Source organism: Acanthochromis polyacanthus, chromosome 12 (assembly GCF_021347895.1).
Source record: "Acanthochromis polyacanthus isolate Apoly-LR-REF ecotype Palm Island chromosome 12, KAUST_Apoly_ChrSc, whole genome shotgun sequence".
Lineage (NCBI taxonomy): Eukaryota > Metazoa > Chordata > Actinopteri > Pomacentridae > Acanthochromis > Acanthochromis polyacanthus.
The window spans coordinates 3,188,176-3,310,071 of record NC_067124.1 but is presented as its reverse complement, the minus strand read 5'-3'; the positions used below and the strand labels follow the sequence as shown (position 1 = coordinate 3,310,071).

Below are 121,896 nucleotides of genomic sequence, written 5' to 3'. Positions count from 1 at the left end.
TATCGATATCGAGCCATCCCTACTTTCAGTTGCCTCTTGAAGTGTCAGTGCCGTGATAGTTTGTTCTCAGTTGTTTCATGTGACCAAATTATGGTTGTTGATGATGCTGGGCTTGCTGTTAATTACTGTAAAGTCATGTTGACAATAGAATAGTTATGTGCAAAAAAAAAAAGCAAATACAATAGCACTTTGATGGAGTTTTTTTTGGAATTGCAGTTACTTTCAGCATAGTAGTCATAAACTAAAGAGACACAACTAGTTGTGTTGTGTGCCAGTTAAGATGTGCCACTACAGACATTGATTACAGCATTAATTTGAGTAGTTGTTGCTTCAAATTATTTTAAAGTTAAAATATTAACTTTACTAGTGTATATGAAAAAGAAAATGCATTCACTGACTGAAAGTGTGTGAGTAAAAAATTGATTTCACATGTCTGCTTTACAACAATTCACTGTGACTGAATGAGTATTGAACTTGATTACTTGTATATCACCCTTTCCTCTCCTTTAGCTTTATTCACTTTTTCTCTTCTTCTCTCTCCAGGTTCTGTTGCATCAGTTTCACAGTAGGTGACCCCCATCCCTTCGCCAAAATCCGGCTATTAGATGTGACCACGAGGTTGATCAGGAGAAGCCACCATGTCTTAAACACAGACGGGCCCTCAGGAGCCCTGTCTCCCCACCCTGGCCCTCCCTCCCCCTCCCCCATCCACCACCTTACCCCTTCCCCCAGTCCAATCCAACTGCCAGACCTCTCTGCACATGCGAGGGACAGGCTGCCCAGCCCTGGCTCCCCACTGGCACACCCCTCCCCTCCCTCCGGAGAGATGAGCTTGCAGAAGCACCAGCAGCTGGGACCTGGAAGTGGTGGGATCATGGGTTCTGACCGAGACCTGCAGTCCACAGCTTCCTCCATCTCTCTGCCCTCTGTAAAGAAGGCCCCCAAGAAGAGACGCCTCTCCCTGGCCTCTCTTTTCAGACGGCGAGGACGGGAGTCCAAATCAGGACGCCAAAGGTCCCGAGAGCTCCAGCATCCTGGACTTGGAGGGCTAGGAGGAATTGATGGCATCGCCAGCATTGAAAGTATCCACTCTGAGATGTGTAATGACAAGAACTCTGCCTTCTTCTCTGTGGCTGGGACCGGAGCTGCCTCTGCTGCTGCTGCCTCCACCTCATCTGCCTCAGGGCCTTCTTCCTCTACCTCCTCCTCCAAGGTGGGGGGTGTGGGGGGGTCAGAGCTACTGGAGTGCCCGCTGTGCCTTCTGCGTCACTCCAGGGAGAGCTTCCCTGACATCATGACTTGTCATCACCGCTCCTGCATTGATTGCCTGCGCCAATACCTGCGCATTGAAATCTCAGAGTCACGTGTCAACATCAGCTGCCCTGAGTGCTCAGAACGCTTCAACCCACACGACATCCGCATGATCTTGGGGGATCGGGTTCTCATGGAGAAATACGAGGAGTTCATGCTGAGGAGGTGGCTGGTGGCTGACCCAGACTGCCGCTGGTGCCCTGCTCCAGACTGTGGGTAAGCAGTGAATTTACACAGCACATGATTCTTGTTCGAATGACATACTTACTGATGCAGCTCAACCTGATCTTGTTATACGTGAAAATGACATATAATACTTTCTGTAGAATGTTTTTGTCTCCCAGCAGAACTGTGTTCTTGCATGTGAGACTATCCTGTAGTTTGGATAAGGTCAAGTGTGTTCTATCGGAAGAGAAAAAGATGTTGAATAGTAAAAGTAAAGGACCTAGTCTAGTAGGGTCAGCTCATAGTAGTCTAGGTGTCAGCGATTAGGTCAGAAGATCATAGCTGAAAAGCTTTTAGGATAGAATAGTAGTCAGTAATCTGAATCATTTCTTTTCACAAAGTTAGTTAAACTGGATACAAGACATTTCAACCCATCAGTTCAAAGATAAAGCTCCAACGAATAAATCTCTGTGCTGTTTTCTTTCTGATTTTATTCTGTTCTTTCTGGACATGGTACTTTGCATGTGTGCTGTGTTGGAGGTTCTTTCCATGCACTAGTGTCTTTTCTTCATCTACGCTGCTGTCTTCTGAACAAAATAAGCTACGTCTTGTGTAATTCGTCAAGTGAGTGTCTTCCTGTGTTACAACCAGTCATGATTTGGGGATTTTTAGGACTGTTTAGACAGTGCTCTTATTTATTTAAGGGTGCTATATTTAGATGTTTCATTTTGAAAGTTCAGGTAGCCTAGGCATGTCCAGTCCTGTTTTCCTACCTTCAGGCTGGCCGGGTAACTGTGGTGGTAGCCCTCAATCTCAATCAGCTGCCTCTCCAGCGAGTGTTGTCGTGCTGCAGATGGACTCCAACTCCACCATCTTGGACTGCGACTTGCGATAAAAGTCCTTGTTCTGCTCTCTGGAAAGATTCTGGTTGGAGTTTTCCCACCAGCCTGCAGCAGGGCTTCCAGAGAGCAGAACAAGGACTTTTATCGCAAGTTGCAGTTCAAGATGGTGGAGTTGTAGATTCTGCAGATTCTGGTTGGAGTTTCCCACCAGCCTGCAGCAGGTGAACAGATGATTTATGTGCTATTAGACCAAGCTCACTCATCCTGTAGAGCAGAACAAAGGACGTCATAGGATGAAATAGCTGCAGCTGCAGTGCAGGCTGCTGAAGTTGGAGTTCATCCATGCTGTGAGAGACTCATTGGAGAGGAAGCTCAATGACATCAGCACACAGCAACAACCTGGCCAGGTTGCAGGTAGACGTTACAGGGCTGGGCTACCTGGTTAATATCAACTGCACTTTCAGAATAAAATACTTAAATACAGCATCTTCAGTGGCATAATCTGTGCAAGTATTCTGGAAAGCAGATTGTATTCCAAATGCAAAATTAAATTGTTGAGTTCTAATATTGAACAGCTACATCTGATTGGATACACTCATGCGCACACGCACACACATATACATATGCATGGCCTTTAGTGTGATTTGCTAAGGTTAATCAATATACCGTATTTTCACGACTATAAGGCGCACATAAAAGTCTTAGATTTTATTCAAATTGTGCGGCGCGCCCTATGGTGCAGTGCGTCCTGTGTGTTGTTGTTGTTGTTGTAAGGCGGACGTAGACCAGGTGGTTTTTTCCACGCATCACCATCGCTGTTGATCTGTGACTCTATGCGTGCCCATCTCACAGCCGATGTGAAAAAACAAGTGAAGCAAATGAACTCTGAGCTTGCTGTCATTTCGGGAGGCCTGACAAAGGAACTCCAACCGCTGGACATCGGTGTGAACCGGCCGTTCAAAGTAAGGCTGCGAGCGGCATGGGAGCGATGGATGACCGATGGAGACCACAGTTTCACTAAGAGTGGAAGGCAGCGCCGGGCGAGTTACGCCACAATTTGCCAATGGATTGTAAATGCTTGGGCTAACGTGTCTGCTGGCACTGTTGTTCGAGCTTTCGCAAAAGCCGGCATCATTTCCGAGGCGCCGCACGGCACGGAAAGTGACTCTGACAGTGAAGAAAGTGAACCTGGCATGTTTGATGGAGGTTTAGTGCAGCTGTTCAATTCAGAAACAGAGGATGAGGACTTCCATGGGTTTGATTGATGACGATTACCGGTAAAAAAAAAAAAAAGTGAATACCAAACTCAGTTTTGCTCCCACTCTATTTTTAAATACGCACACTTGTGTGCTTGTTTTATCTGTGTTTTACCATGCCCGCGCCTATTGATGATTAAAAAAATGTTAGTACTTTGTAATCAATACTTAAATAAAGCACAACCAAACTCAGTTTTGCTCCGGCTCTATTTTTAAATACGCACACTTGTATGCTTGTGTGTGTGTTGTTGTTGTAAGGCCGACGTAGTAGAGGACACCATGAGAACGTTAAAGGGGGAAGTGTGGGCGTGGATTGTATATAAAACCCTCGCCATATAATCAGGTGCGCCTTATGTGTGTTTTAAATACAGTAATGGCACACATAACTGAGACTGCGCCTTTTGGTACAGTGCGCCTTTTGGTCGTGAAAATACGGTATTAAACCTCTCCCTGCTGTTTTGTCCTTGTATATTTATATCTGCTGTTATAGTTTTCCAATTGTGCTGGACTGTTTTGCTGTCTAATCTTATTCCTGAGTGATGGCTTTTTGGCCTGCTTCCACCCAACCCTTCTACACTGTCGCTGCAGTGTGTCTTTGTAGAGGCCCTGTAGGGTCAAATGGTCATTCTAAATTACTGACAAATCAAATCAGTGGCTCGTTTATATGGAGCTCAGTGGACATCTGTCTAAAGTTCCTGAACTACATGCTTAACTCACAAAAGTAATGCTGTGCTCAGAAAGCAGGAGTTTCAAAATCATAACATTTTGATATTGGGTTGCAGTTTGCACATAAAGGGAAGCTTATCTTGTTATCTTAGACACGCTCACTAGATTTAATATAGTTATGCATCAAACACAACAGCATATTATGATCATCGTACCAAAAGCACCCCCTCATGTGGTCTGATGGGGAAACAAATGCAAACAGCATGGAGTCTGTTGCTCACAAATTTGTTGTCATACTTGGTATTGAGAAAAAAACAAAAGCGAGAGACTAAACGAGTCTGGATGAGAAACTGATTGAGTTGACATGGTTTGTCTGCTCTTCAATGAGAAATGGAGGAGAGATTTTAACTCTTAAGTTTTAATGTCTGAAACTTAACATTAGCCTGAAGGATTAGAATGTTTTGTGTTGTCGGGTAACTGTGTCTGCTGCTTAATAATTGAAATCATCCAGATCTGAACCTGTAAATATCAAGCATGCTTGAGAATAATGGAGTTGTTTCAATGAGTTCATGAGGTTTATGACTGGATCTGTACACCCTTTACATTGCCAAATAATCTAAGCCAAACATCAGTTCAGGCCAAGGTCCCAGGCCGTGTTTCATCCGATTGTCTGGACAGAGTAAAATGTGGGTAAATCGTCACAAATCTCCTAGGCCCAGTGTATGGAATAGTCCAGATTTTACTTTCAAATACAGTCGTGAAAAAAATGATTAGACCACCCTTGTTTTCTTTAATTTCTTGTTCATTTTAATGCCTAGTACAGCTAAAGGTACATTAGTTTATGCAAATATAATTACAACAACAAAAACAGCTCATAAAAGTTTAAGAGCTCATGTCTAGACATTTTCCATGGTTTTCTTTTGGTAATAACCAAAATCACTTCAGTTCTTACATCAATAGCTGTTACATTGTACTGCCAAAAACAGCTAGGATTCCATGTTTTCTTTTCTGTCTGTTTTAGTCCCATGATCCACACAGGGGTTAGTACTGATTCATAACCATTGTTTGTGATGACTGCAGCCATGTGTCTTGGCATGCTCTCCACCAGCTTCTGACATTGTTCTGCTGTCACAGCTGCCCATTCCTGTTGCACTAATTCAAACTCATGTGCTTTGTTTTTGGGCTTGTAGTTCTCCATTTTGCATTTGATTATTTTCCACAGGTTTAGATCTGGTGACTGAGCAGACCAAGGCATGGTTCCCGGGTCCAAATTTTGTCTTCGTTTTGTCGTCAGTTAAACTGAAGAATTCCCAAACAGCGGAGGTCTTCCGCATCTTGTCTTGTGTTGCAACGAAGTGAAGCGTGACGTCAGAGTCGGCAGCCACCCGGCAATTCGGGTGGTGTTTACAAACACGAATTGATGAGCTGAGACGAACCGAAGTGGGGCGAAGGGAAGAGACGAGCTCCGAATATTCCTATTTTCGTCTGGGGGGAGGAAGGGGTGATCACATAGACATATGTGTATATGTCATAGACATACAGTCACCTCCAAAGGTATTGGAACAGCAAGTTCAATTCCTTTGTTTTTGTTGTATACTGAAGACATTTGGGTTTCAGATAAAAAGATGAATATGGCACAAATTTCAGAATTCCAGCTTTTATTTCATGGTATTTACATCAAGATGTGCTAAACAACCCAGGACAGAGCACCTTTTCTTTGAACCCACCCACTTTTCAAGTGAGCAAAAGTATTGGAACAGACATTATTAAATTAACTTAAAGTGAATAACATTTAATATTTGGTGGCATAACCCTTACTTGCAATAATTGCATCGAGCCTGCGACCCATTGACTTCACCAGGCTGTTGCATTCTTCATTAGAAATGCTGTTCCAGGCCTTTACTGCAGCCTCTTTCAGTTCTTGTTTGTTTCTGGGGGTCCCTCCAGTCTCCTTTTCAGGAGGTAAAATGCATGTTCTATTGGGTTAAGGTCCAGTGATTGACTTGGCCAGTCTAAGACCTTCCACTTTTTCCCCCTGATGAACTCCTTTGTAGTGTTGGCAGTGTGCTTTGGGTCATTGTCTTGTTGCATGATGAAGCTTCTCCCGATTAATTTGGATGCATTTTTCTGTAAATTGCCAGACAAAATGGTTTTGTAGACATCAGAATTCATTCTGCTGCTACCATCATGAGTTACATCATCAATAAAGACAAGTGAGCCTGTTCCAGAAGCAGCCATGCAAGCCCAAACCATGACACTACTTCCACCATGTTTCACAGATGAGCTTGTATGTTTTGGATCATAAGCAGATCCTTTCTTTCTCCATACTTTGGCCTTTCCATCACTTTGGTAGAGGTTAATCTTGGTCTCATCAGTCCATAAAACTTTGTTCCAAAACCTTTGTGGCTGATCTCTGTACTTCTTTGTAAAATCCAATCTGGCCTTCCGATTCTTTTTGCTGATGAGTGGTATAGTGGCTAAATGTCTACCAACAACAATAAAATCAAAAAGCCACTGAAGGCACCGGATAGCGAATCTTACTCGGAGAGTTAAAGTGCGTGCAGGTACTGAGTCCATTGTCCAGCCAGAAAAAGTGCATTTTAAGGCAGGTTTTATTTTCAGTTCTAAAACGATGGTACAAACGATGTTCAAACTTGGCCTGCTGCTGCCCAACTCCCAGGTAAAAAACCGTGTGTCCTCCCGGTGCGTTCTGTCACTAAGCGAGTGCCCATTGATTAAATAGCTACACCTGTGTGCCCAAATCACCCATGACCTTCAAAATAAGAGTATATAACTATAACTCAATTTAACAAATATAACTCATACTAAATAAAGTATTCTCAACAAAATAACATAACAAATAAACATTATAAGAAATAAACTACTGAATAGCTTCCACATTCCGGCCCCTAATTGTGGACCTCACAATTACTAATATAAATTCATGTAAGGAAGCTATTCTCCATCCATGCAATGTCTTCTCTGTAGTCACTGAAAAACAAACCGAGAGTAGGAAGACAGGATAGAAAGAGAAATAGATAGAAATTGTCCATGGGCTTATTCTGTGGCCTCCACCAGCAGGCAGATCTTCGTCACAGGTCTCTCCAGAACGCTGGTTTTGGTTTGGATACACACACAGCGGACCAATCCATGGGCAGATGATCTGTGTCCAAATCCAACTCTTTCATAGCTGTTGCTCTGATTTCACCTGGGATTGACGTCAGGACAGCACGACTGGTTGTCACCCATTTCTGGAGGTTGAATCCCCCCTTACTACAGAGCAGAGTCAAATCCTTTACAAGTTTAATTGCATCTCCTTCTGACGCTGTAGACTTCAGGCAGTCGTCTACATAAAAGTTGCAATTGACTGTTTCAATCACCTCAGGAGGAAAGTGGGCTGCAAAGTCCTCCGCAGTTTGCCTCAAGGCATAATTGGCGCAGCTGGGGGATGAAACAGCTCCAAACAAGTGTACCCTCATTCGATATTCAGCTGGTTCTTGGTCAGTGTTGCCCTGCGGCCACCACAGGAAGCGCAGAAAGTTCACATGTTTATCAGGAACCCGTACTTGATGAAACATGGCCTGGATGTCAGCCATGACTGCGACAGGCTCTTTTCTGAAGCGGATAAGGACCCCCATAAGAGTGTTGGTGAGATCGGGGCCCTGCAAGAGCTGGCAGTTCAGAGATGTTCCTTTGTATGAGGCTCCACAGTCATATACAACCCTCAGCTTTCCTTTTGTGGGGTGATGTACTCCATGGTGGGGAATGTACCACACTTTTCCCTCCTCTTGTTCCAGCTGTTCAGTGGGTACAACCTCCGCATAACCTTGAACCAGCATATCGTTGATGAATGAGGTGTACTCCTCCTTAAACTTTGCATCCTTTTCAAATTTCCTCTTCAGGCCTTTAAGTCGCTGCTCTGCAACACAGCGATTATTTGGCAAAACCGGATCCTCTTCTCTGAAAGGTAAGTCAAGATAATAATGTCCGTTTTTCAATTCTGTAGAGCTTCTCATTATTTTCATGAACTTAATGTCCTCTCTTGACATTTCCAATTGCCTCTCTGGTGTTTTTTCATTAAAGTCATGATTATATTGCTTAATGAGCATCTCTTCCAGATGTTCAACAGATATGCGATTACTGATGACAACAGAGCAGCCAGTCTTAACTCTGCTGTCATTTCCACTCCTTAGTGGTCCATTGATGACCCAGCCGACTCTGGTTCTGACGGCATACGGTCCATCATCTTGGCTGTTGATCAGCTCCCAGGGCTCCATCACTTTTGCTGCATCTGTGCCGATGAGCAAGTCCACATCAGCATCCAAGTTGTGCAGCTTTATGTTACTCAAATAGGCCCATTTTTCCACATCCTCCTGTCGGGGAATGTTCACCCATGACACAGGCATAGCTTTTTGAGTCAAGACATTTGGCAGTTCAATAAAATCAGCAGTTTCCATGCCAGACACTTCCAGGTGAGATAACACATTGGTATTGACAACTTTCTTTTGCCCCATTGTTCGTAGTAGAATACTGGTTGGCTTGCCACTTAACCCCAGTTTCTTAGCCAAGCTTTGAGTGCAAAAGGTACCAGAGCTCCCCGGATCTAAAAAAGCATATGTCTGCACAATTCTGTCACTCAATTGACTTTTCACTTGTACTGCAACAATAGAAAACACAGCATTGTCTTCATCCCCGGCCCCTATATGGCCACATGTTTGAGACTGAGTGGATGTTACACTTGGAGGGCTCACAGATTGTGCTGCTTTGAAAGGTATGCCTATACCCTTCTCAATGTGAAGGACTGAAGGATGCCTCTGCTGACACACACTGCAATCAAGTCGACTCCTGCAGTCTTTGCTGGTGTGTCCCACCTTTAAGCATCCAAAGCATATTCCATTTTCCTTTATGAAACATATCTTGTCCTTTTGAGTCTTGAGCTTGAACTGTGAGCATTTATCAAGTGCATGGTTAGTTTGCTGGCAAAACAAACAACTCTTGCTGTAGCTTTGGGACTTTGGGTTGACATTCTTGTTTCCATTTTTAACTTCAGTGACATTGGTGGCAAAACTACCCTGTTTTCTGTGCCTTGGTTGGCTGACAGTAGGGGATTTGTTATTGGAGCTGGTGAGTTTTGAATCTTGAATATTGCCGAACAGAGGATCTGAGGCAATTCGGACTTCTTTTTCAACAAAGTTCACAAGGTCAATGAAACGTGCTCTGCAGCGACGTTGCTCCTGTAGGTCACATGCTTTAGTCCTCCATTTTTCTCTCAGCTTATAAGGAAACTTCATGATGACATTTCTGAGGTTGGATGGCATGTCAAGTTCATTCATGTGTGTGATTTGTTGTGTTAAATTGGAGCATTCTTTTAGGAACAGAGAAAACGACTGTAGTGCTTTCACATCTTCTGCTTTAATCGGAGGCCAGCTGTCAATTTTGGTCATGTAGGCAGAAGCAATTTTGAATTCATCTCCAAAATATTCAGCAAGTAGGGATTTCGCTCTTTGATAACCTTGCACAGGAGGAAGGTACTGGCAGCTCTTCACGAGGTCTCTTGGCTGCCCACTGGTGAACTGCTCCAAAAAATGCAAACAGTCACTTACATTGTCAGTTTTCATCTCAACACAGCTTTCAAATGATCTGATAAAGGAATGATACATTAGAGGGTCGCCATCAAAAATGGGTATCTTTCTGACAGGTAGAGCAGATGCCAGATTTTGCTGTACCAACAGGGCTGTAATGTCAGTTTGTCTTTGCATTATATTCAAAATGTCATTTTGGTTGTTATTGTACACCATATTCACAGAGGAGGCCTTGGTTGTCTGTTGAGCACCTTGTGTTGGTGGGTGGGTATATAGTGGTTTGGGGTCCTTTTGCAATACTGCTGATTGTTTAGGCCTGACAGTCTGTGACATCTCATTTACTCTGGTGGTCTGTGAAGTGGTTTTTGGCCTGACAACTTGGGCCACAGCATGGCATTCATTTTGCGTGTTATCTTTGACATTTCCCTGTGGAACAAAGAGGTTAGCACGAAGATTAAGCTGGCTCCTCCCCTGAGCCTTGCTCCTTTCCAGGTAAGAGTTCATGCCATTTGATCTTTTGGAGCCACATTTTGAATTGACTTCAAATGCATTAATTCTTGCATTGGCTGCATTCAGTTCAGTTTCCAGTGCAAACTGTTCCTTTTCCTTCCTCAGTTTCTCTTCCTGTGCCTCCAATTCATGTTTTCTTTTTAAGGCATTGAGTCGCTCCATCAATGCAGCCTTATCCGCCTCTGCCTTTATCCTGGCAGATGCTGTGGATGATGTTTTTGACATATTAGAAGGTGCTTTGCTTGGCTTTCCCTTAGTACACAATATGTTAGAAGCACTGTCCTCTGGATTTATGTAATCAATAACAGAACTGTGTCTGGTTTGAGTCTCACCATCATCATTTTCATCAACATCAACATTTTCATTGTCAACCTCATTGTTATTCATTTCATCATCATCATCATGAACCACATCTTCAACCTTATTTTCCACATAAGGGTAACCAGCCTCAGACAACCAGACCTTGACGTCCTCAGTGAAATGCAGGAATTTTGTCATTACTGCATTGACATAGGTATTTTGCCTTAATACCTCTTCCTCTGGCAAATCCACATCTAGGAGGGTATGGTGAATTTTCATTGCCTCCCCATAGCAATTAATGAACTGACACAATTGAGCTTTCACAGATTTCACATTGTCATTTGATTTCATCAAGCCACGCAGTGATTCCAGACATTTTTTGGCCTGTTTAATTTTTGCAGATCTCTTTTCCTGGCATGTTTGTATAAAGAAGGACAATCCCTTTGATGTCAACTTTATGCACCGTTTTGCAGGGGGCTTGAGCAGAGCATCATCCTTCACACTTATATCATTTGGAATTGAGTGACCCACTGCCAGCGTTTTGTTTGTCTCCAATTCATCCTCCATATTTTCTAAATTCACACAAGCAGTGTATAACACTTCACGTCGGAGATTTATGAATAATGTCTCTGCGTTGCGCAATAGCAAACGCGAACGTCAAATTCAACAACTCCCAATATTCATCAGCATGTATTTAGCGAAGCAATTCAGTCACTCCAAATAAGTTTGCTTTTTTCCTATAAAGCTGACAGATTATTCTTCACATACAATGCTGTTGTGGAGCTTTGTGTGGCGTCCTTCGAGCCGACAGTCATCCGTTCTCCGATCGTGTCCAAGGCGGAACAAACAATTCAGGGCTTTACAAGTTCGTGGTCGCTGATCTCCAGATCAAACACGGAAGCACTCGGCGATGCCGTCTTTTCCTTTGTTCTTCATGAACATCTTTTTGGCGTGGAGACTTCGTGCAAACGTGCGACAGTGCAAAAACTCCCAAAAAATCCATAAAAAAGTCCGCTTCAATAAGGAGGGTTTTTTACTTAATATAGTGGCTAAATGTCTACCAACAACAATAAAATCAAAAAGCCACTGAAGGCACCGGATAGCGAATCTTACTCGGAGAGTTAAAGTGCGTGCAGGTACTGAGTCCATTGTCCAGCCAGAAAAAGTGCATTTTAAGGCAGGTTTTATTTTCAGTTCTAAAACGATGGTACAAACGATGTTCAAACTTGGCCGCCTGCTGCCCAACTCCCAGGTAAAAAACCGTGTGTCCTCCCGGTGCGTTCTGTCACTAAGTGAGTGCCCATTGATTAAATAGCTACACCTGTGTGCCCAAATCACCCATGACCTTCAAAATAAGAGTATATAACTATAACTCAATTTAACAAATATAACTCATACTAAATAAAGTATTCTCAACAAAATAACATAACAAATAAACATTATAAGAAATAAACTACTGAATAGCTTCCACAAGTGGTTTGCATCTTGTGGTATGCCCTCTATATTCCTTCTCTCGAAGTCTGCTTCGAACAGTGGATTGTGACACCTTCACCCCTGCCCTGTGGAGGTTGGCAGTGATGTCAGTGACTGTTGTTTTTGGGTTTTTCCTCACAGCTCTCATAATGTTTCTGTCATCAACTGCTGTTGTTACCTTGGGCCGACCTGTTCGATGTTTGTTGCTCAGTACACCAGTAGTTTCTTTCTTTTTCGGAACATTCCAAATTGTTGTAGTGGCTATGCCCAATGTTTGTGCAATAGCTCTGATCAATTTTCCCTCTTGTCTCAGCTTCAAAATGGTTTGCTTTTCTCCCATAGACAGCTCTCTGGTCTTCATGTTTGCTTAACAGAAAATGCAGTTTTCACAGGTGAAACCCAAAGCCAAAAACAAGAACTATTTAATGTCTCTGCAATCGATCTAAAAGGCAACACCTGGGCAACTACAAACACCCATCAGTCACATGTTCCAATACTTTTGCTCACTTGAAAATGGGTGAGTTCAAAGAAAAGGTCATCTTTCCGGGGTTGTTTAACACATCTTGATTTAAAAACCACGAATTAAAAGCCGGAATTCTGAACTTTTGTGTCATTCACCTTTTTATCTGAAACCCAAATGTCTTCAGTATACAACAAAAGCAAAGGAATTGAACTTGTTGTTCTAATACTTTTGGAGGTGACTGTATGTGTGTAATGTTTATGTGATCACACGACGGGATGAGCCGATGTAGGTAAATATTCAGATACCAAAATTAACCAATATTAATATCCGGATACCGCCGTAGCAAACAAATATTCGGATATTTGGGATATTCGGGTCCAGCCCTACCAAACAAGTCCCATTTCTCCACAGTGCCCACTCGTTTTAGGCATTATGTGAGAGCTGACAACTTCTGAGTTGTGCTACTGCTTGAATGTCAGCAGGAAACCACTCTAGGCCTTTACATGTGCAGTGCTATTTGACATGAAATGGCCTCTTATGTACTCTGGGAATACAATGAAACTGAAACATGTCAAATAGAACATAAAGTATTCTGGACTCGGCTGCATTTTTTGTCGTGTTCATTGTATTCTTCAGGTATTATAGCTTTAGTGGTACCAGGCACTAAAATGAACAAGAAATTGAAGAAATTAAGGGTGATCTAATAATCTTTCCATGACTGTATATTTTTGTTGCGTTTTGCATGTTTTAACTTACATTTTGGACATTTAGCAACAGCCATCAACCAGATTTTTTGTTTTATTAACACGTAGTACACATTCTTGAGTGGAAATGCTTACTTATATGAAAAAATCATGTTTAAAGTCGCTGTCTCTTGCTTTCCCTTTCAGCCATTTCCTTTTCTTCCAGGAATTGTTTGAGGTTAGGTAGCTATAAAAAAATTCATCCCTTCAGAGTTCTTAAAGTGCTGTTGTGTTTTATTCTGCAGTTGGATGTTTTGTTTTCTTTTGTGGGATGTCCTGTTTTGTAAACTTGGCCAGAATAGTAGCAAATGTATTTTGAGGGTATGAATTGCAGGAGGCATGACATTTTTTATTGTGCTTTCAGAAAGCTGAAGTAGCTGTAGCATACAACAAGGGTAGACTTCTGGCTTAGATTCCTTGCCCTGCTTGAAGCTAGAAAGCCGCAGGGGTATGTCTGCTGTGCAAGACAATACTGGGATTTAGAGAAATACATAGTATACAGCCTCACATTCACATGTAGATATTGCTAATGCATTAATGATGTCTGAATCATCGTCTTTCCACAGTGTTTCATTGTCTTCAGTCCTTTCAGTCTGTAGGTCCCTGACACTACCTGGCTCATAGTGTCTTAAAGACATGGTGACAGCAGTCAGTGGGACAGAAAAAACACAGGGAAATAATAACAAAACATATTGGTCGATCCCAATTTAATCCTCCTTTCTTTGTGTCCCTCTTTCACTCCTGTCAGCATATTTATAGACAACTATAGTTTATACCTCTTATGCTTAAAGACTTTATATTTTTGACTAGAGAATGGTTTAAAACAAGCTACACCAATCCTCCATTTTTCTACAGCTTCTCTCTGCTCTGTCCTTTCTAGTTGCATATTCCTTTTTTTGCAGCTCAGAAGTTTTAGCGAACATCACCCAGTTTATCATCAGGGAATTGTTTTAGAGAAGGTTGCAAACAAACAAGCAAGGGACATTTTTAACTGAAAGATACATTTAGGGGTTTTAACGCATTCAATACTTTTTCAAAGGAAGTGTTTACCCAGAAACTAAATTGATCTAATGTTTTTAGTGACGTTTGGTAGCTGTTACCAATGATGTAGTTCATTTAAGTTATTCTGTGTGAACAAATCTGTTGTGGCGGTCTGTTTAACTGCAAGGTTAAGATGCCTGTGTGCAACACAGGGAATTTGTGTACATGTTGAGGGAATGTATTTCGGTAGTTGTGGTCCACTTAATAATTAGCACCACACCACAGCAATGTTCTTTCCTATCGCTACAGTCTATTTATTTAGCCTGGGTTGTGTTTAGTGCTGGTGGTCTCTGCTATTCCTCACTGTCTGTCTTCATTGTAGACACAGTCCTCAGTAGAGTAATTGATATACAGCAGAGGAAGTCTCCCAGGCTCTCTGTGGCTCAGTGATTGAAACTTAATCCATGGGTCAGTCACAGAGGGGCTGGGAGACTTGTGCTACACTCGGATAGAACAACGTCACACGCTCGAGGGTTCCCCCCAGGAGACTGGCAAGCTAGTATTTGGCAGCTGTCTACTTTCCTTATTGTTGAGTGTTGTGTCTTTGTCAGCACTCATTGTTTTCCTTCAAACTTGTTAAGTGAAAGCATTGTGTGTTGCATCATTTCTTCCTGCTGTCACTCTTTCTGAGATATTATGATGTGCTGCTCTGTGCTGTGTCTTGTAGAAACCTGTACAGTTGTAGCAGACCAATTCCTGAATTCACAGATGGGGGTTGCAGCACCATTTTCAATTTGGCTTTGGAAGATAGTGGTGGGAGATCATGATAAAAAAAAAAACTTTATGTGCAAAATTACAGGCATCTACTCCCAGTAGTTTTTGAGTTATGGCATTTTCAAATTTTAATAATTCAGGCCAAAATGCCCTCCCCCCAATCCTCGCCTGGAATGTTTAGGTTTTAAAATGCTTATATCTCTGCTTCTGGGTATCACAGAGACTGGAATTTTTTTCTCCAAGCTCTCTACATGTTGGTGATGTCCTAGAAACAACACACACACTCAGGAGAAGTCTCTACAGAGCAGGGGGACTTGCCCAAAATGTATAAATTATTTGTAAAAACCACTCATGAGTACGGTTAAGGGTGTTAAAAATACTAGAAATCTTACGGATTAATGTCTTAGCACCATTTAGTATTGCTCCAGACCAGACTGGCTTATAACTTATACAGGGGGAGCCCTCTAGGCACATTATTTAGAGAGATATGGACTGCTGAACATTGCCCCCCATGAAAAGTGCCTAATTTTCAAGGACCCTGAAGTCAATGTAGCGCAGGTGGTAGAGATCTGTAAATTTGCACAGAAATTCATCTATCCTCTTACTATAGCCATGTAAAGTCCCAACTTCTAGCCATCACTGCATCATGCTCAATTTTACCCTCAAACTAGGCCATTACTGGCTACTGGCGAATCTTAATCTACGCTGTAGGGTACTATGTACAATAAGATGAAAATACTTGTGTATCCACTGGTGTGGTAATTATGTTGGAAAATACTTGGGGCTTTGTACATAACAATCCACTAATGATACAAAAGGGTATTGAGAATACACTGTCATACATTTTTCCATATTTTGCTCCAGAGCAAAATATGGAAAAAATGTATGACAGCTAGTGGTTTTTACAAATAATTTATACATTTTGGGCAAGCCCCCCTGCTCTGTAGAGACTTCCCCTGAGTGTGTGTGTTGTTTCTAGGACATCACCAACATGTAGGGAGCTTGGAGAAAAAATTTCAAGTCTCTGTGATACCCAGAAGCAGAGATATAAGCATTTTAAAACCTACAAATTCCAGGCGAGGATTGGGGGAGGGCATTTTGGCCTGAATTATTAAAATTTGAAAATGCCATAACTCAAAAATTATTTTGAGTATAAGCCTCTAATTTTGCACACAAAGCTTTTTTTTATCACGATCTTCCACCACCAGCACCCACAGTAAAATAGAAGATGGTGCTGCAACCACCTTCCTGAATATTTGGTGTTTTGGGATGGAATAAGCCTTATGTTAATTTTTCCTTCAGTAAAATAAACCATCGTTTAAAACCTGCATTTTGTATTTTCTTGGGGTTATCTTTGTCTTATATTAAAATTTGTTTAGTTTATCCAAAATATTTAAGTGTGACAAATAGGCAAAAATAGGAGAAATTTGTTGGGGTGCAGTATTTTTTCATGGCACTGTATCCCATTTACTGTGCAAAAGAGCACTGATCCCTCTCTCTTCATTTGTAGTTTCTGAGGTTTAGTTTCTTGTGGCTGTAGATAGAATGGAAGCCAAAGCAGCAAGGGCAAGCGTCCTAAACCATAAATGGCAAAAGAAAGGGAGATGTTTATGGTCTTTTTTTAATGTATGTATAAAAAATTATTTTGTAATTTTTTTTTTAATATAATGTTCTTGTCAATCATTATCCAAAAAGGACAAAGTGTTCTTGTCGAGAACATGAGTGCATTTTCAACCAAGAGACTGTAGTGGTGCGTTTTCACAACATCATAGAGCTGCAGACATGTATTTCTTTGGCTGTTACCTGTCAGCATAGACACACTAGAGTCAAAGTAATGATTGAGGATGGCCAAAGTATGTTTGCTCATGTCAGGCAGACTCTGCAGCCCATAAATGGATCAGAAAACCCTCTTCACAGGAGGAGAAAAAGTAGCTGTCTAGTTTGAAATTTTAGAAGCTCACTAACTGTAATTGTTTAAGAAACTGATTAAGGAGTGTAGGCCATTTTTAATCATGTTAAAAATGTACGCTGCTCTGCATCTCCTTTTCTCAAATGCCATGTCTTACTTTGTTACCTGTACCTTCATTTTATGTGCATCACTTTTTTAAAACATACATTCATAACGTGCTTGTAGCTGACATTTGTGCTACTTGCTATTGTTGTCATTTGTATGCCATTTATTCTCGTACTGTGAGGGCACCATGTTGTAATATTTTACCTGACAAGTGTTTTGTTTGTCCTGTTCTAGGTATGCTGTGATAGCCTTTGGGTGTGCCAGCTGTCCAAAGATCACATGCGGTAGGGAGGGCTGCGGTACAGAGTTCTGTTACCACTGCAAGCAGTTGTGGCATCCTAACCAGACCTGTGATGCAGCACGGCAGCAGAGAGCTCAGAGCCTCCGTCTGAGAACTGTGCGCTCGTCGTCCCTCAGCTACAGCCAAGAGAGTGGAGCTGCAGGTTGGCTACATGAAAGCTCACAAAAGCACACACAGACATAGGCTCACATAGCTGCATAACGGCCCATTAGCTTGTTCTCTCTGCTCTTGTGTCATTTCTATAATTATTCGATGCCTTTCTCATTGCATGTCTATTATATCCCTCACACATCCTTAATCATTTGGAAAGGTGATGCAGGTACACCAGCATATTAATGCTGTTGTATACTTTTGTTTAAATGAGAAGAGTTTATAGGAATTATATAAAAATGTTGTGCAGTTCTTTATTCATCGAGGAACACCTGTAAAGCTATTTGAGATTCCATCTTCAGACTTCATTCTGTTTCTTTCAGCTGATGACATCAAGCCATGTCCACGCTGTGCTGCTTACATCATCAAGATGAATGATGGCAGCTGTAACCACATGACCTGTGCTGTCTGTGGTTGTGAGTTCTGCTGGCTCTGCATGAAAGAGATCTCAGACTTGCACTACCTGAGGTAGGGAGAATACCAACACATATCCTCACATTTATGCAGTACACTGACACAGTGTAGTCTTTTACTATTTCATTTGGACATGAGCATTTTATAATGCATAAATTAACAATGTCTTAGATATAAGCATTTCATGTTTGCTGATTTATTTTCTTTTCCAGTGTAGCAGTAGAGATTAGGAATCTTTTCTGCAAATTTGGTAGTTCTGTTTGTGAATGTTTCTGACCGTCTCCTCCTCTGCCCCCTCTTACCTCTGTCTCAGTCCGTCAGGCTGTACTTTCTGGGGAAAGAAGCCATGGAGCAGGAAAAAGAAGATTCTTTGGCAGCTGGGAACACTCGTGGGTGCCCCTGTCGGCATAGCGCTCATTGCTGGAATAGCTATCCCTGCTATGATTATCGGCATTCCTGTATATGTGGGAAGGAAGGTGAGGCTGGGAAGACACATTGATGTACAATAGCATGGAATGTATTTAAGTTTTCCCGCTTATTCTTTTCACTACATGAAGAACAAATTTCGATCTCTTGCTGTTCAGATTTACAGTTCAAACACTCGTCTGTATGGACCTGTATCAAGTGTTACAACAACATGATGTCATCCTTAATGTTGCATGTAGTAGTTTGAATAATGCTATTTCACTGGAGCGCTGCCCTTTCACACAGCCCTCCTCTAAAACATTATCTTTGCAGTTGTCCATATCCTTGTTACATAACTTTCTACATGTCACAGTTATCAGGGATCAAGTAAACACACTGCATCAATTAATAACTGTGTGGTTATACTATAAAACCTGTGTAATACTTCATCTGTTTTTTTTCCATGCTCTGGATTTACCTTAAGCTAGCTAAGGCCAATCATTCATGTATCTGTGTGTATATGCTTGTGTTGTATCACTCACAAGTCTAGGTCTGTTTAGAATCAGACCTTCACATTACAATATAGCGAAACTATTCAGACTTTCTGGAATTCCCCACATTATGCCTGCTCAGAAGACAGCAGAGCCCACAAACTTTTCTTCCCCTCTAAAAAACCCAGACCACATTGAGTAGTGATCACATTACACACATCGGAGTATGAAGCACCTGCATTATTCCACATGATGACTGCTGCTGTTCAGGCTTAATGTTAAGTCTGTGTCCTGGTGACAAAACCCATGCCTTCGCCATGTGAGGTTTATTATCAGCTTTTCTTTGTCACTGTTGACTGACTTACAAAGTAAACATGCACTCCATGTGGGGTTGTGTATTCCTAATTTTTGTTACATACATGTGCTTTTTGGGTTTGGAACAGCAGTGGATCATGTACGAGATGACCATGTATCATTTAAGATTTCATATCAGGTTTGCTTCATCACTGATGACTGACTTAAAAAGTATTTTTTGTTACATGTATGTGCAGGGTTCTCACCAGGATTTTTTTTACAGCGTAACGGCAGGTCCTCCCGCACGAGCATGCGCAATAGCCTTGATTAAATCTCATGAGTGGCCAGCCAATGAGCGTGACGCAGATGCTCCAAATGCTCGTGATTTGGGTCACTATTCACCATACATGGCATCACGGAAGCAACCAAGACATGCTAATTGTAACCCTGAGTTTGGAAGCGACTCTTAATTTTAGACGGGAACGGGTCAATCGACAGGAAAGTACGGCTGAGGTGGGGAGACATAAATTAACCTAGATAGGCACCCAGTCGATAAAAACAAACACACATGGTGTTATCTGTCAAAATAACAGCGTAGCGGCTCTAATCACAGCGCAATCTTTTAAACTGACAGCGTAACGGCCCGTTACGCTGAAATGCGCTGGCGAGAACCCTGATGTGATCTTTTGGGTTTGAAACAGCAAAGACTTGTCACAACCAGGAATTTCTTTCTCACTTTAATTTTTACTGGAAAGAGTGTTTCAACAGTAATTTTAAAAAAAAAAGCAGGTGGGAGGTACAGTCATACATTTCCATTGCTCATACGGTGCTGTTGCTGGTTTAGTCCCTTTATTCTGTTCCAATGTTGCCTTTTTGAGTGTTACATAATGTTGATTTTTCTTCCAGTTGTTCCGCAGGTTCTCACAAGACTTTCATTCATTCATTCATTCATTTCATTTCGAAAATTTCTTTAACAATTACTGCCACATGGGCTGGGATCGTCATTTTCCAAATTCCTTGTAATAGCTTTATTTTACTTATTGATAGCAATTGAACTTTTTTTTTGTAATTGAAATTTTTATTGTCATTTCACAAACACGGTACATGGCTTCCACAAGAACCAGCGTAGCCTACTGTAAAAGACTCTACAAAAAATGAAAGCATGGTCTAAGGCAGAAAACTGTTTTATTCAGTCCACGTTTACATGGTTCCAAAATCCTTCCCACGGCGATTTGTCCTCCAACCTTGAAATGTCAGACAATCTTCTAAGCATACATTCATATGACACAGTTTCACTCATAGCACCAGCCCACTCCCGAACACCTGGGACAGTGGGGGTTTTCCAGTGTCTCAAGATAATACGACATGTTGTTATACTCATAGAAATCACAGAGAATTTTTTTTAGATACGTTTGTAAAGCAGCTCCTATCTCCTAATAAACAAATCTCTGGACAAAATGGTATATTTTCATCCAGCCAACTACTTAAAATCTGCACAACTTGTTTCCAAAGAGGCCTAACCCAAATACAATGAATAAAAGTTCCTTTATCATATTTACATTTCCAACATATATCATTCCCCAGCAGCTTCATTTTATACAGTCTTGATGGGGTAAAGTGGTATCTATGTAATACTTTGTAATGTATAAATTTACTCCTGGCCTCTTGCACATATTTGCCAGACTCTGCTATAGTTTTTGCCCACTTATCTGGTTCAAATTCATGACCCAAGTCTTTTTGCCAACTTATTTTCAAACTATCACCGTCATTATTAATGCCAAGGGTAACTAATTTATAGAAGTGAGAGGCTTTGCGTAGCAATTGAACTTTTAAAATGTTTTGCACATCACTTCAGCAACCAATCATGTGCATGCTCATTATGTAGACAGTTACTACTGGCACTGTGTGGCCTCCTTACAAATTCAAAAGGTGTTTATTTTATTTGAGAATGACATGACTTTACTTTGCTTTTTGTTTCTAACTATTCTCTAACAGTGTGTGCAGAGGTGTGAAGAAAATGGTGTGTGAACTGTAGGCTGGCAGGCAGTGGGTTGTTTGGGGCTTTTGGAGCTTTCTTTGCATCCTGCTTGAGCAGTGACCACAAAACAACCAGCCCAGACAACATTCATCAAATGCTTCTTGTTTTATTATTTGTGGTTTCCCAGAAAGGAAACTGGAGGTTGTCTCAACTTTGAACAAAAGACAGCTAAGCAGACAAATGTCTAAGTAAAGTTGAAGCACAATGCTGCTGTGCAGGAGAACTTCATAAACCAGCACCTATGAATTCCCTTGTGAGCCCCAGACACTATTCAGTGAAAAGATAAGAGGAAAATCAGTAATTTTGTCCTAATAGTATGAACATGTTTGACTGTAACTCTCTACTCCTCTCACATTCTTTTTCTGTGGTGTCTTTAAGGCCATGAGTCAGTTCTCTACTTGTCTGAATATTAGGGAGATAATGTTTAACTTGTCAGGTTCTTGTCTCTGACTGTGTGGCTCACATTTGTCCCCCTTTCTTTGTCAGATCCATAACCGCTATGAAGGCAAAGATATTTCCAACCACAAGAGGAACCTGGTGATTGCTGGTGGGGTGACTCTCTCTGTTATCGTGTCCCCAGTGGTGGCTGCAGTCACTGTCGGTCAGTCTCTCCTCCAACCTTTCCTTCCTCCTTCTCTGGCTTTCTCTCTGATCTAGCTCTCTGGATGACTGGACATCTTCATTGACATACTGTATCTTTTGTTAGACTTTGCTGCTTCAGGAGTTTCTTTAATTTTCAAGTTCATATTATGCAGAAGCTGGGATTTCTCATGAGATGAAAATGGGAAAATTTAGGGAAATTTAGACTAATTTGACTTATTTGCATCAGCAGCAGTGGCTCCACTGTTTATTTAGTGCCTTGGCCTAACTTCTCTGTGGTCTATCTGTGCCGTTCTCTTTAACCCCTCAGGTATTGGAGTTCCCATCATGCTTGCATATGTCTATGGCGTGGTGCCCATCTCTCTGTGCCGTAGCGGAGGTTGTGGTGTTTCAGCTGGAAGTGGAAAAGGAGTTCGCATAGAGTTTGACGACGAGAATGACATGAATGTTGGCAGCGGGGCAGCTGCCACTGGTAATTTTCATTGCCTCATCCCACTCCCTCTGCTGACACCCAAAAGCAGCTTTGTGTTTATGCCAAACAACACAGTTTGCCTTTTGCTAACTGATAGACTCACTGAGTCCATCAGATTAATTTGCTGCTCCTGTCAAGTACACTTTCACACTTAATTCATGGAAAAATGTTCTTTTGTGCCTCTTCTGGGAAACAGAAGGCCTTTAGTTGCCTGGAAAAATACTCTTAAAAGTTCCAAATCTATTTTTCCTTTCCCCTTACTTTTATGTTTCTAATAACAATCTAATGTGTTTTTATTCTTCTGTATAGATACTACATCAGTGGCAGACACCAGGAACAATCCCAGTATAGGGGAAGGCAGTGTTGGAGGGCTGACAGGCAGTCTGAGCGCCAGTGGCAGCCACATGGACCGTCTGGGGGCCATTAGAGACAACCTGAGTGAGACAGCATCCACCATGGCCCTGGCTGGAGCCAGCATCACTGGAAGCCTGTCTGGCAGTGCTATGGTCAATTACCTTAACAGGTAGTCAACTGAAAGGCATACCATGAGGTTTGAAAGTTAAAGCCATTTTGGTTTTCCTGCATGATCTAAATGTTCTCCATCACATGTTGCCAGGCTGGAGGTGCAGGCTGATGTGCAGAAGGAGCGCTGCAGTCTGAGTGGTGAATCTGGCACCGTCAGCCTGGGTACAATCAGCGACAACGCTAGCACCAAAGCAATGGCTGGATCCATTCTTAATGCCTACATGCCTCTTGACAGGTGAGCATCATTTTCATCTGAATAAGCCACTATAGTGAGTTCATTGGCAGTGTCAGTGTGCTTTTATGCAGCTAGTGTCCCTCCAAAAAATTCTTAATATGTTACCGATGCAGTGAATGCTGAATAAATGTATACCTGTGGCATGACGTCATTTAACAGCACTGAGTAATGCTGCTACAACAGCACAGTTATGTTTGAAGTCATGTGGACCTATCATTGTTACTCAAGGAAACAATATTCATCAAACACATGTTTTTACTGAAGATGAGACTACGGGTGACAGTACTTTGCAGGTTGATTTTAAACTGAGGTTTAAGCATACACACTTGAACACGCACCACATATGCAGTATTTTTTTTGAAGTCTTACAACTGTTGTGTTTCTGTCCCCCCCTTGTTCCAGAGATGGGAACAGTATGGAGGTCCAGGTTGACATAGAGTCCAAACCTGGCAAACTACGGCACCACAGTGGCAGCAGTAGCGTAGATGACGGCAGCCATGTTGGCCGCTGTGGATGGACCTGTCCCTCCAACGGCTATGCCTCCTCAGAAGGAAAAGGCACTTCGACTAAGTGGGCCAAAGAGGCGTCCTGTTCCTCCTCTAACAGCTCAGGAGGTAAAAAGAGCAAAGGCAAGCTGCGGAAGAAAGGTGGTGGAGGCACCAAGATCAATGAAACACGTGAGGACATGGATGCTCAGCTGCTGGAGCAGCGCAGCACCAACTCCTCAGAGTTCGACTCTCCTTCACTGAGCGGCAGCCTGCCATCTGTGGCTGATTCCCACTCCAGCCACTTCTCTGAGTTCAGCTGCTCCGATCTGGAAAGCATGAAGACGTCCTGTAGCCACGGCTCAGGCGGAGGCGACTATCACACTCGCTTTGCCACCGTCAGCCCCCTGCCTGAGGTGGAGAATGACCGCCTGGAGACCTGCCCCACTTCTTCGTCCTCCTCCCAGGGACAAGGAACTGTCATCACTCCCCACTCCCCCACCTCCACCACCTCATCCCTGGGTCACGGTGCAGACCTCTCCCCTCTCTGCTTCATCACAGAGGAGAATGTCAACCTGGTGTGCCCCGCTGAGTTGGACTCTCACAGCAGCACCGGAGAGCTGCTAAAAGAAACCAATAACAACCACCCCCAACCACAGCACCAAGCCCAAACCCAGCAGCAGCCCAAGAACTCCTGTATACAGACTGATATATAAAATCTCAATACCTTAAGTGCTGCACTGTTTTTATTTAACATCCTTTCCTCTACTAAACTAACAGTCAGCTTACAGTTTATCCTGCATTTTCTGTTATTCCCTTGTAAAGGGGAGACGTGTTATTTTTGGATTTATATCCTTCATAAAAAGCAGCCTTTGAATACAACAGAGATCTGTGTCCACAGACGGTCAGAAGGCTGGTGGAAGTGTTAAAAGGCTTCTAGAGTGCAGCCATGTGAGAAACTTAAAGATTGTGAATGCTGGAGGTTCTCCCTGTGCGGCCCATAGACTGCTGACACATTTTTGACGCTCACTTTCTCGCCACTTGTAACAGAAGACAGCCCACCATTTTGGTTGCTGTCATATTGATCTGTGTTGGTTAAACATTAAGCCACTGTGCCAGTTTTGCTAGTATTTGATTTTGGCTCTACAATGTGGATGCAACACCATGCAGGAATCTTAAATGTTTCAGCTTTCCAGAAGTGAACTCAAACAGGGACCAGGCAATATGATTCACTATTTCCTTGTTTTCTTTCCCAAAGTGTATTAGTAACAGAGGAACCTTTGCGTTCTTGTCTGTATTTATTATTAGATGTTTTGTTTTTTCCCCTGGATGTTTGTTTCGAACAAACCCTCTAATGTATAATTTTGAGGCCTGGGCTCAGTATCCTGAATCATTTTAGCACTAAAATGGACTAGTAACACACTGAGATTCTCTTTAGAGGGATCCATACATAGCTGTAGCCCCATTGTGGGAGATGGTGCTTGACAGCTCTTTAGCAGCTGAGTTAGACCTGTAGCCTAAAACTGTTGTGGGTGAGTTTTTAGTGCTAAGATGACTCGAGTGTGTCTGGACCTTATTTAGATCTGTGGAAAGCTTGTGATGATACGTTTGGTGGGGAAGGGCTGGGTGAGGGTTGCTCTGATTTAAGAAAAGGTCTCTGGAAGGCCATGGTTGTCAAGATAATGCTGAAAGTCAGTATAATACATTAACCAATGGGTTGGTCAATTCTGTGAAATTGTACAAAGAAAATGTTTTTGTCCTGTTCAAAGGTGATTTATTCAGTCTGATGGTTTTGCCTCACTGAGTAAGAGAGAGCTTTGATATCTTTTGTTGTTAACTCATGGTGCCTTCAAGAAGCTGTTTGTGTTCAGTTTGTCTGTCTCTCCAATGTGTCTTCTAGTTTCCAAACAACGACTCATAGATTGCAGAATGTGTGTCTGTGTAGGAGGGATGCTCATTCACCTACAGAACATACTGTGGTAGACGTGGTAAATGAAGACTTCTCAATTGCCTACCAAAGACAGCACTCAGGCTCTTGTTAAATCTTATACCTTTGACTAGTCAGCTGTAGACACAGTATTGTGCATCCTTTTTACACCATGGGTTTGAATGAAACTACACCCAGGATTATACAGACGTACAGACTGCTGTTTCCTACATGCTTCACAAATGCTACGCAAATAACTGAGGCTGCACAACGGCCCAAGGCACCTGCACTGTTACCTGTATTTCTTATTACATTAATGTTCTGCAATGCAAGGTTAATAGGGATATGTATGGGGTTACCTTCCCTATTGATTTGTCCTGTGATTCCCGTTTGTGTTGCCAATCGGTGCTGCTGAGCAGACTTGAAGTCAAATTCTTCTTTAATTTTAGAGTGTTTGCTTAAGCCTGCGTTTCCTGCTCTGTGGTCTGCTTTAGTGAGGCCGCTGAGTGGCTCAGGTGAACCTCTACCAGGAACGACATTTTGACGCAGGTCTGTTACTGAATGACACTTAATTAGGTTCTGTGGATAAGGCTTCATGCTGCAGTCCTCCCTGCATTAAAGCAAAACATTGTTTTGTTCTTCTTCCTCGGTTCTATTTCTCATTCTTAACCAAAACTCCAGTTTCTTGATCCTGATTTGAACACTAGTGCCAGATATAATTTGTAATTTGTGCAGAACGGCATAAGGTATTTGTATATTTGTTTGGTAATTTGCTTTACTATATGCGTGTAAATGCATATCAAAAAATAAAAAAAATCTGAAATATTTCCAGTTTCCCCAGTTCTTGAAAGTTAATACAAATGCTTAAAATATTTACAGTATTATATCTTTAATAGTGTGTTTCTACAACTTCAGAAATTATTTACAATCATCATAGCACAGAGAAAAAAATATATGATGAACATTTTTAAAACTACTGAAACATACAGTTAAACCACAGTGAAGAGGAACTGTGGAACATATAGAATTATTGCCTCTTGTCCCCTAGTTTGTGTCCCTGACTGGGTACATTCATGTAGAACTGATAAAACATGTAAAAACAAAGAATGGTTTGGATTCAGGCAGTCTTCAATGGTGGATTACTGGAGTATTCAGTGTTAAATTAACATGTGTAGAATGACTTTAATTTAGCAAATAAATGACACATTTCAAACAATTCTGTGCATGTAGCTAAGTGAATATATGATTTACAATTCAGAAAGCCAAGCCATTAAACAGTTAAAGCTACAGAATGACATCGACACTCTTTCTCTTTAGGAGTATGTATGCACTCACAAAAACGTAAGTCAATCCCCAGACTGAAATCCAAGGCACACACCTAGTAAAGATGCTGCCTCTCTCCAGTGTGTTCACATCTGCATATGTGAACTGTGCAGATGTGCGTTGGCTGGCAGGTTAATGTCGTAAACAGATAAGATGAATGACTTGATGCCATTTCAGAAAAAAGACACAAGCGCCTGCCTTTAAGAATGGATTTATGTTAAAACATAGATCTGCTAATTGCATAGATGAATAATCAACAGAGAGCATGTAAAGTCTTGTGTTTTTTCCTTATAATATTTTCAGTAGATACCAGTTCAACAGACTGTTATCCCTGTTATCATACTGCACAGAACAGCAATAAGACATCATGCAGGCTTATTTCTTTGACAAAGATAATTCAGTAAATATGGTCACAATAAAACTGTCTTATGGGTTTGTCCTGCAGCACGGAATATTACATTTAACTCAGCAGCAAAAAGGGGATTTTGCTCCTTTGCTACCTGTTATTTAGCATGCACTGTGTAGCAGTTCTGATAGCTGCTGCTAACTGCTTTTTTATCAAATGACTGATTCAAAAACTGACCGAGTTCAAGGACAAGATCAACTGAGCACAGTTCTGGGAACACAGGCCTGTCCTGACCAAACGCACCTGCCTGTAGGGGGAAACCTGCCTGTGGTCTTATATAACATTGCACATTAGACCCTATTTATCAATACACCAAAGCGATAGGTCCACTGTGCCCCCACTGTCTGTTATATAAAGCAAATGGTTAGTGGTGGTACAAAAGTAAAACTGCATAGCAAAATGATCTGGAGAGAAAAATAGATTTCTTATACAGTCACACAAACATACAGGGGTCTGACCATTTCCAGCACAGATCAGCAGAGTGGCTCTCACTCTGTTCCATTGTATTGCTCTGGGGCACATTCTGCAGCTTCCTGTCTTTGTGTACTTAGTTCTTGTGCAGTGTTTTGCATAGATCCAAGAGTAGTGGTGCAGCAGCTCATGCAGCAGGGAGCAGGGGCAGGAGCGTCAGATGTATTTGTTGGCCAGATTCTGAACATCGTTTTTAGTGAATTCTGAGCTCTCCACTGCTGAGAGATGCTCAAACAGCTGAGTCATGTGGCGACGCTCGTCCTTCTCCAGCAGCATCAGCACAACCTGCAAAAAGTCTTCAGTTATTTATCAACAAAACCACAGCTGTGGGTCACTTACAAAATGAAAACACATTTTTAGATACAGAAGCTACCAAAATTTTTTTTAAAACTGAATCCTGTCTTACCGAGAACCTGTCGGCAGTGTGTAGATGGTTGAGGTGCTGGTAGACCAAGTTGGGGTCTTTCTCCAGTAGGTGTGAGTCCAGCGCCTGCATAATGAAGCTTATAGTGTGTCCATCCAGCTGGCTGCTTAGGTACTGGGGAAGCATCTCCGGCGCTGTGGAGGCCAGAAGTTCAGCACAGGCCGCTGTGTTCCTGCTGCAGCGAGCTGCGTTCAGCGACTGGCCGAAGTCATAGGCGTTGGTGGGCTGGAGGTTGATGCTGATGTTCTCTCCTCTGTAGCTGCTCTCTGAGTTGGGAACAGTTGTTATGGCTTCGTCATCCTCAACCTGAGGAGGGAAGTCGATATGGGTGATAAAAGTGAATTTACGGATTAAAGGTGTATTAGTTATTCACAGTTTTTGTGAAATATGCAGAATTCAACACCTTGTGAGAAATAATTTTACTGTTAGACAGTGATTCATGATTTTTTTTCAAATCAACAAGCATTTATCTTTCCCTGTTAAAGTCATCAAATCATCAGTAACAGCTGAACTGGAACAAAAGATGAGAAATATGATGATGACAAAAGAAATAAATCAAGGTATCTGGTAAACAATCAAAGGGTACAAGACTGTAGAGCACATAAAAATGGATGATGATTCAGATTACACATTCATCAGACACAGAGCTACAATATTAGGAATCCAACACAGACTTGCAGCAAACTAAAAAACAATCAGTGTTGGTTTTCTCCTTTACTACAAACTGGCTTATCTGTGCTGCCTACGGTTGCAACTACAGTCTATGTGCGGCTGAAAAACCAGAACACGTCTAACAGGGAAATAAGGAATGACATGTTTCAACCAGGGGCATTTCACTTTGTCATGCTGCCAGCTCAGTGCTAATATATCTGTAAAGGCTGGGGTTCTGACTTTTAACTTGTCAAAAGTACTTCTAATCTATGTACAGCGCTTTAGCTGTGGAGGCAGAAAGAGGGGTATGATGTGCAACAAAGGTCCCTGACCAGAGTCACATCAGGGAGGTTAGTCATCTAGTATCCTAATTTAACACCTGAACATAAACACACAGACAAGTACAGTACAGGAGGACACTGTGGCAGCTTACATCAGGCTCCTTCAGTCCTCCTCCATGTAAACTATGTTGCTGAGAATGCTGAGAGTGCACATACTGCATATGTTCAGTTAAAGGGTGTAAAAAGCAACCCCATTCCACATGCCGGCACTGCACAGGAAGCCAGGCTGAAACATTCATTAAAAAAATACACGTGTTTCTACCTCTGTGATGGGGACGGTCTTTCTGGGTTTGGCTTGTGAAGCGTTGGCTAGACTCTGTCTGAGCAGCACCGTCACCTCCTCCAGCTCCTTCTCAGCTTCCTGCACGTTGGGATCTTGCTGCAGCACCTCCTGTAGGTCCGAGCTACACGCTAGGTAGTCCTGGTGGAGTGAGACAGAAGTACTGCTTTATGTATGCACACTAGCATGTGAAAAATAAGTTTCACCTTGAGCTAATGTTATGCCGTTTAGACACACAAGTTTGTGTAATTGAAATACTTTCCTCAAGTCCTCCTGTTAAATGAGCATGCTCCCTCGTGACATTAATATCCACTCTGCTCACCTTGAGGCCTTTATTGGCCATGGCTCGTCTGTAGAAGGCCTTCTTATTGGTTGGCTCCAGCTTCAGTGCTGCATCACAGTCCTGCTTAGCCTCAGTGAACCTCTCCAGCTTCAAGTAGCACAGCGCTCTGCAAACACACACGCCAACTGATTTTTATTTTTGTCACCAGCAGCTAATCTCATTGGACGTATGACTAAAAAGGTATAAGTTTGTGAGTCATTGACTGGGAATCAGATTTGATAATAAAGGCTAAAGGTATGGAAAAACTACTTTCATTGAAAAGCAAATGAGGCACCTAAAACCTAAAAGTTAGACCTCAGACATTTGCTCTTCCAGCCTCTTTTCTGCATGAAGTTGCTGTCTGTTTTCCATCAGCTGTGTGGAGATAGCTAATGACTGTTTGTTCTGGTGTGGCTGCACATACACGCACATACACGCAAACACCAACGCATAATAGAAAATCTTTCATGTCAGTATCAGTTTCCTCTGTGCCATGATCAACAGCCTACCTGCTACTGTGGAAAAGACGGAGGGGAGAGCAGTGTTGGACAGAGAATGAAGTAGGACCTGTTTCTCTGGAGTTGTCTTTAGGTGTAAGATAAAATAATGGTACCTGGAAGCGGAATTGTGACAAACAGCAGAAGCAGGAAGCATTTTCCTGAACTTTTGCTGTTCTGTTCCAATTAACCAACAACAACTGCTAATTTTCCGCCAGTGACAGGCCGACGACTGATTGGGATGAGCTACAGAGCTGGAAAAAAACGGCTGACAAGCGGCTGCAGATAATTAATCAGTCTGTTTTAATTTATACGAACCAACGATGCGTTCTGACACTCCTGCTTTGTGGGAAACAAACCAGGACAAGTAGCAGAAAATATCTGAGAGGTTAAAGAACATAAAAATAGCACGGAACAGAAAGTGAAAGAGAGCACAGTGGTGTCTGTGTTTATTTGGTAAGATGAGAGTGAAGCCTCTAACCTGTTGGTGTAAATAGCACACTCCTCTGGCTTCAGCTTAAGGCATTCTGTGTACTTTCCCAGCGCGTCCTGGTATTGGCCTTTCTTCACAAAATCATTCCCGTCTTGCTTCAAAGCCGAAAAATGGATTTGTGCTTTCCTCTCTAGAAGACAAAGTAAAGTGGTGATTACCAAACAGTGCTTCTTCATGAAGAGACCAGTTCCTCTTTTCTTTTGTGCAGCCACAAATCCATGTTGACATTTGCAATACAGTTTAATTGACCTCCTTTTTATAAGCCTGTACTACACAGTCTGAGCTTGAAATTAATGCTGTGCTAGCTGGACGTGAGACATGAGAGTTAAGTCAGCAATCAGTCACAGTGTGGACTAAGGGCTAATCAATCTGCTGCAGAGTATCTTCTGGGAGAAGAAAAAACTGTGCCAGCAGGTCTATTCTTTCATTAGAGTTTAAAAATAACAACTGTAGCAAGGCCTTGGGAACAGAGAAACTGCATGGTCAGTGAACAGAGGTGGCACGTCCACTTATATATGAATTAGACCTTTCACATCTTCCTCCTATCACAGAAGGAGCGGCAGAAGATGAGGACTTCAATTCTGTTCTGTTCCTCAGTGTCACGTGTCAAGAGATAATCCTGACCTTCAGACAGGATGCCTTGTCTTTTACCTTTGTGTCATACTGGCATTTATTATCCAAAAGATTAACGAGGAACAATTTTACATGGGAGGTTAAAAACTGTAGGCATATGACCTGCTCAACAATAAGAATATTCTAGAGTATCTTTCCAACCCTGACTGAGTCTGGTAAGTGTAGTGCAGTTTTTCTAGGGACAGTCATGACTTTTTATAAACAGACCTGCATCTCTGGCGGCTTTCTCTGCTCGAGCCTGGAGGACCTCTGCGCTGGGGGGCTCCTCTCTGCGGTGCTGCTGAGCTGACAGAGGCACCAGGGGAATATCTGGAAGTTTCTCTCTCCATTCTGTACCGTCCTGCTCAATCAGCAGCCGGGTGATCCTGGAGAAATGAAACAGAAAAGTCCATATGTAGATGTTACACATGAACACACACAGACATATAAATGTACATTACCGTTCTACAGTCTGGGGTCGCCCAGGAAATTTCATGTTCTCCATGAAAACTCCCTCTTTTATCCATGTGCTAACATAACTGCACAAGGGTTTTCTAATCATCAATGAGCCTTTCAACACCATTAGCTAACACAATGTAGCATTAGAACACAGGAGTGATGGTTGCTGGAAATGTTCCTCTGTACCCCTATGGAGATATTCCATTAAAAATCAGCTGTTTACAGTTAGAATAGTCATTTACCACATTAATAATGTCTACTCTGGATTTAACATTCATTTAATGTTGACTTCATTTAGAAAAACTGCTTTTCTTTCAAAACAAGGACATTTCTAAGTGACTCCAAACTTTAGAACTGTAGTGTATGTCTAACAGAAAGTAAGTGTTAAAGGAAATATCACTCTTACTGTGTTCTACGGTTTAGTGTGTTTTTTACGCAAAAAAGTCATCATTCACCTTAAAGATATGCATGGCCGTGTATAAAAGCTTTTCTCTTCTGGTACTCTGGGACACAAAGCAGCCAGGTGAGTTTAAGTATTGCGTAACAGAAGAAGGATGTGCAGTCTCAGAGCCATAATTAGCTTCTAGCTGGAACTGCTTTCGACCACCAGCTAAATCTGTCGGCCACTAATTAGACTGTGTGTTTGTTCATTTGATCAGTTTTCATGTAGCCCTGTTTTACAATGCGATTTCTGGAGTTAAAAAAATTCAGAATATGGAAATAACGTTGCACATGGCAGATTGAGTCATAAAATCTCCTTATCTTGCTCATCTTGTTATTTCCTTATCTATGACACTTTTCATAGTGTGTGTCATGTGTCAGCTGCAACTAAAGAACACAGCAAAGACACTTTGACCAGGGACCTTTATCAGTACATAGGCACTGTAATACAGTAAAGCTGTCTTTGTGATACTAATTGAATTGTTCAGAAATGGTAATAAGATTCAGTCAGTACAGTGCTTTAATGCAGACATCCCCCTGCCTTCTGCAGCCTTTCAGCTGAAGTGAGAGGTGAAGGCTAATACCTGTTGACACTGTCGTGAGCTGCCTGCACACTGATGTCTATCTGCAGGACGGTCTTGTAATCCACGTAGGCCTTTCGGTAGCGCTCCAGGGACTCATAAGCCATGGCCCGGCGCAGGAGGGGCTTGAGGGAGAATGGCTGCAGTTCCAGGGCTCTGGTTGGTATAAATAGATGTGATGAGACAGGAGCAAAGGATCAAATCTGCTGCCTTGCCATAAGTAGTGGTGGAAACAGTGTGTCTGTACACCTACAGTGAGCCACTGTGGGTGCAAATGGTTTGTAGGTGTTTCTGTGTTAAGTTAAACTGTTGTACAATCTAATCTTTCTGCAAACTTAGTATTTAAAGGGGGAGGTTCCCTCAAGTTATCCTGAGTTTGCTGCTTATAAAACCACTTCTAAAGAGATTAATTACAATCCCTTACAACACACCCCAGCACAAATCCCCTCATAAAATGACTGTGATCTGCTACTGAGGCTGCTATTTGATAAGGTTGTCTACAAAATTGGGAAGCCGTGTTGGATTTTCAAGGAAAAAGCAAATGAAAATTCTGGTATTTGGTTTCACACCCACAGTAAACAGAACCTCTCACCATATATATACATGTATATATATATATATATATATATTCATATATACATATATATACATGTATCCTTTCACCTTGTGCAGTCCTGTATGCAGTCTTGACTGTTGCCATCTTTCAGGTAGCAAGCTGCTCTGTTAGAATACAGAATGCATAGATCCTCTGGACTGTCAAGCCCTGTATAAAAGCAAAGACATATCATGAACATAAACACCACTTTTTAAAAAAAGCACATTTCGCTTCCCAATAAAGCTGGAATACAGAAAATCTGTAAAGGTGGCACAAATCCAAACTGACACTAAAAAACCCCTCAGCTGGCACAGGTGTGGCTTCAGAAAGTAACTCTGTGTTATGAATAATTTATAAGGCTCAAATATTACTGGATAACTCAGACAGTTTAATGCTGTTTAACTTGACAAAGAGGAACTGTGGGAACGTGCACATGTTGCTATATAATTCTAAATGAGAGTTCAGGATCTGTTTCACTGCCAGCTCTCGACACGCTCTGTTCATAGTGCTTGCATGTTGCAACGTTGGGTTTCTGTAATGATGAAATAAAAACTTTATTTTGTCTGCTTCAGCACAGGAAGAGTGACTTTGAAAACCACTAACCTAAACATTTTTCTATTTCAGGCTGATAATGCAAACTGTGCTGTAGAGCTGCATTCACTAACGCATTTATAACGCTGAAAATCTATGTATTTCTGAGCTGACTACTGTCCTTGTTGGAGCTCCGGGTTTTTTCAGCTGTCAAATGGACAATAAATCTGTCTGTTTTACAAGAGTGACACTAGAAATAACATTGCAGGACAAGAGACAAAATGTGTGACTTATTCCTGGGCTGACGTGCTGAAACACACAACAAAAAAGCTCGTTAAACAACCTTTCAGACATTTTGACATTGTAAAAATTCAGCAGCTTACAAACTGCACATGCCTTATTTATTTTTCTCTACACTTGTCTGACAGGAATTTTACTTAGATTTGATCACTATCAGAGTTAGGCAAATCAGACAGGCCTGTGCTGTACGTTTCATACAGAGCAACATTCTTCTGCTACACTAAATGCAGTCAGCTTAGCCTGCCGCCTCATCAGATGAAATCAGATTATGGATGATGACACAGTGTCTACGGATGATGTCTCAGCAACTGCTCCCACTTACTGAGGTTACTGTGACAGTAGATCATGTACAGTGTGGTACATTTCTAAACCACGGCACACACATATACAGACCCAAACACAACCCGAGAACAGATAATCAGTCTCTTGTTAAGTTCCATTTCTGTACAAATGTGCTTTTTTTTCTTTACAGACCAATGAAATACTGCATGTTTAAGTAGTTTAAATTAGTTCACATCTGTTGATATAAGTGCTGTGAGACTAACTCTGTTTGCACGGCATGTATTTTTTCCCAGTCAGCTAGATGGATGATGCCAGTGCTCAGTCTCTTTTGCGTCCACGAGCACAGTTGGTAGTGAACACGTCAGAGCAGTCCACAGACAGACAGAGGCCATATGTTTGATAGCGGATGATCCTGACAAGCAGCAAGTCCTCTCCCGCCATCAACTGCTCACCCTCTCACTTTCTGGGAGAATTATAGCTGCGGTCCTACAGATTCAATTTCACAGTGAGTGGTTAGTGATCATGTGACTTGGACAGACCTGAGCTGAGAGGCTTAGCGCAGGGCTAAAACCGAAACTCTGTCCCTATACACCACAACAGCCACACTGTGACGCACCGCTGTCAGGACAAAGTCACTAAATGCACCAACTAATATCTTAATGGCTGTTACTGAGACTGTATAAAATGTGGACTACATGGATTTATAGATGGATATATTTCTATTGTGTAGATAATATTCCATTGATAGGAAACATTATTTTTGATGTTAGGTTTTCATTTGTAACATCCTACAGTGTGATAAAACAACAACAAAAAATACATAGAAGCACTAGAATTAGAAGTACAAGGTCATGACTTTTGATTTAAAACTACATTGGCCTTTGACAGTCTCAACAGCACTGATGATTAAATGCCATACAGAAATTTTACTTAAATATTATGACAAATGAAGTGATGAAGAGACATCAGTCAGTGAAAATGTGTGAAGTTTGTTTCTTGTCAGAGCATGTCACAGTGATGTCAGTGGAAATGTTTACTGACATGGAGGCACACAGTAAACTTTGCTCCACCGTCTTTTCTGTTGTGTAAATCATCCAAGCCTCGTACACATATGGGAATGAACTACCGGCCACCTCAGAATATCATGACAAAAACAACAACAACAACAACAACAATGAGGACTCTTTAACCCTACCTGTATCTGTATAGCCCTGAATGGCTTGTGAGTATTTCTCCAAAGCATCGGCAAACTGTCCATTTTTAAACAGCAGGTTTCCTTCATTCTTTAGCCGGGACAGAGGTGGGGGCAGGGCTCCACATGGGGCATCAAGGTTGACAGTTTCTGCTGCATTTCCTCCAGTTCCCTTCCCACTGCCGCTCTGATCTCCCTGGACTGAAGCTGTCGAGCCCCTCTTGCTCGATCCGTTGGCTACTTTCTCCTTGGACTCCTGTGTGACTTTGTACTTGTCTGAGCTGCCTCCTTTGCCCCTCCAGTGTCCGTGGTGGGAGTTGTTGGACTCGCTGTGTGGACCCCCATCCCCTCTGCCGTGGGGCTTTTTTTGAGCGTTACCCATGTCTCCCCTTTCGGCAGGAGTAGCTGAGCTCTCCTCCCCTCCCACAGGCTGGCTGGGTTGAACCGGACAAGCTGGAAGGGAGAGGGAGGGAGGGAGGGAGGGGAGAGACGGAGAGAGAGACAGGGAGACACACCCACAGGAAGGAGTCAGCAGTTACATCACAGTGGGGGAGGGTTGTGACACACACACACACACACACACGTACGTTTTTACTTCTATCTTAGTGAGGACATCCACGAGCGTAATGCATTTCCTAGAGCCTTACCTTAACCTTAACTGTCACATCTGATAACCTAAACTTAATCCTTACCCTAACCCTAACCAAACCTCAATTCATAGCTGTTCTCTAAAAACAAGTCTTCACCCTCAAAAATGGCTGTTTCAAAGTGAGGACCGGCCAAAATGTCCTCACTTTGATAGTTAAATGCAGAAAATGGCCCTCACAATGTAGCAAGTACAAGAAAATACACACACACACACACACACACACACACACACACACACACACACACACACACACACACACACACACACACACACACACACTTCAAAGAGGGAGTTCCAGGAAGCAGTCACTCTGAACAGTGAATTAGGAAAGCGTGGGCGGGGGAGGGTGGTTAACACATGTATGCATTGTATGTCACGTTACTCTCAGGACAGGGGGATTTCCTCTAACTACAGCAGAGCAGAAAGATGAGTATGTGATTAAAACAACTGCCCTTCTGTTACCAGAAACGTGGCTAGGGTGGAGGCTAAATCAAGCACAACTACAAAGACAGTTTGATGTAAACATACAGGTGACTTCAAAAGCACTTACAGAGTATTTTGAGAGGGCACACTTAAATGTCAATACTATATGTTAAGTATAATACATTAGAGAATTATCAGCACTAGATGCCCTTCCATCCATCCATCCATCATCTATACACCGCTTAATCCTCATTAGGGTCATGGGGGCTGCTGGAGTCTATCCCAGCTGACTAGGGTGAAGGCAGGAGACACCTGGACAGGTAACAGTCTATCACAGGGCTACCCATAGAGACAAACAATCACACTCACACTCACACCTACAGACAATTTAGAATCACCAATTAACCTCAGCATGTTTTTGGACTGTGGGAGGAAGCCGGAGCACCCAGACAAAATACACACAAGCACAGAGAGAACATGCAAACCCCATGGAGAAAGATCCTGGGAAGATGGGGACAGTTTAAACCACACTAGATGTCTGAGGTCAAATGATAAAAGTACAGCTTTTAGTATTTCTTTACTGGAAGATCTTGTTTGTTATTCTCTGATGAATCCCAGGATACCTACGTTAAGGTAAAAATCTGAAATGTAAAACACTGGTCAGATTGTAATAAAAAAAAGTTAAAGGGTTTTTTCCTAACAAAAGAACTATTGATTTGCTTTATTTAAATCTTTTGGTTGTTAGTTTTGAGTTTGAAATCAGGAGTAATAAACAGTGAATAAGGGCTTGCTACCTAATGCACAACTGTTTTTTGTCTTCGCAAATGCAAAAATTCATTCACAACACATAACTATGGTTGACTCCACCTGAATTTTGTGTTAAATAAAGAATAGGGAAGATTTGAATCCATTAGCATTGATGTTCGGATGCACTCAGGGAATCTTAAATGCTGATAGGCGTGTTTATAGTCTCTGTGTCTGTGTGTGTAAATCAAGAATAGCACTATTGATTTTTCGAGGGATAAAAACATCTCACCGGTCTGTTGTGCTGTGGTTTCATTGTTACTGTTGTCATCTTCCTCTTCTATCTCTTGGATGAGGATTTTTTTGCCCTTGCGTCGCTGCTCTGGTTGACGTTCACTCAGCTTCTTCTCAACTTCAGACAGAAGTTGCTAAACCACAAATATTTCATATGTGAGAATTTGTCAACAGCAGAACACAACCCAGTTCTGTTAAGCAGCTCGGAAAAGGGGACACATTTAGTGATACCACAGTCATCCACATACTACTGGGCTATAGCTAATGGCCTGCTTACAGATGAAAAGAAAAAGAACATGTTCTTCCTATTTAACTGTACAAAAATTACACACAAGTTAGAGATTATCAAAAGGAACATAAACAATGTTCTCATTGGGGACTACTAGGCAAATCCATCCTTAGCGCAAACTTAACACAGGCCTGTGGAATGCTACATCATTCTCTATTCACAGTATATTCAAATGTAAAACGCATGCTAAGTCCCTGATTTGATGCAAATACAGTGACATCTAGTGGGCAAAAGGTCTACTGTCTCATTATGAACATGCAGTGTTCTTCTGTCACCTACTGTGGCTGTAACGTTGTGCGGCTCGTCCCTCAGCACCATCCTCAGGTCGTCAGCGGCCAGTTGGAAGTTTCCCATATGATTATAAACTGTAGCACGACGTAGCAGAGCTGATAATGACACATATATACTGCATGATATTTATGTTACTGCTTATGCATTTAATATAAATACATCCAAACATTTCACGATTTAAGTAATATTCCTTTTTTTCAAACATGGTAGAATGAAAAATCCAGAGAAAATGGAGCACCTTTCATGTTGCCTGGCTCTAGCTCGAGCACCCTCTGGCAGTCTCTCATGGCATTGTGCCAGTTCTTCAGATTGATCTGTGCCTGGGCTCTGTTGTTGTATGCAGCCACGGTTGGTATAATGGAAAGGCTCCTGTAATGGAATGCAAAATAAAACAGACCTTTCCTTACAGTGAGCCTAATGTACAAACACTTACAGTACAGCAAACAGGAATGAAATCAGCTACAATTAAGGATGATGGTCTACTTTAATGGCAAGCAAAATGATCCCCTTAAGAGATGTAAAAGGCTTTCTATAATAAATGACTTGTTTAAAAGACCTGACCTGGAATAGTATGCAACCGCCTCCCCGTAGTCTTTTGCTCTGAAAGCCTCATTGCCTTTGTCCTTTTCACGATTTGCCAGAAGGAGCTTCTCTTGTTGCGGCAACACTGGATGTATTGCAGGGGAGACCACCCATGTTACACACACAGACACACAACTAAAGTATCCTCCATGCTTTGCAATTACCACAAAAGAAATCTGAGTTACTATTAATAATACATTACATGAGACATCCACTTTAGTCTTGATTTTGGGATATCCTGTGTTTAAAATGGCTGGTGGATCAGTGTTAACCACACTCTCATCTATTTTTTCACATTCTTTCTCCACATCGAACCTGGAAATAGAGTGAAATATCTATTATATTGAGCAAATTGAGAATCTAGACTACAATGAACTCTTTATTAGCTAATCGTTGTAAAGAAGCAAGCTTAGCTCAGGCCTTTTTACAGAAGTGGAGCACTTGGAAACCTTTTATTACTATGCCTGCAGCTGCTGTAACAGCACGTTCTTTCTTCTAAATATAATAGACAAATGTGGAGACAAAATGACTCACTTGTCCCATTCCCGATAATCACGTGGAAGAGCGCATTTTGACGGATTCCTTCTTCCATTTGGAACTGAATTCTGTGGTTAAAAACAGCCTCATGTAAGAATCTGTCTTGTATATATACACTGACATGATTATTTTCAGTACATATCTTAAGATATTTTTTACCTGACTAACAGGAACAAAGCAGTTGGAACCTCTTACAGGAGGAATATTTTCTTTTACTAGAGCATCATATATTGTCTCCTGTTTTAGTGAATTCTCAGTCCTTTTGACTTCTTCTTGCCATGTCTGAAAAGAACAGAGTCTTTACTGTTAAAAATGTGTGCCTTGAAAGAAACAGTCAAGCAGTGAGCCAGATTTATGAAAAACAGACTACAATTTGTACCGTCAACTCATCAACAATTTGGGTCCACTCTTCTTTTGGGAGGCTGGCCGCTGTGGCTACAGGATTTTCCTTCCTGAGAGCTCTGCTCTTCGGGTCCAGTTTCTCCAAGTGACTCTCGCAGAACTTCATCAGATGAGGATAAACGCCCTCATCACCAGACCTTTACACAAAATAAAACATACTCTTATAAAAGTCCAAATTCATTGAAACGGGCTCAGTCATATTTATCATTCTGTATTGTGTTATCCATCCATCCATCCATCCATCATCTTTTTAGAAATGGTGTTAGGTGACATATAAACTGTTTTTTACTACTGCATGCACATTTTCCCATCTCAGTGACGAATCAGGGATAAAATCTTTAAGTGAGGCTTCGTGAATTATCTGAATTGAGAAACCTTCACCAACAATATAAAAGAAAAAAGCATTTGCTGACCTTACAATATGTTGCCTCCCCATACAGCACCCTCGGCTATGTGACTTTTACCTCAGCACTTTCAAGATCTTCTCCAGGTATTTTACATCTTTGCATTTTTCTATGTAATCATAGTCCAGGTGCTCCACGGGGACCTTCCCACTGTATTCCACGATGGTGGGCTGGCTGTGACGAGAGAAAAGCTCGTCTGCACTCATGCCTGGGAAGAATATCAGTTTACTTAGTCATCACATTAAAGTAATTGATACATAAATAGGAAACGAGGTAGTTTTGAACGATACGTTTTACTAACTTTCTGTAGTCATCGAACCGAACTTTACTGGTAATTCAAATGAATCATGTCCGACAGACTGATAAAATATTACGTTTTACATTTGAGGAGGTAACGTTCAGGAAAGACACAGATTTCGCATTAAAATAGTTCATCCTAGTAAATAAATGTAATGTTAACCTGACTTAAAGCTACAAAAGTTAACGTGAAAGACATGACTTCACCTGTTCTTGTTTGGTTCCTCTGCACATTTGGGGCTGTTGTTATGGTAACCACAAATGGAAGTTTAGTTACGCTGAGCGGAAACACGTGACACAGTCAACAGAAGGCTCCAAATTTAAAAACGTGGCAGGTCGTTCGGTTTTGGTGTCTATAATATGGACATGTAGCAAACAGAAACAACTAGAAGGGATATTAGCTGTGGTCCAGAACTCAACCAGATGAAACAACATCGCCGGACGAGCCTTTGCAGCTGTTTAGTTTTATCTTGAGGTAAGGGGTTTATTTGTATCATTTCAACGCTATATATATTATAATTTTATGCAATTTACAACGCTGCTAGCAACCTACCTGGCAAGCTACAAGCATTACCTAGCAGTAGTTGTGGTTTCAGACTAACGTAACTTAGCTAGGTGATATATTGTCAGTGTTTGATGTCATGTTGAATGCACAAATTACTGGGTGTAGCGGTAGTGATGCATTAATTATTATTTGTCAAGCACCAATTATGAACTGGATCCGTTAACTCTGTAATTGACTCAGGAGTTTTTGGGCTATGCTAACTGATCCAACAAGGATGTTTATGGAAGCTGAAGGAGTTCTATAATGCGTTTTTTTAAATGAAAAATGAATACTTTTAGCTTAGCCTCGAATGCAATTTGCACTTTGTTTAAGCTAGCTAACGAGTCTCCGCCGTTGTCCCGCTATTTTAAATACGTGAATTGACGTTAATAGGGTTGAAATAGTCTTTGGGAGTGGTATGAATCCCCTGGGAACACTTTCAGCCGAGCACAGCCGGTTGGGTCGGTGTTTGGTTATGGCGGCGGCAGGTCTTTTTGTAGCGGCATCACCGAGAGCTCGCGACAGGAGGATTTAAATGGGCAAACACGCGCTCTCATAGCAACGATGATGAAACAGCTGATTCCCTCTGACAGTTAGTGCTGAACACAAAGACTGGCAAGAAGTCTCTTTCATCACTTTGCTCATGTCTTACCACTAAGTGAGTCCAGCTTAACCTGAAACAAGACTTGAACCACACGCAGAGTGGATTTAAGTTAGTTTAGCCAAGTCATAACCTACCAGATCATTTAATACTGTTAATGGGTCTTTAATTTTTTTTTTTTTATCCAAAAGTAGGCTTTTATTACAAGTTTTTGTTGTTTGCAGGTCACTTGACGTCCTCCTTACTTGCTGAATTCTTCATTTCGGGCCAAGACCTAGGAGAAAGAAAATGCAGTGCACTCCTGAGTCAGCTTTCTACCCTCAGAGCTGCAAAGACCAGCGCTGTTATGATGACTGTTCTGACAGTGGATACTCAGGTTTGTTCCAAAGCCCTCGGAGCGTTGTTGGAGTTGACCCCCCTTTGTCGCCAGCAGAATTAAATGAAACACCTAAGGAGAACGTAAGGCTTTATCTCACGCCTAAGGAGAGGATAAAAGAACCAGTCAGACATTTGGGCAAAGACTCCAGGGGGTTACTGCGACCATCAGTAGTTAGCTGGTGTGAAACTCCAAAAGTATACAAAAGGGATTCATCATTGCGACACAGACTTCCAATGTGCAAGCCATCCACAGATGTCAAAGATGACAATCAAAGATCACCGTGCACCAACAGAACTGAATCTTCGGTCAGTGTCAGTTTTCAGAGCAGGCTCAGTGAATCACCGGACTCTCTGGACATGACGATGGAGATTTTGGCATCAAACACTTTAAAAGCAGATCAGGATCTGGCACTGTCTGGCAGGAAACGTCGTCTGTTCTTCACACAACTGAGAACCTCCACTTTGGAAGATGGTAAAACCAACTCTGGTCCCTTTTTTAGCTTTGTGAGAGAAGTTTCACTCATAGACACAGATTCCAGCCACAACAGTTCTGCCTCTGATCAACCTGATATGAAGACTCCAGACGTTTGCAAATTCCGGCCTGTCTTATCGAAGGAAAGCTCTCAATCACCAGTTAGCAGTGAGAATACTGACCTGTATGACAGCTCAAGCGTTTTGTGCACACTGTCATCAATGCATACACCTGAATACATCAGGTATGTGCTCTGTTGACACTGAACTTTAAACATTGGTTGTAAATTTTGTAAGTTGAATTCATGTAGAATCAAAAACATGTCTGCATTAACCCCCTTCTGTCCTTGGAACAGGTCTGTGGATGAGGATAGTGGTTTCAGTTCCTTGACGCTTGATAAATCCCAAGCGTCAATGGACCATGATGGCTCTTTCCAGGAGCTGCTGCTCTCTGCCTCTAGAGGAAACTGTGAAACCCCAAATCTAGCTGAATCAAAGCGACGCTCCCGTTTGCAGCGGCAGCACAGGCTTTCTACGCTTAAAGAAGGTGGCTCTCAGTCTGAAGAAGACCCCACAAACAGAGAGCATCTGCATCCGTGTCCCAACCATTCTAAAGATGACGTGTTTGCTGACAAGGCCACCCCTTGCAGCCTTTCTGTTAAACGTAATAATAGTATTCATTTGAGTTTGGTCGCAGCAAAACAAGACTATACTACCCCACTGAGAGCTACTACAACCAAGCCAGAAAACATGACGCCTCATAGTGCAGATCCAGCTAATCCGGATATCACTCCAAACAGAACAACCCCAGCTGATCTCTCTCTGACTCCGGCTTTGCAGCTGGTTCATGCTATGTGCCAGCATAAAACCCAAATGTTTGCTGGCCAGAGTCCAAGCCTGAAGGAGCAGCTGAAGTCCACAGCAGCACTGATTGAGACTCCTGTGATGTTTAGGACCACGATGCCGCTGGCAGGGCTGATTGGCAGGAAGATGGGCCTGGTGAAGGTGGACATTCTCACTGAGCTGAAGAAGAGGAACCTCAGACACATCCTGGCTGTCATACTTGGCAGCCTGAGCTCTGAGAGTGTCTACAGGTGATGAATTCATGTTTCCAAAAAAATGGTTGGTCACTGCAAAGTAAAATGTTTTTCACATTTTTTTTAGTTGCATTTACCGTATCTACTATCACACATTTCTTATCACAGGATAAGTTACTTGATTCCTGTTTTGTCTTTCATTAAAGTGATAATTACTTTTGAAACTGGAAATAGATGAATCCAATCAAATATGAAGGACAGCAGTCTGTAGGATTAATACAGTGTATGTTTCATGCTTAGCTTAGACCGATGTTCATTACACACATTGTGCAGTTAATTTATTTTAATCAAATAAGTTTTATCTGTAAGGTTTAGACAGGCTGAAAAAATTGGTCTCATGCATGAGTTTGTTTGTTTTGACAGGTGTGGCCAGGTGTGCAAAAGCTGGAATCAAATTATTCAGCAGGACAAGAGAGCTAGCCAAAGGAGGAGAAACCACCTGAGTCAAGTGGAGGCTGCTCTTGAGGTACAAAATATTCCATGCTGGGCACTATTTTATTGGTTCTTGTTTGATCTCATTACCTCCTCACTGTATTGTATATATCTTTACTCTTTTGCATATGTTGGAATTCTTCATATAGTTTTGTTTTATATGTACATTTGATTTGGTTATTTATTGTTAATTTGTCTCTCCAATGGCAGCTACTTATATATTTATCATACCTCCATGTATGATAACAATAAAGCTATTCTATTCTGTGGTTAAAAAGGCTTCATGTCAGTATGTGGTTCTTTGGTATTCTAGCTTTTATTTTTGTGTCTCTGGAAGATACTTGATGACAGCAGTAAAGCAACAATTTTCTATGTGATGTGGACCAGCGTGAACTAGTATTTGATTGAATTTTATTCAGCTTTTCATTGTGAACATCGTCTAATGGTGAATAATAATTGAAATGACCTTAAAATTTTTGCTGTTTTGTCATAGCATGCTGGTGCTGTCCACGTCTCTGATGCAGAGACCAGAGTCGCTCTTCTTCAGAGGTCAGGTTTGAAGACGGTCCAGGCCCAGTCCAGGAACTCCAGCTACTGCACTCCCCAGTCTGGAAGTCGCACTTTAACCCCATTACTGCACGATGCCTCACATTCAGGCAGCAGCAAGCGGGATAAATTTCTAGAAGTGAGTTGCAAGACTTAATCTTCATTAATGTATATAAACGTTGTAGATTTTTTTTGTGAAGTGATAAGGGCAGTTGACAGTTACTGGAAGTTATTTCAAGTAGCTTTTTTCCTTTCAGGTTGCCAAAACCCTCTTCAACGATAAGTACCTCAAGCCTTGCCCCAGATGTCAACATCCTGCAAGGTGTCATTCAGTGAAAAAGGAGGGTGTGTGCAGCAGAGCCGACTGTGGTTTTCAGTTTTGCACATCATGTTTGTGTGCTTTTCACAGCTCCCAAGAGTGTGGCAGTCAGTCTGCAGGTCGTCGCAAGAAGGACATACTTCTTCCAGGAAGTACTCAAAGCAAGCGAAACATTAGAAGACTGTGAGGAGAAAGTGTTTCTTGTTCCTATTTGCTATGCCATACTCACTTTAACATTTCCTCAAAATGGTGAAGATGAAGTTCATTTGCAACTGAACTGAATAGTAGCTGTTTGTGAGCCACATCTGTACTCTTTAGTGTGTTTGTGCATGTCGTTGTACTTTTTTTTAAATTTGCTCCTTTTTGTTCAACAGAGTTCTTGCTTTTATATTTTTAATTCTGCATGTGAAGGAGGTCTCGCCAGCACATGCAATTGATTCTTTTTGCTGTTGATGTATTTTTCTATACACTGACTGTACAGAATATTTTTTGGAATTATTGAGATTTTAAACTTTTACCAATGTTTTTTCAGATGAGCTTTAAAATAAATGTAGTGATTTCTTTTTTTTAAAACGTGTGTTTGGTTTCATTTGTGAGGATCTGCAGTAATTGTCTATATAAATGAATTGTTCAGTCTTTGGCACCATCTAGTGGAATGATATGTTAACTGCAGCAACAAAGTTTGACTTTTATTACGTGTAAGTCATCTTGCATACTAACTTGCTTGTAAATTATTAGAATAATTTACTATAAAGTAATTTGGGTATTGAGGTAGAGCTACCAAACAGCACTGGTTTTTCCTCTGGTCCTGTCCAGTTAAACTTTTACTGCCCCCTGTGTTGTGAAATGAGTCCACTTCCATAGCAACCTGGACTGTGTCTAGTTTCAGTCGGAGGGTTGAGGTGGCCGAACACGCTTCCAAAGGGAGTGCTCTGCTTGACTTTTTGGGCAGACAGTTTGACAATACTGCATAGGCACCTGTAGCTTTTAGGTGAACGATGTGTGGAGTCATTTCAACGGGTAAGAAGTACTTTCAATAAATTTCAGTTCACTTCATGTGACTTTTTAAGGTTGATGTTGGTTTGGTAACTTGGGGTTTTCTTTCTATCCTAAGACTTTCCCCATCTTACTGCTGGCAGTTTTGTAAGTTTAAGATTTGATTGCTGGAATTTTCAACTTTTTAAATCTGTGACTGCACTTAAGGTTTAGCAGAATTTCCTCATTGTTTTAGTGCTAAATAGTTTTCTTGGTTCTCTACACAGGAAAGCTCTCTGTCCTCTGATGATGTGCTAACTCACTTCTTCAATGATTTCTTAAGTCTGCCGGTAATGTACGACTAATACATAGATTCAGCATATTGATGAAACTCAGAACCTTCTTATAGCATAAATCTTTCTTCAGTCCTTCCCAGAGGCTCTACTGTACAATCAGGAGACTGGGCTGTTTGAGGTGGAGAATGGAGCAGCTGAGTTTGTCTCCAGTAGGATCAGATCAGTCCTACAACGCTGCAAATCACAGCTTCTTACTGGTGACCCCACAGCGCCATCCAGGGCCTCTCCAGTGGACAATCATTACACAGTCTGTGTAAGTAGTGAGTAATTTATTTTTGAAAAACAGTCCTTGAAGTTATTTTCTTCCAGAAATGAGCAGAAATCTCTGTAGTGTAGCTTCTGAAGGTTGTTTTGAGGAATGTTCTCTTGACCTTTGCAGTGCCTCGACAGAGAGCAAGGAATCCAGTGGATCATAAGAGAAAGACTGCCTTTTTTCCTTCAAAGTGATTGCTACTATGAATACAGGTACACAAGCATATGGAACTGATTTTTTTTTAACTATTGTTAATACAAAACATGTTTGACCATCTGTAATTTTTTACAGATTTCTGTTTTATTGTGTTCTTATTACCACCATTTAGAACTATTTAATTTGCTCTTTACTTGTCAAATTCTTTTCAGTTCCAGACTCGCCATATGTCCGACAAACTGGCCTCCCTGTTCAGCACATTCTGGCTTAACTGTCATTTTTTCCACTCTCCTACAACCTGATTGGCTGATGACCTTATTTTAAGCATTAACCCCTACCTTAAGTGCTACTATTTATTATATGGTGTCAGCTTCTTTCAAGAACAGATTTACGGATCATGGAGTTGTCTTGAGTGGAGTATATTATGTATATTGTATTGTTCAGCTTCTAAGAATTGTGTTTGTGTTCAAGCCTGCTGCCCTACTTTCTCCACTGTTTGGTCTAATTCTTTATGCATCTTGTGAGAAACCTTTGGGCCACATCCTGTACATATCAGATTACTGACCCGCACTAACTTGCAACCTGCACCTTGCAGCAGTGATGCAGAAAAAACAGTTGCCAAGTTTGATATCTGCACTGCTGTGTGTTCTCTGACTGATGGTGTATCTGTTCTCTCTGCTGTTTTCCAGACTGGCCAAACTCCTGCTTCAGTGGGACCCAAACTTCTGTATCCACAGGAGAAGCAGTTCAAGTCGAACCAACCGTTCAGCTCCACAACTGCGATGTTCCTCCGAATTAAACAAGGAAAATAATGATGCACTGAAAGTCCTGAGGTGGTCACACAGTGAAGAGAACATTTCAGCAAAACAAGGTGTGTTTCACTTTTACATTGCAAATCTATGTGAACTGTAAACTTCAGGTTTAATCCTTGTTATGAAGGATGTTTTAAAATCTTTCTTTACTGTTCAGGTTCTGTGAGCACGAGTAAAGTTACATGTCTGTCCTCTGGCCAGAAGGAGACTAACAACACAAGAAGCCGCAAATCATCTAGTTGCTACTCCAGTTGTTCTCAGCCAGAAAACCCTTCTACCTTTTCCTCTTGGTCCTCGTCAGGTTCCACCTTCTCTCACCTTAAATGTGAGAAAACTCAGGAACTCCAAAATTTACAAGCAGAGTTGAGCCTCTCCTGCACAGGTGGTGTTATAGAAGAGGTAAACCTCAAAGAGTCCAGTAGCCAGATAGTTAACTCTCCTGAACAACAACTGGAGTGCCTGGCTGCCACAGTGGTTAAACTGGTACTTGAAAATGCAATGAATGTGATGAATAGTCAGAGCCAGGAAAACACCTCTGAGTGTCTCAGCAAGTCAGCACACCAGACACATTGTTCCAGCACAGACAAACCCTGTGAATGTAAAGTTTATCAGCATTCAGCGGATCAGGACAGAGAAAGATTGGAAGAGAAGGTGGAGAAAGTTCAACATGACGCGAGGGGGAGTGAATGGGAAGAAAAGACAGATTGGGAAAAGAAGAATAGGGAGGTGGAGAGTAGAGGCGCATACCAACAAAATGTCCTTGATATGTGCTGCCATGGTACCTGTTGCTATGGCAATAGGCCAGGCTTGGATGAGTTCAAAGAGTTTTTACGAGGAACACCAGGAGAGAAGATACTTAGTCTATGGCTGGATATAGAGAGACTTAAAGCTACACAGCACAGAGAGAGAAAGAACAGGTAAACAGTGCAACATGACAGGACACCTATTATATACAGTGATTTAAAAAAAAGTCAGATCTATCATATGTAATGTGTTATTTGTTAAAGGTATTTGGTCCTAATGAGGAGCTGGTACCTGTTGAGCAGCAGTCAGAGATGTCTAAATGTGGGGCTGCTCTCCAGACTGGGCCTGACTACCTCCCCCTGCTGGACAGAGGAGAAACTGTGCTCAGTTCAGCCCTGCCTCACCGAGTCTCTGCTCAGCTACTGGTGAGATTCAGAATTCATTTCGGACTATTTTAGTGTACAGTGCCTACGTGGATACAGAACCTCTGTGCATCCATAAGTATTTCTAACCGTATTTACTCCTGTAATGCATCATATATTCACAGTACTTATCATGTAGTGTTGGTTGCACACTGCATAAGCTGGATATGGCATGATTTGTAGAATAGTAAATGTAAAGCCAGTGCTTCCTTGCTTTTCCCCACAGGGCTCCTCGGTTCTGGACTTCCCACTTTGTTCGGGCAGACTGTAATGACTCTCCTCACACCGGGCCGTGGGCAGAGAGGTATCATAGGCCTCTATCAAGCATACAGCCCTGCGATGCCTCTTTGATTTTGCCTCTCCCACGCCCTGACACCTCCTCGCCTCGACTCTCCCATACTGTGCATACAGAGGTGGGAGCATTAGCATCAGACACAATTCGCTGCATCGAAATTTTAAGCTGCAAAGCAAAGTCCTGCCAAGCAACAGATAAATACAGAAATCTGCAGAGATGGAGAACTTTCTCTCTGCACTTCTTCCAACTTTTAGTGGCTGTAGGTGGGATTACAGCTCGTGAAGCAGTTATTTGTCCTTTTCTCTGAAGCTTGTTGTTTGGTTAAGTTTTGAAGAGAGCTGAAACAATAAGTGAGATAATTAATCAGTCAACTGGAAAGGTAATTTATCAAACCAAATGCCAAGCACTCGTTTCCAGGTTTCTTTCTTTGAGGATTTGCTGCATATTTCTATTTTACATGAAAAAATGGAGTGTCTTTGGATTTTATAAAGACATTTAAGATGTCTGCTCAGGAACTGAAGATTCCAGATGACATTTTCCACTGTTTTTGCACCTTTCAGCGACTAAACAATGCACTGTGGAAAAATAATATGACCCCTTTCTCTTTGTTTTCTTTTTTTTATAAACTGTGATTTGGTGTTTTAAAAGTTTTCTTCTGTATATGTGTTTCAGCAGTCATTTAGCAGAGGTCACTTGTTATACAACAGAAGAATGGAAAAGATGTTACAGGCTCTTTATGTTGACTCCCGTGCTGGTTTACACTTCACACACTTCTGTGAACGATCTGGGAACCAGGTACAAACATCTAGGCGATGCTAATTTACTGAACTATACTTAAAATTGCACATTTACTCTTTATAGTCCATTACATTATACTATGGCTGATGTACATCTAAAATAGTAGATGACACTACTTCAAATATTATTGTTACTGCAAAATGGAGCAGTAAAACAGACTTTTTATTTGAATGTATTTTTTATGTCCCAGTTTTGGGTGAATGCAATGTACTTCTGGACTGACCTGCAGCACTACCATGAGCTGTTCTACCAGGACGGACTGGATCCATACAGAGTGCAGAGAGAGGCACAGGTCAGCACAGACACACAGCTGCTGTGGGCTCGAAGTTCTACATTATAATGACTTCTAAGTTAAGGAAAATACCAAGCTGTTGTCACTGTACAATGACCAGTAACTATGAGGTTAGCAATGCAACACAGGAATAACATCTAGGACATGTATTGTTGCAGTCTTTCTCTCCATGGCCCTACACCTGTATTTTAAGCGTAGCTGTTTTGCCATAAACAAGACAAAACTTACAGTAATCAAAGTTAAAGATGAATCTGACGTGTGTGTTTTCCTCGTTTCAAACTGAGTGCATGTGCAGAAACGTCTCTATATTCAAATCTGAGTTTGGACTAGTTCAGCAGATCAGTTTCTAGGAACTTATTGCTTTTGTTCTGTTTTCCTGTCGCAGAACGCTTTTCTTGAGAAAAATTTCCTTTAGTCAGAACATAGCAACACGATATTCCAAACAATAAGCTGTTTATAGCATCACGTTTTTTTTCCTTGGGTTTCTTCAAAAGCTTTACTGTCATGGCCAACTGTGCACCATCAAACTAATTTCAAGTGATAAAAAATAGGTACATTTGTGTAAGTCATGCTTTCTGTGAGTTATAGCCAATCTAAAAGTTAAGATGTTTCATGCAGAGGAAAGCAATAAACCGAGAGATAAAGAGGCCTCCATTAGAAAGGATGCCAGGTAAAACTCCCAATCACAGTCCATTACAGTTTCATGGAGTAAATGTCTTCAATTGTACAAACAAGCAGTAATCAAATATAAAGTCATCAAAAAGCAATGAAACAGAAACATTTTGTGGTGTCCTCCCTTTTGCACACACACCTGCCCTTGTTTTCCTGCACTGCTGGCCTGCCACTCCCGTTCTCCCCCTGCTTCTCTCTACCCTCTTCACCCCTTCACACCAAGTGGAGAGATTTAAGCTCCCATAAAAACAAGTGAGTCAGACCCCCCCAGCTTTGCGCCAGTTCAGTCACCCAGAACCACCCTGCCTGACTACAGCTGGACCAAGGAGGGAAAGCAGAGTGGTTTGGTCCAGAATACCTCTCAGTGAAACCTATTTTCCTTCAGTTAACCTTTAGTTCACCAGCAGATTGACGTTTAGATGATCTTTCCATTGTGTTTTGGCCAGGACGGCTGAATGAGTGACATTTATGTGGTGTGATGGCAGCAGTGATGAGAGATACTGAGTATTGTGTATGAGAGCATCAAGCAATGGTGATGATGAAAGTGATGGCGGTTGTGAGGAGAAATGCCTCTGAAGTGAAGACATTTTTATGACTCGACTCCTCTCCTCTCCTCTCCTCTCCTCTCCTCTCCTCTCCTCTCCTCTCCTCTCCTCTCCTCTCCTCTCCTCTCCTCTCCTCCTCTCCTCTCCTCTCCTCTCCTCTCCTCTCCTCTCCTCTCCTCTCCTCTCCTCTCCTCTCCAGCTCCTTTACTCCACTTATCTTTTCAGTTCTGCCAGGAGGAGCTTTGGTGTCGAGGAGGAGATCAGAAGGGAGGTATATGATGGACTGAGGCCTGCCTTTGAGGAGCTGTTTGATGGGGTTGAAGAATACACACTGAACATCCTGTTGGAGCCTTGGACACTTCTGGTTAACAGGGACAAAGAGTCCTTCCAGCAGGTAACCACAGTTCAACCACTGGTTGATTTACTTCCCTTTTGTTGGGAGGACATGCATTTCCTTTAGTAAACCTGACAGTTCAATAGCAAAGAAGCCTTATTAAGGTCAATTTGTGGTTAGACAGTGTTTTTCAATCTATGTTTGGATGTGGAATGTGGATTTCCTACAAAGAAATATCTGCTAATGTTTATGCTGCTCAATTTGTGAATCTCTGATTAGAGTTATTAGTTTGAGTATATGTTTTCCTAACTGTGGTTGTTTACTGGCTTCAAGGTGGCAACTTGTGCTAATTTTTATTGATACTATTCTAATTTATCGAGTAAAAATATTCATTTTAATGTAATGTATGACCAAGAAATGCAGCTAATTCTCACACTGAATATCTGGAACCATCAGGCCGCCAGTATTTCTGACTGAATACTGACTTAAATAATTATTAAATAATGAAAACAGTTGTTGATTAGTTTGTGTGTGTGTGTCCAGGTGTGTGTGCATGAGGAGGTTCGCTGCATTGAGAGCCAGGAGTACATGGAGCTCCAGAGTCTGTGTGAGGAATCAGAGCGGCAACTGAAACGGGTCCGTCTGCCAGCATCCTGCAGTTCCAAGATTTATAAAATGCTGGTGCTCAGTTAATAGCCAGTAAACACACCTGCGTGCATGAAACAGCTATGTAAATATTAATGTGAAAATGACCTCTTACCACTATTTATGTATTGCTTAGTAACAATGTTGATTATCTGCTGTTCCAGGGCTGTTTTACTTGGCACTAATCACACTGCTGTCATATAGAAGTAATGATCCATGTGGCTCTGCTCTTTACAGTGACTTTAGAATGTCTTAGAGGCAGTATTAGGCATGATGTGATGTGGAAAAATCATTGCGTTTTATGGTGCACCTTATTTTTGTCATACTTGGACACTTCTTTTCTGCTCTTTTCCCCATCTGTCCCTGACTCTCTCTGTCCTCCTGCTGTATCTCTTCTGCAGGAGAAACAATGTGGGTCCATGCTATTCTCCTCACCTTGTAGTCCTTTCTCAAGGGTCCTCATGCGTCTGACTCCTGGTCCAGTGTGCCTTCAAATTACCAGGGTTACCGTTTAGGTTCCTTATTTCGTCACCGTCGTGAAATTGGGCACTTTATGTCTTTCCTACAGAATCAGGATGCCAGGTGAGCTGTGGAACCACACAGTTTCTACATCACACTTTCATCCTTCATTTAGATGTGTGCCACTTAAGCTAAATACATAAATACAGCTCTGTGTATGACTTGCATATATATATATAGTTTTTGCATTAAACTCAAGGTTTTTCAGGATGTATACAAAATCTGTGATGTAAATGTGAAAACAACATCTGTTCTGAACATGTGTGTTTATGTTCAGTATCCATCTGACGTGTTGGCTGGATCTGGAGCAATACAGAAGGACCTCTCAGAAGGACAAGGCCATTAGACAGGAGAGGTCGTCTCATATTGCCAAAAAATACCTCAACAGGGAGTACTTCTTTGGCTCTGACAGTCCTGCCACAACAGAACAACAGAATGATGTACGTCAATCATCATCATTACAGAATCATCATCAAATAATTTAAAAAAAATAACATGTTCAGTTTTATGTGCAAATGTACCCATGTTGGTGCAGTCACAACTCCACTGAAGATGAATTACTGCCAAAGTTCCTGGAAAAGCATTACAGAAACAGGGGGTAGAAACAGGCTGCTCATGACATGACAATTCCAAGATGGGATCTGAGCTCCAGCTGAGGCTCAGCATCCAGATTTGATAAACAGAGGCTGCTGTGGCTCTCACACAATTCCCCACATCCCTGCTTTGGCATCCTGCAGACTTCATGCTGACAGCTCTGACAGCAGGGTGTTGCTGGGGAATGGGGGATGAGAGAACATGGCTAGAATTAAAACAAGAAGACGGAGAAGAGTATGGTTTGGATCCAGAAAGACAAAGAAGATCAGCTCAAGTAACAATGACAGTAGGATGAAAACTGTCCTGACATTTATAGCTCAAGATTGGGTTTCTGGATTCTAGGATTACTGCAGGAGGGCATGGTGTGTCGAGTTAGGATGAGTAGATGTAGCGATGTGCTGGATTTTCTCTTTGGGACGACAAAGATGGTCCCTCTATCTAGTATTTATGACATTGTCACAGACAACAGTGTATTTGTGTTACTGGAATGTGGTTGCCAGCTGGTTTTATCCGATTTTATCTTTATAGCCGTGTCAGCATTATTCAGCCAGATGCTAGTAAACATTAATATATTTAAACTAATGGGTTGTCTCCATCTTTAAAGGTCCCATTTTCTGCTCCTTTTAGGCAAGTAAATTAAGTTAATTCCACAGTGTGTCTTTCAGTTGCTGAGCTCAAAAGATGGCAGATTTCACCACGGCTGTATACCCCTGATTTTAGAGCTGTTTAAATGGACTGTTTTCTTCTGAAAAATAAGGAGCAGTTGCTGTTCCTGCCCCCTTCAGAAAGAACACGCTGGCTTCGTCTGTTGAACTGCTGTGCATGTTGAACCTTGAAACAGATGGACTGCGGCAGCAGAAACAACACATGGGTGCCAGTCCTGTCAGCTAACGACAGGAGACGGAGGCTGCCGTGGCCTTAATCAAAGTTGAACAATGGAAGATTGGAAAAATGCTGTCTAGAGTTGGAACTTGGAATTTGGGACTCCTGATCTTCAGCCCTTGAGTTGCAACTAGTTGATCTTGTCTAGAGTAAACTGACTCTGAATTGAGACTTTTATTTGAACATATAGATCTTTATTTGAGACTTGACTTGTTGATCTAAAGTGGGAAATTGACCTGGAACTTATTGGTCATGAATTGATTTAGAACCTGGCCTTGGACCATACTGGTCTTTATTTGGGACTTAAAGGTTTCATAGTTTGGTTTTAGGACTGTTCTCTAATGACTGCTTTGCTCTGAAAACCAAAAATCTGCAGCAGTGCCCACCTCCTTGAGGAAGACAACGCTGAGCAGAATGACTGGTTAGCTGGGTGTTATATAGAAGTAAATCTAGGTTTCTGAACGGCTGTATTTTACACTTACAAGTTCATGACAGCCACAAAACACAATAAAAATGGATTTACAGCAAATAGGACCTTGAAGCTATTATCTGATACATTTAACAGTAGCAGTTTTAATTATTTACCTCTCGGCTAATTTAAACTTTCCACTACATCCCCTCATTCACATGGCAGAGTATTTCAACCACTGAGTTACCATTGCGTTTCGCTATCTGTCCTGCCATTTATCTTACCTTTAGTCAGCTAATTTAACCACTTATCCATTATTTGAACTTGCATTTAAGAGGTTGTGTAGCTGTTATAACTATCTCAGCTGTTTACTGAGTGTTTTATTCATTACCTTTGTTTTTACTTTTAGCTGTTTCAACTGTTTATGAATTTCTAAAAACCTTCCTGCTAGCTTGCTAACTAGCTTTCACATGCTTTAAAATGTGTCAAATAATGTTCAGGTTTTTTGCTGTTTGCTCAAATTAACTAAACAATTTTACATTATTTTGAGGACTTAACTTTTATATTAAAACCATGACGCTTCTTTAAATTGTCGTTTCTACTCCAGCAGCGCACCAGCTCAGTTACAGTATAATCATACTAATATTTCAAAACATTTATATGAAATATGAATAAGTTGACTGCATTGTTGGTGAGACAGGAAAAAAAAAACATAAAAATGAAAAATACAATGTGTACAAAGTGTAAGAAGAAAACCATAGGAAACAAACAGACGTTATGAATAAATAGGTAAACTGTGTATAAGATGGGTTAATTCAATTCAATTCAATTCAATTCAATTCAATTCAATTCAATTTTATTTATATAGCGTCAATTACAGTCAACTCGTCTCAAGACGCTTTACAGAACCCAAATGCCTGACCCCCAGAGCAAGCCCAAAGGCGACAGTGGCAAGGAAAAACACCCTTTTAACAGGGAAGAAACCTCGAGCAGAACCCGGCTCTATATAGGGGGGACCCATCTGCCTGCTGGCCGGGCGGGTTGAGAAGGACAGAAGAGGGCAAGGGGGAGGGATGGGAGAAGAGGGAGGGGTGGGAAAGCAAGGAAAACACAACACACATTTGGATACATGCATGACAGGATATGTGACACTGACAAAGTATAAGCTAACATTGAAAACTGACTCATAAAAGAAGTTAGAAGTTTAAAAATGATCGTGCTAACTAATAGTAGCATCCATATTTTCTTTATATTTTCAGAATGTTTGCCATACAGCTTAAGATTTCTGGGCACTGACTTCTGGAGAAAAGCACATTTTATCCATTGATACATGAACTCTTTAGTCCATAAAGCTGGGAAAGAACTCCTACCACTTAAACAGTAAAAGTTGTCTTGCTAAAAGAGATAAAAACCCTATCATTTATTTATTTTTTTGCCTGACAACTTAGATATATGTCTTGTGGAGCTACTCCAAATACAGATTTGAAATTGTTCTTGTAGTTCTCTCAGTTGAGAGAAACAGAGTGTACTTATTGACATGAATTCAACTCTGGTGCATGATCTTTGTCATTTGTCAACTTCATCTCATAAATACCATCAAAATAATTATTTTCACTGTGCATTTGAATTAGAATGCCAATTCTTGTGCTTCTAACTCTGTAAGGACCGAGCCTGGCTGCCGTTCTTGCATCTCAGCGTTGGTTCTTGTCTGCGTGAGCGATGTAGAGAGACTGACAGCTTTACTGCTTTGGCCCTTCACTGTTTCAGTCACTCAGTCATCCAGTCACAGATTGGCCTCCTTTCATCTCCTGACTCCCACACCACTGCCATGACTGGTTCTCATTTCTGAAGCTCGTGTGAGTGTTTGTGTGCATGCGCGAGCCTGTGTGCGTGCAAAATGAGATGAGAGAAAATATAAAGGAGATATAAAACGGGAGACATGGCCAGATCGATGTATGAAGACAGAAAACAGAGAGGGGAGATGAAGAGAACAGAGGGTTTGTGGGAATGATGAAGAGCACAGCAGGAGTCAGGAAGGAGAGGCCTTTTCAGTTGGGTTTCCCACTGTGGCCAGTTTTTCTCTGAGTCTCTTGTCCACCTCGTCATATGTTCTTAATGTGGTTTTAAAGAAATCTAGAGACATGTACACATCTTTAGCATGCCTATTAAACACATGCCTCCACTGGGTCTAAAGATCTTTTCTGTGCGTAGATACTACGTCTGGCAGGTGGACTGGAGCGTCTGAAACTGGACTCTCTTTCAAACCCAGTGGTCGTGGAGATCCAGGACATCGTCAGGAATCACATTGAGAAAACATGGCTGCCTTTGTTTCTGTCCACGGCGGAGTTCACTGAGCGACAGAGATACAAACCAAAGGTGGACATCCAGGTTCCTCACTTTCTTTATGGGCTACCAGCTGAATACATCACTTTAGCTGTTGCTAGTTCTAATGAAGGTAACCGCTGTGTTTGCAAAGTGTTGTGCCAGAAAACAAATCCTTAGGTTAACTTTTATCTAATTACACTTATTATACACTATGAATACGTGTTTATAGCCATGCTACCAGTCTGTTTGTTGGTGCACCGCTTTCTTCCTGACTGGTATTTTTCATCAGCTTTAACACTTCTTACAGACATTCATGGTCCCCACAGGATAAAGCTCAGTGACCTTTGTAAGACTCTTGACCTGCAGGCCAAATTTTTATCGAAGAAATGTATCAAAAACCTGCTATATGGGTTGGCCTTTAGACAGTCATGGGCCTCTGATGAAGTATCGCAGTGACTTTTGAGCTCTCCTGACCTTGTCTCTAAGGCCACCAACAATTAGTTAGCTACTGAGGTTTTGAGTCAAACACCTGAACAACTGTGGCAGAGATTGTTATTCAACCCTTGGGATGAATTGCAATAACTTTGTTGGCCCCTTACTGTCTGACAACAGCACAAATATGTAGAAAGTTTAATGCAGTTCTGTGAATAATCGAGGTTAGTGATTCCACTTATCTGCATCCTAGAGTTTGAAAAATATTTGCTTCTACTTTATTGAATGCATTTCACTGTCAACATTTCTCTTCAAGTTGTTTCTGTTTTTTCATTATTTATGCACAAGCAATAAACAAATATAATTTCATGATGGTACCGGCAGTGAACACTGAGATTAGTGCTGCTGCAACCAAGAACAGTGGTTCACATTTAAGACAATAAGCAACTCATTTTGCTTCTTTTCTGCTGTTTTTAACCTTTTAATACCTTAAGGCCCACATTAGACATTAAAGAGGATTTGTTTCAGCTGTAGTTGTAATATGTGTTTGCCTTTTGGAGCTGTATTGCAGCCTTGACAGTGAACAGAGAGAAACGTCAGACACACATTAGTGTTATGTGAGCAACCACTAAACTGTCACTGTCCAGTCGCTCTCTCAGGTTGCCTCATCAGCTGGAAACGCACAAACTGTAGATTCTGGAGCTCCGCCTCATTATGTTATCAAGTTTACTATGTTTGGTCATGAGGATCCTCTCATTAAGTAATGAGAGGTAGACGCAGTTTAGCGTTACACTGTGGAGCATGAGATGAGCAGGAGGCTGGAAAAGACGGTCAAGAGGTGACGAGAAGGCGGGGTGGGAGACGGATGACATCAGAGAGGTAAAGAGCTCTCTGAGAGGAGATTGGAGGAAATTTAAACAGAGGGAAGGTTAAAGGTAAAAAAGGAGAGAGGGCTTTAGTTACTGCCAGGACAAAGAGTAGCAGAGCGAGCTCTGAGAGGTTCAGTGTCTGTTAATCCTGCTTGATTCAGTTTCTGACTTTTGACCTTCCTATGTGTGTGTGGTAGCTGCAGGCAGCAGACAGGCTCTCGGAGCACGTCTACCGTCGGCGCAGAACGAGAGAAGCCTGGAAGGTAAGGAGAAGTCCTCTGGGGATGTTTTCAATGGAGAGAAATAAGGCATTTCCTGGCCTGAAAGCATGTGTGATTTAGTTCATGACTTGGCTTCAAGCACTGGCTTTGTCAAACACCATTTTGGCCTTGAGGTTAGTTTTCCCAAATTGGATCCAGGATAAATAAGATTAAAGCATCAGCATTACTAACCTTCCCTTTAATAGTCTTTGGAGTGTTTTCCATGCAGCTCTGTTCCCGTCCTCTCATCTCAGCTCCACAGCAGAACAGAAATAAAACATGAACAGAAACAAGATGATTACAGGAAGGATTTTGCATACATGATTGTGACTATCATTTTTATGGTCATTATGTCATCTTTGGCGTATAATTTTTCCTCAATAAAGGAGAATCATTATCTCTATTGTATCATTATGTGAGCTAAAGTTGCAGCTCAGAGGTCACAGACGATATTTACTCCTGTTCTTCACTGAACACTTGACAGTATCCTTTACTGCACTGCAGATGATTATGTTTGCTGTGATATGTACAAGTAGTGGACTAAGTTTTTCCTCAGGGACATTTTTTCTGTCCTGAAGAAGTTGAACCAACAAAGTGGTATTAGTGTGACACAGTATGGCGAAGTGTCATCAGTGTTCTCGGTTATGTTTCCCCGCAGGCTGAGGGCTTGTGGATGTCTTCCTCTAAAGAGATTATTCTGTTTCGACGAATCCTTCTCAACCCTGTCACCTGCCAGCAGTTCCAGCACTTTGTTTCCCTGAAGGGTGACTTCCTGGAGAATGATGTGCTATTTTGGCTGGAGGTGCAGAGGTACAAGGTAAAGGAAAGCCTGTATGTATGGTTCATGTACCTGCAGATGCCTGATTTAAGCATTTAAAACACACTTCACTATCCTTCACCTGTCCTGTCTCCCTCCACTCCTTGCACTGCTGGGTTTCTTAGGTGGTGGAAGAGTTATGTTGCTCTAAATTTCTCCTTAAAATACAAACCAAAGGTATTCTACTGGATTCAGGTGACACACTTGGCCAGGACTCAGATTTCACTTCTCTCTTCTTGAGAAATGCTGATGTGATTTTGTCAGTGTGGTTAGGATCATTATTTTTTTCAGACTTCATAGACTGGAAGTCATCTTGCCAGCCAGTGTTCTGATCTATCCACAGGCATCCATGGTGCCATCTATAAATGTAATCTCACCAAGATCTTTTGCACTCATAAAGCCTCAGATCATCACACTCCACTGTCAGGACTGTGCACACACTGTGGTCATCTCAACCAGGTTCATGTCAAAAACATCCTGGACACACTGGACCTAAACAAGTTAACCTTGGTCTTGTTTGATTAGATGTGCTCCATGTGTGTTTTTCATGGATTTCAGTGAAGTTTAATCTGACAGTTTGTTCCCAAAGAGCTAGTCTGACTCATCAGATGCTGCTACACATTTCACAAAACTTTCTTCTTCCCCTTCACTACCTACTAATACTGTTGCATAAATCCCTTTACTACGAGAAAGAACAACAGCCTCCAGTGTAAGGGTTTGGCTAGTACAGGGGAAGCATGACAAAGTCTCCTGTGACCCTCAATGATCTGTGGCCGGTGCAGATGTGTGCAATCAAGCAGAGATCAAGTAGGACAGTGTTCCTGTATTCCAGTGGTGGGTGACAGCCTCCTTTGCGTCTCACATAGTGTGTCTGTGGCTTAAACAATATCAACAACATAACAATATAAATTCAGGTTTGTGCTGACACCGATAAGTTTAAAAAAAAATGCCTTGATCAGCCTGATTCCCATCTTCGAATGGGATTATCCTGATCTTAGATTGGGATCTGAGCATCCCTAGTTATAAGAAATATAAACAAGCCAGAGCAGTTTCCCCCTGTAGAATACTAATGAGGTGCAGACAGACCTGCTGTGCTACACAGAGGTCTGGTGATGTGAGATTAGTGAAACAGCAAGCAGCGCTTTTTTTTCTAGATGCTGTCTAGAGAGTCACTTTATGTAATATCACACCTTCACTCTGCCTGAGCTGTTTCTTAGGCTGTTACTAACCAATTCACACTGGTTGTATTAAATTTCTACTTTGGGTTTTGTATTTCTAATATTAAAGCATCAGTTTTTGATTGTTTTTCAGAGGGAATATTCTACTTGTCAACCTGGAAACAATCCACTTATTGAGAAATGATGCAGTTTGATATCATCTGACATTTTGCACAAAGGTGTTCTCATTTCTGTTGTATACTGTTTATAAAGAGAAGAGCATTTTACAGTGTGAAAATGAGGTGAATAGACAAACAAAGACATGGTGACACTATTTCTAACAGATCTCAAACATACAGTATGTCTGTACTGAACTGCTCATATCCAGAAAAGGCTCTAAAGCTAATATCTGCAATATTTCAGTCCATCTCTGCTGTCAACTATAGAAGGAAGTCAAATACAATGCAATAAATACTTAACAAACGGTCTGACGGTTTTACAATAAGCTACTAATTGATGGTCTCTTTAGCTTACTGTAACCTCTAGTTGTCTTATGTCAATGCAAACTCATCACTTGTTCATTTCAAACATTACAGGAGCTAATAAAATATTAAACAACTGCTATTTTCCCTTTTATTCCTCCTCTAATCTTTCTCTCTCTGAATTCAGGACCTTTGCCATTCACACAGTGATGAGGCCACCATCCAGCAGAAGATCTCAACTATCATCAGCTGCTTTATCAACTCCTCCATGCCCCCCGCCCTGCAGATAGACATCCCTCCTGAACAGGCGCAGCACATTCTGGACAAACGCCACCAGCTGGGTCCTTATATCTTCAGAGAGGCACAGGTGTTGTGTTCCTCTACGTCTTGGCTACAGTGAGCGTTTGTGCTTTTTTCATGTGTTTAATGTTATTTTCTGCTCGTGTAGATGTCGGTGTTTAGTGAATTACTAAAGTGCTGGCCCGAGTTTCAAGAGCTCAGCAGCAGCATCCAAAAGGAGCAGCTTCTTCCTCTCCTGCAGGAGAAACGAGACAAATACAGAGCCAGAGTCCGGCGACAGAGGAGGAAGGAGGAGGAAGAGGAGGAGGAGGAAAATGAGAGAAGGAGAGTGCAGGTAAGGAAACAAAGAGTTACAAGAATGTGGCTGTGCAGCTGGTAAAACGACTGCAACACTAAAGTCTGTAGTACGACCATTTTCAACCTTATCTAATATTTTCTGTTCAGGAAGAGCTGGAGAAACAAGAGTCCAGTTTGACAGAGGAGGAGGAGGAGACAGACGAATATGAAACAGAAGAAGAACAAGAGGAAAGAAGTGAAAGAAAAGAGTTGAGGAAACAGAGCAGAGTTCTGTTGACTCCCACACAGCCGGTAAGGAGTTGTCATTTGTTCCTAATAGGGAAACATTCATGGTAAATGTAGAGCTGTGTTTGTGTAAAATGTAGCATTTAAAGGAAGCCAAACCAGATTAAAGGATTTCCATTGATAACTATCTGAAAGCACAACATACTGAAATAAAAACTGCAGTGAAGATAAACTCAATTAGAATAACAAGTCCACACAAGGCCTCATCAGTCCCGACCACGAACTGTAAAGCAAGAAACTCGATCGTCTAATTGAACCGTTTTTCTAATCACATTTGATTTGACTTGATTTCTGGACGTTTTCCTTCAGCTGTCATGGTCGTACTCCAAGTACATGGCAGGTCTGAAGAAGGAGGAGGCGCTGCTGAGGAGACAGAGTCAGCTGGAAGCCTCCTTCTCCACAGTCTCAGGTACACAAACACACCTCCCTCTGTCTCCCAGGGCTCAGGGAAACTCACATATCCAGCTGACTGCTCTCTGCTACCAGTCAGATTAAATGCAGGAAACCATAACAATGAAATGACATTTTGCTGTTCCCACGGTGCAATCCAAGCTACATGTTCCAAGGCTCTGATGTTACCTGGCAGCCAAAGCCAGAGTACTGTCAGACCGACCCCCTCCGCACGTCTGAACTGTCTCATTGGGCTACAGCTTCAGCCAAAACAGCCACTTCAGCCCATCCATTAATTGTCAATGTTCTGTGCAGGAGTTAGTTCCAGCCCATAATGAATGAGGATACACGGAAATGAAGCATAGTGCAAATTGTGTTTTAATGGCATGATATAGAGGAGAAACACTGAGAGGAACACAGATGGAGATCATCACTGATTTCTCCATGGTGGACACGGGCCACGGTCTGGAGATATCGTTCACACAGATATGATATAAACATGTGAGCCGTCTTTAAGATAAGCCAGCTTCTCTGTAAAAGCTGCAGTCTTAAGTTTGTTTAAGGATTGTTAAAGCTAATGCTTAACATGCCCTGACTGTCTTCTTCTCTCCCTTCCAGATTCGTCCTTTAACTGCAGCATCAAGTCACCAAGCAGCAGGTACAACTGCCGGCAGCCCTCACATCGCTCCTCCACCACCGACAGCAAACAGGGCAGCAGACACAACAGTAAGTGAACACAGCAATGAAAGGATGCAGAACAAAGTCATTCTAGTTCACTGAAACTAGGTGTGAGAATGAAAATGAAAACTGACATGATGTTGTGCACCTAGAAATGTGGTCAAATCTGTAAATACAACAATCACAAGGAGGCAAAGGTGCACACAGACAGGTGACCTCACTGTTGACCCGACAGTGAGGGGATGCAGTGACTCCATCATGCTGTGACGGTTGATTAAAGTATCCAGACAGAAGTTTTCTCTTCCACCATCCACAGGACACAAATGGTCGCTCAACACAATGAAAATGATGTAAACTCTGTTATTGGCTTCACAGACACCAGATTTTATTCTGGCTGAACACCTATGAGAGAGTGTTAGACTGCGTTCTCCACATGAGGGAATGTGTTTATCGCTCCAGTAGAGTTCAGGAGACTTGGAGAATCAATGGTTGAAGCTGCTCTGGTAGAACACTGTTGGTTTCCCCTTTAATTTGTCATCATCTGTATGTTTTTTGGAGCAAGACTAGCATAAGAAATGATCAAAAATACAACACTAAGAAGTATTAGCAGCCTTTTAGCCTCCCAAACGTAACCTATTTTGTTTTATTCCAGGGGTGTAAGAGCTTATGACATGAAATGAAACCAGAGTGTTGGAACTGACTTCATGCAGAACAAACACCAACAGATGAGGCTGACTGACAATGAGCGAAAACTGACAGCGGAGCGGCTACTAATATGACGATGATGAGGTATAAGTTTACATGATGTAAGAATCATCTGACTATCCATTTGGGTGAATTTCACTCGACTAGCAAGACTATTGCATGAATAGTGTTTGTTCCACAGAACTAGTTTTACTGCAGCAGAGAGAATATATTTAACAGAATACAAAATGATAAAAGTGACACTGCAGATAATATTTTACAAGTTTATTTTAATAAAGGGGTTTCTCTATTAATATATTATCCATTTATACATCAAAGGCATTATACTTTAATCGTACATAGAGCTCAGTGCCACAATAATATAAAAGGCAACAATTAAATGTGTGCATCTTGAGTTGGCATCGACATTAGGTTACAAAGAACAGTGTTATTGTCAAACAGGTATGTTACATCATGTAGAAAAACATTTGGTTGACAGCTGGCATCTCTAGCATCCATCAACATGTATATAAAATTGCACTTAACATTGGCATGAGACATCGAGTCATCATATGCAGAAGGAGCCGCTGCAGACTGTTCAGACAGAAGTGACTCCTGCTGGCTGTACATGTCTGACTGTAGCACTAACTAAACTCCTATTTCTTTTAGTGTTCACTACAGCATATGCTCACTGAAATGTTCAAACCTCAGAATCCTCAGAATCCTATGTGTTTCTATGAATAAAATTCACTTTTATCCCACTGATGTTCTTTGTGTGCTGAGAATTGCTATTGTTTACAAAAAATATTTCCAAAACAATCTCTAAGAATTCTCTATATCCCCTCAGCGTACGAAACAACTTAAATATAAATTCATATTTATTTTAAAAGGTGTGTTTTGCATAAATGGGAAGGATAATATGTATTTAAGGCTTATTTTAAACAGGAACAAAGCTCTGATCTTCTAGCGCTCGTCCCCAGAAAGCCACAGATGTGTTATTGTGTGTCAGTGGAATCCAATGCGTAAGGCTTTATTCTTTACTGTGGTGAACTTGCTGACAAACACCTTGGCAAAGGCGGGATCCACCAGGTAGCGGTAACACTTGGAGACAGACGGTGGTGGATCTGCGAGCGTCACTGAGGGCTGCAGCTGGAGAGAAGCGGCGGAGGGGGAAAGGAACTGGGAGGCTCTCGTCACGTAATCGACCAGCCGCCGATACTGCTGCTCTGACAGACGCTCACGAACGCCGTCACCCTGCAGGGAAACAGACGGTAATTAACCTGCTCTGGACCTGATGAGGTAAACCACTCCAGGTGGTATCCAATAGCAACCTCTCAAGGACACACGGTGCAGCACTGTGTCGTCATGCCAACTAAATATGACTGCAGATGATTTAACCTTCAATGAGACAGAAATTTGTGAAAATGAACCCACCAGACATGTAGGAACAATTTTATGTGGCAACCAATCAGCTGAAATCAGAGGTCAGCGCCCCTTAAAGAGCCACTCAGATGCTTCAGCACACAACAGGCCGATATTAAAAACAACCACTGTACATTTTAAATAAGCCAAATGTCTAAATGTTAAATTTGTGCTGAACCTTTCTGGGTGACATGCTGAAAACATGAATGTGCACAAACATTAAATAAACACTGAGGCATTTCTGAGCACTGATAAGTGAACATTAATGAAACAACATAAAATTCTACTTTAAATGGAGCTCAATGAAGATACACACATCTGAAAATAATTAAAATATCACTTTAAATAACACTGAAATTATTCTAACATCTGTGGCACAAAACGTACTGACAAACAGCCGTACACTGCAAGCAGCGCATCAATTCCATTTTCTGATTCTCACATCAGTATGGCTGTTTCCCTCCATGTGAACCGGGTGCAGCTGTGTTATTTTCAGAGTCTCACCTCAGTGTCGCTGGCTACTGTCTGCTGCTGTAACGTGAGAGTGAGCTGGCCCTGCTGTCCTGGCTCCTGCCGACACTCCACCTGCAGAGAGGTTTAACATTCACTTCAGCGTCTACACGGCAACACAGCTACAGAAAGGTTCACCGGACTGTCACAGGAAGCGTCCTGAGAATTGATTTTCTTGTGTGTGTCTACGTTCTCTTACCTCAGTGATGGGAAAGGCCTGCTGCTGGGTGTCCTCACTGAGGCTGACCACAAACAGCACCTCAGAGGTGAGCAGCAGACAGCCAGCATGCTCCTGACCGGATCCACTCACGATGGTCACCTCCAGGGCCATGTGCAGCTCCGGGCGGCCCAGAGACTGCAGCATTTTCCTGTGGTCAGACATTCATTTTACAGTATTTATTTAATGACACAATTGGAAAATTACAACTTTCCATGCAATCAAATGTGAAAAATAAGGCCCTTTCTAATTCTGTGCCTAATCAACACGTGCACTACACGCAACAAAAACAAGCACACAACTTCCCCTGCGTGGATTCTGTGTTTACATGCACACACACATAATGACAAACCTCCTGACTTCAGATATACACTTTCTGTATAAACACAAGACCACACAAAGGACCCAGCTAACCTCAACACATACATACAAGTGACCATACGTGTCTGCATACATCCTGTAATTTACATTTCTGCCTGTTCTCTGTGTGGTTCCTATTACGCACACGTTCAATAGGGAAATGTGTGCGCTGGAACTGAAGTGTTCAGTCATGTTTCTCTGACAGTGTGTTTACTTTGGAAGGCAGGTGTTCACATTGCAGAGCAGATGTTGAAGCAACCACAGTAGGGACATTCTGCGTCTGTTCAGTGTTACTCTGCTCCAACAGTCTGACCCTTCAAGTGTCTGGGCTACCTGTAGTAGTCAAAATAATTGATGGACACCTGATGGAAACCAGTTTGACTGCTACGCAGCATGAATAAAACCACTGGGGAGCATTATCTCAGCATTCATGTATTTTTAAGTCTTTTTTTCGTCTTCTTCTAACATTAGCACAGCAGACTGCTAAGTCCCTCAGACGATGACAACTAAAGTGGAATGTTTTAAAGAAATATTGTATGTAAAATTTGGCCTTTTTCCTGATGGCCGTTGACAGTCGACACTGACTGCTATTAGAAGATAATGTTTCTTAGCTACGGAAACCAAAATAATTTGTGGAAAATGCTTTACAAAATGCCATAAATACTTGTCCTGCAGCTCCTGATAACCTTCTGGATCTGGAGGCCCCTCATAAATCTTAATGATGATATTAAGTGTTCCAGTGAGAACATACTGGAATCTCTGAACCACTAAGATCTGATGCTGTAGATGCAGCTGCTCGCTCCATACTTTCACAATGCAGGACTCAAAGGTAAGCTGCTGGCATAACATGCGATCTTTGTAAACCGACTCCCCTCCAACCTCCAAACCATTCCAGCACACTAAGAAAAGGTGTTTCCCCTCCATCTGATGGCACTGGGAAACATCTCTGGATAGACTCAGAGTTAAACAACACGAACAATTTCTAGCTGGCGGCTTTGGCAGAGTGCTTATAAAAACCTTTTAACATGGCTCGATGAGAAGAAGGGAGGGCAAGCTGGCTACCATGTGTGGGATCAAGGTCAAACATCTTTCCACATCTTTCCAAACCTTTCTTTTTTGTGTGTCGGGGGGAAAGTAGGTAATGAACCCTCCAAGGCTTTTTTTTTTAAAACAAAACAGCAAAAATGATGGGAGGTAAAGGGGGAGAAAAAGAACAGCAGATCCTGGAGAGGGTCCAAGAAAAGCAAAGAAGCAGAGGCGAGAACACATGTCCCACTTTTAAAGAAGAGCAAAAGTAGAGAAGGAGACGGCAGGAATAAAGAATAGCTGCAAGGTCATACCAGACATATTTAAGGTGGCTGTTTGGGGCCAGAGCTGACTTTTCTTCTGTAGGCAGATAGAGCTGTTTAGGAAGCTGCCACAGTCCTGCTCCATGGAGGATCCCTGTAAAAACAAACAGTCAGCATCACTGCATCTCTGAACACATATCTGAATACATACACTACCAGTCTAAAGTCTGGACACACCTTCTCATTCAGTGGTTTTTATTTTAATATTTTCTACATCGTAGATTATTACTGGAGACATCAAAACCACAAAAGAATACATATGGAGTTATGTTGTAAACAAGAAAGTGTTAATCTTCAGTATCAGACAGACAGACAGACAGACAGACAGACACACACACACTTTATTAATCTCGAGGGAAATTTAAGTGTACAGCAGCTTACATACACCATGAAATAACAAAAAAGGCAGGTTAGTAACAATTGACAGTAAATGTTTGTGTATAAACTATTCTAATTTAAGATCAATATGGTGCTAAGTGGAATTTAAAAATTCAATTTAAAGTATATACACATTTCAAGGCACGGAAGTATAAAAATTAAAGTGAATTCAGTGATAAAAGTGGCTTTGACAGGTGGACGAAAAAAGTTGTATCTAACTACCTAAGGTGCATGGACATTCTGTAATAAATAATAATAATCACATAGCTCCTGAAGTGACAGTGACTGTGACTGTTAATCTACAATGTGGAAAATAAAACTAATAAAACAAATAAATAAAAAGCACTGAACGAGAAGGTGTGCTCAAATTTTTGACTGCTAGTGTAAACAAGATGTTTAAACATTATGTGCACGGGATCAACATTCTGCTTACGTGTTTTTGCTTCTACTGTACATTTCATATTCATAAAAAAACACAGGATGAGATTAGGATGTCAAAGTGAGTTCACAACCCATGTGTGTGTGGTCAGTTTGCCTTGAAGCCTCTGTCACTGTCAGCAGAGCGACGGCAGCAGCGAGCCAGTGAAGTCATCAAGCAGTTAAAACAGAGTCAGAAAGACGACAGTGAGCTCCATTAATGATGTCACTGCAGTGGTACTGGGCAGCTCTGAGGGGGCGTTTGTGTAGATCCAAGTGTTTCATAAGAGAGCATGGAGTGTGACAGAATCAAACCTCTGATCTGCATGTATTACCAGCAGATAGAACTTTTAGTTACTGTGAGAGCGACTGGCAGCCAGCGTTTGCTTAGGGTTCTGTGCAGTAATGTGTTGAACTCAGAGGGTCGGGGCCTGGGGAGGCATCGCTCTAATATGGGACTGCTCACCTCATTGGTACTTTATGTGCTGCAGCCATGACCTGTTAGCGCCAACACACACCACCCTCTGAGCCAGCCCCACCCCCATCTCTGCCCCCAGTAAAACACAGCATAACACCAGAGAACTAAGCTGCTCCCATGTACAGGTGTTTGTACATGTATGATTAGAGAATATGAGTGTCTCTGCTCTCTGCTGAGTCCTTCTTTAAAAGAGATGAGAGCAGGTGATCATCCATCCACCCCACACACTGACTCTAATTCATACATGTGTTTAATGCCCCTAAAGTCTGGACACATAGATAATCTCATTTACTATCATTTCCTTTATTTGCCTCCACAGATTAATACGGCTTTGTTGAAGGAATAAAGAGTTGAACTGGTACTTCTCAGTGGACGTGAAGGATGGACACATGGAAACAAACAAAGCCATATTTAATCTGTGGAGGCAAAAAATTATAGTTGATGAGATTTCCTATGTGTCCAGACTTTAGGGACATCCTGTAAACCTGAAAGTTAAATGGATTTGAGATCTTGCTGCGTGGCCAAACATCAGTTTGCTGCTGTGCTGAGGAGCTACGGTGCTTTAATGTTTGATGTAAAGTCTCTGTTTGCATTTCTGTCTCACAGATTTTGGCATTTATTTGCACATGTAATGTACATTATTTGATGATAAATAAACCAAAACATTTCAAACATATATCCTGTCTTTGTTTTTTCCTCCACCGGAAACAAAACTGAAGGAGAACTGAAGAAGTTTCGGTCAAATGTCGGGAATCAAAAAGAGAAGTACAGCTGCTTTTTACGGAGGTTTTGGTGATAATTTGAAGGTCCCATGTTGTAAAAATACATTTTATTGTGTTTTGTGGATGTTAGAAACTTTGAGTTGTTAAAAAAAGCTTGATAAGATAATAAGGTGTTCATTTCTGACCTTTTTCAGGCCCCAGCAACTAGTTAGCCTCTCACCTTTGAAAGTCAGTAAGAATTTGACCAAGGTGTCACATAATGCCTAACTAACCAAACAATCACCAACATCCGTCCAGCTTTAAATCAGACAACAGCTCATTCATTTTCTAGTAAAACAGCCTGTTTAGAGCAACCTAAAAGCAGGGATTACACAGTGATGATGAAACTAGCTGTGTTTGTACTTTAAGCTGAAAAACTGAACTGAACCTGTATGGACAGAACTCTCTACAGTCCTAGACATTCTCAAACTATCAGCATGTATCCAAAATGGTTAGCTGTATGTTTTATTTCACTTTGTAACACGGCTTCTAAAACTGCCAAAAACAGTTCATTAAAAATGTTGTTGAACTCACCATATCCAGTCTGGGACACCAGTTCAGCTGCTCCTCCAATGGGCTTGGTGAAAACTCCCACAATGCCTTTCCCCACTCCAGAGATCACCCCTTTGGCCTTGCTGCCCGCTGAGCTCTGCAGCTCCCAGTTCCTTTGGAAGTTCTGCATGGGCTGGTCCACGATGCCAGCTATAGCTCCTGAAAGAACGAGAAAAAAGTCTTTGTTCTTAAATGAAGCACTTTGATAAACAAATACAAGATAAAAAATGTCTGTTACCAAATGCAAAATACACAGAGAATTCAACACATTTTATAGATAATAAAGGCCCCGGCTCTTATTTAATTTCAGTAAGAAATGGAAATCAGAGTTAGACATGAAGGATCCAAGTCCTACAGGAAGTCAGACTTGCCTTTGCCCTACAGAAAATACGTGACCAGTCATTGTATGTCTGACACAGATGTGATGGACGGTGCATCTCAGGAATTATAATCCACTGTAAGCAGCTGTTTGGTTTCAATGACAATATGCTCTGTGTAGCTGTGAGTCTGATTTGAGACAGACTCGAGTTTTTACTGCCCTCCGGGTGTTTATTGAGTCCCTACTGTGCTGTCTCCATGGCTCAGTCTCATAGCTCGCTGTAATTGTGCACACCACAGTGCGTGCACCTCTTTGAGTGTGTGCCAGGGGACAGCAGATGAATGTGTGTGGGCAGAACATGTTTCCATACGTATCGAGTGACCTGATGTTTAGGCAGGAGGGATCCTGTACTGGGCTGGCTGATGAAAGGTAATAAAACTAAATATGTAGAATATATGTATTTCTCATTTCAAACATAACAGTATTTCTTGGCATTCATTTATTACTTTAATGATTATTTTGCTGTAATCCCACACTGTTACTGTATCCCTTCATGATTTCCAAAAATGTGGGAAAGTGTCCACCTTGTGTGACTGACAGCATTGGTATTTGTAACTGGAATTGTTGAGAAGTTTTCGGCTTCTTTTTTGTGTCACTTCCCATCTAAACCTAGTTATACTGTGTTACTGAGAACATGACTAATACTGTGAGTTCAGAAAAACAGTTGTACGACAAAGTGAAGTTTTGGAACCAAATTCTGAAATTTAAACCATGATGACAAAGTTGTGAAAAATGTGTGCTGCTGTTCCTGATTAGAAACGCTGCAAAAGCCTCAAATATAAAAACGACGACTACAGGGGGAGTATTTGAGTGTCTTGAGTGATTCCGTGCACTTCCTCTCATACCCAACAGGCTGATGCCGAGTCGGGACAGTCCCTGTCTCAGTCCGTCCCCGAGGCTCTCTGGGAGCTGCCGCCTCCACTCCTCCTGCCTGGTGTAGTGTTCTTCATCCAGGGACAGACGGTCCATGTTCCTTGCCAGGCTGGTGGCTAAGTTGGTGATGGACGTCAGAGTCCCTGATCAAAGATATGACATGTTCAGACTCCGTGTTTGCAATCACATTATGAGAGACTGTTTATTAGAGGAGAGTGACTGTAAAGGTCATTTAAACCCACATTACCATCCACCATAGACTGAAATGGAAACTGTGTGTAAATAAGTGCACAGTTTTATTAATCCTAATTCATCTGGTCATTGGTCCGTTTCTTGCTCACTGATTTACAGTCAGGAGATGGACATATCTTCTGGTATTCAGTAAATCTTTCTGCTTTTGGCCACCTGTGCCAAAAACCAACACTGAAGCAGTATGAGACCTGCTGCTGTGTGGACATTGATTTTCTTTTAATTTAAATAATTTTTGTTCATCAAACAGCACAGAGCTTATTTTAACAGATGTGCTATACCTCCTTGATTATATCCTAACTGAAAACTGTGCATCAGATTATATGCACCGATCAGCCACAACATTAAAACCACTTAACTACGTTGTTGGCAGGAGATCTTTTACGCCCTGAAGGTTGTGAGGTGGGGTGTATTCAACACCTTGAACTCCTGACCATGTTCCTCAAACTAGTCCTGAAAACGTTTGCAGAGTGGCAAGAGGCAGAGAGGCCACTGCCAGCAGGAAATATTTCTATCATCTTTCTATCACATCCAGCATTAAAGTTTTCAGTAGTTTTGTGCTTCAGTAGCTCTTCTGTGTGCACCCACCACACAGGCCTTCACTCCACATGAGCATCACTGAGCCTTGGGCTGCTGCTTCAATGAATGTCCTTCATTAGAACATTTTTAACAGTTATTAACCAATGCATACATAGAGTCATCGAGTCATCACTGTTGGTCTCTTGTCAAAGTCTCTCAGGACCTAATGCTGCCCATTTTTCCTGCTTCCAACACATAAACTTCAAGACCTGACAGTTTATTGTAGTCTAATATATGCAGACCCCTTGACAGGTGCGGCTGTACTGAGACAGTCAGTGTTACTACTTCACCTGTCAGTGGTTTTAATGTTGTAACTCATTGGTATAAGAGCTGTCTGGGAGATGTTTAAATAAAAATTGTTACCTATTTCAGAATAAAAGAATCAAGACTGTGGACATTAGTGTTACCTTTTGAAATATGTTTGACGAAGGAGGTGGTTCCTCTGGACACTCCACTGACGAAGGCTCCGGGTCCACGGGTCAGACCCTCATACGGCAGGCGAAAGAAGTCAGACACGCCATTACCGATGCTCCGCACCAGGCTAGCAGGACTGCCGAGGATCTCCAGAGATCCCACCACCCAGCCTGAGACAGAGGAAAGGAGGCTGGATGGTTAACAGAACTGCCTCCTATGAGCTCATTCATGTGGCAAATTGTATTCAAACAGGGCACGTAAAAATGTCTATTTGTTTGTGTGTAATGAATAAAATGCTGAAACTCGTACCTTTCTGTTTTGACTATCCACAAATATAACCTGTTGTGTCTTTTATTTCCAGTCCCTTAATGCTAAGATAGCACAGGGTCATGAACCAAGCTAGTATCTATTTTTGAGTGATATTTTTCCTTCTCTGTTCAGCTTCACCAGAACAACCTGGACTCAAAGCAAATATTTAAATAAACTTACTGTAACTGTGTTATTATTGGAGGGAGTATTGGTGGTGTTATAACACAGAATTCACAGAACATATCTTATAATCCCACAGTAATTTTTAAGACGGCTGAAATAAGTTTATGATTGAACAGAAATTAAAAGAAATGTATCTGGAACATGTGCTCTGAGCAGTAACTTTCCACATGCATGCCCCCTGAGTAAACTCACTTTCAGTGTCCTTTTCTTGCCAAAAACAGTTCAGAGTGGGAGACTGTCAATATAAGCAATTCAGAGTAAGCTACATAAGTGTGTTTAAGTGTTTTACATCATGATTATATGTTTTACACAGATAATTCTATCAGGATTCTGATCTGAGCAAGATTCACAAAGCTGTGCACACAAAGACAAATGGACACAGACTTTTCATTACGATAACTTCAGCTTTCTTCCATCTTCTCTTGGTGTGAGAGGAGGCTTCTGGAGGAACTCAGAGCGAGGAAACACAGGTGTATCCTACCTCTCACATGCTCGCTGGGAGGAGTGAAGACGCGGTGAAGAATGAGGAAATTGAGGAGACACGCTAGTATAATGAAAAGCACCCACAGGCTCCAGCATGAAATCATACATGTGCCACAGCTAGATTTACAACCTCCTACTATCTCACCTCTCTCATTCAACCATAAAGTTCCCTTCAGATGGCATGGCTCATTGATATTTATGCACTGACAATTGCATCACAAAAATCAAATAGCCATTTCTCAAGACGCCAGGCCACGCTCTGCTCTTATTCTCTGTCAATTTGCACTTGAGTGATGGACTCTAATGGTAGGAAACCAACTCCAGTGGGGCCTCGTGGTGGTTTCTGCTTTATATGGTCTCCCAGTTGTGGTTTTGGTAAAGCCGAAAGTCTTGACAGGAGCTGATGTTTACAGGGCTGAGTCATGCTTTTAAATGTGCTCATATACATGCAGATGCTGAAATGTATGCACAGATAGCGCACGGCGTTTGATATTCTCTGTAAGCTGTATGTGCATGGATTTACACGTATGTGCCATGATAGTACCGTACATCCTCATGTTAATCAGACACAGAATGCGAGGCTTCCCAGAGCCCCCCTCTCTCTCCATGATGACTCAGGAAGAGGAGAACGCGGTGAGGTGACGTGTTGAAATACGAGCAGAAATGAGGGCTCTAACGAGAGACAGCGGGAAGGAAGCGTCTGGCCAGAATGGTGATTTCTGATGTGGAAATGACTGGGTTAAATCAGACCATGTGTGGAGGCTTTGACTAGACAGGAGGACAACGCAGGGGAGAGGTATGGAGTCGTAACAGGGTCTGATAAGTCAGGCTTAGACTCAGTGGTCGTTTACAGATTAACCATAACATACTGCCTCCAAACAGAGTGTGAACCATGAGTCATCAGTCAAACCCTATGATAAAACAGTAAATTATGACAATGACCGAATGTAAATCTTTCTCCGGCCTCTAGTGATTCAGGTTTTGCTTCCTGCACCTCTATAGTTTTACTGCACTTTCTTCCACAAAGCAACCAGAGCCCCTGGGTGTCATCATTTCAAAGCTCAACTTGAAGCTTGGTGAGAATAAATGGTAGAACTTTCCACCTGAGCACATATCCTGTTATTCTCTCTGCTCATTTTCACATAAGCTGGGTTTAATCTATGGATTTGAGTTATTTGGAGGCTGACACTGAAAACAGTGACAGACCGCCCATTATATGAAGGTCATGCCTGTGTGTCTGTGTGGTGTAATGAATTCACAGTGGGGTGCACATGGACCTGGCAACAGTACGATGCATCAGGGTGCAGAAGCAGTTGTATAACTCACTTCATCTACTACCTACCAGCTCTGAAGAGGGCTCCTGCTGCATAATGCATAGCCAGAGCATGGACCAGCTGTCTGGCTGTAGTGCAGAGAGGCCCTCTCTCAAACAGGGAGAAGGAGAGAGGAGTGTGGTCTGAGGCAATGTAGAGCTTCAGGGAGGCGTGGATGCTGACCAGCAGGTTGACTGGCTGGATGGTCAGCCTTTGCAGCCTCACAGGGTGAACTAAGGCTTGCACCGACTGAAGAACCTGGATGAAAAATCACAATGGTGACAAGGAATTATTTACTGGCATATTCCAGTATATCACTAACATACTGATCCATCCCTGTCCTGAATTATTTCATCATGGCGGTGGACAGCCTGCTGTTCTCCATACAGATGTTAAATGCTGCTTCCTGTGGGTCTGGTACAAGCAGGAGGTTCCATTGTGGTAACGAGCTTATGAGAATGCAGTGACTAAACTAGAAAACATTCAGCCTAATTGGTACCTAAATAAAAACCTGATGAACACCACACCTGTTCAGGGAGAGTGGAAGCTGATCCAGGCTCTTTGCTCCTCCGGGACTCTGCTGAGGTAAAAGCGCTGTCTGGGATGTAGGTGTGGAACAGGGTCTTAATGTAGTAAACAAACGTGTCTTCAAGGTAGACTCTGGCAGGCTGGAGCTGGAATGTGACCTGAAGAAACATACACACAAAAAAATGTTCTGAGAACTGCTCCTTCACAATTGTTTTGAAAGAAAATACAGTGACTCGGGCAGATAGACTACCAGTGTGTTACAGATTGTGACAGCTGCTGAACTGCTTTCAAGTGTCTAAAGATATTTTTGTGCCTCTTGGAAGAATGAAATCTTATAACAGCTAATTTATGACACTGTGTTGGACACTTTCAGTAGGAAAACTCATATGGCAGCAGGACAATAGAATGCTTTAAGTCATATATAGTAAGTACAAATGACAACATTTCAAAAATCATTTTTCTACTAATGCTTGAGAAGTTGCTGAATTGCTGGTAGGACATTATAAGGTCTCATGTATCTGCTTGCACTACAACACTTCTTTGGAATGTGCTTGCATGCCACCATGCTGCTGCAAGTTAAAGTGCTCATGAGAGAGAAACAGAAATGAATCTAACCTCTTCTACAGTGCATTTGTCCCCAGCGAGCGTCATCCTCAGCTGCAGAAAACAGGAGCGTTTGAACTCTTCTAGGGCTTCAAGGGACTCGGTGGGGTTGGCATCGCTGGTCCACAGACCCCCGGGTTCAGCTCCCCCTCTCTGATCTTGGCACAGCAGCACAGGGAAGTGGAAACTTGCCCGGTTATACAACTGATTGTCCACTTGCAGGCTGGAGCAGTAAGCCTCGATCAAAGAGGAGTCAGACATCAGAGCTGGCATGGACGCTGTGCCCATTTCAGGGTCAACTGCCAGCTCCGGGGGAAGGGAGGTGGGAGCAGGAACCAGGCTGAGGAGCAGCTTGGTTAACGTGAGTCTCAGCAGCTCCACAGAACCGGAGGGACTGGTGATGTCATCACTTAACGCCACACTGGCCTCACTCAGGAGGACTCTAACAGACAGCTTGGAAGTCCTGAAAACAAAACAGAAATGATCAAAGTAAAAGTACGGCATGAACAACAAAATCTGAGTGTGGTTTTCAAACACGAAAATATAGCAACAGTTGAGGCTGTCATAAATGTAATTGTCCTTTTTGCAGTACAAACAAGAAACATTTCCATCATAGACATTACTAAAGTTTCAGCTGAGCATGTGTATGATGACTCTGATTATTTGTAGAGGATAATAAGAGACCGAGCTCATTCATCTTGTGCTGATGTTTCATGAATTTCCTACCAGAGCCCATAACAAAGATCATTGTCTGAGGTAATTTGTTTACATTTACCCAATATGTGATTATATTAATATCCTGTTTTGCCAAAATGACAAAGCAGCTATGTGTTGATGTAATGGAATAAAGCTGTAATACCATGCTCTACTGTACGACTAATTTCACTCATGACAACACCAGAAGGTTTTATTGCCCTCCTGTGGTGAAAATGATGCCTGCTTCTTCATGTTGGGAGTATAGTAACAGCTGCTACATGAAAACATTGCTGTTAACAATAATCATCAAGCAAATTGAAGTGAACACAATAAAAGGCACTCGGGTAGATACCTTGAGGTTAGGAAGAACACAATGTACGGTTGATTTCTTATGCTTAAAATATGTAGGGAGCATAAAACAACAACAATAAAACCACTGCCTGTGCACACATACCCGCTGTGTTGGTTGATTACAGCGTCCACGCTGCCCTCTGGTGCAAGAGACAGAACCAGGGTGCCTCTCTCATACAATACGTCTATGTAAAGACAGCCAAAGCCTGGCACAAACACCACCTGAAAAACAACGGAATGCAGACAGTCAGTTTTCGTTTATTGTGCTTTTGGAATTTCTCTTTGTGTCTTTAGCCACTGTGAAATAAATTCTACCACAATAAAAAAGACATTACAATTGCAGACAGACATTCACCAACAAAGTTTGCCACAACAACATCACCAACAATGAAGAACAGTGTACGACAAAATGAAAGTGACACACACCTCATATCACCCGATTGTATTTAACAGAGCTGCACTGGAAGGTATGAACAGTCTTACACGTGCTCATTTTCAGTGATTTTAAATTAAATTTGAGGACGTAACTTTACTCTTCTACAGATTCCTAGCTCAGCTCAGTGTTTTCTTTGTGTAAATATTTCAGAAGTTACAAGTTCTTCACTTTCACCTCCACTGCTCCAGGTTCAGAGTGTTCAGACACTCATGTGACGAAAGGAAGCAGATCACTGCTGAGAGCTTCGCTGAGCAGTCATAACACGTCTAGCCTTTGACCTCTCACCCCAACCACAGAGGTCAGCCTCAGACCTCACAGTAACCAGAGATACGCAGCCCCAGCCTCGACCCCAACCTACAGCTGCGTAGACACAACACCAAACATTACACACTGTGCTCCTTAACGTTTTGCTAACCTCACACTACTACACTGACCAGACCAAAAATACTGAGGCTGGGTTGCTGTTTCACCCCAGTGGACCGGACCGGACCGGACCGGACGGACCGGACCGGACCGGACCGGACCGGACCAGACCAGACCAGACCAGACCAGACAGACAGACAGACAGACAGACAGACAGACAGACAGACACACACACACACACACACACACACAGGCAGGCATATAAGATAAAAGCTAGTTTCTGTGATCTTGTTTTCATTTTTAATGGTATAATGGAGCAGCCATATAAAACTCAGTTCACTGGCACACACATCGGAATACCTTTTCCAATGTTAAGCCTGGTTGTGTAAAATTCTTGTGAAAATCAGGGCTCAGCTGGATTCCAGGCATAATGTGCATGACTGTTATGGGCTCGACACACGGGGAGCGACAGTTGAGGGGGAAATGCGAAAGTCATCACAACAGGAGATAGATTCGACACACGGTGCGCGATACTTGGCAGCGACAGGGGCACACGTCGCGCTGTGCAAAAGCACAGATCGCTCGTCTCCCTCACTTCTGATTGGCTGTGAAATTGGAGGAATTTTTTACGTTTTCAAAGAGTTTCATGACAGAAAAGCATAAAGATGATGAGCCAGAAGATATTGCTTGATTTAGCCGAAATTTTACTATTGACATTGGCTTATAAAAGAAAGAAACGATCCTGGGTCCATGCCATATTGCAAACTAGGAAAGAGCATGGAGAATACCACCATCTGATGCCAGATCTAAAAAAAGATCCAGAAAAATTCCGGGCCTACTGTCGTCTCAGCCCAGAACTTTTTTCCAAAGTGGACCATTAACGTATAGGAGCAGACTGCACTGTGTAACATGCTGTAAGCTCTTTGGTCAGTGAGTGAAACCCTCGCCGATTGGTTGAAGCTCCAGGTGACAGCTACAAAAGTTGAACATTTTTCAACTTTCTTGAATCGTGTCGCAAGTCTACGTGAAGTCTACATGCACGAATGTCGCTGTCGTGGGAAAGCGATGTTCGTCTCGTCGCACAACAACCATAGAAAATGAATGGAGCGCGACTGTTGTCGCCTCCCGTGTGTTGAGCCCATTATTAATTAATTCAAACACCAACTACAATCCTGTGATTGGACTAATCTCTTTTGCCACCAAACCATAATTAACTCTGGCTCCATCTAGTTGCTACAGAAGTTGTCTTGTTAGAGCTGGCAGTGGTGATGTCAGATTTGTAGATATGCATTCATAGCAATTAAGAAGGTAAGATCTCAGAAAACACACTTGCTGAAAATCTGAGTTAAAATGCACCAGTGCACATGAGATTTGTCAAATTCAGAGGAGAGAAATGACAAAAAGAGTGCTACATTTCTTGATTTAATCCTTCAAATGTACAGTTAAACGCTCTTTCGTGTGAGACGAACTCATCCTGGATGCATGAATAGCTGTACCTGAGTGCCAGGGCAGTTGATGTCTATGGGATCCGTCCAGTCGGTGGTGCTGTGGTCTGAGGTGGTTTTCAGCTGCAGTGTGGGTAGCATCTCTTTCTGTTTGCACTCTGGGAAACTGGAGAAATGGTGATGGAGCTCATGGTGCAGGGAGCTGTTAGCAGGCAGAGGACGACAGTACACCTCAATCCTTGGAGTTTCTACGAACGGTAAGAGGAAAAAACAAAAAAGAAAAATTGTCAGCTGAGCCAAAAGGTTTGTGGTCAGAGCCAAGACGGGAAAAGCCCTGAAAAGATAAGTTATGACCTGGGTGAAAGGAGAGGAGTCCAGTGCAGCCAGAATGTCCGCCTCTTACCTTTTACATTTTCCCTCAACAGCAGTGGGATAGGACACTTGTTGTTGACCAGCATACGGGGACAGGGGTCCTCGTTCAGGGTGATATATGTCACCCCAAGGTGCTCTTGATATGTCAGTACTATGGCTCTGCAAAACATAAATAAAAACATAAATAAACAAACCCATAAATAAATTGTCCGCAAATAGCTCATAACCCAAGCCCTTCTAACCACACACAGATAAGAGCTCACACGCCCACCAACATGTCAGACGTCACATTACTGCTATGTCCATCTGCAAATCTCCATGGGGAGAGTCCTAACTGAAGCCAGGCAGCGACACATCATTACTCTGTATGTGTGTGTGTGTGTGTGTGTGTGTGTGTGTTTGTGTGAGTCCTCAATTCTGTTTCTGCTTATATCTCTGAGTCAGTAAACGAGTAAAGTCAAGTTGACCAGTTAATCACAAGCACACAAAAAAATGGATCTGTGAAAAATTAAATCTTCATTGTGCTATTTAGGGCACATATCACAGTTTTCAGTTCCTGAAAGTCATCCAAGCAGCGATCTAATCGGGCCAACCAAGGTGAAGAGGAGAATAAAATAAAAAAGACAGAAAAATAGTTCAAGACAAAAAAAGCATGAATCTGAGAGGGATCAATTGCACAAGACAACCAGAGAGGCTGACAGTGGAAATGTTGAGGGCATTTCTTCTCCTGCTTCATCTCCAGTGTTTAACAAAGTGTGACTCGCTACAGTGACTCCTCACTTTGTATCCAGTGCCAGTCAGGCTTCGGTACCCTGCTCTAAATGGACTGTCACGGCCAGCAAACCACAAATGTTCTGCTTCACCCACCTGCTGCTCAGGCCACCCCCTGAGTTCGGTTCTCCAGGAACAGACAAACTCTGCCTTGGGAAGTCTGCTCGGATAGGAGCAGGGAGGCTCCATGCTGCAGATCCAACTCCAGCATCAGGCCTTGGAAACAAGCTGAAGAGCATATGTCTGAGTGGTAAAGGGAACTCCACCTTTCCCTGGACACTGTTTTGAAGGATGTCCCAGCATGGCACTGAGCACGGCTTGGCCAGAGATGACTCCTCAGAAGGAGGCAGGGTGAACACTGTGGTCTCTGGTATCTCACAGGCCTGGGAACAAGAAATGATATAAACACAAGGGAAAGGAAAAGAAAAAACATGAAAGGAAACAAAGGCAAATGAGTAAATGTAAGGAAATGACAGAAGAGCAAGGAAAAAAACACAAAAACAAAGGAAAAAGATTGATGAAAAACAAAAGAAGAGACGGAAAAGAGTAGAGGTGAAGGGAGCAAATGAGAAGAAATGTACAAAAAATAATCCAAAAAGGGAAAAAAAGATATGAGACAGGACATGAAGGCAAAAAAGAAAAAGAAAAGACAGAAAGCAGAGAAGATGCAAGTGATTATAACAAAAGATACATCGCAAAACCACATTGTTATTGTACTCTATTCTTTCTCCCACTGAGCTTAGCGCTAAATTGGTAGCAGAGAAGCCCTGCTGTGCTGGTTTAGCAGCCAGTGAGCAGTGAGTAGTAGAGGACTACAGGGATTAGGCACTAAGCATGATGAATAGACCAAGTAGAAAGGCATTCCTTGCCTTGTTTGTGGTCTATGTTATTGTTAAGCCCATCGCCCGCTCTTTAGTTTTTTTAAGCTCTTTTTTTTTAAAGGTTTTTCAGTCAATTAGTGGCAACTGGCAAGCTTTGCCATCCTTCTATAAGGGGATCTGAAGGCTCGTTAAATGACATCACAACATTGTTGCTCCCTTTGGGGACAAGCAGCAGATGAAAGCAAGACAGGAAACCTGCATCCAATTCGGGGTGTTTGTCTAATGTCCCTATGAAGTGCCATTGCCACATGGTGAGAACGGTGGAGGGAGTGAGGGGGGAGGAACATGATCTGATGGAAAATGGCTTGCAACATCCCAGCGATGTGTGTGTGTGTGTGTGTGTGTGTGTGTGTGTGTGTGTGTATAATGTGCATAGGGAATATCGTGTATGTGTGAAGCTTCAGAAACTTCAGCAGGACAGGAGAGACACAATGCAGAGCCAGGCACATGCTTTCAAAAGCACACACAGGCTTATGGGTATAAAGAAGCAGTAAGGAAATAAATCTATAGAGGATTTATAGCATTCCACAGTGTTTAGAGCTGCAGCTAACCACTACGATAGTGCAGACTTAGAAACTGGACAGGTGTCAACAGAAGCAGTTTCACCTGTAGATTCTGTGTTTGACCATTTGAAATAGCTGATGGTTCATTAGTGAAAAACGATATCTTGTGTACTCTTGTAAGACTGTCTTTGAGTCAGTTTTTGTGCACAGCAGTTTGGAAACAGAGTACAATTCAAAGAAGCCCTCAGTTCATGGCACTGACAGGAATAAACATGCGTTCAGATCACCTGGTCATCAGTTCCCAGTGCGTGGTCCGTCAGCAGAGGCCTGTAGTGTACGGTGTAAGGAGTGTTGTTGACGAAAATGGTTCTGTCTTCTATTTGTAGGATCTGAATGCCGTGTCTCACCACAGATGACACACAGAACTGACACAGCTAGAGAATAAACAACAGACAATAAGCTGTCAGCAATAGATGATAAAAAAGAATGATGTTTGGTCTGATCTGTGTATCATTCTTATGTGATCAAAATGATTAGTAACAGAGTAGTTAGTAAATACACTGCAAAGTAAGTAAAGCACTACCAAACATTTCTTGATTCCCACCACAGCCTTGATGTAAAAGTCACAGATTTTAAATTCATCACTAGTTGAAGAGGTGAATTTTATTTATTTGTTTACTGGAAAATCATTGGGAAGCTCCATTACTTTGAGGCTCCTTTTACAATAATTCTATTTTTTCTTCAACTTGTCTGCCTTGTATTTATCGTTTAACTTTGTTTTAGTATCAGTGTATAAACAACCAAACAACGAGGTTTTAACATAACATTAGTTCACCTTGCTTTAGAAAAAGAGCTCAATATTAAGAACAGCAGAAAACCACCAAATATTTAGCTACAAAAGTCCCTCCACGAATAAACATGCGTGGATTTATGTCTGTACTTCCCTAGAATCCAATAAATCACTTCAGGTAAACAGTTTGAAATGCATCCTTTCAAATTTCATGACATTCAGTAAGCAATGGTGATTGTGTGTTATAAATGCCTTGAAGTTAGAACCAGGCTCCCCTCACCTTCTGTTTTCCAGGGAAGGCTCCCAGAGTGATGTCTGCTTCTACATAGCCCTCCTCATCCAGAGTGACCACCTCTGAGCTCGATCCCTCCTTCCATCGAGGAGAAGTCAGGTCATGGACTAGTTTCAGAGCTGTAGACTTGTGGACGGTGTTGGTGTGGGCCCAGTAGATACCAATCTGGAAGGCTTCCTGGATAGTGGGGAAGAAGAGGTCAAGGGTTGGAATGAAGCAATGAAAGGATGAGGGAGTGAGTTTGGAAAATGGGAAAGAATCAGAGGTCAAATCACTATTGGTTGAGCCAGACGACATTTACGATTAAAACTGACTGTATTTGATTGCATTTTGGAAACTGTCACATGCAGAGGTCAGCTGTGGTTTTACTCCCAACAACTCAACTTAGTTCTTGTATAGCATTTCAAATAGTCCTGGCAACTAAGGAGTACATAACTTCCAGTGCTGTTGGCTATGTCAGGATGACATAATTTAAGTGCCCCACAGATGCTTAAGTGACACAATGATTGTTCTTCTGGCTCAGCAGCATCATGAAATATGCCGATCAAAACACCAGCCTTCTCCTATTAAACCGATCTGTTCAGAGAGTCCCAGCTGAGACGGTCTCCTCTCCGTTTGTCATGCCATGATAAATAGCAGGGTACTATGGAAACAATGCTTTGTTTATTTCTATTTCACAGGCTATTAGACATTTACAACTTTTTATTTTGTTTCTTTGTGCTGAACCATATTAGCACTTGTTCTTTGATACAATGCCTTCCCGCTTTGCCCTGGGATAGTGACAGAGAAATGTGAGTGTGTGTTATGTTCCACAGGGGGAAAACCATCTGCAGACTACTTCTTCTGATCTCTGAAGCCAGTGAGAAGACATTCCCTGCAGTATACGGTGACAAAGCTTGGCTGCAGTTAAAGACTCGGGCAGGGAATATTGTTGTAATGCAGCTCTGGTGAATGATCTCAGGTTTTGTGCTTATTAGTCAAGACTGAAATGAGAAAAGAGCTGGTTTCATAATGATGGCTCGAATGCCATGAAAAGGCATCCAGCTCCTGATGTAAAGACTAAATACATCTTTAGTACAATATTAAGATCGTTTGAGATCATGCATGACAAAAATGTTGGCAAGTATACTGTCTAATAATGTCTTTCAGAATTAAAACTAGCTTTTCTGGCAAAGTGCTTTTGGCCTCGATTGTGTTCTAATGAATTGTGTGTAGTACCACAGTGTAAAGTTGGAAAAGTGTTACAAGTGGTGCCTAGTTTACTCCTCAGCCTGTGAAAACAACTGTAGGTGACTGATGTGGAGGTGGGGAGTTCAGAGGAATGGAAGGCAAGTCAAATAAGATGTACTGCTGAATTAAATTATGGGAAATGTAAAATAAGCATGTTTGGAGCTTTGAACTAAACATTAGGATGCTCTAGGCCTCTGCTGCTTAACTCCTCTTTTTAAAACAAGGACCCATATACTGTATATGTAGCTGGCACCTTACCTTGAAGTTGGGTGGAACTATGACCTTGCCGGCTGGTATCTGCAGTACTATGGTCTCTCCTTCAAAAAGCCAGAGGTCCCACTGGGAGTCGTTGGCCAGCAGGGCCCATGGGAGCAGCTCCACCAGCAGTGTGTTCAGACCAGACTTCCAGCAGGATAACTTCACTTGCATAGGACTGTCCCACTGGGCAAGGGGCTCTAGCACTGACCTGTGGGAAGAGAACCAGCAAGTACAGAAATAATTCCAATCGCACTTGAGTTTAAGACAATAAACCAAAGAGATGTGAGCAGTATAGAAGAGAGAAAATAGACACAAAGTGTGAGCTTTGGTCTTCGCTGTAAAATGAAGCAGAACTCTACCATCTAGGAATTAAATATGTGATCCTGACACTGTTAATGCCTTGCTCAACTCAACTCCATCCAGTGGGTTAATCAACCCAAGAGACCACACAACAGATTCCTACCATTCTAGCCTTGTTTCTCTGTGTATAGACTGTATCTATGCAGACTACCACACAGCTACCTGTAATGTAGTAAGGATAAACACTCATTACTGTAAGATCATTTAGGTAATAAAGCTCATTTATGCTCATTCACCAGAATTAACGCTTTAATTTCCCATGTCTGCTCATGTAGTTTGGCTGTGGACATGTTTTACACACCGCCAAATATAGAAGCAGCATGCGGCCTTAAATGTCAATTTAAATGTGTCATGTATAAGCAAACAATTCTTATACTGTTATATGATGCAGACCATAATGCACTGACAGCAGTCACACAGGCTAAACAAATAGAAAGAAATGGTCTGAAAACAAGTTATGCAACACAAACAGATACAGAGAACAGTTGACAAGGCATCTGGGATCACACATGGGCATGTTGAGACACAGACAAACAGGCAGACAGACAGAAACACACAACCATTTTTCCACCAATTCACTGACATAGCAGTCATTTCATGGTAATCATGGTCTTGTGAGCCCTAAACAGTGCTGAGTGCCAGAAGAGAGCCAAACAAACAGTTCTCTAAGAATTACTCTGAAGTTCAAAGGCATCAAAGGCGACCCAGTCCTCCCTCTCCCACAGCGCTGCTTGGTCTCTGCTCAACCTACCAACCTGCCATCTCAAACCTGACACAAACCCAAAGACTTGCTGCTGTGAAAGCACTAGAAATAGCTTTCCGTTACCATTTACTGGTGTTTATGTTAGTGTGTGTGTGTGGTTAAATAGGTCGCTGATCTTGACGCTCAGGACAGTAAAGTGCAGGGCTTATAAATCAAGATACAGAGCTCATAAAAAGGTATTTGAATGAAATGTGCTCATCAGCTTCTGTCAAACCCACTAACATTAAAGAAGAGGGTTCTAAAAGTGTGAACTCTGAGAAGCTGCTGCTCTGAAAACACACATATGCTGCCTACAGCTTGAGCTCACCCAAATCCCAACCACGACAAGATCTTTGTTTAATGATTGCGGAGGTGCCTCGCTGCCATTAAAGATCCAACAGAGAAAGAAAAATAACATTTACCACTTTTAACTTCCTATGCCTCTATAAGACACAATATTTACACACTCCCTGTCAAGCAGTGAAGCTGGTTTGGTTTCCCCATTGTGCCAGGGAGACTGAACACTCTTTCCAAACAGTAAAATCTATCACTGTTATCAACATTAAGTTAAATTATACAAATTATACTGTGGCTTTCACTTGCTCTCCAAGTTCTGAGTGTGTTTAGAGATAGCAATCAGTGCTATTAATCCCTTAATTACAATTTTTTTCCCCTTTTTCTCTCAGCATTTTCCCTGATGCTCCTTCAAAGTAGCAGATTCTTGGGTTTCAGACAAACTGCTACTTTCTACGATGGGAAATGTGCTTTGGCTTTGGGATTTATTGTACAGGGAAGAGAGAGGCCTGACAAAGAAACCTAACACCATTACACCAGATACCAGCCTTCCACTGAGACGCAGTGTGTGACATTTAAAGGTGAGCGATGTGTATGGTGGTGTGCGTACGTAGGAGTGTGTATACACATGTGCGGGGCAACAATCTGTGTGTGTGTTTGCATATGTATAGAGAGCAGAGAAACCCCGGCAACCACAGGCAGACATATGGCCCACATGTCCAGCAGATCTATGGGGATTCTTTGTAACTTGGAGCCCGTGGGTGAACATGTGGCCACGTCTTCCACCGCTGCTATCAAGATGTGATTGCTTTGTGACAAAAGATGATTCCCAGAGTGACATTTGTGGACAGACTCACATGTGTGTTCTGCCTGATGGTACACATAAACTCCATGGGCAACACAGACACACACATGTGTGTGCACATACATATACATACAGTACACGCACGGCACGTTCTGCAAATCTGTGCCAAGCTTTAAGTGAATGCAAGGCCCTGTGACTTGTGTGAGAAAATGGGACTGTGACAGAATGACAGCTTAAATCTCCGGTCTGTGGGGACGGCAGCGGGATTGCTGCTAACATCTGATGCATGGCTCTGCATTGTCTTTGCAGTTAACAGTTTTATTATGTGAACAAAGAGCTAGCAATAAAGAGAAGCTTCCCTCATTAAAAGCTCGCTTGCACAACTCTGTGCTTTGAGAAGGAATGCTGTAAGAAGCTTACTATTACAAAAAAACACATACAGGCCCCATGAAATTTGTGTTATGAAATCCAAGATTTAGTGCTTGCCGCATAAGAGCTACAATAAAGACAAAAAAGAATTATAAATTCTGACTTATTAGATGAATCATGAGGTGTCATAGTGTTTTGGGGGGGGGGTAAATGTTTGTGCATTCATGATGTCAGTCTTGCTTCCAACTTGCATTAGGTTTCAGTATTTCTTTGACTGTATTTATATTTTCAGTTCATTTAACATTAATTTTACTCGTAAAGGTTTGCTAAGGTGTACAAATGCAAAGTAGTACTGTGATTACCTGTCAGTATCTTTAGTGGCGTAAGGCCATGGTAGCTCAGTGGTGGTCTTTGGACCGTAGAAATCTGCCAGGATGTGTTCTGGGTTGTCTTCACTTCCAGTTTTATTCACTATCTGCTTGATTAGGCTGGTGGAAATGGGTACAGCACAGTGTGAAGCATCTTCATCCTCCCTGTGAGACAAAACAGAAACTCAAAATGATTAAACATTTCTAAAACAAGAGCCAAATGTGAAGTGTGTTTATTTGTCTTGTGCTATTTGTCTTTTGGATGGTAAAATAGATATCAAACAGAAGATACATGTTTCTGTGATTCCTAAAGTGTGCTAGCGTTACCCAAAAATCTGCACACCCTAACGCCAAGAGGCCCTGCTGCTTTCACTAAACTTCATTATCTCCTCCTCTTTGATGGAGGGTGAGATAACTGACTGCTTGAAATAAGAGCTATCAGGCCCTGGTTCAGGGGCGGCCCAACGCACAAGTGTTTGAGCAACATACCACATGGGTGACAAGTTGCCGGTTTGATTTCCAGCTGGCCATTTGCTGCCTGTCATTCCCTGGCTCCCTTTACCACATTTTCTGTCTCTCTACAATGGCTCTCTCAAATAAAGGCATAAAATACCCTGCAAAAATAATCTTTTAAATAGCAAATAAAGGCACTGGTTATGACCAATGCTGTGTGTTTTTTCAGCAAATCTGGCATGGAAGAAAGTTTACTTATTGTATGTCAGAAACAATTTTCAACTATACTCTTTACTTCGCTATAAAACAAGACATCGCTTGACAGCAGCTGACTATTCCCATTGTTCTTTTCAGTACAATTAAAGTGACCCCCACCTAAACTCCCCTTTTACCCCGAAACCTTTAAAAAGTGGTTGAATCTGCCTTTCGTTACGGATTTTTCTTCATGACATGCAGTCTAGCCTTACAAACACTGATTCAGGAAGATCACAGAAAAAGCTAAATGGCAGTAAATAATCCTATTGGATACCCCAGCCCCAGACACTGGTCAATTATGGCTTTGCAACAAGGAGAAAAAAATAACTAAATCCAAACACTGTAATAGCTTCTTCTCTTTCTCTGGGCAGCATCCAGTTCCACTTGGCTAAAGCAAAGCAGCCCCCTTACCCCAGAGCAGCAGTTTATTAATAGAGCCCATTGTGCTATAAAGGGAAAACAGGGGCTAGTGCTTATGGATCTGGGGCAAGACAGAGTAGAGGGACAAGGTGTTGACAGGAAACTTTTCATCCAAAGCAGTTCCTGAGGGGGGAACTGGAAGGGGCTTCTGATTGTAACCCTCCGCTTTCTAATGTGGTATCCAATATGAGGAGAGCAGGACACAACAGTTCTGGTTAAGACTTCTCTTTGTCTCTTGTGTCGCAGACCACAGGTCTGCTCTCTACCTCGTCCATTAGAGCCCACAACTATGTGTAATTACAGGAAGGAAAGATGAGCTGTTGACCAGCGAACATTCAAGATTGGATTTGTCTTAGAGGTTTGGGGTTGGGGCTTGTGTGCACCAAATATGTGTATGTGTGTATGTTTACAATTGTGGCTTGTAGTGTGTGTTTATGAGGAGGAAGGGGGACGAGGAATGGACTGAGTTGGGGGGACAAGAGAGGGGAGTATGCAAGTTTATGCGGTTTGAAGCGGTTTAGACAGGGGACAGATTGTAAACACAAGGAGCATTGTGGTTGCAACCTAGAAAGACAAGACACTTAGTTGTTTGTGAGCTCGCGTTTTTGCGCGCATGAAAAGGATTTATCTACAACAACAGGGGTCAAATACATTCCCAGTCACTGTATGGCCACTGTGGTTCCTTTATGGCAGCTGAAATCAAAACAAACTTTGTGACCAGATATCTAAACAACAGTTACAGCAAAAAAAAAAAAAAAAAAAAAATCTCTAAGGGGGAGTCAATTACACTCAGTGTTTACTCTGTTTATTCAGATCACCACCAGTTGCTACCAAAAGGGTGAATTTTTTCCCATGCATTCACAAAAACAACATAAATTACAGATGTACAGATAGCAGTACAGTAGGAACAACAACAACACAGTGTGTACATGTGGTAGTTATTTCCCTTGGGGCCACACATTCTGAGACATAAACAATTACGTCATTGAAAGACAGTTTGGACCAAAGTATGTCCCATTTATGTGAATATGACATGACACATAAGATATAGTGGTGATGCTATTAGACCATCTATCATAAATATCAATTACAGACGCATGGCATCTCTTTCATGGGCAAATGTTAATGCAACTGAACACTGTGGCAATTGATTCTACTTAGTGGATCCTGCTATGATAAACTGTATAAAGGGCTGTCTCTTAGAAGAGGATAGGGACAATATGAGAAAGTGTGAACACAAACTGACAAACTGGGACACAGCAACAGGCGAAGCAGTGATGTATGTGACAGACTCTACCCATGATGAAGTGCCGACTGTCACACTTCCACTGGCACATAACTAACCAAGACAATGACAGACAGAGACCACACACAGATACAAGGACACATGCATACACACCACTCATCTGCCCACGCAAACGTGTGCACAGACACATTAAATTTTCTCCACACACATGTGCACGCACACATATGGACAAATTTGGAGCCAATGTTGAACCCAGAACGTGCTCTCTGTTAGGGCCCGTATCTCAATGAGGTGTATTTATGGTCTAACCTGACAAGTTGGAATTGAAGCGGTGTCTCAGCTGCTGCCAAACTGGCTTCCTCTTCCCCTAAAATGTGCATGGATTTCCCTGCATCATGTCTTTATATTGGCTCGCAGAAACCAGAATGTGGTGTGAGAGAATCTTAAGTAAGTGTGTCTCTCTTTCTGCCGAACGGAGGCATATAAAAGCCATTACAGAAGACCAGAGTTAGATTCTTTCACTTGCAGCTGTATGAGCTAGTCACTGATGATATAATACGATACTGGATTGAAATTGTCAAACTGCCAAATTAGGCTAGATTTGCCACTGAATATACCCTGGTGTTGAGGAACCATTTTGGTAATGAAAATGGCAAGGATGGAAACAGAAAACGAAGAAGCCTAGCAGTGAGGGCCTGCCTTCATCATTAGAAGAGACTGTCAGATATGTTAATGGACTGTATAAAGAGACGCACAGAAAAGTTAGTGAGTCATCATGAAAATGTTTAGTCCTGAAGCTGAGATAGTTGGCTGGATCTTATACACTGACATTACCTGTTGAGTGTTGCAAGTTACTGTACATTATGGGAACAAATATGTGCTAGACAGACGAACGTATCACGGGCTACAGAGATTTTGCTCCTTGGGTTTTGTTCTTTTTTAAATCTATTTAATTATTATTATGATTTTTTTTACCTGGCCTGAAAAGTGAGGTGGTGGGTGAGGTCAGCTTCAGTGTTAAATAGGGGCTCTTGGTGGCCTTGTCCACGTATCAGCTGGCTTTCTCTCAGGCCGAGACTTCTCTTCTCTATGTGGACGATTAATGGATCTGGCAGGTGGCTCCTCATGACAAACAGTGGACTGAAAACCACCTGAAACATGGGATTCATGCAAAACAATCATCAGTCAGACAAACTGTGACGGTGCAGAATTAAACAGATATAGTTAACTGATGATGTAAATCTTACATGTTCATGAATGTAAAGTGAGGTCTCAGCTATTCTCAAAATTGAAACAAGTGTTGAAAATATAACAGCAAACAATATCACCACAAAGGCAGCTTTCCTGTAACATTTCCTCTATATGTGAAGGTAATGTGTTGGTATGGTGCAGTGGACAATGATTTATTGCTTTAATTACATCGCAAGAGCAGGAGAAAGTGATGCAAATAAACACTGCATCTGAGTGTTTGTATGCAGGCTACTCACCACTCTTTGTTGCATGTGAGAGTCGGGTTCGATAGTTATGAGAGTACACCACACATAAAGCAAGGAGCCACTGGAACAGGGCACCTGAGAAGACATAAAATGGCTGTTATCAGTGGCCTCATTACTTTATAGAGAAGCAACAGCATACCTTGGAGGATGTAGTATTTCCATACTGCTAGTATCTTGTCAGTATTACCAAAGGTTAACAAAACAAGGCTGATCAAACCCACTTGATGACATTTTGTTTGTGTTTGTTGTAAGAATGTAAAATATGGATATCAGATGGCTTAAATTCCTTTACAACCAATTATCCTCGACAGGTTATTTACAGCTTCCATCAGTAATGCATTATCATGTCTTGTCCTAAAAATCTCTGTTTCTTGGCTTCCTTCAGTAGTTAAAAGTTAAGTCTCCCTGAGGCCCTGCAACAGAACATTATGGCTGAAGCGACTGACAACTGTTAGTGCCAGATAATGGGCCATTACATGCAGTTAAATCTTAGCAAGATTTAAAGGCTGAGAATATGCCCACTGAAGGCCGAACAGTCTTAATGTGTCACTGGTGTTTGTCCCATTTACTCTTCACTCCTCATTAAAGCCTGGGGATGCCAAGACACATTACAAGTGGTCTAGTTTATGGCAGACAGGGGACTTCATTTACTGGAGGGGACAGCAGAGTGGAGCAAAGAGACAGAGCGAACATGCAGTTTTAATATACAAGCCCTTACAAAACAGCCTTACTGGGATGAGGGAGTGAAACTTTGGCAAACATAAACTCTATAGGCCTGATAATGTCATGATGACCTCCTGCGCTTGAGACGAGAGTAAAGACACTGGTTTGAAATGGGCTTAAGCAGGAGGTGAGATATGGAAGAGGAGTTACCACAGATGGATCATTAATATAGAAAATCTGCACACAGATGAGAAAGGAGACAGACAACACCAGAGGAGACGATCAGAGGGTAGGGCAGGTGGACAAGCTGGTTGCCAGAAGATGAAGTAAAGAAGGCAGAGGAGTTAATAAGTACATAATAGATTAGCAAGCCAGTGCGTGGGTGAGAGAGTAAAAGAAAGGGAGGAAACAAGAGTGAAATAGCAGGAGACAGACAGAGATAGAGAGATCTAAGAGCCCAGCTACTAGTCCAGGCAGCTCTCTCATTTGGAGCCAACCCTGTGTGTAATGAAAGCCTGATTTTAGGAGAACAGATAACAGCGGAGGATGGAGCAGAGTCAAAGCTGTTCAGACACACACAGAAGCTGGAGAGGCAGAATGGCTAACTGTTGAGGCTTGTAAAAGAAAAGAAAAAAGAGATGGACAAAGGGAAGAAAGAGAGCAACAACAAAAGCAAACAAGAACAAGAGCAACAACAGCAGGGACGGAGCTGGCGCTAAACCAGTGGTGTGAAAGTGCCTTCAAAGCTTTTCCCTGTGCCCACATATCAGTTTGTGTTTCCTGTCTATGGTTGGTGTTGTTATGAGAGAGCATAAACTGTATTTTCTACCTCTCAACATGGTCGGGTTATTGGTTGGAGAGTCTTTTGTAAGCCTATCTGAGGGGAAGATCGCAATCTGTCCTCTCACAGTGAGGAGCAGCGTGGAAGCTCTGCCACTGTGGCCACCCAGGAGAAGAGGATCCGGTCACAGTTGGTGGTCCAGTCACCAGCTCCAAACATGTGTGTGTGTGTGTGTGTGTGTGTGTGTGTGTGTGTGTGTGTGTGTGTGTGTGTGTGTGTGTGTGTGTGTGTGTGTGTGTGGATGGAGAGCCGGTTAGAAGTGGTGGTGTGTCCAATGCGTGTGTCTCTCTGTGTTTGTCTGGCAAGCACATTCAACAGCTTTTATTTTGACAATTCCATGTGCAATGGAGCTACTACAGTCAATAAATGTGCCTTTTCATCTGCTGGTGTACTGTACACAGATGATATCCATATCAAACATGTCTCTTCAACAATGACATCTGCTATAACTAAAGTAGCCTCCAACACTAAACACTCCAACACTGTGTTCTACTGCACAAAAGCTGACCTAATGTATTAAAGTCTATTTGGTTTGTTCTACCTGTACAACAGAGCTGCTGCTGCTCTTGTCCCTCCTCTCCAGCTGAACATCCTGGGACCAGTCTTCATCTCCTCGAGCTCTCACACACAGCTCTGTCATCTCTGCATCCTCCAGCACATAGGAAGGCAGCTTAGCTCCTGCCTCCAGGCAGTCACAGTGTTCTCTGACCACCGTCTGACTGTCAGGACCCACATAGTGTTGCACCACTCGCAGCTCAATGTCCTGGGTCAGGTAGCTGCACATCACCTGCCGTCCACAGATGATTACCTGGGGGAGAAGGGTTCATAGGAGAAATGCCACAGCTAGAAATAATAATAAACCAGTTCTTCCCATGTAGAAGGCTATACACACAGAGCCCTCACAGATAGAGGGCACACTGTGTTCAGCATTATGAACAAAAAAACAGAATAAAGTTTATTGCCTACAGTTACATGGTCCGTGTTCATCTGAAAATTAGAGCAAAAAGCTAAAGATCAATAAAGAAATCCTGCTACTCTGCTGTGAGAACTGCTAGAAAAGTACAGTTAAGGTTTTGGAGCTTTTCTTAAGAAAAGTGAGATGAAAAAAACTTCATAACAAAGAGGAATCATCACAGTGTGGAAATGGAGATGAACAGCCACAATGATACAGTCAGAAAGGTGTAAGAGGAAAGGGCTGCAGTTGCTGCTCTGCCAACTCACAAGCACAGTATTTCTATTGAGGCATGAAAAAAACAAATTAAAACTAGGGGAAATACATAGTTAAACAAGAGGGTTGCATCACACATTTTTATCATAATCGGGAAAGTTATCAAATGCTCCGCAAAAAATGAATATCAATTTGCAAAACTTCAGTTTCAACTTTATCATTACAGTCTGTGCTCTTATCAAAGGGTTCTGTCGGGTTTTCCCTGGCTGACAGTTTTCTACAGTCACTGTCATCAGTCCATTTACAGCATGCACACAGACACACGCCCCAAGTCTTGCGTCATGAAGAAAAATCTCTCCATTAAATGTTTCTTTTATCTTTTATAGACACACTGTCACGTCAGCAGCTAGCTGAAGCGAACACTCACACCATACCACAGTTTCTGTCAGAGAATACGAGAAAGCACATTTTAAAGAGTATCAAAAAGATTATGCTATTTGCTGTTTTTTCTTTTAACATATTATTGAACATTACATTTAGGATAATACAAGGTATCTGAAGATTGCTCACTATATTCACTTTACATGTGAAGTCATTGTTCAAAAAATAATTAACAGAATAATGGACTGTGACAGTAATTGCTAGTAGTAGCCTCAATGCACCTGCCCTTACAAGTGTTCTCCCACAGGCACTAAAGTGCTACTAGTGTGTGTGTGTAGGGGTGTGTGTGTGTGTGTGCAGATGTGTGTATGTGGGATTAAATGACAGAGCTTTACAAATATTTAACAGCAGTCAACATACGGAGTCAATATGTGTAATTAAGAGGCTCTTACAATAAAAAACCATAGAGAAACAAGACACAGAGGAAACGGACAGCAGTGTGCAACACTTGAAGTATGAAGCCCCCCTTACAGAAGAAAACATGAACTGAGGTATGTTCTCGCAGGCAGGAGCTAGCTTCCTCTGTAGTGGCAGCAGCTGTCCTACTCTGAGGCTTTTTGTTGGGAATTAGATGTGACCAATGCTCATACTCTATCACTGGATCCAATGGAAACAAGATGTAATCAAAGTTTGGGACAGATGGAAGCAGGAATGTGAGAAGCCTCATCTGTTTTGTCTGGAGGATGAGAGGCAAACGTGTGTGACACTTGACACTATTTACATAACAAAGTGTCAGCTACAATCTGATGGCATCTCTGCATTTTCAGCAATACTGCAAATGCATTGTATTTGTAGAAAAATGTAAACATGATTCATCCCTATTCTTGGTTTATGCTGTGATTTCCTGTGATCTTCTTTGTGGATTGATGGAACACATTGCATTTTTTGGACTACTAAACTACTACATCAGAACACAGAAACAGAAAAGTGGAGAGTAAAAAGTGTTCATCCTGAAATGAGATGCTGGGAAAGAGGCCAGGCTTTGTCTGTCAGAGACAGACAGGTCTAATATGTTCCAGCTTTCAGTGCAGATTTTTCTTTACAGGTTACCAGCAAGATGATCTACAGAATCCCTATATTTTCGATTCCGATGAAAACTTGGGTCTGTATTTACTGCTGTGGTGTACTTGTACCACAAATGTTCTATTGTCAATTACAAAGTGTAGCTAGTAATGTGAATCTTATGCCTGGGATTTTCTGCCAATTAAATCTGGGGTTGGTAATGCTCTTCATTATCTCTCCTTTTATTGCTTAAGCTAACTACAAAGCTTTGGTTATAACCATTATGACCAACCCTGATGTGGCTAGAAGAACCATAAAAAGTAGAACTTTCTGTATGCCAGAAGACATTTACCAGGCAATACGAAACATGACAACTCCATGACAACTGAACAAATTCCATCTGCTGATGAAGACCATGAGGTGAACTTTTTTTGTCAAATAAGGGATGTTCCTATAACAGCAAATGTAATAATTTCATACCTATTTCTTCAGCATTGTAGCTGAACAGACGTGTATAATGTCTATATGATTTCCTGTGACAAATCTAAATATGATGATGACAAAATGTCTCTTTTCGTACATATTTTTTCAAAGCTTTTATTCAAGAAAAAAGTGAATCAGCAAAATCTGACAATACCTGCTTCTGGACCCCATTGAGCTGCACAACCTTGATGATAAGGGAGGCGGTGCGGCCTTTGTACTGAATGGTCCTCAGCAGAGTTCCCACGTTGTCCACACTGAAGGCCTCCGACCAGCGCCAGTTCCCCCATCCCTCGATGCAGATGTGCAGCAGCTGCAGGATGGGACAGAGCAGGATACACACACAAAAACAGAGACAGAAGACACCAGACATCAGAGGTTAGTCTTCTTGCCCTTTATTTACCCTGAGCAAAAGGCAAGTAAACACAAGATTCTTTGTTTAGAGGATTCTGAAGGAGGAGGGGGAGAGGAACAACAAAGTTCCTGTTTACTGGTGCTGAACAGGCCTGATGCTGTTAGAAGCAGAAATGGAAGGTCGCACACAATAAACTGGCTGGTGGAAAACAGCTGATGTGGAAGATCATTATGGCTGTGTGTCTGTGTGTGTCTCTGTGTGTGTGTGTGTGTGTGTGTGTGTGTGTGTGTGTGTGTGTGTGTGTGTGTGTGCGCGCGCTCAGGTGCTGGCTATACTTGTGGGGACCAAATGCCCCCACAACTGTAGGAAAACTGAAAACGATGTCACTTGTGGGGACCTCATTCCGGTCCCCACAAGTTTAAACAGTGTTTTATTGGCCATGTTGTTGTTACTGAAAAAAGTAAAAGTGCAAAACGTTTCTTTAGGGTTAGGCATTGTTTTGGTCTGGGTTAAGGTTAGGGTAAGGGGTTAGATATGAATGGGAGTCAATGGTATGTCCCCACAATGATAGAAAAACACAGTGTGTGTGTGTGTGTGTGTGTGTGTGTGTGTGTGTGTGTGTGTGTGTGTGTGTGTGTGTGTGTGTGTGTGTGTGTGTGTGTGTGTGTGTATGTGTGTGTGTGGTTGGATGTGGAAGACTCTTTTCTCCACACATCTAAATAAGAGGCACATAGTTTGGCTCTCAGTGTTTTCAGCTTCATATCCATCACTTCAATGTGGAGCACATCCATGTGTGTGGCTGGGTGTAAACACACAGACTCAAGATGACAGCAATAAACAGATGCTGTCCCGTCTTCTGACATTCAAACAACTTTACAGTGGTGACAATTTTCCAACCATTTTCCACATAATTCCTTGTATTGTGGGCCTCAACATGGCAGCAGGGCTGAAACTATGTGAAGAGGCATGATTTCTAAGACAACGACATCTGTATCTGCAAACAGTCTGAAGACCGCTGTTTTAATTGCTTTCCCCGTTACACAACATACACATTGCAATACACTGACTTAGATTTAATCAAAGTATCATGAATTGCATCTTGCTACAGCCTTTGCTGCATGCCCTCTGCACTTAAATCCACAAACATGCAGTACAAAAGGCAAGTGGGCTGGCCAAATGTCCATCACACCTGCACCACAGCGAGGTCATTCACAGACTATCTGTCCACTTTTCATCACAGGTTGCTCAGCACTACATGACGAGGAAACTCATTTGTCAAACAATGTGAGAGTTGTCATGAGATTATGGTCACAATACGGGAGGAAAATCATAAATATGCAAGAAGATCTAAAGCCTTCTACCCTCCTGAGGCAGCATGGCTGACCTTCCACCTTACTGAACTCTGTGTCAGCACTGCTGCCAACACAACATCAAACTCATAACAGTTAGTAAGGGAGGGGAGAAAACATGAGAAAAACAACCCTAACCCTAAGACAGAGTCTAGAAAGACAAGGGAGACAGGCAGTGGGGGGAGGGACGGGTCCAATAATCTCCCCGAGGAGTAGCGACCACATTGAAACACTGAAACACATTTTTGAACATTTACACTTTGGGTCGTTCCTCCAACGTGCCGAACATTTAGTCAATCTGTTTAAAGAAAAACAAATTACTCCTGAGGTCAAAGAGCACGGGGAACCCTGGTCAAGACCTTCTATGTTTCTCTCCAGTGCAGTCTTTCCTCACTGTTTGAAGACAGATTTCTTTACAATAACATTCTTAATCAAAGCCTGAATTCACTTTCTTTTAAGATCGTCCCTCCTGCCTATTGGCTGCATGGAAATGACTTAAGTTTCTCAGACCTCTTGCTCAGTCGACTTACTCACAGGAAAAGTGGCAGAGTGGTGTAAACAGCCAGGTGGCGAAGGTTAAGGTTAGGTCTGAGGGTGGAGAACCACTAGATGATTCTCTAAACCAGCACTAACATTATAATCAAGCCCAGTTAAGATCCTGGTGGTAACTGTATTGTGGGATTTTCTGTAGTTCTGCTCTCAGTCTCTGTTTAAATTGCCCCGCTACTGATGAGATGGAAACCTTTCTTTGCATTCAACTTCAAATCCTGCCTTAGATTCTTAGTATTGGTCCCAGTCTTCAGATTTTGAGTGCAACAAGATTCGTGTAAATTATGGTTTACATCTTGTGGTGGCAAACTGCAGGTCACTGCTATGCCTTAGCACCATCTGTGAGGATGGATTTGTTATTTAAACACTTCTTTCTGCTTCAACTCATCTATTCCTTCCATTTTTCTCAGTGCACTTTATCATGCCTGTGGCTCAGCTTGACCTTTAAGGGAGAAGTCATAATAAAGTCTCTCCTCAAACTTCAAAAAGCCACCGCCGCTTTTGTTTTAATTCATCACCGCTCTGACTCAGGCAGTAAAAGAAGAAAAAAAACAGCAGTGACACAGATGAACTGGACACGTAGGACAACAAGAATGAAAAATAAGAAGCTGTTTTTCCTCTTTGTGACGTATTCCAACCTTTATGACACTGAGAAAACCCAGTCACCCACATGTAGATAGTGTTTTTATGCACATGCATTAAGCCTGGTCTTACAGTGACAATATTCAGCTGAATGGGTGAACTCTACGAACACAAATGTACAAAAAAAAAGATGGTTCTTAATCCTAAACAGAAATTTAACACTGATCGCACTGTCCTTTGATTAATGGTATTTGTAGGTATAAACTGAAACTGCATGATGAATGTACACGCACAAAGCCTATAACCGATCACTGTAATCATTTCAAACAAGAGCTAATCTTTCACAGAGTTTTTCATTTTGCTTGTGGTGCCCTCGGGCATGTGAAGAAACCATCACATCTGCTCTTTAATTTGAAGAGCTACGACCTCAAGGACCAAAATGATGAAATACCTCCCAGGGCTGAGAGAGGGAAGGAAGGGAAGACCAAAACTTGGTCACCTTGGCCACGCTGTGAAGGTGACAAACAAAACTGAACTGACATCAAAAGGAACTTAAGTATGAAAGGGTAACTTATCTCTGAGTTTCAAAAAACACAAAAGCAATGACTCAGACTTTTTTAGACAAACACGGAAAACATCTCTAATATCTATATCAACTCTGTGATGCTCTACTGGTATCTTCACAAAAACAATGATTTGAGAAGAAACAGCCTTCAGCTTGTAACCTCAGATTCCACTTTGATTTTAATCTCATCAGCAAATAAATCTTTTTAAAAACTCCTACACTCACCCTCAGCAGCTGGCCCTGAGATGAAGATTTTTCATCCAAAACCAACTAAGAGCCCATCTGTTATATTACGAGAATTCCCCAAGTTGGATATGGAGTGAGAGAGAAATGCTAAATTGAAATCTCTCTTCGTTTCCCTGAAATCTCCAGAGAAAGATAGACAGTATGGTGGGTTTATGGGGGACATTTAGCCTCCAGTACATTGGAAGGTGCCAGCTTTAGTACCACAGTGATCTACATTAAGAATTAGGCTGGGCTGGTGGTTGCAACCACACAAACTATTGTCATTTTGCGACTGCACTGTAATGTATGCGGTCTGCTATCAGTTTGGCTGATAGTGAGTAGGCTTCAACTGAGGTCAAATCGTACTGCTGCTTTCCAATATTAACTCTGGCTGGAAGCCCTGACAATCCAAATTCTTTAGATTTGACTTGACCAATGGTACTGATATATCAATAAAACACTCTGAACAAACATATTTCACATTTCACAATCATTGAAATAATCAAACTACAATTATTCATTCGAATTCTTTGGAAATAAACGCATCACAAGTTACTCATATGTCTTTCTGATTGACAGTAGTAGTATCCCAGTCAAAATGATAGCTTACAGTTAGAGGCTTGTCCGAATATACTAATATAAATGAGCTATAGATGATTAATCCCAGTTGCATTGAGATGAATCTTGTGTCAGATTTGGTAATGAAAATATTTACTCTTGCTTGATCTGACTCAATTCTGATTTTTGGTCTGATGTCTTTGGTCAGACTGCTTGCCAACATTACTGAGATAACTTGCCTTATAGTGGTCAAATGTAGAAGTAATGAAAGATTAAGTTTGATATGGTTAATGCATTGCCATATTTTCACTAGGTTTACTGAATTAAATGACTTGGAGCCTAAAGGCCCTGTTGAATGTTGATGATGCTCTGACCTACGTTTTCAAATCAAACACTGCTGAAATAGCGACTAATTTAAAAGTAACAGAGAACACCTGTTCACTAAAGCAAATATCAGATGGATAGAACGATGACATAAAAATCCACAAAGATCATGTTGGGATCATGTATGGTCTTTAGGCAAAATCAGTACCACATGAACTTTTTGAAATCCCATCTCCCAGATTTCAGATTACCATGGAGACTAGACGCAAAACCCAATCATGTGACTGACACATTCTGAAACGGCGTTAACTTCTGAGAATTGTCATCCCCTTCCTTCTAATGAATAAGTTATATCCAGTGAGTCAATGAACCAACTAAATTCCATCCTGGGTACGATGTCATGTCTAATGTCTTCTTATTGCTTAATCCTGTCTCAGGAGAAAATCCGTAGCAACAAGGTTTCCTGTAAAAGACAGTAAAACATCAGTCAGTCATAACCAAAGCAATGACTGTTAACTTCCTCATAAACACACCATCACTAGGCCACTCATACGGCAAGGACTTAGGTGTCTGTTTTGATAGTGTGTGCACAGGACGTGAGCAGGCATAGATGAACAAACACCAGTAATGGGATATACCCAATACCTCTCTTATTCTGAGAGACACACACAGACCAAATGCCCTCCAACCCTTGTGCTCCTGCAGACAGAACAAGTCACTCCTGCCACTGAAACCACCATTGTCCCCTAGTAGGAATGTGCTTGAGTGCACAGAACACAAATTAAATGTCTATCCACATTGGAGATGTAAATCAGCATTTGTGGATGTTGCAGACAGGCTGACAAAGCTCCAGTGGTCACTGTTTGTCTACCCATTACTATCATTCCTTCATTCCCTTCCACTCAGACTACAATAGCATAATAGATGTGAGACGCAGGGACACTGAGTGGAGGTATAAACAACACCAGTAGCTTTACACACAAGCTTTTATAAAAGGGCCAAAGAAGCTGTGGCAAGCCTTCGATAGCTGATTAAAATCATGTGAATTCAATGTCGCACACCAAAAGTTGAAAAATAGTTTGACAAGTCTCTGCTCTGCCGATCCCATTTAATGTTACACAGGCGTACATGGAAAAAAAGGAATGTGGAACAGAGGCCTGTCTTGTCTGGTGAAATTACTGTGGGACCAGGGAGCTAGCTAGCCACCTAACAAATGAGAAACAGGTTTAATACCCAGACAACAAAACAAAAGAATATGGATTACTTTGTCCTTCAGAGAAAATTTGTATGTGAATAAAAATATGAGTGGGAGAGAGACACAACAGCATCCATGCCAGGGCAGTGAGGGCTAACCCATGTAACATGAGGGAATTATGGTGGCTTTAACAGCTGTCTGCAATGCTTCTCTCCTCCTTGGCTCCCTCTTTCTGACAAAAGAAGCAAAGCAGTGCAACATCAAAGCCCAGATTTGCAAGTCTAAGAAGCGGTTTGAGAGCTGGAAGAAGGTACAGAGAGAAGGCATTGTGTGGATCCGTGGTTGACAGAGGAGACGTTAAGAGGTTTTGCTTGACTAACATTGTTTCATAGTTCTCCCTCTGGTTTTTACTAAGGTATCTTAGACATCCAAGGCCTCAAGGGTTCCAGGAGACGCAGACGCAGCAAGTGCTAGCACCAAATTGAGGGAACTGACAAAAGAAACACTGTCTGGGAGGAGAGAGGTTTGAAAACCGCATGGTAGGGGGATGAAGAAGTCAGTGGTCGAGAACCCTTGGAAGGGCAGAGACCTTGTCTCAGTCTAGAAACAAAAAACAAAAACTTGCCATGACCTGCTGTTGGAAGACAACAGAAGGAAACTTCCTATGCAGTGTTCTTCACACACACAGTACAGATAATATACAAAAAAAGGGAATAGACTTTTGTGAAGTGTCATGCAAATGTGAAGTGATTAAAATTAGTCTCACTTTACAGTAATTGCAGTAAAAAGATGAACTGTACGGTATTGGCTATTTCGCAAGATAAAAAAAATTAACAGTTTAGATTTGTTATATTACAACACAGGTTCCACAGTAGGAATTTAATACAGAAAGAAAACACACAAAAAAACATACATCTTTACTTCAGCTTTAATGACATTCAAACTTTTGATTTTTTATTCCATGCTTCATATGTCCACCTGGATTTTGATAACAGACTTAATCCTGCTCGACACAGAGAACACCTCAAATTTCTAGAGCGATGTTCTGCCATTCTTCAGACAATATTTTTCAGGAACACTTTCCTTCAGGGGTTGTGCTCTTCTAGCTTTACCTTGAAAAACCCCAAAGGTGCAATTTTGGATTCAAGTTAAGTGGCATACTTGGCCAGGACATAGTGTTGATTTTTGTTCTTCTCTAGAAAGTCCTATGTGATTTTTGCAGTATGCTTCAAATTGTTATCACACTGAAATATTCTTCCTCAGCCAAGCATCTGGAGACTGAGAGTCATCTTGCCAGCCACTGTTTAGATATGTATCCATTCACAGTGCTATCTAGGAATGCATCCCCTCAACACCTTTAGTACTTGTGCAGCACCACATCACCACCCTACCACCTCTGTGTTATACTGTTGGGACTATGCATTCACTGTGGTGGTCTATGCTAGTTTCACACCAAACATGCTGCACCCATCTGAGCCAATCAAATTAATTTTGGACTTATCTGATCAAAGAATGAGCCCTTCACATTCAACAGGCTTCTCCTAATGTTCTGTAGCAAAATTTAATCTGGCAGTTTTGTGCCAAAGACCAAACAAGGTTTGTTTTCTATAGATGCTATCCACAGATGACGATGCTGTGTAATGTTTTTTGCACTGCGTGGGTCGTCACAAACACCATGATTTCTACTGATAATCCCTGTGTCAAGTCAGAAGCACGAACCTGTGTATTTTTCATAGCTAGACTGTGCAAGCAGTGCGTCTGTGGTGCTACTTTAGAAGTATTGTAACTATGGCCTAATTGCTGCTGCAATTTTGTTTTGGTTAGTTTTTAGTTGATCACTGTGTCCTTCTACAATTTCTAATCATTTGACGTTTAGATGTATTGCACTGGGTATGATCTTTTTTACTGACTCTCGCTTACAGGTACAAACACTGGCATACATAATGTCACCAACAGCATGTTCAGGCTAATCTCCACCCATGCATTCATCCTTTTTACCTGCTTAGTCCACTGGAGTCCTAACACATACTGTACATAAACACGCTTGTGAAGACAAACACAAATAAACACACACTGCACATTCAAATGAATAAAGACTGACGAGGAAAGGGAAGACCTCAGGCACCCATACCATGACCACAACTACAGTGCCTCTAAACTGCCAGCGACTGTGGCCTGACTGCAGCCTCGCTCAGACAACATGAATGCGATTGATGTCTCCACTGGTTTGACAATGCAATGTAGCACTTCACTACAGAGAGGCTTGCTACACTGAAATGAAACCACAGCCGCTCCCTCTAAAGAACAAATGCAGCATGGGTTAACCCTGTGCAGCTACCCCTAACCACAGAATTGTAGATTGTGTAATGAAACTTCAGCCCAGAAAAATGGGAAAACATATCACCACAACATGCTCATAGACTGAAGAGGTTTCTCCTGGTGCCAGTAGTGCATGTGCATTACTGTCTTTCTCTGACTCTGTCTTGATACAGTTCTTTTCAAACATTTGTTGGATACAGGATAATAAATAGAATTGTATTTTTTATGTGTGTGATGCCAACAAAAAAGTCTTCCTATTTTCATTGCTGTTTCTTTTGAAATTCTTCCATGGTGTCAGTACAATATATGACTAGTAGTCTTTTTGTGTCCATGGGTGTCATGTGAATGTGACCTGCAGTACCACGGATCCCACCATGACTAATTCACAGCCCAGTGCTGCTCCTCTGGGACCGGCCGCACAGCACAGGGTGCTGTCCATGGTGCTGAACCCAGGGCAGCACCAGTGGGACCACAATGCTCACAGATTCTTCACCTGCACCTCCCTGTGTGTGTGAATCAAGCAGTAGGCTGGTTAGGCAATGTGGGGCAGAGAGAGAGAGAGAGAGAGAGAGAGAGAGAGAGGGTAACTGAGGGTAACTGCAGGTGGAGCCCTTCTATTAATTTAATGATGCCGAGTTTTAAAAGTCATTACTTGCACGTGTGAATGAAAAACAGTGTTATATGAACCACATTTATTCCATTACAGTCTATCCCACAACTGTAGCAAACAGCTTATGAAAATGAAAACATTTTGTCCTGATGTCACCTTCTCTATGTCATGTATTCAAAACATTCCGGTTTGTAAAACAAAGTGGAAACACAAGGTTATTAAGTTCCCACAATGGAAAAGAAAGAGCTGGGGGTGCGGACTCACAGCCATGGGCAGGAGATGATGTCCAAAAGAAACTCACCACCTGCATACTTCCATTTGTGTGGTGACTGTGTAGTGCTTGGTGTGTTGAACATGTCTAATCCTCATCTAATTTTCATTTGAGAAATGATTTCCCCTGACAAATACAGTTACTTTTGATTTAATGCTTCTGCAACGCATTAAATAGCATTTTACTGTAGATTACAGGGATGCAGTTTTAAACCACAGTTAGGCTTTTGACTCTTTATTTAAATATCTTTGATGATTTTTATTATTTCATTATTATCTTTTAACCTTCACTGATTAACGAAAGACATCGACCACAGTGAGAAACTGCATTCTGTAACTGACATCATAGTCCAACCAGAGCTGGTGAACTTGTTAAGACTGGGATCTAAACGGAATAAATCTGCTGTCGCAATGCAGCCCAGGGTCATTAAAACATACCAACACTTTTGTCATGTGGAGACCAACCAGAAACAGTTTTGCTGCCCGGATAGGGTTCCAACCCATGGTTTTAAGCCCCTTTGTTGTAGTTTCGAGGCCAAGGATTTGATGGAGAGGATGAAAACATAATTTGCAAACTGCTAACACATTGGCATGTTTAAAAAGATTTACATAGGAAAACAAATCTGAGATTCTAGCAGCACAGCTCTCATCAACAAGATAATTAAATGAATTTCCTCATGTCAGAGGGAGAACTTCCTCTGGGACAAACTTCACAATCAGTGGAATTACTCAAATATACTGTATATACACAAATAGAGTCACGACAGACCAATGGCTCATCACATGTACCCCAAAGCTTACAGCATGTCAGTAAGAGTGAGAAAACAAACGCTTCTGGGTTCAGTTTGGAAGGATGAGCAAGAATGAAATACACAGAGATAAAAGAACAGGCGTGTGGTGAAGGTAGAGAATGTCCTCACTATATTTTTCATGAAAATCTTGGCTGGTGTAGGGCTGAGCAATGAAATACATTGTTTTTAAAAGGTTAGATGAGGACAAAATGGTGGGTTACAGAAAGAAGAGAATGGTTTCCTAGAATATTCAAGAGTCGTTGATTTCAAAAATTACTGGCAACATTATATCGTTGAAATATTTTCTCTGTCTTTGCAATATAAGACAAACTTGAGGTTGAGAACTTCTTGAAACATATTGCATTAATCACTAATCAAGTCTTTTCCCAACAGGCAGTGGTGGAAGAAAATGTTTCATCCCTCCAGTGACATTTCCCAAGAACAAATACTCACAAAGGTGCCAATTTCTCCCAAAAAAGCAAAAAAAACAAACAAACAAAAAAAAAAAGATTGTGGAGACCAGCAAGGATAAATGGAGTATAAGAGATTGTGTACACAGGCCTGCTGAGTGGTGATGCACCAATCTTTTGGCGAATTAATGGCCTCTTGTAACAGATGTCCAGCTGCAGATGGACCCATTATTTTGGTGAAAAGGCATAAGACACCTTAGAGCAGGAGAGTAAGACAGCATAAGAACATGACAACACAGGAACATCAGACTGTCTGTGACCTTTGAGATTTGGGTTTAATGATTTATGTACTATATATATTACTGCATATAGCAGATTATTAGTCCTATTAAGAGATGGGTAATTCCATAAACTGTAAAACTGCTGATAAGACGATCGAATCATAAATCATCGTTGTTATGTCATCTTACTAAAGAAAGTTTATATTCAAGTGTGATAGAAAAAGTTTTCAAAATATCTTGTCAAAGTCAAAATGAAGGATACAAATACAGGTTAAACAAACGTTTGGGCCTGAATCATATGTTACATCTTGCTTATCTTGAAGTCACAGACCTTACTTTCACAGTGGAAAACTGGGATTCTTTCTTTGTATGTTACTAAGGTGGGCCAAATAAAGATGTCCAGACAGTTATATTCAGCATAACAATATACTGTTGGAGGTGAGTGAGCAGTGGGTAGTTGGTAAAGGAAAGCCATACTACCAATAACAGAAGGTGTACTGTCCATCCTTGAAAAATGATAATATACACAATTTGCTGTTCATGCAACCTTGGACTAAAAACAAAATGGTAAGTATTTCTAATTTTGAAAACAATAAAAATGTGTTTTGGATAGGAACTGATGAGACAACCACAGTGACTGCACAACGCTGGCAATGTAAACCTTTTATCATGCTTCTGTAACATTCTGTTGGATTAACCCGAGTAAAACTGCATTAAAAGATGAAGATTTCAGTGACAATACCAGGGACTATATATATATGTATATATATATCTATATATACTCACACGCAAAAGAAACGCAAGTTTCTTTTACCCGATGAAAAATTAAATTTGGTTTCCAAGGAACCAAGCCATCGGACGTCTGCAAGCTGGAGAGTCTGTCCGAGACATTGCCCGTCACTTTAATGTCAACATCACCGCCATTTACCGTCTCCAGCGTCGATACAACACCACACAGAGCACCGATGACCTTCCCCGAAGCAGACAGACTCTCCAGCTTGCAGACGTCCGATGGCTTGGTTCCTCTCAATTTGGTTTAAGCGTGGCATAGTTAAACAGCAAGTGAAATGCCTATGATCTTGAATGAAATTTATACCCACTGAAGGTGTCGATAAATCGTGCATATTCAATTGCACGTGCAAAGTGTGAATCATGTCCACATCATCAATGCATTGGTGTATTGCGCCGATTCGTTTTCCGTTTCCGGTTTTCACACCAACCTTACAAAACGCAACAGAAAATGTTAAGAACACACCATGCACCACAAAGTACCAAATGCATTTTTGTTTTGGGAAACCAAATATAATGTTTCATCGGGTGAAAGAAACTTGCGTTTCTTTTGCGTGCGAGTATATATACACACACACACACACACACACACACACACACACACATATATATATATATATATATATATATATATACACACACATATGTAAATATTGTTTTGTCTCAGTAGGTAAATAAAGAGACAGAGGGGGTGATTCTGGGACGCTGGTCCCCGTAATCCATTAGCCCCAGCTGCTAATCTAACTTTTGGTTTATTGTGGGGTTGCGTATCTATCTTTGTTTTTATTTCTTTATTGAATTAAAAAAAAATCATTTTTGATTTATATCTTTAATTCTATCATTATTGGCACATTGTTTCAGTTGTGCTGACTAAGAAGTCCACAGTCAAAATTTACCACACAACCTGGCTCAGGAATGTGAATTGTTCCAAGCTGAATAAGGCCGTAACCTCAACTAAGGGAGGTTATGGCCTCTAAGGACCGACTGAGCTTCTGATGAATTGACTCATACAGAATTTGTATCTTGTTGCCATAGAAACAATATGTCGTAATGACCAGAAACTTCAAATTTATTCATTCAACCAATATATTTGACATTTTTTTGACAAAGGCTTTTCCGTATTAATCATCATGGTGAAATTTTTCTGTGACAGTACAGGATAAATGACTGTATTGTTACACGCTCTTGAATAATTAATAATGACTCAGTGGGTTCAAGTTTCTCATGAATCATGAGTTCATGCTGCTCTACATCAGTGTGAACGTGGACACAAACCATTATCAAAATGTAACTCAACGAGTAGCCAACGTACAACCAGTGTCTAATGATGAAGTGCTCCCCTTCACCTTTTGTAAGTCCTGTAAGGACATGTCACTTTAAAAGAGTCAGACTTCATTCTGCACCCAGCTCTGAGGATAAACAATACAAAAGAGTACATTTTCTCCAGGGGTCAAAATGGAGACTGGCCCCTTTCATCGGCTTCTCTCTTTCCTTTTGTCTGATCAGTCAGTGAGTGGGTTGACCTGACTGGAGCTAATGTCTCCCTCAGGGTCTGCCTAATCTACAACAGTTAAAGCCACAATCTTGGATGAACAGTACAACTAAACCACTTCACTTGAGGGCAGTGTTTCTTAAACAATGGGTCAGGACAGTGAAATATTGAAGTTCACTTGACAAGATACATATTAAATACATAGATTTTGAATTCTGAACTGTAAACAGTGAGCTCTGCTATAAGCTGAAAACATGTCTATAGGACTGTGGCAAGTGAGAAACAAGACACACACGATACACACAGTTCATAATGATGCACAGACAAAAACACACACACATGCTATTAAGCACATGGTCTCTGCTAATGTAAAAATGTTCTTTCACTCTCCTTTTTCTCTCTCTCACACACACTTTCATACCAAATACCGCCCTGTCATGCCTGCTTCCAACAACATGGCCAATCTGACCACAAACTAATAGTCTTGGGCTGTTATCTCCAGCACACACACGCACACCAACACAACGTTGACTCTCACACACAAACACATGGACCGATACCACACACACACATTGGCAGACACATGCACTAACATGCAGACACACATTTAGAAAGAGAGAGGGGAAAACTCTACTGCAGAAGCCTGCTGCTGGAGTAAATTTATTCAAATTGGGAATATTCCTTGTAGGCACTTAAAAAGTCCTTCCCAAATCCAGGGGGCTTTTTACGCCCCTCTCCATGCTAACCACAGTAACCACAGGGATTTCCATCAGCCAGGCTGCATCCTGTACCGAGCAGCGAGATATTTCAACCATCCATACCACACCACATGCCAGAGCCCTGAAAAACAGCAGGGTGGGGACGGTGAGTGTGTTTGCGTGAGATACAAACTTTACGTAATTACAGAGAGAATGCGTAGTTAGACGCAAAATCATCCTGATGTTTACTTAACAGACTATTCCTCTTCTGTTGCTCTCTCTCATATAAATATGTTAAAATACACATACATATATATAGTTCAACATGATTAAAACGTGTAAAAATAGGGAGAATTAATTGAGTGTGCTTATTAACACTTTCATTGGTTGGTAAATGCTCAGGCGTGAAGGCATGCTGAGCCTGAAAGAGACAGACTAGACCAAGAGGCCTGACAGACTCCAGGCCTTAGGAAACACTTTAGCACAGTGTGTATGTGAGGATCTGAGGGTGCACGTAAGGGTATGAATTGGTCAAGTGTTAGATGACAGCAGGCTAAGGATGTGACTGCCTCAATCAACCCTTTTACTGCTTTTCATGGTTATGACTGACAGCAGAAACAGAGTGGTGGAGAAGGTGGAAGGAAGAGAAACAGAGGAGCAGTAAGAGGGAGTGTGACCTGAGCTGAGGTTCACGTTTCACTGCAAAAACACAGCGCCTGAATGTTCTTCTGAGAGAAGTGACAGATCTTCGAAGGTATGTCAACATCGTGGGAAGTGTACAGTGGTTAGATGGCTTAGGACTGCACATATTAAGCACTCTTCTTTCATACACTGACACACAAAGACACACACAGGAGAGTGCAGGATTTTAAATATGCCTCCCTGCTTTAGTTCAAGCTGAAACTACAGCCTACCTCTTATTGTTTCGCCTGACTCATTCAGTGTTTATGAACGGGGCACAGAAGCAAAGGACTTAAGGTGCAGCAATCCACTGTTGATAAATCTACTCATCTACACTTCCTTGATGGGCCATTTGTGCATCATGAACAGATGCACAAGCAAAAGAGAAATGGTGAAGGTGGGAGGCACAGAACAGAGAGTAAACAGACACATTTTTGGCTGTGCTGCCACTGTAGAATTCTCTACGTCAATCTGTAAGTGCTACGAGCACGGCTCATCTTTTACCCCTGCTGCCCTTTTTCCATATCCTCTTGTTTTTGTCAAGTAGTGCTGTACATTATCCTCCTCGACAACTCTGTGCTACCCTTGCTTTGAATTTTTCACGTTTCTCTGTCCATTCTTCCACCATATATCCTTCTCCACTTCCACAATCTCTCGTTCTCTACTCATCCGCCTCTCTTCAGGATGATCTCATGTCCAGTGAGTTCTCAGGGGAACTCAAGAGAGAAACAGGGATAGATTACTTTACAACAGCAAATTAGTAGCTCTGGCTTGTGTGTGTGACTGCCTGGGAGACAGGTCAGCTGGGACACGCACATCATACCAGAACCATGAGGACAGGCTGATGGCCTGCCTTTTCGACAGGCCCCATGCCTCCCACACAACACAAGATTGGCCATGAACGCCAGAGGCGAGGAGACTTTACTTCTGTATATGCGTGTGTGTGCGTGTGTGTGTGTATGGGGATATATAGGGGCAAAGAGGCAATGTCGGGAGGTAGAGATAAACGAGCCCTGGGGAAGGCAATGGCAATAATAGTAGTTTGTGTTTAAAAAGGCATGGGAGAATAAAATTAAGGGAGGGGAGCTATGTGGACAGTGAACAGAGTCAAACCAGAGGTGCTGACAGAGCAATGTGACCATGGATAATGTAAGGAAGGTAAAGGCAGCTGTATTAAACCAAAAGAGAAGGGACTTGAAGGCCAACAAACTGACTAGGCCAGATGTGAAGGAAGGTTTCAGAGGTAATCCAAGGCCATGATCCCAAATGTGAGGACAGCATTTACTGGGGTGTGATGGAGATTAAAAGGACAAAGATGCCTTTTAGTCAGAGTCTAAGACAGTACAGGATATGTAGGCCGAGGCCAGTGCCAGGACAGGGCTAACTCAGCCTGCATGGTTGTAAACACCAGAGCAGAGGATTGTGTCTCAGGGGACTGAGAAAGGGACAAGGATAATGCTGGATAGCTTATGCTGTTGTTGGATAGTCTTAAGAGAAAGGCACAAATGTCCAAGTGAGACCCCAAAACAGCACGGAGGCCGGAGACTGTCCAGGTCTACTGATCTCATCGAGCTGATGGAGTTGAGGCATCAGGAATAAAGAGAGACCTGGATTGAGCCGACGTCAAGGGAATGTTGTACTGCTATGTTTGCTAACCTATGGCTTAGGGTGGGAGGCCTGAAATGGGTCTGGCAGGTCCCCACAGTGCATGACAAGAAAAGACACAGAATACTATGCATAGCATTAGAGTATTCCCAGTATGAGTGAGCTAATTGCACTGTGGGTCCCAAGCTAAAAAGTGCTTACTGATGTACTTGGAAAGGTTAGAGCACTGGAGGATGGGGAGGGATGAAAGTATGTGAAAAAGTGGATGGGAACAAGACTTGGCTAAGGCTCTGAATGGAGCCCAGACAACTGACAAATGGAAGAAAGCACAGGGCTTTTTACTGAATCAGTGTGAGGACAGAACAGACAGCTGATCTGACACAAATGTCATCAGAAGGTTAAGATCCGTCCTTTAAACAAGGACTATGCCAGCCCTGTTTGGAGGAATTTCACATGGTTGACTATATTACAGTATGTACTATACAAAATTACTATATTTACTCAAACAAAACATGGTCATGCATTAAAAGCTGGAATTTAGATAATAGGCTGAGGCACAGATGACAAAACAAATGGCCGACCCCCCTTATATGGGACTAAAAAGAAACAAAGAGTGCAGAAACCTCTAGTGACTTTTATACAATGTGCTGGAAAGTTAAGCATGATGCACATTTCTGTTGTGTTCAACCATGCAATCATGCAATTAATACTCTGTTATCCTGGATTACTCATTAAAGTATTCATTTTGCTTGGTAGTTAAATCCCATCTAGTTGTCGCATACTATAGGCAAAGGACTGGGTGGTAAGAAATCATAGGTCTGAATTTTTGGCATAAAATAAATATACATATCCAAATACAGTACAAAAAGGCAGCCAGAAAAAGCCAAATGTTGAGTACAGAATAGTAGATGAAATTAGAAATATAACTGACAAACAGGAGAGACGCCAGAGGCTACAGGGAAGGTTGGGATTGATGTGGAAAGCAGATAGAAAGAAGAAAGTTTACAAGAGAGAGTGTGGAGGCCTGAGGAATGATGGCTTGTGATGATCAGAGTTGTTTAAGACACTCCACGGCGTCATGGGACTCAAGCAAAACAGCACAACCACTTATGACTCCGCCTGGAAACTGATTTGTAAGAGCTACAAAAACACACTTGCAGGACCAAGTAACCGTTAAAGAAATACAACCCCTTCCCTTATCAGTGTCACTATTTTTATAACCCCAAAATGTAATTAGGAGTGTTTGCTACAATTTGCTGAGGCGGACACATTGGCAGGCTTTTTATCATCAGGCTCAAAGTTAGCTGAGTGTTTTTGGCAAAGCTGGACTATTTCTTATTTATCTAGTTTCACAAATCATGTTCATCTTGAGAACACATATTTCATATACCACAAACACATCATGGAATAACACATGACAGAACCATCTTGGAATCACATTCTTCATCTATGATGATATTTGGCCCACTCGGACAATCTTTCATCCAAAATATCCTTGAAAATACAGAGGTCATTTTGACTTAGTGCTAAAATGAGATGCGGTGTTCACTCTGCTGATATGCCAGATTGCCACTCACAGCATGTGTGTGTGTGTGTGTGTGTGTGTGTGTGTGTGTGTGTGTGTGTGTGTGTGTGTGTGTGTGTGCCCATGTTTGTGTGTGTGTGTGTGTGTGTGTGTGTAAGCGAGAGTGAGGTAAGAGTACAGATTAACCATGGTCGATGATTAATACAACTTGACTTACTGACTTACTGCGAGCAATTATGGCCATGTCTTTTCTCAAGCTTGACTTTCTCACACTCGCCATGGAACACATGGGGGTCCTGAAACATGTGCGCACCAAACACACACACATATGCCACAGATCGCCAGCCCACCCTCCACTCAACCTCAAAACCACAAAGGGTTAAATATAATCAATCTTCTTTAACAATGCTGTCAGGGCACTGTCTGAGAACGCTGACAGAAACACACAGATAGCGGCTGCACAGAGATGATGGTGTGCGTGGTGCGTGCGTGCGTGCGTGCGTGCGTGCGTGCGTGCGTGCGTGCGTGCGTGCGTGCGTGCACACCTCTTTGAGCCTGTGGACAGAACTTAAATGTCTCAGTCAATAAGTATGAATTTGTGTAAGCCATTGTTTTTCCACACATGTACTGCATGTGTGTTTTCACGTGTATCCAGGTGTGTATGGTCCAAAGTGTGTGTGCTCAGGTTTATGTAGGCACCATCTTTGCATTGTGTTTCTATCGATGTGCTGTATGTTAACACTCTATTTTGCATGTCATGTGTGTGTGCGTATGTGTACCATATACAGTGTCCTCCATAATTATTGGCACCCCTGGTTAAGATGTGTTCTTTAGCTTCTAATAAATTCATTTTTTCCCTAAACAATACAGGAACATAATCAAAAAGGAGGAAAATCCAGCCTTTAATTCAAGTGCATTTATTCAGTGGGGAAAAAATCCCACATTGAGAAATAATTATTTTACATCAAATCATGTGTGCCACAATTAGCACCCCTGATGTTAATATTTTGTACAACCCTCCTTTGTCAACAAAACAGCACCTAATCTTCTCCTATAATACTTTTTTTTTTACAGTTTTCAGTGTGAGAGTATGTTTCTGCAATAAAAATGTAATTTATTTTAAGGCTTTCAACACATCTTAACCAGGGGTGTCAATAACTATGGAGGGCGCTGTATATACATTAATGATAAATACCTTTATGGATACAATGGGAGTCCTAAAGTTGTGTATGTATGAGCATATATACAGTGTGTTTCTATTCAAAGCCAACTGAAACCACAAGGCTTTCAGATACTTCAAAGCCCTTGGACTGTGTGTGTGTGTGTGTGTGTGTGTGTGTGTGTGTGTGTGTGTGTGTGTGTGTGTGTGTGTGTGTGTGTGTGTGTGTGTGTCCTACCTGAGGGGACTTGTGCGATCTCCAGCTGTACTGGTGGCTGTGCAGGCTTGCCAGCAGCACGTTTTCATCTGTGTCCACCTGGCCAAAGCGCAGTGTCTCATGTGTGTCATTACAGATCACATAGTGGCTGTACAGCAGCTCCTCAGCCTCTGGGTTCCCATTCTGAGAGAAAACAGGGAGAAGAGGGGAAGAAGCAGGAGGTAGGGGCAGATGGGAGAAGGGACAGGGTGACATAAGAAACAGAATCTGAGAATGAAAAATAAGGAGAAAAAAACTTCCAAGTGCATATGTTTACAGTGGGTGGATAATGCACAGCACACATGTAGTGTATGTTTAAGCACATATGCAGGTGTCAACAATGTATGCATCCGCAGTCTTAAAAGTGTAGATCTTGGAGGTGCAGCTGTCAACCAGTAGGAGAATGGTATGAATGATATTATCTGTGGGAGCAACACAACCTCAACAGGGAGTGGATCATATCATAGCCTGACAGCTATTCAGGCTGGACCAACTAAGAGTAGCTTTAGGGCCAGATCCACTCCTCTGGCCCCACATAAAACCTCCAGGTGGCCTGTTTCTTTAGCAAATGTTCATTTTTTTCAGATTGTTTTTGGAACAGCTAATTGTGGGTTGTTGAGGAGATAAACAGGTTTTTCAATGTCAGCTTGTCCAAATAGCAACTCAGTCTCTGCGTGCTGACGTTTTCTCAATTCTGCAGGCCAGAAAAATGGGGCCACTAAGTAGGCATTCCTGTTAGTAAGTGTCATCAAAATGTTGTGTTTTTTTTAGGGGAAAACAATATGGTGGAGTCTGGCGCACCTACAGCGTTGGCTCAATGAGAAAGCCTCACAGAAAGTCATGCGAGTCATACAGGGATGCTGTCCACTCATACGTCACCTCGCATGCAAGAGAAGAGAGCTCACTGGCTTGCTATTGAAAACACTGGTTTAACAGAAAGAGAGCTAAGTGTGTCAAATCTCTTGCATTTAGGAATTCAAGTACACAATTTCTAAACAGCACATAGTGTGCATGTGATTTGGATAGTGAGTTCATGGGTGCAAGTGCAAGTTTTACTTGAGTTCCTTCCAAAGGCTCTTAGGCCCTGATGGGATCTCTCCTGCACACCCCTCCTTGACTCTTGACGCACATGACTGTAGTTCAGACAGCTTCTCAATAACTACTCAACTATCCCTACAAAGAGGGACCCCAGCCTGCTGTGTACTTTTAAATGGCAGGGGGGGTGATGGTTGATGGTTAAAAGAGGCTGGCAGTAAAAGCTCAGAGTCTGACTGCCAAGCACGTTCAGGGTCCTGGGGTTGTTGATGCTATTGAAAACGGATGGGAAAGTTTACACCATTAAAAAACACTTGATGATAGATGTGTGTGTGAGAGAGAGCGGTAGAGAGAGCAAAATATAGATGGGACAGCTGCGGCAATGGGTTCAAATCCATTTCCAGTTTTATAGTGGAACACTATCTGTGCTCCCTTTTGAATCTGACACTACGATTTACAAACTTCCTGCTGCCATCTTAAGATGCCATTGCTAAGCCCATTCTTTGATGGTATCGTCTTTCTGCTACGATTCACAAGGCAACGCGATATATACATCAGAAAAGCTTTCTACGGCAATCATAATCACTCTATCTAGGGATTTTAAGTGGACAAATATTAGGACGAAGATATTTGAACAGTCAACAAATATATCTTGTTAAAGAGCACACGATGACAACCTCTTCTTCAGACAGTCCCACTAGGCATCAAAGTACCCCTTTCCCTTAATCTACCCAGATACAATTACTATAGTTTTCAGAGTCTGACCCAGATCTGCATGGCACAATGGCACATATAAACATGACAAGGTACCATAAAATGTCTGGAAAACAGATTGTAAATATTGACACCCACTCAAGAAAAATACACATGAAACAAGACACTATGGGGGTGAAGCCTATAAAAGGGACGTAATGAAACAGTAATCAGATCTAAAAACACCAATATATTCTCCTACACACGGTCCAAGCCCACACATCTACTACAACCAGGAAAACCATCTTTGTATCACTTTCTTTCCAGTTGCAAAGTAAAGCAGAGAATCATTAAACATGGGAAGAACAGAAAAAAAAAAACAACAGGAGAAAAATCTCTGTTGTCTCAATTGCACATGTAACAGCCTGTGAACGTTCTGTGAGAAAGCAGAGTGTGTAAATACTACTGGGCTTTTGTGTGGCTTCCCACCAAAGCCACTTCCCTAGGGTTAAAAGCTGGGGGAGCAAAGACTGAGAGTGGGGCTGGGGACCGACAACTGAAAATGTAGGCATGGGGCCTGAGGTTGGAGCGGTGGGGGCCTGAGGTTGGGGCCATATGGGGCTATTGAGTGCAAGAGTCAAAAGAAGAAGAAATAAAAGGAGCAATATTCGAAACAAATTTTTCCCTCATCTGTATAACACAAAAGCTAAAAACTGTAAAACACCTCCATCGCTTATCTCTTTTATACTTTGTCTTGATTGAAGGCTCCAGGTGAAGCAAAGCACTGCAGCTGAGATGAGGAGGAGGAGGTGAGCCTGCTTCCTTGGGTTTACTGTGCATTAGAATAGACTAAATATTCATGCCATTATTAATGAGAAGCTGTTAGGTACGTGCACTTGTGAATGGCAGAAAGGTTATTGAAGGAACAATAGCAGCCAATTTACAAGGTCTAGAACTGCCTGTTATTACTGATTACTGCTTTATGAGTGTAAATTGCTACCATATACTATACCAAGAAGTGCCTTTTTTTTCTATTTACGGCTGTGCATCTGGAAGTGCTCCAGCTGTTCTGGTTGTCGCGGCTTGTTGTGACCAGGTCTGGCTTGTGAGGTTTCAGTTGTGTGGTAGGTGAGGAATCTTCTCAACGATTCAATGGTGACCCTGTAGGCCACATCACAACAGGCCTGCCTGCCAGCCTTGACACCAGGAAACATGAAAATCACCGAAACAATTACACACGTTAGGATACATCCTTCTGTTGCGGAAGGACAGAGCCTGTTAACATTTCTGACTATGTCTGATTACCTTGTTTTTATGAATGGACAACGTGTGTGTGAGTGTGTCTGGAACGTAAGCTTCTATCACATCAAAGATATGTTAGCCTAAATAACGGCCTCAGATATCTGTCCCTATAGTGCACCACGGCACCAGGCAGCTTGTGCTTAATTGCACCCATACAAGGTTTTCTCACCACGTACAAGATTTTGTTTCAGTGAAAACCCCAAAAGGGAAACAATGTTTCAAAATTCAAGTGTTCACTTCCTCTGAAGTGGACGAGCATTTTTTTTTTTAAATAAAGAATCTGCTTTTAGTACTTGACCTCTCTCTACCCCTTACTTCAGAACTACCATAGCCACATGCAGCACATTTGCCTTATAATTATCGTGTGTTTTTCCCCTTGTGTTCAGCAAAGTGGTTAAGGCTGGAGCTAGTTAAAAGGTTCTGTACAAGTTACAAGACTGCTGCTGTTTAGACCAATCAAGACAATAAAGCAAGCTTAATCATTTTAGGACTCAGTCCCATACCAAAGAACATGTAGATGCAGCTTGCAATGTTTGTGTTTCAGTGAGAATATGTCAGTCTTAAAAGCCATCATTTGTGTGACTAAGCATTGTATGTCTCTGTTTGGAGGTTTAAGTAACTGAGCCAAGAAAGCATTTAAAAAGCCAAATATATCACTCAGTCCATATCAAAAGAGGTGCGCCTGAGAGCATACGTCCGACTAATAACTTAAATAATCACACTTGGCATGCTGGGAAAAGTCAGCCATGGATACCAACATGCCCAAAACACTCCAGTAAAGCTGCAATATGACATTTCATTATAACACCACTAATGCTTAAAAGAAAAAAGCAAATTTATGACTAAAATAAGCAGCAGAAATAGGGAACATTGACAAACTTGTCCTAAATGATGCAATGATTAAGCCAAGGGTCAAATATGACCAATCATCCAACACGGTCGGTTAAGAGCTTTAGATGAGTCAGTGATGCCACTGAGTGAAAAAAAAAGGTATTAAACTCCTAGCCAAAGCAATTATTTCATAGTATTCTTTCTATACAGTTTGATTTTATTTTCCACAGGTAGAAGTCCACAGCTGTTCCTAGAAAAACATGAGCTATTATTTCTTTCACCTGGCAGTGAGTTTCTGCATGCATGTAAAACCATGAGCGTAGCTCACGTCTCCTGAGGCCAGTATATGAGTCAGCACAGCTGAGCTGAGGAGAGCAGAGCCATGATAGGGCATACAAAGCCAGAGAGGCCAGCGTGTGTGTGTGTGTGTGTGTGTGTGTGTGTGTGTGTGTGTGTGTGTGTGTGTGTGTGTGTGTGTGTGTGTGTGTGTGTGTGTGTGTGTGGAATAGACAAGTGGGTGGGGGACTAGCGCCAGATGAAGTCTTGGCAGGTGTCACCACTCAAGTTTTACCATGTTTTAATGGGCATCACTTCACACACAAATATCCTGGCTACCAGAGGCAGTGCTGAGAACTGAGGGATGACGAGGACCATAGCACTAGAGGCCCAAGAACAGACACACTGTATCCTCTTAGAGTTTATACCAAACAGAAAGGCAGTTCCATCCTGCAAATTTTATTACCACTGGCGTACAACCAAAACCATTCTCATGAAATCCACTTTGTTGTTAGTTTGTTTAACTGATACTCCATCTGGGACAAAAGGCAGTCTTTCAGCATATTCTCAAAATGTACATACATTTTCTTAGGATTTCCTCTACAGATTGACTAGCCCCTGGCGCCAAATAAAATAGCTAAATACAAGTGTTAAGAGATCAAACATCAGGGAAAACTCCTTGTTATGTCTGAAGGCATCCTGCTATTTAAATATACAGGGAAAGAAATCATCCTCCTATACTATGCAACCATATCACTGATTTTTCAGTCACTTCTAATGCACCTACTCATGTAGCTGTGAACTGTTTTCCAGTGAGACGTCATTTACTTGTGTTTCTGAATTAGCTTTAAGTGGACAAAAAAAACAAAACATCTTCAACCTCTGGACACCTAACATCCCACATTACTCTAAAGCAGGGGTTACCAACTATATTTGCCAGAGGGCCAGAATTTTACCGGACAGTCACTTTGGGGGCCGGACCCTCAAACAAAAATTAAATAAAAATCGAATTTTGGCATAACATTATTATTTGATGTTTATTTTTTATATTTTTTCCATTTCATTACAAAACTGAAGGCATTTTTAGCCTTTATGAGTCAGTGCTCCTATCACCTGTACCACAGTCAACCACTAGGAGTGATAGAGATATTTTGCCTCATCTCAAGTCAACTTTATTCACAGAGCACTTGAAAAAGAAGTGACAGGAAAAGGCCTCTTAACACGGGTAAAATGGCACTCTCTAAGGCCACGAAACGAAAAGTTGATGTGGAAAACAGATCCTTTAATAATGACTGGACTGACTGCTTTAATAGTATGGACCACATGATATTTTCTCTTTGATCCTCACAATTTTGGAATCCAGTCGCGGGCCGGATTGGACGGCTCGGCGGGCCGGATTCGGCCCGCGGACCGCCAGTTGATGATCACTGCTCTAAAGCACCAATACCAATATCTATAATCTATCTTTACAACAAGGTTGTTATTTCCAGTGTTTTTAAAGGTACTGGAGCTGATTGTGTTTTTTTGGAATATGGAAGTGATGCAGTTTGAACAGCTTAAATTTTCTCTCACCTGTTGCCAGCTTTGCAGAGCAGTGTCCATAGTGTGGATGGCGTACTGGCTGATATTCAGGAACACTGCGTCCACAAACACATTCACATCCAAGGATGTGTTCTGTGGGCAGCAGGTGGCTGCAGCCTGGCCCTAAAACACATGCATTGGAATTCTAAATTACCTTGTCTTCATATTTCCTGTTCAATACTACATAAATTGCTGAGCTCTACCTGTAGTACACAAGGCTGAAGAAGCTGAATGTGTGTTAGGTTTCGGTACTCCAGCAGCTTGCAGTCTATCTGCGTGGAAAAGCTGAACTCCTGACAGCGGCGTGGTCCATTGCTCCACTGCCGTAAGAAGACCCGTGGCTCAAGGGCACCTATCACCATGAACTCCTGTTCCTGAGGTAACTTCCTGTCTGGCAGGAAGGGATGGAGTTGCCGAGATGGAACTGGGGAAAGAAGACAAGTAATGGTGTCTCAAAGATATTTAAAAAATGTCAAGACTTTGAAAATTTACAGCTGATGGTCAAAAACCTAAAGACACTCAGTTACTGCAGTAAAAAGTAAAAATTGCCATCTGGGAGGGTCTCATAGGGCTACACAAGTCAAACACAGTGGATCCAAACTGCTATACAGGATGAAGAGCAAACATGAAAAACATGAATCCAAAAATTACTGCATGTGTGAATAGCTGTTTTACACAGGGACGTGTTTTTAACAACATCATAAGTACACTGCATGCTCAGCCATGGCTTATTTCACAAATGGTGGTTCTTTCACATGTTAAAAAATAAATAAATCACCATATATACAGGTCAACAACATGTTCACTAGAGGGAATCTTTCAGATAAACAAACAGATGACTATTACAGATTATTATTAACGGTCAGTAGAGGGCAAGTATTGTAAGATAGCTGATGACGACTGACTGTGGGATAATTTAAGAGAATTTGCTTTGGAATTCACTGTTGCAACGATCCACCAAAAAAACAGGAAGAATATGGCAGTAGTTTTTCCAAAACTAACACAATGAAAAGAAAATTTGAACTAACTTTTGTTAATGCCCTTTCAATAAACATAAGACTCTTCAAACTTTGAAAAGACTTTAAGATGACATATACTGTATCCTACCTGTACCCAGCTGTTCTAGGTGGTGGGAGAGGTGAACTTCCAGCTGTGCTAGTTGTAGGGACACCCCCAGGGAGGGGACAAACCACGGTGCAAAGCAGGAGTCCACACGGGTACAGGCTGCCAGTGCCATTGGAGATACCAACTGATCACAGGGTAGCTGGGACCCACACTCACTGTCTGAACTGCATTGGAATAGGAGATAGAGAAGCATATTTACAGAAGACTGTGAAAGACCCCAAAACTGTAACGAAATGGCACCATGTGAATATTAAATAATTTCATATGGACATAAAATTGGAGAAAAATCCCCAATGTACAACTGTCATTTAGCCTTTGACAGTTTTAAGGGAAACTATTATTGATTTTCTGTTAAACTTTGTTTCTAATATCAAAAGCATTGGCCCAGTTGTGGAATTAACGCCCAAAAAATTCGGTCCACTAATTGAAACAGCCTGATTCTTGTTTCGAGTTGAATGCTTTTGTCTGTTGCCCAGTGAGTTACAAAATGTGTAACATCCTCCTCAGAAATCTACAGGGAGACAGACAGTACAATTATTGAGACAAAAGGAATGAAAGGAGGCAACAATGCGGAAAGGGCCTCCTCGCTGTCCGAGGCTGTTAGGTACATTATTACGCCTGCAGTTTCCAGGAGAACCCCTCCGTGGACATTAATTGCATGTCATGGTTGATGATGTTGAATGGAAGGTAATTGAAGTGAATGACCATTTGCTCTGTAAT

The 121,896-nt window shown here is 41.8% G+C and overlaps 5 protein-coding genes across 6 annotated transcripts; 4 read left to right on the top strand and 1 right to left on the bottom strand.

Moving 5' to 3' along the window:
• The first annotated feature begins 543 nt into the window (after positions 1–543).
• On the top strand, positions 544–26,244 carry LOC110960589 (E3 ubiquitin-protein ligase RNF19A-like). Its single transcript, XM_051956569.1, has 9 exons — positions 544–1,527; positions 17,315–17,523; positions 17,855–17,999; positions 18,259–18,421; positions 21,660–21,774; positions 22,084–22,245; positions 22,555–22,768; positions 22,862–23,005; positions 23,408–26,244. Exons 1-9 carry the CDS (start codon positions 827–829, stop codon positions 24,204–24,206), a joined length of 2,652 nt encoding a protein of 883 aa, XP_051812529.1. The 5' UTR covers positions 544–826; the 3' UTR covers positions 24,207–26,244.
• Positions 26,245–26,289: 45 nt separating this feature from the next.
• LOC110960588 (sperm-associated antigen 1-like) lies at positions 26,290–40,782 on the bottom strand. Of its 2 annotated transcripts, XM_051956567.1 has the most exons (19): positions 40,738–40,782; positions 40,294–40,441; positions 39,807–39,966; positions 39,587–39,709; positions 39,425–39,495; positions 39,093–39,205; positions 38,870–38,975; positions 38,547–38,677; positions 38,297–38,403; positions 37,727–37,862; positions 35,622–36,071; positions 33,382–33,481; positions 32,722–32,874; positions 31,466–31,623; positions 30,614–30,755; positions 29,636–29,762; positions 29,296–29,454; positions 28,024–28,347; positions 26,290–27,902 (listed from the first exon to the last, which is right to left on the bottom strand). In XM_051956567.1, the coding sequence occupies exons 2-19, from the start codon at positions 40,437–40,439 to the stop codon at positions 27,774–27,776; spliced, it is 2,835 nt and encodes a 944-aa protein (XP_051812527.1). In that variant the 5' UTR covers positions 40,440–40,441; positions 40,738–40,782; the 3' UTR covers positions 26,290–27,773. The 2 variants fall into 2 exon arrangements, with proteins under 2 accessions (XP_051812527.1, XP_051812528.1); XM_051956568.1 differs by lacking the exon at positions 40,738–40,782 and having other exon boundaries at positions 40,243–40,388.
• A 77-nt stretch (positions 40,783–40,859) lies between these two features.
• LOC127536488 (F-box only protein 43-like) lies at positions 40,860–42,856 on the top strand. The gene is made up of 2 exons (XM_051957026.1): positions 40,860–41,005; positions 41,900–42,856. Exon 2 carries the CDS (start codon positions 41,964–41,966, stop codon positions 42,783–42,785), a length of 822 nt encoding a protein of 273 aa, XP_051812986.1. The 5' UTR covers positions 40,860–41,005; positions 41,900–41,963; the 3' UTR covers positions 42,786–42,856.
• fbxo43 (F-box protein 43) lies at positions 42,744–45,458 on the top strand. Its single transcript, XM_051957025.1, has 4 exons — positions 42,744–43,618; positions 43,985–44,087; positions 44,547–44,738; positions 44,857–45,458. Exons 1-4 carry the CDS (start codon positions 42,846–42,848, stop codon positions 45,103–45,105), a joined length of 1,317 nt encoding a protein of 438 aa, XP_051812985.1. The 5' UTR covers positions 42,744–42,845; the 3' UTR covers positions 45,106–45,458.
• A 334-nt stretch (positions 45,459–45,792) lies between these two features.
• Positions 45,793–64,023, top strand: LOC110951156 (regulator of G-protein signaling 22). Its single transcript, XM_022194090.2, is given in 25 exon segments — positions 45,793–45,938; positions 46,033–46,061; positions 46,181–46,243; positions 46,320–46,502; positions 46,629–46,714; positions 47,348–47,529; positions 47,628–48,387; positions 48,478–48,639; positions 48,863–49,049; positions 49,604–49,726; positions 49,920–50,021; positions 51,438–51,632; positions 52,116–52,208; positions 52,619–52,655; positions 52,658–52,799; positions 53,014–53,176; positions 56,833–56,997; positions 58,445–58,510; positions 59,166–59,324; positions 61,151–61,330; positions 61,412–61,597; positions 61,708–61,851; positions 62,155–62,254; positions 62,854–62,961; positions 63,566–64,023. Coding segments are annotated over 25 exon segments (3,645 nt in total). The 5' UTR covers positions 45,793–45,916; the 3' UTR covers positions 63,574–64,023.
• The last annotated feature ends 57,873 nt before the right edge of the window (positions 64,024–121,896 follow it).

Excerpts from the sequence above, each read along its gene's own strand:
- LOC110960589 (XM_051956569.1), top strand. The coding sequence starts at position 827 with ATGAGCTTGCAGAAGCACCAGCAGCTGGGACCTGGAAGTGGTGGGATC. Across the intron at positions 17,524-17,854 it reads CCAAGAGAGTGGAGCTGCAG|CTGATGACATCAAGCCATGT; the intron begins GTTGGCTACATG and ends TGTTTCTTTCAG. Across the intron at positions 22,769-22,861 it reads ATGGTCAATTACCTTAACAG|GCTGGAGGTGCAGGCTGATG; the intron begins GTAGTCAACTGA and ends ACATGTTGCCAG.
- LOC127536488 (XM_051957026.1), top strand. The coding sequence starts at position 41,964 with ATGCAGTGCACTCCTGAGTCAGCTTTCTACCCTCAGAGCTGCAAAGAC.
- fbxo43 (XM_051957025.1), top strand. The coding sequence starts at position 42,846 with ATGTCTGCATTAACCCCCTTCTGTCCTTGGAACAGGTCTGTGGATGAG. Across the intron at positions 43,619-43,984 it reads AGCTCTGAGAGTGTCTACAG|GTGTGGCCAGGTGTGCAAAA; the intron begins GTGATGAATTCA and ends TTGTTTTGACAG. Across the intron at positions 44,088-44,546 it reads AAGTGGAGGCTGCTCTTGAG|CATGCTGGTGCTGTCCACGT; the intron begins GTACAAAATATT and ends GTTTTGTCATAG.
- LOC110960588 (XM_051956567.1), bottom strand. The coding sequence starts at position 40,439 with ATGAGTGCAGACGAGCTTTTCTCTCGTCACAGCCAGCCCACCATCGTG. Across the intron at positions 39,967-40,293 it reads AAGATCTTGAAAGTGCTGAG|GTCTGGTGATGAGGGCGTTT; the intron begins GTAAAAGTCACA and ends TTTTGTGTAAAG. Across the intron at positions 32,875-33,381 it reads TGCATACAGGACTGCACAAG|AGCCCTGGAACTGCAGCCAT; the intron begins GTGAAAGGATAC and ends TATACCAACCAG.